At 51.8% G+C, this 138,870-nt stretch overlaps 6 protein-coding genes across 11 annotated transcripts in view; 4 read left to right on the top strand and 2 right to left on the bottom strand.

Annotated features, from left to right (window-relative positions):
• The window catches only part of UBE2L6 (ubiquitin conjugating enzyme E2 L6), a 12,689-nt gene extending 8,761 nt beyond the window's left edge, over positions 1 to 3,928 (top strand). Inside the window, exon 4 of the mRNA XM_081240054.1 lies at positions 2,361 to 3,928. Coding sequence (XP_081096180.1) covers positions 2,361 to 2,512 — 152 coding nt within the window. The 3' untranslated portion in view covers positions 2,513 to 3,928. The remainder of the gene's footprint in view (positions 1 to 2,360) is intronic.
• Positions 3,929 to 4,534: 606 nt separating this feature from the next.
• SMTNL1 (smoothelin like 1) lies at positions 4,535 to 13,089 on the bottom strand (the record flags this gene model as incomplete). Its single annotated transcript, XM_081239386.1, has 8 exons — positions 4,535 to 4,821; positions 9,355 to 9,506; positions 9,659 to 9,773; positions 9,954 to 10,112; positions 11,359 to 11,410; positions 11,523 to 11,655; positions 11,902 to 12,147; positions 12,685 to 13,089. The coding sequence occupies 8 exons, from the start codon at positions 13,087 to 13,089 to the stop codon at positions 4,677 to 4,679; spliced, it is 1,407 nt and encodes a 468-aa protein (XP_081095512.1). The 3' UTR covers positions 4,535 to 4,676.
• Positions 13,090 to 21,229: 8,140 nt separating this feature from the next.
• On the top strand, positions 21,230 to 23,554 carry TIMM10 (translocase of inner mitochondrial membrane 10). Of its 2 annotated transcripts, none has more exons than XM_081240433.1 (3): positions 21,230 to 21,302; positions 21,789 to 21,904; positions 23,124 to 23,554. In XM_081240433.1, exons 2-3 carry the CDS (start codon positions 21,834 to 21,836, stop codon positions 23,323 to 23,325), a joined length of 273 nt encoding a protein of 90 aa, XP_081096559.1. In that variant the 5' UTR covers positions 21,230 to 21,302; positions 21,789 to 21,833; the 3' UTR covers positions 23,326 to 23,554. The 2 variants fall into 2 exon arrangements, with proteins under 2 accessions (XP_081096559.1, XP_081096560.1); XM_081240434.1 differs by lacking the exon at positions 21,230 to 21,302 and adding an exon at positions 21,326 to 21,367.
• Positions 23,555 to 33,726: 10,172 nt separating this feature from the next.
• SLC43A1 (solute carrier family 43 member 1) lies at positions 33,727 to 60,027 on the top strand. 4 transcript variants are annotated; one of them, XM_081240078.1, is made up of 15 exons: positions 33,727 to 34,516; positions 35,801 to 35,967; positions 44,871 to 45,048; positions 45,173 to 45,228; positions 45,358 to 45,434; positions 47,439 to 47,531; positions 49,138 to 49,271; positions 50,475 to 50,653; positions 52,167 to 52,313; positions 52,409 to 52,444; positions 52,682 to 52,799; positions 55,289 to 55,430; positions 55,689 to 55,762; positions 57,594 to 57,717; positions 58,800 to 60,027. In XM_081240078.1, the coding sequence occupies exons 2-15, from the start codon at positions 35,814 to 35,816 to the stop codon at positions 58,944 to 58,946; spliced, it is 1,659 nt and encodes a 552-aa protein (XP_081096204.1). In that variant the 5' UTR covers positions 33,727 to 34,516; positions 35,801 to 35,813; the 3' UTR covers positions 58,947 to 60,027. The 4 variants fall into 4 exon arrangements, with proteins under 4 accessions (XP_081096204.1, XP_081096206.1, XP_081096205.1 ...); XM_081240080.1 differs by lacking the exon at positions 33,727 to 34,516 and having other exon boundaries at positions 35,790 to 35,967; positions 58,163 to 58,937; XM_081240079.1 differs by lacking the exons at positions 33,727 to 34,516; positions 55,689 to 55,762 and having other exon boundaries at positions 35,790 to 35,967.
• A 6,049-nt stretch (positions 60,028 to 66,076) lies between these two features.
• Positions 66,077 to 81,150, bottom strand: RTN4RL2 (reticulon 4 receptor like 2). The gene is made up of 3 exons (XM_081240634.1): positions 80,779 to 81,150; positions 74,506 to 74,987; positions 66,077 to 67,434 (listed from the first exon to the last, which is right to left on the bottom strand). The coding sequence occupies exons 1-3, from the start codon at positions 80,807 to 80,809 to the stop codon at positions 66,685 to 66,687; spliced, it is 1,263 nt and encodes a 420-aa protein (XP_081096760.1). The 5' UTR covers positions 80,810 to 81,150; the 3' UTR covers positions 66,077 to 66,684.
• Positions 81,151 to 102,840: 21,690 nt separating this feature from the next.
• Positions 102,841 to 124,626, top strand: SLC43A3 (solute carrier family 43 member 3). 2 transcript variants are annotated; one of them, XM_081240897.1, is made up of 13 exons: positions 102,841 to 102,948; positions 103,603 to 103,969; positions 104,344 to 104,473; positions 107,215 to 107,261; positions 109,906 to 109,982; positions 110,208 to 110,300; positions 111,360 to 111,499; positions 112,619 to 112,713; positions 113,755 to 113,928; positions 114,154 to 114,273; positions 118,380 to 118,566; positions 119,206 to 119,329; positions 123,945 to 124,626. In XM_081240897.1, exons 2-13 carry the CDS (start codon positions 103,786 to 103,788, stop codon positions 124,014 to 124,016), a joined length of 1,443 nt encoding a protein of 480 aa, XP_081097023.1. In that variant the 5' UTR covers positions 102,841 to 102,948; positions 103,603 to 103,785; the 3' UTR covers positions 124,017 to 124,626. The 2 variants fall into 2 exon arrangements, with proteins under 2 accessions (XP_081097023.1, XP_081097022.1); XM_081240896.1 differs by lacking the exon at positions 123,945 to 124,626 and adding an exon at positions 119,943 to 123,928.
• The last annotated feature ends 14,244 nt before the right edge of the window (positions 124,627 to 138,870 follow it).

Raw genomic sequence — 138,870 nt, 5'->3', positions numbered from 1 at the left:
TTTAATTTATTTTTGGCTGCATCGGCTCTTAGTTGCGGCCCGTGGGATCTTTGTTGCGGCATGCGGGATCTTTCCTTGCGGTGCGCGGGCTCTTCATTGTGGTGTGCGGGCTCCTCTCTAGTTATGGCGTGTGGGTTTTCTCTTCTCTAGTTGTGGCACGTGGGTTCCAGAGTGCGTGGGCTGTGTAGTTCGCGGACACAGGCTCTCTAGTTGAGGTGTGCAAGCTCAGTAGTTGTAGCGCGCAAGCTCAGTAGTTGTGGCGCGCAGGCTTAGTTGCCCCATGGCATGTGGGATCTTAGTTCCCTGACCAGGGATCGAACTTGCATCCCCTGCATTGTAAGGCGGATTCTTTGCCACTGGACCACCAGGGAAGTCCCAAAAGTTCACTTTTTTATTTGAAGTATAGTTGATTTGCAATGTTGTGTTAGTTATACTTATGCACATGTGTTCAGTTATACTTATGTACATATATTCTTTTTCCTATTCTTTTCCATTATAGTTTATGACAAGATATTGAATATAGTTCCGTGTGCTATACAGTAGGACCTAGCTGTTTATCTGTTTTATATATAGTCGTGTGTATATGTTAATCCCAAACTCCTAATTTATCCCTCCTCCCCCCCTTTTCCCCATGGTAACCATAAGTTTGTTTTCTATGTCCCTAAGTCTGTCTGTGTTTTGTAAATAAGTTCATTTGTATCGTATTTTAGATTCCACATACAAGTGATATCATATATTTGTCTTTCTCTGTTTGACTTACATTACTTAGTACGATAATCTCCAGATCCATCCATGTTGCTGCAAAGGGGATTGTTTCATTCTTTCTTATGGCTGAGTAATATTTCATTGTACATATGTACCACATCTTCTTTATCCATTCATATGTCGATGGACATTCAGACTGCTTCCATGACTATTGTAAATAGTGCTGTTTTGAGCATTGGGGTGCATGTATCTTTTTGAATTAGAGTTTTCTCTGGATATATGCCCAGGAGTAGGATTGCAGGACCATATGGTAACTCTACTTTTAGTTTTTTAAAGAACCTCCATACTGTTCTCCATAGTGACTGCACCAATTTACATTCCCTGCCAACAGTGTAGGAGGGTTCCCTTTTCTCCACACCCTCTCCGGTATAAAAATTCACTTTTTTATTCCATATTATGTTTTTGGTATCTATCCATCGATGACAAATTGAAATTATAATGGAGTAATCATAGTTCAGGCATACAAAGATGGAGCTGGGTAGCCATTGAGGACCTGGCCTGAGACATGTCCCTGCACCACTGAGAGCTTGAACTTTCTAACCCAGGGACACCAGCCATTTTTAACCTACCAACTTCATTTAATCCCCTCAGAAGCCCCCTGAAACAGTGCTCTCATTAGCTCCGTTTAATAGTTAAGGACACCGAGGCATATGAGAGGAGAAGCACTTGCCTGAGCTGGCCGGTGGCAGAGCTGGGATTCGGAGCCTGCTTGGGTGACTCTGGAACAGCACCATCCAGCAGGACTTTCTGTGGTGATGGAATCCTTCTATAGCTGCCCTGTCCAATGCCACGGTCACTAGCCACGTGTAGCTTTCGAGCACTTGAAATGTGGCTGATGTGACTATGAACTGCATTCCTAATTGTAGTGAATTTCCATTCATTTAAATTGAGATAACTACGCATGGCTGGTGGCTACCACAGTGCACACTATGGCTCTAGAGCCTATGGACGTAATCAGTGTGCGATCAATCCTGCCTCTGGACCAGCTCGGGAGTTCTTAACCCTGGAAACAAGAATCCTGGGGGCGGGGATGGGGAGGACTGGTCCTTGGATGAGCTTCAGGAGGTCAGCGAAACGCTCTGAACCCAGAACCACACGTCTGTGTGTATGCATATGTGCATGTGCCTGGGGAGATGGGCCACTGCCTTCACCAGGTTTCCAAAGTCGCCCGTGAAAGATTTCCAGCCATGGGGCAGTAGTGGTTTCCAGTCTTAAGCCTCAGAATCCTTTTTCCCAAATAAAAGTTGTTTTGGAATCCTAATAACACAACAGAGAAAAGCAAAGTGTTTCTTCTTGAAAAGGGAATAGAACCCAGAAACCCTGTTTATCTCACCAACCCCCATGATAGGTAGCTTCTGTGACACCGTGAAACATAGTTTGAAAAGCACTGATGTAACTGGTTATGGCTTTGGGCATCATCAGTGAATGTGGTGAGAGGCATTTCATTTGGTTGTAGCGTCATCCTAAGACATGGAACCTCCTGGGGGGGTCTCCCAGGGAGTGAGTGTGATGTTTCGGGGAGTGGGCAGCCGTCGCTTCCTTCCCAGGATTTTTTTCCTTCCATCCTGATGTCCTGATCTGACCTCTCTCCCCAGTTTTGGAGGCCCTCAACGTGCTGGTGAATAAACCAGAGCTGGGGCAGCCCCTTCGCTTGGAGCTTGCTGACCAGCTGACCCAGGACCCGGAGCTGTTCAACAGGAGGGCCAAAGAGTTCACCCTCCAGTTTGGAGTGGACCGACCCTTCTAACTCAGCCTCTGACCCACCTCTGCACTGGATGCTTTCTGTGTGATGGACGGACACATGTCATGGGCTAGGGGCCAGAGCCCCTTTGTGGTCCATTTCCTGCTCATTTCTTCCAAGTTTTCCTTCTTAGATTATTAGTCATTTGTGTGTGTGTGTGCACGTGTGAGTGTGTGTGTGTGTATGTGTGTGTGGTGGTGGTGGGGCCGCAGTTATGTGTGTGGTACGTGGACCCACTGGCCTCAGGTGTGCTTTCCCCACTTCCTTTCTCTGCCCCAGAGCCAGGGGCATTTAGGTTTGCAGAGTCGCAGGGCAGCTCTGCAGCGCTCTGTGATGTGGGAAGCCTGATCCTTAGAGACTCAGGCTGCCTTGCAGGCCGGCTCGCGGGAAATGAGCCCAGCAGCCAACCAGAATCCCCCGAGGGCCCAGGCATGGGGGGTGCGGGGAGGGCAGAGGGGCAGGGGGGAGTATGGGAGGGAGGCAGGGCACAGGGATGAGGGACTCCTACTTACGTTGAGTGTTTTGCTGATGGAGTGATTGAAAACAGCCAGACCGCTGATAGACATGTAGAGATGCAAAACCTTTTCTCTTCCACTGATGAATCATAAAGTGAAGAAACTAATCTCCATCCCAGAAATCTGACTACATGGGGTTTTTTGGTTGGTTTTTTTCTTTTAATTTTTCTTTTGGCCACACAACCAGGGATCGAACCCACACCCCCTGCAGTGGAAGCGCAGGGTCTTAACCACTGGACCGCTGGGGAGGTCCCCTGACTACATTTTAAACCACTTGCTATCCCATTAGGTTGCTGGTTCCTAGGGACCAGGCTTTAGGCGGGGAGGTGTTTCCCCTCCAGCTTCCAGTCCACGGAGCCAGGGAGACCATGTGTTTGCCCAGCTATTAAAGTCACAGATGGACTGTGGAGTCCAACTGAGTGTTCACTGAGGGGACGGGTGGTTCATCGGGAGAAGAGGAGGCTGGGGATTTAGCTGCAGTCTAGCCAAAGGTGTGACCCTGCTTTCCATCAGCTGAGGGCTCGCTGGGCATGGAGCCTTGTGTGACCCCAAGCATTGTGGGGAAAGCTGGCCGTGAGGGACTAGACCACCCTTGGCCTGAGCGGTCGTCGACACATCCACAAGGGTAACACCCCCATTTTTATAGAGGAGGCAACCAAGGCACAGAGCGCTTCAGTGGGTTGCCAGGTCCACTCTGCTGATCAGGGCAGAGGCCACCCCTCCAACTGCACTGCCAAGCTGGCTGGGTTTTGTTTTTGCGTTTTTCATGAACTGTTCTCATCAGCGCACATGCTCCAAATGGCTGATAAAGCCAGACAAGATTGTTAGCGGGAAATTATACTCAGCTCCAGGGTTCATCTCTAGTGAGCAGCAGAAAAACAAAAACAAGCCAAAACTCTAGCCAGGGTTGGAGGGATTACAAAGGAGGAGCTTGCTGGGTGCAGTGGTTCTAGGCTCCTAGAAGCCCACTGGCTTTTAAGAGACAGAATATGGGGTATCTTTGAGTCAGGGGAATCACTGCAGGCCCCACTAGCCTAGCTGGGGTGAGATTAGTCCCTGCCCTGGAATTCCCTAATCTGGGAGAAGTGTGGAAAAAGGGAAGAGAATTGGGAAAGTGCCACCCATGGCTGGAAATGTAAGATGTGTTGTTACTTTGGGCCACGACTTAAAGAACACTTATGTGACAGGCCCCGGGCAAGGCTGTTTGTCCTTTTCATGATGTCATTTAACGCTCACAGCACCTGCATGATTTTGAGCTCCTATCATCCCCATGCAGACGGTAAACTGAAGCTCAGAGAGGTTCACTCACTGGCCCAGGGACACACAGCTGGTTAGTGGTAGGACCTAGCCCATTCTCCTCTCCCAAATGCCTTTCATGGTTGTTGAGAAAATCATGTCAGATGAGGAACCCTGGCGGCCGGGGTTTATTATCCAAGTGAGAGATGTTCCTGGTGGGGTAGGGAGGGAGCACTAAGGGGCTAGAGCGGTTTTTACAAAAGAACTTTTCATGTAGTTAAGACTGGTGCCATGTGCCCTTGTCTGAGCCCCAGCAGTGCTGCCACCATGAGCAGAAGTGAGCCTCTGGGCCACGGCTGGTCAGCTGGGCTCCCTGCCCACCTCTGCCCACAGGGTTGGTCAGCCCCTCATTTCTTCCCTCATTTCTTCTTGGTCTTCACCAGTCCCTTCTGCACGAGGCTGCGGTACAGCTCCTGGATGTAGGTGTAGACGCACTTGGAGTCGGGCACTGCCAGCCGCACCATGTCATCCACTTCCAGCAGCTGGGCACAGTCGGCCAGTTTCCTGAGGGGCAGGTTGGGGAGGGGTGAGGAGGGGTGGAGCAGAGAGCCAACGGTGAAGGATGCGGGGCCTAAGGGGACAGCCCGGCAAGGATGAAACCCACAGAACTGTGTGTGGCAGAGCTGGGAGGTCATCTAGGGCAACCGTCCCATCGTACAGATGAGATAACTGAGGCCCAACAGAGTTAAGACTCAAACTCGGCGTGGTCTGATTCCTAAGCCCGTGTTTTCATTGCACTGTGTGCCTTCACGTAGGAGCGGGACCTCCTGGTCTATAGTTCTGCACTAGCCCACCCCTTCCACGTGCTCATATACCTGTCCTCAGGGAGAGTTTAAAGGACAGAACCCCAACACTAGCCAGAGTGTTGGCTTGTAGCTGCAACATCTCCAGCTTCATCCAGTTTCCGTGTATTTATTGAGGGGTGCTATGTGCTAGGTACTCTTCCAGGGAATTCAGCGCTGAACAAAATAATTCCCCACTCTCATGTCACTGACACTCTCACTGCAGTAGACAGACAGTACTCAAACAGAAATCGATGGTGCAACAGACGATGAGAGGTGCTGTGGAGAAAAATAAGGCAGGGAGGCGGGACAGGGTATGTGTCTGTGTTCAGGGGGATGTTTTCTTAATAGTATGTTAGTGATGGCTTTATTTTTTTATTTTTCATCTATTTATTTATTTTGTGCCAGCACCTTGCAGCTTGTGGGGTTTAATTCCCCGACCAGGGATTGAACCTGGGCCCTTGGCAGTGAAAATGCGGAGTCCTAACCACTGGACCACCAGGGAATTCTCCAAGGAGAATTTTAATAGGGAGCCCAGGAAAGTTCTCTTAGAGTAAGTTGGGGACGTCCCTGGTGGTCCAGTGGTTAAGACTCTGCGCTTCCAGTGCAGGGGGCACAGGTTCAATCCATGGTCGTGGAACTAAGATCCCATGTGCCGCGGAGCAACTAAGCCCGTGCACCACAACTACTGAATCCCACGCGCCTAGAGCCCGTGCTCCGCAACAAGAGAAGCCACCGCAGTGAGAGGCCCGTGCACTGCAACAAAGAGTAGCCCCCGCTCGCCACAACTAGACAAAGCCTGCGCACAGCAACGAAGACCCAACACAGCCAAAAATAAATAAATAAAACAAATTTATTAAACAAAATTTAAAAAGAGTAAATCGGGTACATATCTGCGGGAAGAGGATTCCAGGCAGAGGAAACAGCATGTGCAAAGGTCCTGAGGCCGGAGTGCTTAATGTGTTTGAGCAACCGCATAGAACTTAGCAGCAAGTCCTCTTTTTCTAACTTCCCAGCTGCTCTCTGGGGCCACGTGCTACTCCTGGCTTTGCTAAAGCTGATCATCTGATCTAACTGCTGTTGGGACCTTGCCACCATGTGCCAGGAGTTTTATCAAGTGCTTCCCTCCCCCACCTTTTTTTAGTTGCGCCACACAGCTTACAGGATCTCAGTTCCCCAACCAGGGATTGAACCCAGGCCACGGCAGTGAAAGCCTGGGATCCTAACCGCTAGGCCACCAGGGAACTCCCCAGTGCTTTCCCTTGAATGGTCTCATTTACTCCACTCCTCTATGTTCAACCAGCAGAAGAGGGACTGGAGACTCAGAGCATTTTGGTGATTTGCCCAACGTCAAAGTGAGTGACACAGCTGGGACTCCACCGAGGCCTGCCTGATGCCTCTGGAATCCCTGCTCTGTAGTCGGGTCTCAGCAGTCCCAGCCTGCCAAACCGCCATGGGTGCTGGCAGTAGGAGAAACCAGGGTCCCAGCGGAAATCCTCTCTTAGAGCTGAGGCAGCTGGGCCGAAACCCAAGCCGGGCTGGCCTGGGAGCGGGAGGCAGGAGCACAGATGGGAGGATTTCGAAGAATGGGACGAGCTCCCTGCAACCAATGCAGTGCTCTTGGCTCCTGGGTGTGGGTCGGGGTGCTGTTCCCATGCAGGAGAGGCAAAAGCTTCATTCCCACTGGGCTTGGGGAACGGGGTCGGGCTCCTCGAGCAGCACAGCCCATCAAGCCGCCTGGGGGCCCCAGCGTTGACCGTTCCATGGGAATCAGAGGCAAGTTCTAGAAGGGAGCCAGCTGCGGCAGGGGCCCCCTTACTTTGCACGCTTAATCTGCACACCAGGCCCTAAAAGAGGTTAAGTCAGCTGCCGAGGGTCAAAGAGCTAGGAAGGGGGACTTCCTTGGAGGTCCAGTGGTTGGGACTCTGAGCTTCCACTGCAGGGGGCACGGGTTCGATCTCTGGTCATCACTGGTCAGGAAACTAAGATCCCGCATGCCTCATGGCGTAGCCAAAAAAAAAAAAAAAAAAAAGAAGAGCTAGGAAGAAGGAGGCACCCCCACCTCTTCTCCCTCCAGCTTCCATCCCCACGCATCCCCTGCCCATCCTTCCCTTTTCACCGCTGCCTGATGCCTCCTCTCAGCCTGTTACCATCACCTGATTATTCCTTCTGCCTTTCTGTGGCTCTGCAGGCTTGGAGCCAAGGCAAGGCAGTTGCAGGAGGACAATGACCCGGCCCCACAGTCCGGGGACCCCTGGTCAGGGCCAAGCCACGTGCCCTTCTGTATTCACCAAGAGCTCTCAGCCCTGACTAGGAGTTTCACTTTCCAATCCTGGTTCATCACCATTAAAGGTGCTTCTGAGCCCAGAGCAGGACATGGTGCTCCCGATGCCCTCAACCCCCCACCCCAGGGCACTCCCCCCTCCCTTGGCAGGATCAACTGGAAGGGATCTTCTGGAGCACCAAGTCTGGTGGGTTTCAAACGGCATCTTGGTGCCCTAGGGCCCTATAGACGTGCTTCAGGGACCATCTTGGGAAGCAGGGTTGGGCGCTGAGCTGGAGTGCTCCAGGAACCCCTCCCAACCTCAGAAGGCCTCCCTAAAATCTGTTTAATATGTTGGGCATTCATTTAATATTTTGCTTGAGGAATCCGTCCGGGGGGAAAGAAACATCTGAAAAGCACAGATCAATATCAGCCATCTCGTCTTGCCGATGGGGACACGCAGGCCCAGAAAGGGGAAGATTGCTGCCCAGGCTTCCCTGCAGGCTGATGGCCAGGCCTGGACTAGACCAAAGGGCTCAGCCTCCTGGAACAAGGTGCTGCTAACATCCCCAGTGACTTATTCCCTGCCCCGGGGCTTTAGAAACACACTCAGCGGGAAATGCATTCCTGGGCCTCAGAGCTGTGCTCATGGACCACTCCCTGTGCATAGTCCTGTCTCTACCAGGAAGCTCAGAAGCCCCTCCCAGGTGGGAAAGGACAGGCCGCTCCAGGCGTGAGCTCCTTGGGAGCCCCAAGGCCATCAGGTCATGCCTCTCCGGTGGGTGGAGATGGAGGCCTTTGGCTGAGTCTGGTTTTGGTGCTTCTGTGGGGGGAGTGCCCCCTCCTCCCCCTCTACCTGGCAACCATGTCTTGGTCTCTTAGGTTCTTCCTTGGGCCACACTGATCCTCACACCACCTCCTGCCTATCTAGTCCACCCCTGTCTCCATCCCTCCACCACCCCGGCACCCAGCTGTGTGAACCCCAGCAATAAATCCCCTCCAGGTCCCACACTGAATAATAATTATCATAACAACTGTGATATCATTCGTTATAACATAGGACCTAAGATTTTTTTTTGAAGTGTTTGCCATGGGTTAGGCACTGTTTATTGGGACTTTACTTACTTAATTCTCACCATAGCCCTGCCAAAGAGGAAATGTCACACCCATTTTAAAGATCAGAATATAGAGGCTCGGAGAGGTGAAGGAGCCTGTCCAAGATCACACAGCTAACAAATGGCAGAGTCAGAATCTGGCCCTAAATCTCAGCAACCACCCTGTCTGCCCCTCCTCTACCCCTGACCCTGCCTGCATTTTCTTCACGGCACCTGTTCCCTCACATTATATTTCACACGTATGTGCGTTTATGATCTGTCTCTCCCTTTAGAATGTGAGCCACAGGCACGCAGGGATTTTGCAACTTTCTCTCACTGCTATGTCCTAAAACAGTTCCCAGCAATCAAAAAATATCTGTTGGGGACTTCCCTGGTGGTCCAGCGGTAAAGAGTCCACCTTCCAATGCAGGGGACGTGGGTTTGATCCCTGGTCAGGGAACTAAGATCCCGTAGGCCGTGGGGCAACTAAGCCCACGCACCACAACTACTGAGCTCGCGCGCCTCAACTAGAGAGCCCACGTGCCACAAACTACCGAGCCCATGTGCTCTGGAACCCACACGCCACAACTACAGAGCCCACACGCCACAACCAGAGAAGAGAAAACCTGCATGCACAACTAGAGAGAAGCCCGCGCGCTGCAACAAAAGATCCCGCATACCTCAGTGAAGGTCCCGCATGCCGCAACTAAGACCCGATGCAGCCAAAAATAAATAAAATAAACAAATAACTCATAAAAAAATATCTGTTGAATTCATGAATATGTGGTGACAGCCTCTACCTGACCACCGCACTACCCGACCCCTGTGAATCCGGCACTCGATTCTGTGTAGGTGACCCAAGCTCCCACCCACGTCTGCATCCCCTGGCATGGCTTACTCGGCTGTGGAGAAGGCCAGGGAGAAGTTGTGCCGGCGCTTGGTGGGGTCCAGCGCAGCATAGTCAAAGGCATCGGGGAAGAACTTGTGGATGAGGGCACAGAAGGCCATGCCACTGCTCCAGCTTGAGGAGAAGTTCTGGATGTCCACATGCTGTGGGCAAGAGGGGCCCAGAGGCCTTGGTGAGCCTCAGCCAGAGGACCTGGACTTTGCCCCCTCCAGACCTCCCACCCTCTGGGCTTTGCACCGCACAGACCCTCCCAGCACTGCTGCCCTGGGGAAGGGTCCCTTGCCCCACCATGCACCTCGTAGCTCCTCGTCATGGCCCGGCACCACTCCAAGAGCATGTTCTTAACGCCGCCGATGGCTGCCCCCGCGGCCTTGGTGTTCCGGAACAGGGCCGTGGGGCCCGAGGCCGCCCTGTGCGCGAGGGACAGAGAAGGTCAGCCCAGAGAGGTGGGAGGGTCCCATCAGGGAGGAGCCCCATCCCCAGATGTCAGTCCTCCTGCCCAGGCTCGGGCTGTTCCTATTGCCCCTCAGGACTCCCCCACCCCGACCGTCCAACCAACCCAGCCCCACAGCTCCTTGCATGCATCTTACCCCCCAAACTTGTCTATGATGGCTTTGCGGTTCTGGGCACGGGGCCCCCGGGGCCGGGCAGGGGCTGACACCCTGCGCTCTGGTGCCTTCTCTTTCTTCTTCTCCTGTGAGGGAGGGGGCTCCGTGGGACTCTGGGACACGTCGCTGGGTGAAGATTCACTGCATGGAAAAGTTCGGAGAAGGGTGAGAGGGGCTGGGACCAGCCACCTAGGAGGGAGGAGGCTGGCTGAGCGCGGCCCCTGCAGTCTCAAGAGGCATACGAAGCTGTGGTCCCCAGTCTCGCACACGTTTCCTCTGGGCCCAGCACCGGGAGGGCCTGGGAAGGAATAGTGAGGCTCAGTCTCACTTTGGTGAGCGTGTGGTCTGGTGGCAGGTGTGGACGGAGCTAGAGCACATCTGAGGTCTGACCTGGGTCTGAATCCTGCCTTTGCCTCTTATTTGCTGTGTGATCTTGGGGCTGTCATGTCACTCCTCTGAGCCTCAGCTTCCTCATCTGTAAAATGGGGCAAGAATAGCTACCTGACAAGGTGGTTCTAAGGCCTGTGTGGGAGGGGGAAGGTAGACCACGCTCCACGAACGTTCAGCCGGGTACCTTTTCCTAAGAAGGTGACACGGAGGTGACCTTCAGCTCGAAATAAAGGAAGACTCTTCTAATGACGAAAGCTGTGCCCTGGCAAGAGTAAGGCTCTCATGTTACCCAGCACCAGCCAGGCACCAGGCGCTGGGCTGAGTGCTTTATACACAGATGTCGTTCGAGTCTCACAAAAATCCTACGGGGTAGGTACCATGACTGTGCCCACTTCACAGGGGAGGAAAGGGACAGTGATGCGGCCAAGGTCACACAGCTGGTAAGTGGTGGAGTCATTGTCCAAACTCAGGCTTTCTGCTCACTCGCTTCTGGGTGAGGCTGACACCACGGAGGCAACCAAGACCAGGAGGCTTCAGCGATGAGTGAGAGACGGACCAGGTAGGCTCCATTGTCCCTTCGCTCCCACACTCCGGCTCCTTTTGTCTCCTGGGCTCTGCCCTGGGCTAGGGGGCTGAAAACCATAATTCCTGGCATATCTTGAGACCAGCACTGGGGAGGCCCAGGCCCAGGGGATGGCAGCCTTTGAAGGAAGCAAGCGGTGGCGGGGGGGCGGGGTGCTTCCCTGGTGGCGCAGTGGTTGAGAGTCCGCCTGCCGATGCAGGGGACACGGGTTCGTGCCCCGGTCTGGGGGGATCCCACATGCCGCGGAGCGGCTGGGCCCGTGAGCTATGGCCGCTGAGCCTGCGCGTCCGGAGCCTGTGCTCCGCAACGGGAGAGGCCACAACAGTGAGAGGCCCGCGTACCGCAAAAAAAAAAAAAAAAAAGGAAGCAAGCGGTAGGAGGGGTTGGAGCTGGGGCTCCAGAGTCTGACATTACCTGGCTGAAGGACTGGTCTCTCCGGAAGCTGCGGTGTCTGGACTCAGCCCATCTAGGGGAAAGGAACGGGAGGGAGGCAAGCTGGGGTGACCCATGGTGCGCTGCCCGCGTGATCCCTCAGGGAGGCCCCTGCGGCGTCCGTGGGCTCCTGGGCCCTCACTCACCTGGGCTGAGGCCGCTGCCCTCCTCCGTGGGGCTCTCCGGCCAGTCCTCGGCGGAGCTGGGAAGCGCTCCTGCCCCTTCCTCTGACTCTTCCTCCGCAGCCTGGTCCTGTTCTTCATCAGGACAGCCTGGCTCCTGGAACGAACATGGGCTGTGTGGGCTCGCCCCTGCCTGAGGCTCTGTGAGGGCTTCAGAAAGATCTGGAAGGCAGCCTGGGGCCACAGTGCTGCATCCCCCACCCCAGGGTCTTGATATCAGTGGGTGGAAGACTGGATTGTCCCAAAGGAATAAAGCAGGGGAGGGGCTTGCTTGGGGGAGGGCTGGGCAGGGGGCTCCGGAGCATCGTGGGGCTTCCTCCCTCCTCTCCTCTTCCTCACTCACCACCTCCTCCTTCACCTCCTCCTCCTGTGGTTCAGGCTTGGCCTCATCTTCCATGGCCTTCTTCTGAGAGTCCGACTTGGCCTCTGGAGCACTGGCTTTCTCCTGGGCTTCAGCCTTGGGCTCCTCGGTCTTGTCGCTCTCCTCCTGAGAGGCCAGTGTGGCCTCCTGCTTCCCAGCAGCCTCCCTGCCTCCAGCCTTGGCCTCCTCCTTCCCTTTGGCCTCCCTGTCTCCAGCCTTGGCCTCCTCCTTCCCAGCAGCCTCCCTGCCTCCAGCCTTGGCCTCCTCCTTCCCTTTGGCCTCCCTGTCTCCAGCCTTGGCCTCCTCCTTCCCAGCAGCCTCCCTGCCTCCAGCCTTGGCCTCCTCCTTCCCTTTGGCCTCCCTGTCTCCAGCCTTGGCCTCCTCCTTCCCAGCAGCCTCTCTGCCTCCAGCCATGGCCTCCTCCTTCCCTTTGGCCTCCCTGTCTCCAGCTATGGCCTCCTGCTTCCCAGCAGCCTCCCTGTCTCCAGCCTTGGCCTCCTCCTTCCCAGCAGCCTCCCTGCCTCCAGCTATGGCCTCCTCCTTCCCTTTGGCCTCCCTGTCTCCAGCCTTGACCTCCTCCTTCCCTTTGGCCTCCCTGTCTCCAACCTTGGCCTCCTCCTTCCCAGTAGCCTCCCTGCCTCCAGCCATGGCCTCCTCCTTCCCTTTGGCCTCTCTGCCTCCAGCCTTGGCCTCCTCCTTCCCAGCAGCCTCCCTGCCTCTAGCCTTGTCTTCCTGCTCCCCAGCAGCCTGTGCCTCATCATTCACATTGGCTTTCTCCCTAGATCCAGGCTTGGCCTCTTTCTCATCAGCCTTCTGAGAGGCCAATGTGGTCTCCTCTTTTCCCTCAGCCTCCTTGGGCTCAGAGTTGGTCTCTTCTTTCCTATCCGCCATCTCCTGAGGAGCCACGGTGGTCTCTTTCTTCCCACTGTCCTCCTTTGGAAGTTCAGCCTCCCCTTTGGATTTCCCCTGGAATTCAGCTGACATGCTGTCCTCAGCTGGTGCCCTTTCCTGCTTTCCTGCCCCATCCGGAGGCACCTCTGTGACGGTCCTCTCAGCTGGGCCTGTGGCCTCCTCCTCAGCAGAGGCTCCCCCTCCCACTGTCTCCGGGACCTCCGTGGTTGGGGACACAGGGGTCCCGTCCGCAGAGGGCTTCCCTTCCTTCCGCTCCATCTCTGAAAAGAGAAGACAAGCAGGCCTGGTCATGCCCCCTTTCTGCCGGTGAAGGCCCTGGAGTCTGGAGACCTGCGAGTCAGTCCTGGGTCCCCCACTGCTCGGACATGTGACACAAGTAGCCACTTTCCCTTTGGCTAAATGAAGTGATGGAGCACCACATGCCCCAACATGGGTGCCGGGCCAGCCACGTCTACCTGACGCTGGATGATGTCCACTTAAAGGTCCTCTGCAGGCTGTGACTTGGGCTTTAAGGAACACTGGGTTCTTGGCCTCTTTTCGAATAAGCCAGTGAGGTGGCTATAGTCTGACTAGCCTCCTAGACCCCCATGGAGCACTTGCTATTCTCCCCTTTTGATGGAGATAGCTGCCCTCATGCTCAGAGCCCAAAGCAGACAGAAGTCTCTAGATAGAACTTAATAATACTGTTTTTTGTTTTGTTTTGAGTATTTATTTTATCTATTTATTTTGGCTGCGCCGGGTCTTCGTTGAGGCACGTGGGCTCTTTTAGTTGCGGCATGCATGCAGGATCTAGTTCCCTGACCAGAGATCGAACCCAGCCCTCCTGCCTTGGAAGCTCCGAGTCTTACCCAATGGACCACCAGGGAAGTCCCTGATAATACTGTTTTGATTCCATTGTATTTATTTTTACAGTTACTCTCTGTTTCTGGCCAGTGATATCGAGTTTCCATTTCCAAGAGTGATATAAAGTTTCTTTTATAAATACATTCATTGAAGTAAAGTAAGTTAATTCAAAGGAAGACGTTCAGGAGAGCAGAATACAGGATACAAAATACCTAAATCATGGAGGTGGTGTTCAAATGCCTGAAATCTGGGAAACCCTGGGCCAGCTTGGTCGCTGGGTCTCTGCCAGCACTGCCAGCCTGTGTGTGTGGTTCTCTGAAGAGCTGGGCCTGGGCATGGAAGCGTTTCTTTTGGTGAAGAACAGAAAATACTCTCCCTAAGTAACCTCTGCAGGGAGATCTGATCCTCCAACTTTATCATGAGGTTTCTTATTCAAGTACTGTATATACAGTCAGCCTTCCTTTTCCGTGGGTTCTGTGGATTCCACCAACCTTGGATGGAAAAAACTTGAAGAAAAAATTCCAGAAAATTCCAAAAGGCAAACTTGAATTTGCTGCCACTTCAACTATTTACATAGCATTTACATTGTTATGAACAACTGTTTACATAACATTTTCATTGTACTGGGTATTATAAGTAATCTAGAGATGATTTAAAGTATTAGAGAGGATTGTAAGGTTCTATGCAAATACAACATTTCATATGAGGGACTGGTGCGTCCACAGATTTTCATATCCGCAAGGGAAGCTGGGACTAATCCCCCACAGACATGAAGGGATGATTGTACTGTCTGATCTACAAAAACAGCTCAGGGGTGGGGGGCGGCGGACAGGGTCAGCTCCTTCAGCCTTCTGCCCTTCTTGCGGGGGCGGTCTGTTTACAGAGAAAATAATCCCCAAATAACGTTCAGGGCATGACTCAGGCAGTAAAAAAGTACACACTCCTTGTCACTGGCTAAAAATACCTCCTGCCCTCTGCAGGGCCATCGTTCTGGATACAGTACCCAGGGTACCTGAGTAACTGGGACAGAGGCAAGAAGACAGGTGTATGAGGGACAGGGCTCTGTTTCTGCCACCCATTCAGTTCTTACTGCCCCCAGATCAAAGTCCTGGTGTCCCTGGATTTGGTCTCCCACCGTTTCCTAGGAAGTAGGCTGGGATTTTCAAAGATGCTCACGCTGCCCTCCAATTCCACCCCTCCCACCAGAGCCCCTTCATGGTTCAGCAGCTCCGGGAATCTATTAAAGTTAGAGGGAAACAAATGAGCCTGGGAGATGGAATGCACATCTGCAGGGAGCTAGGAGCATACCTTGACCCCCATCTCCTGGTCTGAGACCTGAGCAAGTCTCTTTACCTCTCTGGAGAGAGCGTCGGTTTCCAATACAATGACAGGATTGGTCTAGATCAGGTTTGCAAACTGTGTTCTGTGGAAAACTAGGGTCTCCTAAGACCCTATTAAGGGCTGCGGTGGCGGGGGAGGTGTTCTTTGGCTAAGGTTGTTCCAGAAACAGCCTACCCTTGACCCTTTTAGAGTCTTACAACTTCATTAGCACTTAAATAGATTCCAGATACCCCATGGTAAAGGAACCTTAATTTTGCTTAGCTCTATTTAACTTGCTTTTCTCCAAACCTATGTGGCCATGGATTTTTTTTTTTCTTGCTTCGTTTTCTTTTTGCTTTATTTTCCCTGAGGTGCATCTATTGCCCTCTTGAGCGATGCCACCTTTAGCAGAAGAAACTATGTCAAGTGCCGGTCTAAATGATCCACACAACACATCCCTGCCTTGCACTCTTGTTCGGAAGGTGGTACGGAGGAGTGAAAATCATTGATTCTGGAGCTTCCTATGATGGGATCCCAGCTCCCACTGCTTCTCCCACTGTAACCTTGAGCAAGCTACTTACCCTCCCTGTATTTTGATTTCTGGAGATAAAAATAGGTCTCACCTCATAGGGACAGTGGAGGGTTAAGGAAGCCAATGCATAGAAAGTATTTTGGGGTGTGCCTGGCATGGAAGGAGCACTCAGTACACATCAGCTTGTATGGTGTAGGCTGGCCTCTGCCCAGCCCTGTGCCAGATTAAGGTCCTGACTCAGCCATGAGGGCATTTAGTTGGTAAAAGACAAGGCAAAAAGAACTGAACACCAATGAGATGATAAGCCCTTTTTATTTATTTATTTAAAAAAAAATTTTGGCTGCACCGTGCAGCACGTGGGATCTTAATTCCCCGACCTGGGATCGAACCCGTGCCCCCTGCATTGGGAGTGCAGAGTCTTAACCACTGGACCGCCAGGGAAGTTCCGATAAGCCATTCTTGTACCTCAGATGTGGGAGTAATTGGCTTAGACATAGCTGAGTGCTGCAGCCATCTTACCCTTCATCTACATGCTACACACTTAGCATGGTGGAGGGGAAGGGCAGGTGTACACACACACACACACACACACACACACACACCCCTCAGCCATCCGGTGCTCTCATCACCTCAGCTTTCCACCCTCCAGCCTTGTCATAAATAGCCAAGGAGTGAAGAAACTCAGAATACTGACACACCCGGATAACACCACCCACCCCCAGCATTAATTCCATAGCAGTTTACAGCTTGCGCTGCGGTGTCCTGCTTTACCTCCCTACTTCCTGACTCTAACCCTTCTGAATAAGTGTTCCTGGCCCCATTTTACAGAGTAGGAATTTGAGGTTTGGGGAGTTGAAGTCCCTTGATAAAGTCATAGGACAGTTAAATGGCCCAACTGTACCTAGAACCCAGGTTTCCTGACAACCAGTCCAGAGCATGTGCCAGAGACACTGCCCCTGCCAGCTCCTCAGCCAGTGTCGCTTCAAAGGCTCCAGCCCAGGATGAGGGGCGCCCCACTGGTGGGGAGGGCAGTCCGATATGGCTGGAGAGGTCAGCTCTCTCTTCCAAGTGCACGGCAGACCTTCCTCTCCACTTTCCTCCCTCATTCCTTCCCCAGGAAGGAGGAAGGAAAGATTCATTCCACCCATGTTTTGTGTCCACTGCAGACAGCTCCCCTCTCTCTCTTCCTGTTTTTCTCAGCAGACTGGAAGGAAAAGTACCCAGGAGCCCGAGTTCCAAGCCCCACATGGTACAGACAACGTTTGATGGCTCAGCTAACACCTCCACGAGCCACTGCCCCCCAGTCTGTCTTCCAGTGGCCCTAAAGCTTTCACCATCCCTCACCTCAGCAGGGACATCCCTTGGAGATGTCACTGTCAACTGCTTAGAGACTCTGCCTCCCACCCCAACTGAACTGGTAAGTCTCCCAAGGCCCTCTCTGCCCGTCAGGTCCACATGGATGGCCACCTGCAGGCTGCTCGGTGGGTGACCTCAAGTTGCCCAGCACCGCAGGGCTGAGTCCCCAAACTCTGGCATTGAAAAAGAGTGGACATAGTGATGGAGAGACTTAGGAAGGAGCCTGGATTTCTCCAACTGTGGGGCCCTGCTTGGAGGCTCCTCGGGCCCTTGGAAGATGGGAGAGGAGTTGGCAGATGGAGGGGGTGCCTAGAAAGGGGCCCAGGGCTTCTCCTACCTGTAGGGCCTCTCCCTGGGGGCTTGGAGCTGTCTCCTTCCTCCAGCTGAGCGGCTGCACTCCCGGGCTCTCTTTAAGCCCCTGCGGCTTCTAGCCCCCAGCTCTTCAGTCCCCGCTCCAACCACCCCCCCCGCCCCGCCGCCCCCGCAAGATCCTGGGGCTGCAGACGAGCATTGTTTACTGTCCTGTTGGTACAACACTCTCCCCTGGACTGGGAGGCTCGGATTTCCCATGGAGATCTGACAGGTGGCACCTTTCAATCACAGCCAGTGCCTCCCGCCTGACACCGGGCAGCATCCGTCCTGCGATCATCTCCCTTCCCGATGTACTCGCCTGGCCCTGGCAACTCCCCAGACCATCTGCAGGCCCATTTGGAGCATGGTCACCAGCTGTCTGGCCTCCCCTGCCCATCCAGAGCCTAGGCTAGGCCTCCTCTGCACCCCCTCCCCCACCACGTTCCTTTAAATAGTCCCTTGTACCCTTCCTCAGACTAAAGCAGCTGCAGAAGGGTGGGCTAAGAAGGGGTGAAGGGGCCAGCTGCGGAGGGGGCGATGTCTCTCAGGGCTCCCACTGGGCGGGGAGCGGCTGGGGAGAAAGAGAAGACTGATGGCCCAAGCTGATGGGCCACTGCGCTGAGAGTCGAGGAAATACAAAGACGAGTTCTATTTGGAGCCGGGGTGACGGGTACACAGGAGGCTCTGAACAGATTTTTGTGCTGAATCGAGATTTTGCTCAGAAAGACAAAACACCTTTACCTCCTGTAGGTGTCCTGTGATCTAAGAAACATACTACTTTTGGAGAATGTGTTAAGGGCTTGTGACTCCCCTCCCCCTCCCCCTCCCCCTCCCCCTCCCCACTGCTTCAGCAACACTGGCCTCCTTCGTATCCCTCCGATGAGTCGATTCCTTTCCATACTCAGGACTGTAAACCGTTCTGCTTCTGCTCTTTGCAAGGCTGGTTCTTTCTCATTCTCTTTCTCTCAGCTCAAATTTCCTTTCCACAGAGAGGTCTCCCATGACCTTGAGATCCTCTCCATCGCTTCTGCATATTTTATTTTCTTATGGAATATGGATTGGAATCCAAAGTTATCTTATTCATTTCCTTGTTACCTGACTTTCTCTCTAGACTCTAAGCTCCATGAGGGCAGGGACTTTGTCATGTTCATGGCTGTATGCCCAGGGCCCAGCAAATTGCCTGGGTCATATGAAGTGCTCAATAAATGGATAGCGAATAAATACATAATTTAATTAGTTAGTAGAAATATGGAACCAGAATTTGGGAGCCTGTTCCTGGGATGATCTGAAAGCCAGGTTTGTGTACCAATGGTTGAACAGTGCAATATTGTTGATTGCCAGCTGCATTTAGTGATAAGATGTCTGTAATTTTAAGGGCATGAAAAGGGCATTGTGGGGGGCTTCCCTGGTGGCACAGTGGTTGAGAATCCACCTGCCAATGCAGGGGACACGGGTTCTGGGAGGATCCCACATGCCGCGGAGCAACTAAACCCGTGCACCACGACTACTGAGCCCGTGTGCTGCAGCTTCTGAAGCCTGTGCTCCTAGAGCCCGTGCTCCACAACGAGAGAAGCCACAACAATGAGAAGCCGGCGCACTGCAACGAAGAGTAGCCCCCACTCACCACAACTAGAGGAAGCCTGCGCGCAGCAAGGACCCAATGCAGCAAAAAAAAAAAAACAAAGAAAGAAAAACAAAGAAAAAAAATGTCATTGTGGAAAAAAGACTTCATCTGTTAGAGATACAGTTAGATGAAGAAAATATGGCTAAATGTTGACAGCTGTCAAATCTTGGTGATGGGTGATTAATATGTGGAAGTTCAATATATTGTGCTCTCCACTTTTCTGTACTTTAAAAATTATCCCTAATAAATAAAAATCTAAAACAAAAAGATTCATTTTTATTGAGCATCTGTCATGGACTAGGTGCTTTAAATACATTATCCTTTTTATCTTTTTGTTTGTTCGTTTGTTTTGTAATGATTTTTAAAACTTTATTTTGAAATAATTATAGGTTTATAGGAAGTTGCATAAATAGTACAGAGAGGGTACAGAAGGTTAAATTTTACTTATGATTTATCCACTGAAGGCTAAATCTTACATAACTATATGCAATATCAAAGCCAGGAAATTGGCATTGGTACAATGGCATGTATACTTCTATGACAGCTTAGATTTGAATAAACACTTTCTCCCACAATCAGGGCACAGAACCAATTTCATCAACACAAAGATCTCCCTTGTGCTATCCCCTTAGGCACACCTCCTTCCCTCCCCCCACCAACTCTAACCCTAGGCAACCATTAATCTCTTCTCCCATCTCTATAATATTGTCATGTTGAGAATGTGATTTAAATGGAATCATACAGTATGTAAACTTTCATAAAACCTAACAAAAACCACATCTAGGAAGCAGATTCCTCTCTTAAGAACCCATCTCCTTTTTCCATGCAATTTCTTAATACTCCATAATATGTTGACTATATTCTCAAAAGTAAACACCAGGATAACACATATACGATAATATACGTGGCAGCATTATCATAACAGCCCCAAACTGGAAACAACCCAAAAGTCCATCAGTAGGAGAATAGATAAATGAACTGTGGCTTATTTATACAATCAAACACTAGACAGCCATAAAAAAGAATGACTAAGAGATACACATGACAATATGAAATCTTACGGATGCTACATTGAGCTAAAGAAGTGAGGCACAAAACAGAAAATAATGTATAATTTCATTTACATGAAGTTCAAGAGTAGGCAGAACTAACTGATGGTGATAGAAGTCAGAAGAGTGGTTCACTGCAGAAGAGGGAGTATTGACTGGGAAGGAACATGAGATAACTTTTTAAGGTGCTGGAAATATTTTGTATCTTGATCTGGGTGATAGTTATAAAAATGAACATATATTTAAAAATTAAGCTTGTGTATTTTACTACTTTACTATCTGAATGCTATACCTAAATTTTAAAGTATCAAGGCACAGGGTTTGACAAAGAAGTTTGAGTCCTTAGAGCAGTAATGAGGCCAATATTTAAAATTGGGACTTCCTTAGGGAAGCATATGGTGACCAGCCATATAAAGTGTCTAGCCCACCTTCTCCTATGGGCAGTGTACCACTGCATTATTAATTTGCACCTTCTAAATTTTGTTTACTGGGAAATCCCTTGAAAAATCCAGGGATTGAGGTGGGTTTTTCTTGGGGGGGGATTGAGCGAGGGGGGCGTGCAGACCAAGGAATACATTGTCTTGAAAGATGAAGAGTTCACAAGTACCCTCTGTCTTCCTCACCCAAACACACTAGGTCAGTTCTGGTGGCAGCCACAATGGTCCTATTCATCTCTTTAGGGCCCAGGGCGTCTAACAGAAGCTGACTAAAACATACTGTATACTTGACTCATCTTTCTGCAAGCAGGAACCGTGTCTCGCTTGGCTCTGCAACCCCAGAGAAAGCTTAGTGACCTACACACAGCTGTATTCACACAAAGGGCCTCTGAGCATTGGTCCTCAAACTTGGCTGCACATGGGAATCACCTGGGAAGTTTTAAAATGTACTGATTCCTTGGTCCTACTCCCAGGGATTCTGATTTAATTGGTACAAAGTGAGCTCTGGGCTTCGGGATTATTTTAAGCGTCCCAGGTGACCTTAAGTACCTCACAAACTGAGAGCTCCTGTTTGGCTGCACTCTTCCAACTCGGCGCCTGATTTGCGCTCTGGCCTCAGCTCTCCGGAGGTGAGGGCGAAGTTCACTGAGTTCTGTGGTCCTGCCCCTCTTACAGAACCAATAAACTCAAATCTCTCCGTGACACCCCTAAAGACAGGAATTCTAACCAGTCTGTAGGCGCTCTGCGCCCCGCTCAAGCCTCTATGGTATTTTGGAGTCCTCTCTAGCATTTGGGAGACGCCTTAGTCAGGGCCAGCAGCTCCCTCTCTATGGTAGTGGATTTTCCAGCGCCGCCTCGTTGGTACTTCATTCCGGAAGGGCGTACGGATCAGAGAAGAGGCGGGACTTCCCTCCCGGAAATGACGCAGGTGCTTCCGCCTTATCCTACCTGAGCGCCCGGTGAGTTTCTAGTATTTACCCGAAGTTGGGGACATAGGGGGCGTTGTGGCAGGCTCCAGGCCGTGGTGAGTGACGTCTGACCTCAGGGTGATCCTGATGATGGCGCCGCCATTTCAGAGGTGTAGACCCTGGGCTGGGGCCCGGGCGCCTTAGTCCCGCGTATGATCGAATTCTTAGGGCCCCGCAGGTTCATGCTCCATTCCGGTCTCCCCTTCTTCTCCTGGTTAGAGGTGACCTAGAGGGATTGGGAGTCAGGGCTCCGGGGCTCGATTTCCAGCCCCGCCATTGACATGTTCTGTGACCTTGGGCTAGGCAGTGTTCCCCTTCGGGGCCTCAGTTCCCACATCTGTGAAATGGGACGTTTGAATTCACTGAGGTCAGTGGCCCCTGCTGGTCTGATGCCCTCTGATTCCTCCACATCCTCCAGCCCCTGCGATGGGAAGGTGAATGGGAGGGGTGGGTGCTGACCATGATGTCTGCCCCCAGGATTAGGAGGCCAGAGGAAGATCTCTTCCACGGTGCAGGGCTGAAATGGACCCGCTTAGGGCCCAGCAGCTGGCGGCAGAGCTGGAGGTTGAGATGATGGCTGATATGTACAACAGGTAAGGGCTGATTCTAAGCTGCCTTGTCTTAGAGAATGATCCCAGGTCACTCTTGCCAAGGCAGAGGTGGATAACTTATGAAGATTATTTTACTCATTCTGGGGAAACCTGAGGCCCGGGCTTACCCTCCCGGCGCCCCCAACTCCCGCCCCATGCTTAGGGCTAATGCAGACGCAGTGTGGGGTCACTAGAAGGAATTGGGCATTTAGGTTCGGATGGAATTGGCGATGTAGGAGCTGAGCAGGAAGAGAAGGTCCCGTCCAGGCTCTGATTGTGTTCCAGGAACAGTAGAGCATTTGCCTTTTGACAAATAGCACGTAGCCCACTTAGTAGTCAACATTTCTTAAACTCTTAATCCATCTCAGACACATGCTGAGCATTTTATATGCATTATCTTTTTTTAAAGGTGAGGACATTGAGGTTTCTAGAGGTTAAATAACTCTCAGGGTCCACAGCTGGTCAGTAGCAAAGTCAGAACCAGTAACTCAGCCTGACTCCTAACTAGTGCCCATAACCATCTGGCAAATTTGGGAACAAATCGTAGCTGCACCAACCACCACTACTATGGCCTTGGGCAAGTTACATGGACTGTTATACCAGTGGTTTCCCCATCTGTAAAGTGGAGTTAATAATAGTACCTTCCTCACAGAGACATTATCCATATTAAATGTAAAAGTATATGACAAGCTCTTAGCATTCAGCCCAACACAAGTCAAGTAAGCAGTCAACAAATATTTGCTATTTTTATTGGCTTAAGGTCTCTGGTATCCTCCCTAGATTAGTTGTTTTATCTTGGGGGCTCTTTATCAGAATAATTTTTAAATGTAGGCTGCAAAGTCAGGCTACCTGGGTTCATAGCCCAGCTTTATGTGATCCTGAGGCTCTCTGTGCCTTCATTTCCTTATCTGTAAAAAGGGGGATAATGATTGTGCCTACCTCTTAGGGTTATCATGAGAAGTGCATGACAGAATCCATGTCAAGCACTTAGCATGATGTCTGGAACATAGCTGGTACTCAGCTAATGGTTCCTGTTTGATTAATCATAAACATGGCTAATGGTTCCTGCTCTCAAGGATCTTCCAAGATAGTTGAGCTGCAAACTGAGGATTTACACTGCCTTCTCGGGAGGTGAAACCAGTGTAGCAGGGCAGGAATGGCTGAGGGTTCCTGGTATGCCACAGGTTGCTGCTGGCTTGACCTTTCTCTTCCTTCTTTCTAGAATGACCAGTGCCTGCCACCGGAAGTGCGTGCCTCCCCACTACAAGGAAGCAGAACTGTCCAAGGGCGAGTCTGTGTGCCTGGACCGGTGTGTCTCCAAGTACCTGGACATCCATGAACGGATGGGCAAAAAGTTGACAGAATTGTCTATGCAGGATGAAGAGCTGATGAAGAGGGTGCAGCAGAGTTCTGGGCCTGCATGAGGCCCAGGCGGTACACCTTAAGGCGCACCGTGTCCTTTCCCACCTGTCTAATAAAAGTGCCCCCATTGGGTGTCGTCTGTGAAGACTGCCAGGCCTAGGCTCTTTCTGGAAAGTCTCCAGGAGCCCAGGGTATGATGGAGCTCTTTCTCGGTCGGAGAAAGGGTATTTGTCACACTGGCATGCGACTGTGTGTTTATATATATTATATATTAAAACAAGTTTGTTGACACCTACAGTGTGCAAAGCGGTGTGCCTGGCACTTGGGAGTAAAGGCAGCAGACACAGCCTCAACCAGCAGAGGGAGTCTAACGTAGTGTTTAAAAGCATAGACTGGTACCATGGCTTAAGTTTACATTCCACGTCAGCCACTTGCTGTGTGACCCTGAACGTGTCATTTCACTGTGCTTAGCTTCCTCATCTGTAAAGTGGAGAGAATCAGGGCTGTTGTGAAGATTAACTGAGTTAATAGGAATAAACTATTTAGAATAATGACTGGGCCATAGAAAGTGCCCGGTATATATTATTTCTGTCTAACAACTTAAAATCAAGTGCAGGCAGGCATTTTCGTCAATGATACAAAGGAATGATTTAGAGGAGAGAGTGCAAAGTAGGTGGAACCTAAGCCTGAAATAGCCACAACCTCTTGGTTCTCAACAGCGATATCGAAACATGTGAAGGAACCCAGCTTCATGTGTGATGTGTGTGATCCAGGGAGGGACCGAGTGATAACCGCTGCCATTCAGCATTCACCTGAATGTGAATCAGGGACTGTGCTCCTGAGACTGGGTATCCAGTCTCATCCACTCAGCAGGCTAAAGGCCCTGTTAGGAAATGGGGGCTCAGAGAGGTGGTGGTTTGCTAGAGGTCACAGGAGAGGAGCAATAACGGAGGTCAGGGTTGACCGCTCGCGGAGGAGAGGCCGCATCTACTTCCTGTCCTGAGGGTGCCCTTGGAGAACTGTGCAGTTCTCAAAATGTAGGGTTCCCTGCAGAAGGAATTTTGGTGGACGCCAGTGCCACTGATAGCAGTGCCTTCACAGCGGAGGGAGGTGTCTGGGATATAACCTCACCAGGTCACTGGGCTCACAGGAAAGGAGACGGTAGAGGCAGTGAGTTTCAGGCTTAAAAGTACAGGTTCAGGGAATTCCCTGGCGGTCCAGTGGTTGGGACCTTGCGCTTTCACTGCCGAGGGCCTGGGTTCGTTTCCTGGTCAGGAGCTAGGATCCTACAAGCTGCACAGTGTGGCCAAAAAAAAAAAAAAAAAATCCAGGTTCAAGTCAGACCACCTGGGATGAAATTTTCTGGCTGTGTGATCCTGGGTGAGGCATTTGGCTACTCTGTGCTTCAGTTACCCTATCTATAAAGCGATAAAAGTACCTACTTCATTGAGTGGTTGTGAAGATTAAAGGTGTTAATAACTAAAGCACTTAGGAAAGTGCCTAATTCTCCCACGTTAAATACTCAATAATGTTAGCTCTTTTTTTTTTAATTGCTAACTTTGATGTAAGGAGTCTTGGGATAGACGCCCTGAAAGCTTCAAAACTATTGTCCATCTACCTTAAGGGTGGGCAGAGAGCTAAGGCTCCTTTCTAGGTACTGAAGTGCCAACTTGGGTCAACAGGTGGCGCTGTCTGCTCACGGGAATCAGCACTGCTGTGGCCAGTTCTACAAATGTGTATTATTCGTGTATTCCTTGCGGCCATTGTACTAGGGAGAGCAGAGTGGTGAGGAAAACATATTGTACCTGCCCTCAGGTTTAGCAAGGAGCGTCAGAAATTTTCAGAGCACATAGCTGGAACATCTAGAGGGGGTAGTAGAGAATGGAGAGAAGAGGTTCCAGCAGGACAGAGAGCACTTGCAAAAGCTTTGAAGTGTGGCAGAAAGTGTGGAGCAGTCAAGAAACAAAGCTCTGGCCTGCCTGGAGTGCCAAGTGGGAAGGGAGGTAGTGGTGAGAGATGAGACCTGCCCGAGGGCTGGGCAGGCGCAGCTCCAAGGAGCCTGATGAGCTGAGTTAAAAGAGTTTGGATTTCCTCCGAAGGGCATCGGCAAACTGTTGAAGGATGTAAACCCTGGCAGTGAAAATGACAGATCTGCATTTTAAAGCTCCCTCTAGCTGTCAGCCAGGTGGGTAGAGGTAGATGATGGCTTAATGGATCCAGGGGAGACATGCCAGGGAGCTGGTGAGGAAACGGGGATGATGCCAGTAAGAATAGCTATCGAGTTGCTACAGTGTGCTAATAAGTATATTATTTCAGTTAAAACTCATAACAACTCTGAGGCAGGTACCATTATTCTTATAGGTGAAGAAGTTGAGGCTCTGAAAAGTTAGTAACTTGCTGAAGGTCATACACCAAGCAAGTGCTGGAGCCAGGATTCCAGCTAATTCAGACACGAGCGCCCACTTTTACCTGCCCCTCTAGGACTGGAGTGCAGGTGTGGGTGGGGCACGCTCCATGTCAGCCATGACATATTTTATTCAGCAGTAGTTACTGTTGGCTTGCTGCATGCAGAGAGCCGTAGAAAGTGTGCAAGTGAATTAACTAGGTCCCTGCCTTCAGTGAACAAGTGTGGCGTTTGGGAGGGTGGGCATAGGAGAGATGGAACAAACATATAAAGAGTAGTAGAATAGGTTAGGCCTTTTCTGCCATCGAGAAGAGTCAAAAACTGAATGCTCGCATGTGTGTTTGCTAGATTATCAGTTTCATTTATTTATTTTCATAAATTTATGTATTTATTTTTGGCTGCGTTGGGTCTTTGTTGCTACACGCGGTCTTTCTCTAATTGCAGCGAGCGGGGGCTACTCTTCGTTGTGGTGCACGGGCTTCTCATTGCAGTGGCTTCTCTTGTTGCGGAGCACAGGCTCTAGAGCGCAGGCTCAGTAGTTGTGGCGCACAGGCTTAGTTGCTCCGCGGCGATTATCAGTTTTAAAAACCGGGAAGTGTCTCATAAAAATCAGGACTTTGGCTTCTTTTGAAAAGTTAGAAGATCTGACAAGTCAGCCTACATTCCTGCTTGGCAGTGGTCCGCTGCTGGAGGATGGGTAGAGGCTCAGCTGTCCGCCAAACCTCCCACCTCTCATTTCTTCCCTCATCACCATCTGCTTGACCTGTAGGCATTTGGCCTGCACCTTCTGCTCTTTGGGTTTTCAGGTGAGCTGGACACTATATGAGAAAACATGTAATGGTCCTGCCGCTGCTGTTCATTCCTATTCATTCCTAGTATGATCTCCTTCCCTTGAGCGTGCACTAGACCTAAATAGAGACTTGCTTCTAACAAACAGAACAGAGCAAAGGTGATGAAAGCTGCTTCCAAGGTTAAGACACAAAAGATTGTAATGGCCATCTTGTTATTGTCTCTCTCTCTCTTCCTCCCTTTCTCCTCCTCTCCTCTTCCTTGCAAGATCTGTTGAAGCAAGCTTCCATGTTGTGAGCTGCCCTATGAAGAGGCTCATGTGGTGGGGAACTCAGGGCAGCCTCCAGCCCACAGCCAGTGAGGAACTGAATCCTGCTGGCAACCACATGAGTGAGCTCAGAAGCAGATCCTTCCCCAGTCAAACTTTCAGATGACTACAGCCCTGGCTGGCACTTTGCAGCCCTGTGAGAGACCCTGAAGCAGAGGACCCAACTAAGCTGCAGGCTGACTCCCAGCCTAGAGAAACTGAGGTGATAAATGTGGTTTTAAGCCATTATATTTTGGGGTAATTTGTTATGCAGCAATAGTTAACCACTACACAGACAGTTCTCACAGCTGTTACAGTTGTCAAAGACTATGTTTGGTCATTCTACGCCCACACCTGGAAGGGACCAGGCACTGTTCCAGGCATTCGGGGCACACCAATGAACAAAATAAAGATTGTTGCCCACTTGGAACTTATATTCTAGGGCAGTGGTTTTGCATAGACGTCTGGGTTGGCAGGGCTGTTTTGAAGGAAAGACAGCCCCTTCAGCTCCTGGGAGAAGGTTCTTAACCTTTCACATCTTGGGCCCCTTTGAAACGCCAACAAAAGCCACAGACTGGTTCTTCAGAAAATTGTTCACGCACAGAATTTTGCATGCAATTTTAGGGATTTTCATAAGAATTCTTGTGGGCTGACCTGGGGGGAGTCTTGTGACAAGCATTTTTTTAAATGCTGGGGCAAAGAGAAACAAGACAGAAAATCAAAGGGGGGAGACATTAAAATCAGTCACTTTTACAGCTGTGATAAGTGCTGTAAGAGATGCCCAGGGAAGTGTGGGGCTATGTAAAGGGATGACCCCCCAAGTCTGGGTGCTCAGGGAAGGCTGTCCCCCTGAAAGTGATATAGGTGAGTGAGATTTGAAGGATGGGTAGGAATTTGCCAGGCTGGGGGCAGTGGTGGGTGGTGGCTTCTTTGTTAAGTGGTGGGAGGATAGTGGTGGAGAAGGTGGGCTCAGGTCCCTATCCTCTGGCCCATACAGTCTATCAGAGGAAACAGACACGTTGTGATGAGTTTTATCAAAGGGTGACTCGAATGTTATACGAGTCATATAGCAAAGGGATTTATTGCTGGAGTCAGGCAAGGAGGCTTCCTGTAGGAAGTGCCCGTTAAGTCAAAATCTGAAGGATTAGTTAGATAGGCCAGGGTGGGGGAATGTTCCAGGCCCAGGTGGGAGAACACGGGGTTTTAATGGATGAGAACAGGTCACAACAGTGAAAGCATAGAGAAGAGAGAGGCCAGAAGGGAGGTGGGGGCAGCAGGAGGGCCCGGATAGACGAGGAGGCATTGTTGGGAGTTTGTACGTTTGCCCAACAGTCGTGGAAACTTCCAAGGGGAGAGGCCTGCTTGAAGCCAGGATCATTCTGACTGGAAGGTGGACTCACTGGCACGATTGGAATCGGGAAGGCCAGGCTGAAAGGGTCGCAGGAGTCCAGGTGGGAGTTGATGAGACCTAGGCTCGGGGGCCAGCAGAAGATGGAGAGGAGAAGTCTTTAAAGGCAGGAGCCACAAGCTTGCTCATAGGTTGGACGTGGAAAGTAAGGCTGGGAGCCGAGTCTGGATAACTTCGCTTTGAGCTTAAGCAGCTGTGTGCAAGGTGGTGCTTTTACCGACACAGGCAGCAACGGAGGTAGAGCGAGTTAGGGAGGAAGGAGGAGGGTCATTTTCTGTCATCACTGAGCACTTCTTTTTTTTTTTTTTTAATTTTTAAATTAAAAAAAAATTTTTGGGCTGCGCTGCACGGCATGTGCAATCTTGGTTCCCCAACCAGGGATGGAACCCACACCCCCTGCATTGGAAGTGTGGCGTCTTAACCACTGGACCACCAGGGAAGTCCCACTGAGCACTTCTTTTTTTAAATTTATTTATTTTTTATTTTTTTGGCTGTGTTGGGTCTTCGTTTCTGTGCAAGGGCTTTCTCTAGTTGTGGCAAGCGGGGGCCACTCTTCATCGCCGGGCGCAGGCCTCTCACTGTCACGGCCTCTCTTGTTGCGGAGCACAGGCTCCAGACGTGCAGGCTCAGTAGTTGTGGCTCACGGGCCTAGTTGCTCCACGGGATGTGGGATCTTCCCACACCAGGGCTCGAACCCGTGTCCCCTGCATTAGCAGGCAGATTCTCAACCATTGCACCACCAGGGAAGCCCTGAGCACTTCTTATTATCTTAGAAGGTCCGGTGCAATTGGCCTGTATCTACTTTTCCAGCTGCAGCTTCATGCCACAGCCCGCCTCATTCTATGTGTTCTTCCATTCAGGCCCTCCTTCAGTTCCCTGCATGTCTCAGGCATCCTCCTGTTGTAGGGCCTCTGCGTGCTGTGTCCTCCTCTTGGGGGTTGATAAATTCTACTGATTTAGACACGGGAAGTCTTATATCTTCAGACTGTGGCACAAACAACACCTTTAAGGACTCCTCCCTGCCTTCCAGTCTAGATCAACGCCCCTCCCCAATGACATGTTACTTCTCTTCCATGGCGCTTCCTTTATTTTTTAAAATAAATTTATTTATTTATTTATTTTTGGCTGTGTTGGGTTTGTTGCTGCGCGCGGGCTTTCTCTGGTTGCGGCGAGCGGGGGCTACTCTTCGTCGTGATGCGTAGGCTTCTCATTGCGGTGGCTTCTCTTGTTGCGGAGCACAGGCTCTAGGCGCTTGGGCTTCAGTAGTTGTGGTGTGCAGGCTCTAGAGCACGGGCTCAGTAGTCGTGGCGCACAGGCTTAGCTGCTCCGCGGCATGTGGGATCTTCCTGGACCAGGGCTCGAACCTGTAACCCCTGCATTGGCAGGCAGATTCTTAGCCACTGAATGGCGCTTCCTTTAGATGTAATTACACTTACTATGTGATAATTTGATTCATCGACTCCTCTCCCCCTCTGGACTTTATGTACTCTGAGGATGGAGTCTGTGTCTTACTCATCCTTCAATCCCTAGTGCCTGATGCCTGTGAAAGCGTTTACAAAATTTTTTAAAACTGATATAATTCACATATCATAAAATTCACCCTTTTAAAGTGTACAATTAAATGGATTTTAGTGCATTCACAGGGTGGTACCGTCATCACCACTATCTACCTGTGCAACACTGTCACCCCCAAGAAGAAGAAACCCCATACTCATTAGCAGTCACTTCCCTTCTCTCCCTCCTCCAGTTTTTGGCAACGACTAATCTCCTGTCTCAGTGTATCTGCCTATTCTGGGCATTTCATATGAGTGCACCCCTACAGTATGTGATCTTTTGCATCTGGCTTTCACTTAGCATACTGTTTTTAAGGTTCATCCACGTTGTAGCATGTACCAGTACCTCCTTCCTTTTTTTTTTTTTTTTTTTTTTTCGGTACGCGGGCCTCTCACTGCCGTGGCCTCTCCCGCCGCGGAGCACAGGCTCCGGACGCTCAGGCTCAGCGGCCATGGCTCAGGGGCCCAGCCGCTCCGCGGCACGTGGGATCCTCCCAGACCGGGGCACGAACCCGTGTCCCATCGGCAGGCGGACTCTCAACCACTGCTCCACCAGGGAAGCCCCCCCTCCTTCCTTTTTATGACCAAATCATAATACATTCATTGTTACTATACACATTTTTTTTTTTTTTGGTCACACCTCCCGGCTTGTGGGATCTTAGTTCCCCAACCAGGGATTGAACCCGGGCCTTCAGCAGGGAAAGCGCAGTGTCCTAACCACTGGACCACCAGGGAATTCCCACTATACACATTTTGTTTATGTTAACGGACAATTGGGTTGTTTGCACTTTTTGGCTATTATGAATAACAATGCTATAAACATTTGTGTCCAAGTTTTTTTTGTTTTTTTTTTTGCGGTACGCGGGCCTCTCACTGCTCTGGCCTCTCCCGTTGCGGAGCACAGGCTCCGGACGCGCAGGCTCAGGTGCTCCGCGGCATGTGGGATCTTCCCGGACCGGGGCGCGAACCCGCGTCCCCTGCATCGGCAGGCGGACTCTCAACCACTGCGCCACCAGGAAAGCCCTGTGTCCAAGTTTTCGTGTCCACATATGTTCTCAGTTCTCTTGGGTATATACCTAGGAGAGGAATTGCTGGGTCATAGTGGTGACTCTATGTTTAACTATTTGAGGATCAGCCAAACCGTTTTTCCAAAGTGGCTGCACTATTTTATTTACATTCCTCACGCAAAGGTTTACCATGACTATTTGTTAGGCTGAATAAATAATTTCTTCATTGTGAACTGGATACTATTATTTCCAGCACATAATAGACTAGAAGAGTTAAGGCTCGGGAGTGTGAGTGCCTTGGGCAAAACTGCACAACTAATGAGCTGCAGAGCCAGGATTGGGACCCAGCCTGTGATTCGTGAGCCAGTACTCCTGTTCACTCAGCTGTGAGGCCGACTCTGGCCACTGGCCTGCAGGAGATTCAATGTGATAGCTCTATTCTACTCAAGCTGTGGGAGTGTCAAGGGAACAGAGTCTAGAAAGGGATTACTTTTGGGGACAGGAGGAGGGGTTGGTAAATCTTATTGATTCTGATATGGAAGTGTGTCTTAAGTCTCTTCTCTGGGACTTCCCTGGTGGTCCAGTGGTTAAGACTCTGCCCTTCCAATGCAGGGGGCGCAGGTTCAATCCCTGGTGGGGGAACTAAGATCCCACATGCTATGTGGTGTGGCCAAAAACGAAGTCTCTTCTTTCCTCTATTTTTTTTTTGTTTTAATTATCTGAACTATTACAGTGGCCTCTTAACTGCTTTAAAGTCCTCTCCTTTCCACTCATTAAACACACAAACCTGACCATATCTATCTCCTCCCTTAAAAACAAACAAAGTAAACCAAAATAAAACAAGAAAACAAAATCCAGGCGTTCCCATCACCTACCTCACAACATGGGAAATCCTTGGCCTGGCAGAGGTCATTCCAAACTGACCACAGCCTACCTTTCCAGCTCCTTTTCCCACTACCCTCTTCCACTTATTCCATAAATGTTTACCACAGGCTGTTACAGGCCAGGTCCTGGGATAGGCAGCAGGCATACAAATCACCTACAATGTGGTTCCCAAGGTGCCTGCCCTCCAGAGATTTATAGCTCATGGGGAGGGAGCAGGCAACTAAACTGATGATTCTAGATCAGTGTGAGGGCTTCACTTCAGGATAGAATAGCGTTTGGGGGGAGTGCATGGGCAGGACCCCTAACTCAGCCTAAGAGATCAGAGCTTCCAGAAAAAGGTGAAATTGAGGTGAGTTGTGAAGGATGAGTGCATTAGAAATAAAGGAGGAGGGACTTCCCCGGTGGCGCAGTGGTTAAGAGTCCGTCTGCCAATTCAGGGGACACGGGTTTGAGCCCTGGTCCGGGAAGATTCCCACGTGCTGTGGAGCTTAGAACCAAGCCCATGTGCCACAACTACTGAAGCCCACGTGCCTAGAGCCCGTGCTCCGCAACAAGAGAAGCCACCACAATGAGAAACCCGCGCATCGCAATGAAGAGTAGCCCCCACTCACCACAACTAGAGAAAGCCCATGCGCAGCAACGAAGACCCAACGCAGCCATAAATAAATAAATAAATTTGTAGGAGAAAAAGAAAGAAATGAAGAAGGAACAGCAGGTGAAAGGCCAGGAGGTGTGAAACCAGCTGGCTTCACACTTCATTCCACAGGTATTTACTGAGTTCGTCTTAGGTGTCAGGTGCTGTTTCTTTTTTTTTTTTCTTTTTGCGGTACGCAGGCCTCTCACTGTTGTGGCCTCTCCCGTTGCGGAGCACAGGCTCCGGACGCGCAGGCTCAGCGGCCGCGGCTCACGGGCCCAGGCACTCCCCGGCATGTGGGATCCTCCCGGACCGGGGCACGAACCCGTGTCCCCTGCATCGGCAGGCGGACTCCCAACCACTGCGCCACCAGGGAAGCCCTCAGGTGCTGTTTTTGGTGCTGGAGGTACAGCAGTGACCACAGCAGAGCAGACCCTTGCCCCCATGGAGCTAACAGTTCACAAGGGGAAAATATCACAATGTGGGTTGGAGATAAGGAGCGGCAAAAGCATTACAGCCGCGGGGGCCCGTGGACCCCTAGGGTCTGTGGAGGGTCCACAAAACCCTCGGAAATTGAATGTAAATGTATGTGTGTGTTCGTGTTCACACAGGCATTTTCATAGGGAATGGACTCATCCAATTTTATTGCATTCTCAAAGGGATCCATCCATGACCGCCTTGGGCATGGGGGTCCTTATTCTAGGGCCTCTTGTGCAAAACGAAGGAGTTTGACCTTGAGGTGGAAGTTCTGGGAGCCAGTCATTAATTTTGAGGAGTGAAAGCATCAGAGCCTGACACTGCGCTCCTGCCACAGAGAACTCCTTGTGCCTTTTCTGCTGCTAAGCCCTTGCTCTTGCTGTCTCTTCCCGAGCTGGAGGAATGGAAAGGGCCACACTTTCAAAGCCAGACAGACCTGACTTTGCATCCTGCTTCTACCCACCATTTTCCAGCTGCCAGCCTCCAGTCTTCTCCCTCTGTGAAAAGCTCTGAGGTTTAGATGAGCCTGTAATGTCTGGAGGATTTAACGAGAATTTTTGTTTGGAAAGTGCCCAGCATATAGTAGCCACTCGGCAAATTTAAGTTCCTCTCGTGGCTAGATGGCTCAGCCGTTCAGAGAGCCCCTCCTGTCTGGGGTCTGGAACTTCCTGGGCAGTTGCTCACGTGGCCACAGAGCTTTGTGAGTATCACGAATATCACTCTCAACACACTAATAAACTCACATCTGTATTTATTTGCCCTTGACCTCATCCCATTAATCCACACCACAGTTCACCCTCTATTTTACAGATGAGGAAACTGAGGCTCTGGGAGGTTGAGAGATTTACCAGGAATCAGTAAGTGGCTGGAAGCATCCCATCACCATATCTTCTAAAATAATAATAATGACGGTAGTAACAACAGTGAACATTTATTATGCTTACTTTGTGCCCAGCGCTGTGCTGAGCACTTTACCTGCCTCATAACCCTCAATTCCAGCCCCCACCTCTCGGCAGTACTATTGTAGGTACTGCTGTAAGGTAGGTACTATTGTTATGAGAACTTATAGGAGGAAACCGAGGCTCAGAGAGGTTAAGCAACTTGCTCAGGATAACCCAGGACAGTTTTCAAGTCCACTCTCAGACCTCGATCTAACTCCACAAAGAAACCCGTGTCATTCTGCCTCTCGGAAAACTCTACTCCCAAGTGCACAGTTCAAAACCCCACCCAAGGCTGCCCTGCATCGCGGTCAGTCCGCTCCAGCCGAGTTGTTCTTTGTTTTGACCAAGGATACAGAGGGCGCTGCCCCGATTCGTCTGGGGGGCCGAGGGGGAGGGCAGGGGGAGGGAGTAAGGGTGGACATTTTAGGTGCAGGGGCGTGTGCCGGGGAGAGTATCTGGGGACCAGAGGACGAGTCACGTGCCCGTGAAACTCGACCTAGGGGGAGGGTTAGGGAAGGGAGCCCCCGCCCCTACCTCGGGGTGCAGCCCCGGCCGGTTTTAAGTACAACTGTTCACTCCGTCGATCCACTTCGTCCTAGCCTCATTTCGCGGATTGGTGGCGCCCGCCGGGTTCCCGTTCCCCGACTTCTTCCGATGGGACCGAGGCGGTGAGGACACCAGGCTGTCCGGCAGAATCTCCGAGGCCGCCCAGACCCGGCGCGCAGAGAAGTCCCGAGCGCCGCTGCGGTTCCGAGCTGGGCCCGCCGGACACCGGACGCCGAAATTGTGCACGCGCCGCTCCGCGACCGGTCGGCGGCTACAGGAGGCGCGTTTGCCCTGGATCAGAGGTGAGCAGCGGGTGCGGCTGGGGTCCGGGTCCCGGGCTGCACGTTCTCTGAGAGTCACCCGGCTGGCTCCCACCGACACTTCCAGGCTCCCCAAGAAAGACCCGTTACCTGAGCCCGTAGGTCCCGCCTCTCCAAAGCGCGTCCCTCCTTCCCCTTTGGTCTGGCCCCTCGGCGCCCTCTCTTGCTGCACTGCGTCCGTTTAGAGAAACGCTCTTGTCGGAGTTCGAACGGACCTGCGGGAACTCCTAAATGCAAAGCCCCATTTCACAGATGAGAGTACTGAGGCCCTCCGGCGAAGGCATTCGTGCTTTGCTCCGCTCCCTCGCGCCCTTTCTCTCTTGCCCTTCCTGTCCCTCTCTCCTCTCTGCTTTTCTCGGTCTCACCGGCCGCTCTCCGCCCCCGCGCAGCCCGCGTCCCGTCTCCTCCCGCGGCGGCGGCCGTGGCCTAGGCGGAGGGGGTGGGGGTGGGTGCTCGGGCTCCTTCTCTCTCCGGTAAACCCGCCCTCCCGCCAGCCCCTCCGCCGCCACTGCTCTTATAAAGTCAGCGGCCGCCGGACTTCCTGCGGGTGCCCGAGCCCCCTCCCCGGGCGAGAGAGGGCGGGCATGTTCCCCGGCGCGCAGCTGGGTGCCCGTGTGAGTGGGTGGCGCCGGGGGCGCTGGAGGGCCTGCCTGGGTCTCCTTCCACGTGGCAGCTGTCGGCTTGGACCGAGAGACTGTAGGGACTTGGGTCGCCTAGTGCGGAAAGGGGGAGGGCTTGCTGAAGCCCGGCCCCAGAGAAGAGGAGTGGTCTTATAGGGGCAACAGGAAGAGGGGAGGGTGTCCTTGAGCTAACATCAGACTTCCCCTTCCTCCCCCTGCTTGCTTCTGGGGGTCCTTCCTGGAGCGGGAGGCCGGATACTGGCCAGCGGTGGCTTCAGAGCGCGCCCTGCCCCTTGCTGACCTTTGGGGACTTGGGGAAGTGCGGGATTGGTCCCCGGGAGCCGGGCTCTGCGTGCCTTGGCCTGGGTGGAAGAGCCCGGCAGCGCGCCAAGAAGCTGTTGCGCACAGACAGGACCTTCCTTGTCTCTGATAGTGACACGGCGGGAGCCCAGCGCCTCGTGCGCCCCTGGCGCTGCCAGTGCGCCCAGAGCCAGCTCGGCAGCACCCACTGGGAAGCCCAGGGCTCTATGGGGCCTCCATGAAGGCCCCCTTGCGGGCTGGCTCGAGGGGTCTCGGGAGCCACCATGATACAGGATGCTTCTCTGGGTCCTCTGGGCCCTTCGCTCAGTGCTCTGCTCCTGGGCAGGCTCGCGACCAGTATGGCCCCCACGCTGGAGGAGGCGTACCGGAGGCGCTGGTGGATGGCGTGCACGGCCGTGCTGGAGAACCTCTTCTTTTCCGCGGTGCTCCTGGGCTGGAGCTCCCTGCTGATCATGCTCAAGAACGAGGGCTTCTATTCCAGCATGTGCTCAGGTATGCCCGAGAAGGGGCCAGTGGGGCTCAGGAGGGGCAGCAGAGGGGGACGGTGGACGCCGGCAAAGGACAGGTGGCCAAGGAGACAGAAAGCCGGGCTGCTCAAGACAGAGCACGCCGCAGGGGATTGGGCAGCCCCACTTCTTGACCTCTTCAAACTTCCTCTAGAGAATGACCCACTCTACCTCATTCATCGAATCCAGTTTTCACTGAACGCCAGGTGTCCTGCGGGCATCCAGATCCTGGGACTGATCCCTTTGCAGCCTCAGGTCTAGAGCAAGGTGGAGATTCCCAGACGTGCAGCAGCTACTAGCTGGGTGAGGGATTTCTTACTAGGGCTATTGTAAGGCTGAGTGAGGCAAAGGAGAGCCTGCAAGCTGGATTTGATTGTAAAGGGAGGGGGAGGCAGTGTGCTTCTCCTTTTCCAGGCCATTTGAGCCCCCATGTCTTCAAGGAACCATTTGTACAAAGTTAATAGCCTCATTTCCTCTAGGCCCCAACTTGTGGATGGTCCCTGTTTTCCACTTTGGTCACCTTGGCTTTGAATCAGGGGCCCTGGATGCAGGAGTGAGAATTCTAACAATCCTTGGGAGCAGTAACCACATCCCTGCTGTCTTCAGGTGCCTGGAGGCAAGGAGTCGCCCTTCCTAGTGTCTGGGACTTGAGGCTCTCGTGATCTGATAGGTATCTTTCTTTTCTGGGAAGGAGAGAGCTGTGCGGACAAGCTCAGCCTAAGGAGCTCAAGGCATGTGGAGTTTGGCCCTTCCCCTCCCCCCCCCCCCTTATCCTCTTCCTCCAACCTCCTTGCTGTGGAACAGGCTTTGGAAGAAGGCCAGCTTGGGTTAGAATCCCAGCTTCCACCACTTTTAGCAGCTGGGTGACATTGGCGAGTTCCCTAAAATATTGAGCTTCAGTCGCCCGGCCTGCAAAATGGGAAGAAGAGTATCTATGCTGAGGGTTAACAGCGCTTGATCAATGTTAGGGTCATTCCTGGCTTCTGCTGGCTTCTCCCAGCTTCTCCCCACTCCTCAACTCCACTCCCTGCAGGCGTCTGCCTTGGCTGTGGGAGAAAACCGTTGCCTTCGGGGGTGGAGCTGGGGTGCTCTTGATCTCTGGGCAGCACCCACTCTGCTCCAACCCTCCGCCAGCCTTATCTGTAAGGAAGCAGCAGGTGGCACCGAGGGTGCGAGGATGCACATGCATCTCCCGGCCCCAATTACAGGGTGCTGGGGGGCCTGAGGAGGTGGAGATTAGAGTTGGCAGCTGACCAGGGGAGGCAGGTTGGGTCAGGAGGAGCTGGCTTGGGGTAAAATGCTGGGTGCTCCAGGGTGGCTGAGAGAACCAGACAGAGGGGTGCGGGATCCCTTTGCCAATCGAGGCCAGGAGTCCAGGTACCCTCTGAGTTGTTTACCCTGGAGGCTGGAGAGACCTGCCCTTTGCTGCCTACTGGCCTTGATGCCTGCCGCTGCCCATCCGGTGGCTTCTTCCTGCCTTCTCCAGCTGTTTTTTTTTTTTTTTTTTTTGCGGTACATGGGCCTCTCAACTGCTGTGGCCTCTCCCGCCGCGAAGCACAGGCTCCGGACACGCAGGCCCAGCGGCCACGGCTCACGGGCCTAGCCGCTCTGCAGCATGTGGGATCCTCCCAGACCTGGACACGAACCCGTGTCCCCTGCATCCCCGTGTCCCCTGCATCGGCTGATGGACTCTCAACCACTGCGCCACCAGGGAAGCCCCACCTGTTTTTTCAATCAACTTTACTGAAGGTTAATTTACATCACACATTTTGATGAAGTTTCACAAATTTACACACCTCAGGAACCATCACCGCAGTCAATATTTAGAATATTTCCATCATCCCCAAAGCTCCTTCCCTTTTGCTGCCCACCCTTCCACCTTTTTAAAAATATGGGTAAGAGCTAGATTAATATATAAGTCATATACGTTACAATTCACCCATTTAAAGTATACAAGTTAATGGTTTTTAGTTTATTCAGAGTTGTGCCACCATCACCACAACCAATTTTAGGACATTTTCTCTACCCCCAAAAGTCATCCTGGACCCACTGGCAGTACCTCTCCCCCAACCTGTTCTTTTACCCTCAAGCACTAGGCAACCAATCATCTACTTTCTGTTACAGGTTTGCCTATGACAAAAATAGATTTGCCTATTCTGAACATTTCATATAAATGGCATCTTACAATAGGTGATCTTTTGTAACTGGCTTTTTGTCACTTAGCATGATGTTTTCAAGGTTCTTTCATGTTGGCAAATGTATCAAGCCTTGGTTCCTTTCCAAGTCCTTTGCTACCACATTTTATTTATCCACTCAACAGTTGATAGACATGTGGGTTGTTTCCACTTTTTGGCTATTATGAGTAATGCTCGTATGAACACTCATGTTCAAGTTCTGTGTGGACATATGCTTTCCTTCCATATGGAACTGCTGGGCCATAGGGTAAGTCTATGTTTAACATTTTGAGGAACTGCTAGACTGTTTTCCAAAGTGGCTGGGCCATTTTACACTCCCACCAGCAGTGTAGGAGGGTTCCAGTTTCTCCACAGTCTAGACAACACTTGTTATTGTTTATCTTTTTTATTACGGCCCTTCTCGTGGACATAAAGTGTTATATTTTTGTGGCTTTGATTTGCATTTCCCTAGTGGCTAATGATGGTGAGCATCTTTTTCATGTATTTATTGGCCATTGGTATTTCTTCCTTGGAGAAATATCTATTCAGATCCTTTGCCCTTTTTTTTTTTTTGCGGTATGCAGGCCTCTCACTGTTGTGGCCTCTCCCGTTGTGGAGCACAGGCTCCGGAAGCGCAGCTCAGCAGCCATGGCTCACGGGCCCAGCTGCTCCGTGGCATGTGGGATCTTCCCGGACCGGGGCACGAACCCGTGTCCCCTGCATCGGCAGGCGGACTCTCAACCACTGCGCCACCAGGGAAGCCCCCTTTGCCTATTTTTATTTTTTTTATTATTTTTTTTCTTTTCTTTTTGCGGTATGTGGGCCTCTCACTGCTGTGGCCTCTCCCGTTGCGGAGCACAGGCTCCGGACGCGCAGGCTCAGCAGCCATGGCTCACGGGCCCAGCCGCTCCGCGGCATATGGGATCCTCCCAGACCGGGGCACGAACCCGTATCCCCTGCATCGGCAGGCGGACTCTCAACCACTGCGCCACCAGGGAGGCCCCTTTTGCCTATTTTTAAATTGGGTTATTTTTATTATTGAGTTGTAAGAGTTCTTTGTATTGTAGATACAAGTCCCTTATCAGATATAGGATTTGCAAAACTTTTCTCCTACTGTGGGTTGTCTTTTCATATTCTTCATGGTGTCCTTTGGAGCACAAAAGTTTCTTTTTTTGGATTATTTTTTGAAAATTGAAGTATACTTGATTTACAATGTGTTAGTTTCTGGTGTGCAGCAAAGTGATTCATATATATATATGTATATATATACGTACACACACATATATGTACATATTCTTTTTCATATTCTTTTCCATTATGTTTATTGCAGGATATTGAATATAGTTGCCTGTGCTATACAGTAGGTCCTTGTTGTTTATCTGTTTTATCTATAGTAGTTTGTATCTGCTAATCTTAAACTCCTAATTTATCCCTCCCCTCCTTTACCCTTTGGTAACCGTAAGTTTGTTTTCTAGGTCTGGAGCATAAAAGTTTTTAATATTGATGAAGTGCAAGCTATCTTTTCTTCTGCCATTTGTGTTTTGGTGTCATGTTTAAGAAACCATTGCCTAGTCTAAGGTCACAAAGATTTACGCCTGTGTTTTCTTCTAAGAGTTTTAAGGTTTAAGCTCTTATATTTAAACCTTTGATCCATTTGGAGTTATTTTTGTATGACCAGGAATTGAACCTGTGCCCCCTACAATGGAAGCGTGGCATCTTAACCGCTGGACCACCAGGGAAGTCCCAAGTTCATTACTGAGGTGCTCATTAGTGTCGGCTTTGGGGTTCCCCGGCCACACCCTCTGTCTTCTCAGGTTTCTGCTCTCCCTCTTTTGAGGTACACCCTGGGGTAGATGGTTGACCCACCTGTTGGGGCATCACAGCTAAAGAGGACTGTTACTCAGAAGTAGGCAGGGGCAATTCAGCTTATCACACACAACTGCATATCCAGCATAAGTGCCAAAATAATAAAACAGTAGCTGAAGTTCATCAAGCATTGACTATTTGCTAGTTAGATCTTTAGTCCTCACAACAACTCTTTTTATAGAAAGGAAAGCTGAAGCTCAGAGACGCTAAGTAATTTCCCCAAGGTCACACAGCTAAAAAATAAGGAGCAGAGTGAGTATAGTATTCAGCCCCAGAACCTTTCTCCGAGGCCTTAGGATTAAGAGTTCCCCTGGGGGAGCCCCGTCACAGAGAAGACAAGTAGCCAGAGCCCAGTTCTGCGGGTGTTTTGGTGAATGTGGCTGTGTCAGCTGCAGGAAAATGAATGATGGGGCAAGGGTGGGGGCTGGTGAGGAAGGGCTCAGAGACCTGGGATCATTTTGTGAGTACTGTGTGTGTGCAGCAGTCCTTAGAGCCCACCTTTTACATGGCTGCAGTCACTATCCCCATTGCACAGATGGGATAGCAGAACCTCTGAGTTTCAGCAGCACAGCTAGTGGAGCCAGAATTTGGACACGAAGAATGCTTAACCATGATCCTCTCTCCCGTTTTTCCTAGGCCTAGTCATTTGCAGTTCACCTTCATGATTTTACCATTTCTGTGTGCCATAGGTACTATTATTTACTTAATACTTCCTTTTAAATCAATCCACTTTTTAAAAAATAAAAAGCCTCATTTTAAAGTGTAATATTCTTGGGACTTCCCTAGCGGCCCAGTGGTTAGGACTCTGCGCGTCCACTGCAGGGGATGAGGGTTCATTCCCTGGTCGGGGAACTAAGATCCTGAAAGCTGTGCGGCGTGGCCAAAAAATAATTAACTAATTAATTAAATTAAATAAAACTAAAGATCCTGTTTAAAAAAAATGTATAATACTCTTGTAACCTTGAGTTTGATGTTACTCAGACACACATACATCCACACATACATCATACGTATATATTTCTAATACATACATATATGTATATGTGTGTTTGATACACATTCAAATAATGAGACATCAAAAAACATTACCCTTACAGTTGACCCTTGAACACGGGTTTGAACTGCTTAGGATTTTTTCCAGCAGTAAATAGTACAGGATTACACGCTCCATGGCTGGTTGAATCTGCAGCTGCAGAAACGCAGATACGGAGGGACCCCACAAAAGGAGGGCTGACTAAATTACGGGCGGATTTTCCAAAGCACGGGGGAAGGGTTGAGGCCCCTAACCCCCTGAGGTTCAAGGGTCATCTGTACCTCTAAACCCATCTTGAGTGCGCACATGCTGTGCATACCACACTTTGAGAAACACTATTTTCTCTGGCTTCTAAGCCCACCTCTATCACTAAATTACTGCATATGTGTTCCCTGTTGCACCCCATGCTTCACTTGTCTATAAAGTGGGAGAGGTTAGATGTCAAAGACCTCTCCTGTTGTAATGCACATGGACAGAGGTCTTTGCTTGCTGGCTTGGCTTCCCTCTTGGTTCAGAAGTCTGGCTTGATCTGTAAAAAGGTACAAATGAACTTATTTACAAAACAGAAATAGAGTCACAGATGTAGAAAACAAACTTATCGTTACCAAGGGGGAAAGGGAGGGGGAGGGATAAATTGGGAAATTTGGATTGACATATACACACTACTATCTATAAAATAGATAACGAATAAGGACTAATGGGACATTGTAAATCAACTATACTCCAATAAAAATTTTTTTTTTAAATGTAAAAACAACAGAAGTAGCAAGAGCTATTGATATTAACTGTTTCAATTTAGGGGGAGAAAAGGAAATAGACTCTAAAAAAATAAACAAGGGAAGAAATATGAAAAAGTAAATAAAATAAAAGTAATTAAAAACAGTTGTAATAATTTTTCATAACATTTAATCCAACATATCAAAACATTATTATTTCAACATAATATTAAAAACACGATTAATATTAATAAAATAGGTAACTAATAAGAACCTACTGTATAGCACAGGGAACTCTACTCAGTACTCTGTCATGACCTATATGGGAAAAGAATCTAAAAAAGAGTGGATATATGTATATGTATAACTGATTCACTTTGCTGTACAGCAGAAACTAACACAACATTGTAAATCAACTATACTCCAATAAAAATAAATAAAAAATAAAAATAAAAAGTACATTGCAAAAAAAAAAGAAGTCTGGCTTTATCCAACCACTCAGAGTCATCAGGCCTTAGGAACTAGCTCTTATTAGTCAAACTCACAAGAGGCTGATCAATTTAAACCAGAGAAGTGAATGCATTAATTGACCTTGAGTTATTCGCCATACACTAGGCTGGAGTTCTCCACCAACAGAAGAACACATTTCCTCGCCAGCACTAGCGCAGACTTTGAAAACTTACTAAGCTGCCCTGTTCAGGATAGAGAGGCCCATTGGGGTAACGGGGAAGTGTTGGCTTTGGAAAGGGTCTTGAGTTTGAGTCTAGGCCTGCCTGTAAGAAGCTGTGTAACTGTGACTTACCTTGCTTCTCGGAGCTTCATCATCTATAAAATGGGGATCATTACACTCACTTCCTAGGGTTGTGAAGATTGAATGATATATTTATATGGAAAAGCGTGGCACAAAGTAGGTATTAATTAGTTGAGAGCTAGTGAGGGAAAGTGTCATTTGATTGTGAAAGACTTAGGAGCAGGGACCGTGTCTAATTCAGGGGCTTCAAACTCAGATGCCAACAGGGGCCAGGCAGTTAGTAACACTTGGGTGGTAATGTCAACATGAGGATACAGTCAGTAATAGTACATCTGGTGACAGATGGTAACTAGACTTACTGTCGTGATCATTTTGTAATGTATACAAACAGCAAATTACTACGCTGTGCACATGAAACTAATATATTGCGTGTCAAATATACTTCAATAGAAAACCTAATAATAATTGGGCCAATCAGGGCAGATATAAGATGGCAAATGTCTGAGACCTCATGAAGAGGTGAGGACGTGGGTGACTTAGAGAGGGCAAGCCCCGGTGAAAAGGAGTGGTCTCTACTCAGCTCCAGCAATGGCCAGATCTTCTGACTTACTAAAGAGAAGCCAGACTTCTGGATTTTTAGGTGATAACTCCTGATTTTAAACTGGCACCCAATTAAAATTTGCAAGCCAAGCAAAATATGGGTGGGGTTCATTGCTGGTCACCTGTTGGTAGCCTCTGGTCTAAATTAGCATTGCATTTCTTCCTGCTTTACCCACTGTCCCGACCCAGTGCCTGTCGTACAGTAGATGTCGCTTGAGTGTATGTAGATTGAATGAACAGGTGCAGACAAACCTGGTGGAGAAATGAACAGTGACGATGAAGATCATTAAACTGGGGGGGGGGGCTAGCCTGAACCCCAGAGGCTGTGTGCTTTAAACCCCTAACCCCTTCTTTCAGGCACCTGAGCACCCCATTGCCCAAGGGGCTTTCTCCTCTGGTTGGCCAGCACTCATGCTTTGAAAAGAATTCATTCTCTTCTTCCTTATGTCAGCCTTCTGCCGCCTGCATGCCCTTTGGATACCTGAAGTCAGGGGTCACTGCCACCACGGAGGGCAGATACTTCCCCTTCCCAGCATTCAGCACTACCATGTCTTCCTGTTTTGTTCTCTTCATAGCACCTGTGACTCTTTATATCAGTGTCCATTTGTTTCCTTGTTTATTATCTAATACAAGCCCCATGAGAGCTGAGAGCTTCCTGTCTTACTCACCGTGAGATCCCCGGCACCTAGAGAAGAGGCGCATCACATCGTGGCTCTCCCAGGGGGCCATCGTCTCCCCTTCATCAGCTGTTTCAGGACACCCTCTCTGGGCCCGGACCCTTCTCCAAGTGAATCTCCTAAGGAGCCTGGCTTAGGCATTCTCTGCTCCTTTTTACAGGCAAGGGGCCTGAGCCTCAAAGAGAGGAAGTTACTTGTCCAAGGTTGCACAGCTAGTAGGAATGGTGGTGGGAATTCAGACCCTGGTCTGTCCACCTTCCAGGTGCACCCTGACTTTGCCCTTGGCAGTGATGCTTAAGTAACAAGTAGGAGGCAGGGGAGCCGCCACCTCGTGACTCACTGAGCATTGGGTGAAGTGAAACCCGCCTCCTTCCCACGCCACCAGCCTTTTTCATTAACTTGACACAACTCCAAGTTGGCCTTTTACCTGGAGGACGCGTCTTCTCGGAGGTGGACTTGTAGAGGAGCACTGGAGGGCAGTGCCGTGGTCCTAATTCTGTGCCTCAGTTTCATTATCTGGAGAGTGGGGATACTTTATTAGCTGACTCCTGGGGCTGTCGTGAGTTCGTACAGTGACCGCTGAGGACATGCCTAGAACACAGTTAAATGCTCGACAAATACTAGCTGTTATTTTATCAGAACGTCATTTATGGGGAAGCGTCCTCTAAGTTTTAAGGGAATTCTTGTTAAATCATTTGAGCATCACCCACTGATGTCCCGGATTCGAGGGTGCTTCCTATTGGATCCTATTGGCTGGATCCTATTGGGTATCCTCAACCCCTTAAGCTTGGACACTGAGTGAATATTTCAATTTGGTAAATACTTCGATGTCCGTTAGTCCATTTGAGCTAGTTGAGGCCTCAGGCTGGGTATATGACTCTCCCTGGGTCAGATACTGATTGCTGCCGTTTATGGAGCCCCTTCCCCACCAGAGCAGGCATAATTCCCAAGTCACCTGGTTAGCAGCCAAGCAGAGGCATGCGGCTTGAGTGCAGGACCCCTGATCCCAGGCCTCTCTCCTGTGCCCAGCTGCTCCCGCGCTCACGTGCTGCCTTTCCCTCCCCCTCCTCAGCTGTGAACACCACCAACACCAGCCAGGATGGGCAGCCCCAGTGGCTGAGCTGTAGCCAGCAGGAAGAGATGCTCAACCTGGGCTTCACCATCGGCTCCTTCGTGCTCAGTGCCACCACTCTGCCGCTGGGGATCCTCATGGACCGCTTCGGGCCCCGGCCCATGCGGCTGATTGGCAGGTGAGGCGGCTGGGCTGTGGGGAACTGGAAGGGGCTTTGGGGAGCTGCCGGGCAGGACTGGTGCGGCAGGGGGAGGGGAGGCGCAGGGTGTTCAGCCCCTCCCCCTTCCCCTGCATCTCCACAGCGCCTGCTTTGCTGCATCCTGCACCCTCATGGCCCTGGCCTCTTGGGACACCAAAGGTGAGATGTCTGGCCTCTCGTGTCCCCACAGGAAAAGCATGGGTGGGATGAAGGTGGGTGTTACCCCAGCTCCTGCCTTTAGCCGCCCGCAGCTCCCCAGTGCCTCATGCATCCCTCCCCGCTTCCCAGTTCTGTCTCCGTTGATATTCCTGGCGCTGTCCCTGAATGGTTTTGGTGGCATCTGCCTAACGTTCTCTTCACTCACGGTGAGTATGACAGGTTCCGACTCGGCAGTAGGGCACCCAGGAGTGCGGGAGGGTGAGGGTGGGAGAAGGGCCTGTGGACGCAGATCACATGCACGTGTGTGTGTGTGTGTGTGTGTGTGTGTGTGTGTGTCCCCCAAGCCCATACATCTGTTGAACTCTGTCCTGGGGCCACAGCACAGAAAGAACTGACAACTTCTTCACCTTTCTGGAACTTATATTCAGGAATTGGGGGAACAGACAACCCTCAAAACAAGTAAACTAATAAATGATATCCCTAGTCATAAGTGCTGGAAAGAATAAAGCTGGGTAATGCGAAAGTAAGGCCGGTGGGCAGCTTGAGACAGTGGGCGTGTGTTTGTTTGCCACGTTGTGTATATGTGGTGCTGTCCGTGGGTAGGTAGATGTATTTGTGAGTGTGTTAGATTGAACCATATAATACTGCCGACACTTGACTGTGCTTGACCTACAGAAAGGGCTTTTTCACTCGGCTTGACCTCTTACATGTGTGTTTGGCGTGTGTTACTCTAAGTGTATACGCGAGTGAGCGTGCAGAAGGGTTAAAGGCTTCAGCGTATGTGGTGGGAGGAGGGGTTCCTGGCCGGCCAGCCTCGGGCTGTTTATCTCAGAGGAGGGCCGCCTGACCGCCAAACTGGGTGTTTTTTGGCTGAATTTCACCTCGCCCAGCAACCGCCTCTAATTCCAGCCCAGGACATTTCACAACTTTCTAAGGAAGCGGATCCCTTCATCCTCACCTCCCTCCGCAGCCCCTTCTCCACGCTGCGCACCTTGGCTCAAGGCCCTAAAGCCTTTCTCTCCCCTGCCCTCCGGGGCCTAACCTTGCACCCTGCCCTGGGGCGTAGGGGGCTCTCCGCCCGCAGCCCGCCCCCTGCTCCGCCACCGTAATCTCCAACCAATGACAGGACCCGGCTCCGGTCCCGCCCCCGGCTCCGGTGCCGCCCGCGCCAAGGACCCCGCCGCTCCCCCGGCCCTAGCGCTTCTCGGTGGCGTCCTTGCAGCCTTCCTCGCACAGACAGGGTGCCAGGGGGTCAGGGCGGCCCCAGCTGTTTTTCATAGCCGCCTCGAGGTTGATGGGTCAGGTCTCTGTGTTTATTCGCCTTCCTCTCCAGAGCTATTTGAGATCCCCTTCTGGACCCCCGTTCTTCCCTCTGTGGAGAGGGTTTTAGCTTTGTATGGCATCTAAGACGCTTCCAGCTGTGGGATCTGTTGACTGGGGGGAGGAGGGAGAGGTGGGTGCACACGAAGGGCTGTGTGACTTTGCTTTCCCCTCCCCTGAGGGCCCGGCTCAGGCCAGTGAGTAGAACACACAGTCAGTTCTCTACTGGTAGGAATTCTGGGCCTGCCCTGTGGGTCAGAGCCTCCTCTTCTGGACACCTGGCCTGCCCCTGTTTCCCCCCTACTCCCACCCTCACCTCCTTAGTCGTCCTGTTACTTGTCCTGGCTCAGTAGAAACCATGGACTGGGGGCCTCTGGGGCCACCGAGAAGGTTAAGGGGCACCATCCTGTTACAGAGCCAGCCATGGTCACAGCCTTGGGTTCTGGGATAGAACTCGGATGGCCAGGACAGGGGAGAAAGTCAGTAACGTGCTCTGTGAGCTTGAGTATGTTCGTTTCCCGCTCCAGGCCTCAGTGTTCTCATCTGTCAAAGGGGTTGTGTAGGTTAGTGCTTCTTAAACACCTAACCCATGGGTTATTAAGAGGCGAGTCATGATTAAGGGGTTCCATAAATAAGTAACTTGGGAAACCATAGGGTTAAACAAAATTTCTCTTTGTGGGCACTTCTTCATGTGGGAGGGGAGTACAGCCCGGTTTCCGACCCTGATTTTGCCTTCGAACTTTTCTGTTGTGACTCTGGGGCTGGTGTTCCTGGAGGTCACGTCGAGGACTACTGGGCTAGAAGCTTCCAAGGTTGCTCGGGCGGAGAAAAGGGAGCCCTGGGCAGGTGTCAGGGCCTCCCTGCTCACTGGCACTTTTCTCCTCTCTCAGCTGCCCAACATGTTTGGGAACCTGCGTTCCACTTTCATGGCCCTCATGATCGGCTCCTATGCCTCTTCTGCCATCACGTACCCGGGAATCAAGGTACGGAGCTGCCTGGGGAGCGGGCAGCTGGTGGTCAGTGAGGTCGCTTGGCCTTCTTTCTGCCTTGACACAAGAACTGGGTGGGGCTGGGTGCATAGTATATCTGGTGACCTACTTCCTGCCAGGCGGAGGTCAAAGCACGGCAGGGCAAAGCACTGCAGCGTCATGGGAAGAGCCCAGGTGCTGCTGTGGACCAGTGGGTCTGACTTCTCTGCTTCTCTGCCCAGGCCTTCATCCTCGCTCCTGGGCCAGTGCTTTCTCAGCTGATGTCCCTGCCTCCGAGCTTTTCCCTCTCTAAGCTGTCATTCACATGACTTCCAGAATGACCTTAGATGGAGGACTAGCTCGTCCACCCACTCTGCTTCGCCTACAGAATCAGGTCCAACCCCTTCACATGCCTTCAAGGCCCTCGCCTCTTTGGCCTCACCCCACCTTTCAGGCCGCATCTCCTTCCCCAGCCCTGAAGAGGCTGGATGACTTGGGTCCAAGGTCACCAAGCTAGTCCAGGTCTGGCCAGCTCCTAGACAGCTCAGCCTGGTGGACCTAGAGCCGGAAGGCCTGAGTTCTAGCTCTGGGCAAGTTTGGGGCCTCTTTTCTCCCTCTGATATCAAAGTACCCTTCCAGCTGGGCTGCACCATGCCCCTCAGATTCTGCCTTGGGCAGTTAATTTATTGGTTTAGAAGGCACTTGCTCAGCATCCGTGGCCAGAGGAGGTGGAGAGCACACTGATGGGGGTGACCAACAATTGTTCAGGTAGGAGCAGGCCTGGAGGCTGGGGGTCTCCCTTCCCTTGACTAAGGCGGTGGGATTTGAGGAACCAGATCTTTGCAGGTGTGGCCCTTTGAAGTTGTGTCCTGCTCCCAGGGAAGAAAGAGCCCCAAAGCCTGAGGCCCAGGAGGAGCAGTTTCCCCAGGCAGCACTGGAGCTTGGAGCCTGAGTGGAGGGCAGACAGCAGCCATCCCAGGCAGAGGGTGGCAGGCAGGACATTTCTGCATACCTGGCTTCCTCCCTAGAACAGTTGCTACGTTGGCACAGAATCCCAATCAATACAGAACCTGCTTGTCCTGGGGTTGGGAGGCTGTGGGCAGAGTGCTTGCACACGCCCCTCCCCTTTCAGTTGTCACACCTGTGCAAGGTGAGATAAGGCTTCTCAGACTGGGTTTGTCTTTCCCCCAGGGAGGGTGCCCAGAAGGGGCAGGATAAACACGGTTAGGCGCTTTCATCATCCTCTCTTGTACATAAAATGAAATGACTTTCATGTGAAAACAAACGTGTATGGAGTCAAAGGCAACACTGGTGTGTCTTTTTAAGATAATAATAGAGATTTCAAAGACATTTTGAGCTTGTGGCCAGCCCCTTTGGCACCGTGTGCGAACTATTTCACACCTCTTGAGGGAGGCTGGGGTGAGAAAGGAAGAGGATGATGGGGCTTCTAGATCCAACTCTTAACTTCTGGTCTTGGTTTCTTCATCTGCAAATTGGGTACAAGGAATGGGGTAGAAAAGACCTCCTCTAAGGCCTCTGGGGCCTGGGTTCTACCTCCAGCTGGAGGACGCAGGCCTGGGGCTGGGCAGCCTCCTCCATGGCCCGCCCCCTCCCCCGACAGCTGATCTATGACGCCGGCGTGTCCTTCATGACTATCATGTACACCTGGTCGAGCCTGGCCTGCCTCATCTTTCTGAACTGTGCCTTCAACTGGCCGAGTGAAGCCTTTCCCTCGCCGGAGGAAGTCAACTACAAGTGAGTGACCGGGCGGTGTGGGGTGGGAGGGTGACCGGGCGGTGTGGGGTGGGAGGGTGACTCCCCCGCCGCAGATCTGGAGGCCGGGGTGTGGTGGTGTGATGGACAGAAGCAGCTGTGGACTCAGAGGAACCAAGATTTGCCGAGCATCTGAGCTTTCCAAGTTCCGCTTTCTCATCTGAACTGTGGGCCTGATCCCACCCACCTGCAGGTGTTCTGAGTAGATCAGGCATAAAGCAGGCAGCCAAAACGTGGGGACTGTCTTCTCCTGTCCAGGATGGGATCAGAGCAGGAGGGACTGTGGCAATAGTGCCATGTGCTACGGGGACCCAGAAAGGGGGGAAACAGAGGAATGAAATCCCACCCTTTGGGGGGCAACCTGAATGCCAACTTTACCTACCCCCCATCAGTTCCCCAGGGGACTGGAGTGATGCTCCACAACCAGGCACCTAGGGTGCCAGTCAAGTAGCTGATACTGATGGAGCATCTCCTGTGTGCCAGGCACTGTGCTCAGCCCTCATTCTCAATCAGCTCTGTGACGTGGGTTCTGTTATTAACTCCATTCATAACAAAGGCACAGGGAACAAAGTGGCTTTCCTAAGGTCATACCACTGAAGGGGGGCGGGATGAATCTAAGGCTGGAATCAGAACTCCAGAGTTTGAGTTCTTTTTTTTTTTTTTTAATTTATTGAAGTATAGTTGATTGATAATGTTGTGTTAGTTTCAGGTGTACAGCAAAGTGATTCATATATATATATATATATCTGTATATATTCTTTTTCAGATTCTTTTCCCTTATAGGTTATTATAAATATTGAGTAGAGCTCCCCATATTATACAGTAGGTCCTTGTTGGTTATCTATTTCATATATAGTAGTGTGTATATGTTAATCCCAACCTCCTAATTTATCCCTCCCTCCTTCCCCCCACCCCAGAGTTTGAGTTCTGAATGCTGCCTCCATGGCTACAGCCCAAGTGGAAAACGGCGCATCCATCCTTCACTTAGTGTGTGCTGAGCTGGCCCCTGGGCCGGGCTCTGAGACACACAGACACAAGCCCTGCCCTTGGGAGCGTGTCAGTGCGCACGTCAGTGCTGGTTAAAGGGGGGCTTGGCACCCCTGGGACAGCACTCCCTAGAGGCAGGCTGTTGAAGGGGGACTCTGTGTGGCTGGTTCCCACGTGCTGTGGCCTGGCTACTGGCAGGGAGAAGATCAAGCTCAGAGGGCTGGCCCTGGATCACAAGGTGACAGGTGACCGCTTCTACACCTATGTGACCACCGTGGGCCAGCGGCTGAGCCAGAAGGCCCCCAGCCTGGAGGAGGGGGCAGACATCTTCATCTCGTCCCAGGACGTTCGTGACACCTCAGAAAAGTCTGCTGAGAGTGAGTGTCTGGTCAAGGTGCCAGCTTTGGGGGACGGAGAGGATGGGTCCTCGCGCGTAGCGAGCACGCATGCCCAAGTGCTCATTCTCCCCTCTTCAGTTCTCACAACACCCCCTCATAGAGGTGGGCCTGCTCCCGGTTTCTAGAATGCGGGCAAATCAAAGTCCCAGGGAACTCTGGGAAGGCTCAGATTCAGGGGTACTCTGCGGGATTTCCGGGATGAGGGAGGGGCAGCTTCCAGAATGGGGCAGGGTGTCCGGGCCTGTGGGAGGGCTGGTTTCCTCAGGGCTCCCTGCAACCTCCAAGCCTCTTGCGTCAGATACTGCAGGTGAGCCAGCCTCCAGTCTGGGTCCTCTGACACCTGGTTGGTTGGCGCCTCCTGCTGGCTACAGGAGGAGCTGCACCTGCCTTCTGCCTGGGCCACTTTGCAAGGTGACAGCTCTGTGATTAGTGGAAGGACGATGGGCCTGGGCGTCAGGAGATGGGGGTTTGAGTCCTGCTTCCCAATTGCAGACTATGTGACTTGGGTAGATCACTTAACCCTGCTCTCACTTTTCCCGTCTCTCTTTTTTTTTTTTTTTTTTGCGGTACGCGGGCCTCTCACTGCTGTGGCCTCTCCCGTTGCGGAGCACAGGCTCCGGACGCGCAGGCTCAGCGGCCATGGCTCACGGGCCCAGCCACTCCACGGCATGTGGGATCTTCCTGGACCGGGGCGCGAACCCGCGTCCCCTGCATCGGCAGGCGGACTCTCAACCACTGCGCCACCAGGGAAGCCCTTCCTTGTCTCTTAAACTAGCACTAAGAACATCCACCTCACAGGGAAGTTAGTTGTGAGGATTGAATGAAGACAGGGATGTGGAAGCTCTTTGCAAACTGAAAATGCTGTGAAGTTATGAGTCCGATCCCCACTGCTGATCCTCCCATGGCAGAGTTGTTACAGGCGTGAGCTGAGTCCATCCCGCCTGCATCCCACCTTCCAGCCCCATGAGCTTGGGCAAGTAATTGGGCATTCTGAGCTACAGTCTCCCCATCTGTAGAATGTGCTGAAGATAGGGTTGTTGTACAATTTGATTACATGGGATAATGCCTGTGAAGTGTGCAACACAGAGCAAGTGCTTAATAAATAGTAGCTCGAGTTATTATTACCACGCCAAGTCTACGGTACACACCTGGAGGTCACCTGAAAATGTTCTAGTGAGGGAATTCCCTGGTGGTCCAGTGGTTAGGACTCCACACTTTCACTGTTGAGGGCCCGGATTCGATTCCTGGCTGGGGAACTAAGGTCCCACAAGCCATGCAGCGTGGCCAAAAAATAAAAGAAAATGCTCTAGTGAGATAGTTACAGAGCTGGGCAAGAACTTGGAGGTCAGTAAGGCTGAACCCTCGTTTCTGAAGAAACTGATGCCTCGCCGAAGTCACAGCGTCAGAGCCTCTGCTAGAACTGCATCAGCTGGGACACCCAGAGGCAAGTGGAAGATCTGGGGCTCAGGGGCACCTCCTGCTGTCTCCCCAGAGTCTGTGCCCTTGCGCAAGAGCCTCTGCTCCCCCATTTTCCTGTGGAGCCTCCTCACCATGGGCATGACCCAGCTGCGGATCATCTTCTACATGGCCGCTATGAACAAGATGCTGGAGTACATCGTGACTGGTGGCCAGGAGCATGGTGAGGTGCAGCCGAGCCCACTGGGGGCTGGAGGTGCAGGGGGTCACCCTGGCTGAGCTCCTCTCACCCTGGCTTTCCCCTTCCACCCCCAACAGAGACGGACGACCTGAAACAAAGGGTGACAGAGACAGGTAGGGGGACAAAAGCTCGGCTCCTTGCCCACACCCACCCCGCCACTGCCTGCTGTAGGGGGAGCCTGGACCCACCCTTGTCGCCCTGGGTGTTTTGGGGATCTAAGAATTTGGGGGTGAAAGGAAGGTGATTCTGGCATTTTCTCTCCTCTGCTGGATGTGGGTGACAGTGCCCACTAGGCTGCTGGCATCTGTCATGTCAGCTCCTGACCCCACTTCTCTTCCTGCCCTGCCCAGTTGAGTTCTACTCGTCCGTCTTTGGGGCCATGCAGCTGTCATGCCTTCTCACCTGCCCTCTCATTGGCTACATCATGGACTGGCGGATCAAGGACTGCGTGGACACCCCCACTGCTAGGTGACCTGCCCAGGGGTGGTGACAGCTTTGTGCTTTCACAGCCAGCATCTTATTTCATTCTCCCAAGGGTCCTGGGAGAGAAGGGGTACATCCCCATTTTACAGATGAGGAAACTGACATTAAGAGGGAACTTGGCTGGCTTGATAATAAGTATGGCTGACCTCAAATGCTGACTGTGCACTAGGCACTTGCATTGTCCTGTTTAGTCCTGCACCAGCTCCCTGAGGTAGGTACCTACATTATTATCCTCGTTTCACAGATGAGGAGCTGAGATACAGAGAGGTTAACTAACTTACCCAAGATCACACAGTATTTAGTAGTAGGTGCCAGAACCTTTGTTGTAAAGAGTACACTCTAAAGCCTTCTTACGGTTTAGAAAGAGATAGAGTTGGTGTATTAGACATCTATTGCTGTATAACAAATCACCCCCAAACTTGGCATCTTTAAACAACAAACATTTATTATCTCATAGTTTCTGAGAGTCAGGAATCTGGGAATGACTTAGCTGGGTGGTTTTGTCTCAGAGTCTGTCTGAGTCTGTTCAGACTGGTATAACAAAATACCATGGACAGGGTAGCTTATAATCAATGGAAATTTATTTCTCACAATTCTGGAGGCTGGAAGTCTGAGATCGGGGTGCCAGCATGGTCAGGAGAGGGTCCTCTTCTGGGTGGAAGACTTCTCGTTGTGTCTTCACATAGAAGGACCTAGGGAGCTCTGTGGGGCCTCTTTATAAGAGCACAAGTCAAATCCCGGAGCCCCTACCCCTACCTCTATTTTTTGTTGTTGTTGTTGTTTTCTTTTGGCCATGCCACGCGGCTTGTGGGATCTTAATTCCCTGACCAGGGATCGAACCCGGGCCCCCTGCAGTGGAAGCTTGGAGTCTTTACCACTGGACCGCCAGGGAATTCCTGGCCCTACCTCTTAATACCATCACGTGGGCATTAGGATTTCAACGTAAGAATTTGTGGAGGACACAAACCTTCAGACCATAGCAGGGTCTCTCATAAGGTTGTGGTCAAGCTGCTGGCCAGGGCCGCAGTCATCTGAAGTACTGACTGGGGTTGGACAGTCACTCCTAAGCTCACTCATGTGCCCATTGGAGGAGGTTCGGTTCCTCCCCACCTGGGCCTCTCTATAGTCTGCTCATGACACAGCAGCTGGCTGGCCCCAGAGCAAGACAGCTAAGGGAGGGACACCAGGACAGAAGCTACAAGGTCTTTCATGACGTCATCTCAGAAGTGACATACACGAGTGAGGTTGTCTTCTATAGGCACACAGAGTAACTCTGGAACCTTGTAGAAGGGGACTATACCAGGGTGTGAATGCAGGATGCGAGGATCATCGGGGCCGTCCTGTGGGCTGGAGACCAACAATGGGTCTTTTTCTCCCCACCACATTTTATTTATTTATTTATTTATGGCTGCCTCGGGTCTTCGTTGCTGCACGCGGGCTTTCTCTAGTTGCGGAGAGCGGGGGCTACTCTTGGTCATGGTGCGCGGGCTTCTCATTGCGGTGGCTTCTCTTGTTGCAGAGCACGGGCTCTAGGCACGCGGGCTTCAGTAGTTGCAGCACGTGGGCTCAATAGTTGTGGCTCGTGGGCTCTAGAGCGCAGGCTCAGTAGTTGTGGCGCACGGGCTTAGTTTCTCCACAGAATGTGGGATCCTCCCGGACCAGGGCTCAAACCCATGTCCCCTGCATTGGCGGGCGGATTTTTAACCACTGCGCCACCAGGGAAGTCCCACACCACTGGGTCTTGCACGAAGGTCTTCTGACCGCTTGTGTTCTTTTTGTGTTGATCCAAACGGTCCTGTTTGTCCTGAGAGGATGGGAGAGGGAGACTAGGAGAGAAGTCATCTAAGGATGCGGCTTCCCTCCCTGGCCCTGGTACCCAGTCTTCCTCCTCTACGCTCTGTTCTGACGGCCATGGTCCATCAGCAGGGCCCTTCTCTCGGACCAGTGGGCAGCCTGTCTTCATCTGTCTCAGCCTGCTGACCTCTCCTTTGGGCCAGCCTCAGAGCCCTTGATTATGCTAGAGGGAGGGGCTTGCTGGGCAGTCAGGGGCCAAGCGGCTGTCCCTAGAGTGTCATCTAGTTTTGTCTAGGCTGGTGGTCAGGGACACTTTTGTGGGGGTTTCTGATGAGAGATGGTGTGAGAGCTCCCCATTCTCCACCTTCCTTCCCATCCTCGATTCTTAGACTTCAGTGTGCTCATGAAATAGGAGATAGTTTTCCAAATGCAGATTCCAGCGCCCACCCCCTGAGATTCTGATGTTTGGGGCAAGACCCTGGCATCTGCATTTTAAAGAAAAGCTCCAGATGATGCTGGGGGAGCCATGCTTTGAGAAACACAGGGCTGGAAGAATGACTTTCTCCCTTTTCTGCTACCCTGAAAGGGGAGGGACCAGGCTGAGAACCCAGGGGGTGGGGAGGGCCGCCAAGGAGGTCGGGGCAGCGGCCGGTGATGGCCTGTTGGCCTGTTCTCCTCAGGGACGGGGTGGCCACCAAGTCCGTCAGACCACGCTACCGCAAGATCCAGAAGCTCACCAATGCCATCAACGCCTTCACCCTGACCAACCTTCTGCTCGTGGGTTTCGGCATCACCTGCCTCATCAACAACTTACACCTCCAGGTACCGACTTCCATCCTCCCCGCTCTGCCTGCCTTGCAGAGTGCTGCCCCAGGCATGGTTCACCGTGGCAGGTGCCTTCCAGGAAGCAGGGCTCCCGTCCTCTGGGTCTGTTTTCTGGGCTCTCCAGGAAGTGTTTGTAGGAGGTTGGGTTGGCGAGGGGGCAGGCGTGTGCAGGCTCCGTTCCCCTCCTCACCGTCACCGGCCTTCCTCCTGTGTCCGCACTGTTCTCAGCTCTCCCCACTCTCTTTTTGGTTTCAGTTTTTGACCTTTGTCCTGCACACCATGGTCCGAGGCTTCTACCACTCGGCCTGTGGAGGCCTCTACGCAGCAGTGTGAGTCAGCTGGGCTCCTGGGCTCCCCTGAGCGCGCCCTTCCGCAGCCTCCCTGGACTGCTGCTGTGTCAGGGCTGGTGAGGCTGCTCTGGAGGCTGTCTGGCTCGCTGCCCTCCCCCCAGCTCCCTAATGGCAGGGAGCTCACTTCCTCAAAGGCAGCCTGCCCCACGGCGGGATGACCCCACTGTCAGAACGTCTTCCCTCAGGGGCAGCTGAGATCCTTGGTTGCATGACACTTGGGTCCTATGTCTGCTCTCGGGAACGGACCCTGGAGGAGTGGCCTCTCTCCCAGCGCCAGCCCTGTCGAAACTTCCAGACAGCAGTCTCGTTTGCCTCCTGACTTTCCTGTTTCATGTCGAACAACCCCCTAGCCTGCCCCACCCCCCTGGCCCTGGTCCCTGTTCCCTTTTCCCTTTTCCTTCTGGTTTCCACGGCTGAGGGTCTCTCCAGGGTGTGATGGAGTAAAAGAGCGGTGACAAAGTTGTAACTGTCCTGGCGCGCTTATTACTCCATCGTGGGTGTGGCGTGAGATGCTGACCCCATGCCCTCATTCAGACCTCAGAGGGCAGCCCCAGCCGGACCCTGGAGTCTCCTTGCTTCCACGCCCTCATTCCTCACAGCCCACATCCAGTCCACCAGCGAGCCTGCCCACTCCGCATTCCACAGACTCCAAACCCAGCCCTTCCGAGCATCTCCAGCGGTGCCACCCCCTGGCCTGGATTATTGCCGCCGCCTCCTGACCGTCCCTGTGTCCGCCCTTGCTTTCCCTCCTTATTTTTAACACAGGAGCTGGAGACACCTGTTAGGACATAAGTCTCTTCACATCACTCCACGACTGCCCGTCTTATCTCACGTAAAGAAGAAGCCAAAGGCTTCATTGTGGCTTAAAAGGCCCTACAGGGTCCGGCCCCCACCCCAGGGACCTCTTCCTTCGCCTCCCCACCTCGCTCACCCCCTTTTCCCACATGGCTGCCTCATGCCACAGAAACCCTATGTGTGTTCCCTCTTCAGGGCCCTTGGACTTGCTGTCCCCTTTTCTTGGCACATGCTTCCTCCAGATATCCACAAGGCTCCCAGCCGTCTCACCTTCTCCAGGCCTTTCCCCAGCTGTCCTTGTCTCAGTGGCCTCTGCCAGCCATCCTGTCTACAGTCGCAACCCCCTAGATACCCTCACCCCCTTCTCTCTGCTGAACTTCTCTCCATAGCACTTACCACTTTCTAACACACTGTGTGTTTTCGGTTTTGTTTTGTTTTTTTTGGCCACGCCCAGCATGCGGGATCTTAGTTCCCAGATCAGGGATCGAACCCGTGCCCCCTGCAGTTGAAGCACAGAGCCCTAACCACTGGACCGCCAGGGAAGTCCCAACGGTGCATTTCTCTTGCTTGTTGTGTGACGACCACCTGCACGCCGCCCCCCAACCCCCCACCCGTCGCCAGAATGCCACTTCCATATCTGTTTGGTTCATTGCTGTATCTCCATCCACCTAGAACAGTACCTGGCATGTCATAGGAGCTCAATAAATATGTGTTAAAAGAATAAACAAACAGCCCAGCGAGGTTAGTGCTATCCCTGTTTTTAGGGAAGGAAGTGAGGCTCAGAGAGGTTGAGTAACTTGCTGTTATCACACAGACAGTAGGTGTCCGAACCCAGTAGCTCAGTAGCCATGAAGTCACAGCATACACCCTTGAGGCCAGGGCACGTGCAGAGAGCCTGAACTCTTAAGCTCTGCCCTGACTGGCTAACGAAGAGTGATATCTAGAGAGGGACGGGACAAAGTGGGGCTGGAGAGGACCACGCCCCTCACAACGCCCTCCCTCCTCTCATTGACAGGTACCCGTCCAACCACTTTGGGACACTGACGGGCCTACAGTCCCTCATCAGTGCTGTGTTTGCCCTGCTCCAGCAGCCGCTTTTCATGGCCATGGTGGGACCCTTGAAAGGAGAGCCCTTCTGGGTGAGAAGTCGTGGGGGTGGGGTGGCATGGGGGCAACAGGATCCCCTTCTTGGTGCACCCAAGGAGTTGAGGATGGGGGCTCTTGTATGGGATGGGGTCCCTCGCTCTTATCTCAGCCAGGAGGCACCTTGGAGGTCTCTAATCAGGGGGTTCCCAAGCTGGCTGTCCATCAGACCCGCCCACAGATTCCCCAGCCTACTGAATCAGCATCTCTTGGCCTGGGCCCAGGAAGCTCCCAGGTGATTTGTACAGTAGCCCAGTCCTGATCCAGTCCAGTTCCACCCGATGCAGGGGTCTTCTCTCCAGAGCCCCTAGAAGGGGGCTCCTCCAGACCCTCTTAGTCAAACGCCCACAGCGATGGGGTGCCGGTCCTGTACAAGGAGGCAGCTGTTGGTCTTGTTGGAAAGGCTTTTCTTTACATCGAGCTCACCTCACCTCCCTAAAGCTGATATCTGCCTCGGGGGCCCACCCACTCCCCAAGACCATCCTGCCAGAATGATGACGAAATGACAGCTGCCATTTCCCAAGTGCTCACCAGGTGCCAAGCGCACCGTGTGTTTTGTACTGCACGTTGCCACAATGGCCCAGAGAAGGAGGTGCATCGAATTAGGATGACTTGCCCAGAGCCACACCGTGAGTAACGCAGGGTGGGATGTGCGCTGGGTCTGAGCCCATGGGAGGTGGGCTCGGACCCAGGCCTTCTATCCCAGGCTGCACCCCAGTGCTATTAACTGCCTGGGAGCACCACTCCCAATGGGATCCCATTGCCAATGCCCTCAAAGGTCGAGGTTCCCAGCCCAGGCTACCCAGACGGCACCAGATCATTTGGGCACCAGCATTAGCTGGGGTTCAAACCAGGCTCTGACACTTTATAAGGCTGCCGAACATTCAGTGAGATGCTGGTGGAGAGTGATTGCACACAGCAAGTACTAGCTCGATCTATCATTCTGGCCCAGGACCTGGACTAAAAATGGCTGCCTTCTCCTCCCTGTGGGAGGCTAAGGAGGATCCCTGAGGGTGATGAGGGTGAACAGGTACCCACTTGACTCTCTTTTCTCTCTCTCTCTCTCTTTGCCCTAAAGGTGAATCTGGGCCTCCTGCTGTTCTCACTGCTGGGATTCCTGCTACCTTGCTACCTCTTCTACTATCGCACCCGGCTCCAGAGGGAGTACATCACCCACTGGGAGGGCCCCCTGAAGGTGCTTGGCAGCCCTGAGGTGACTGCCTAAGCCTCTGAGGGGCCTGGGTGACAGGCAGTCAAGGCCTGAGCAGCCAAAGGGAATGCCTCGTGGCTTTTCTACCTGTAACCTCCGCACAGAGCCAGGCGCCGGGGATCTATAAATACCAAGAGAAGTTCTATTTTTGTAGGGACTTGTTAAAAAGGAAAAAAAAAAAAAATCCCCACAGCAGTGCTCCATTGACTGAAGATGTCCCCCGTGCTAGGATCGGACCTTCTTGCTCCTGGGATTGGGGGAGACCAGGGTGCAGCCCTGCCCTTTCTCTGGGCCTAGGGGTCTACCTGCTGCTGCTTCCTGGGGGCTTGTGGGATCAGTGAACAGGCGGCCCCTAAGATCTCAGCTGTGCAGTGTCCAGAGTGTGCAGGCATGTGTGTGTGCATGTGGGCATGAAACTCCCTGCCTCTCAGAGGAAAGGGGGCCTGAGGTGCTGGCTGTGTCCTGAATGCTGCCGCATGGGCGGTAAGCCCCTTCCCGAGGCTGGAGGGTGGGCTCCCTCCCTGATGCTGCTGCTGCTTACAGATCTTAGAGGAAATAAAAAGGGAAGTGAGAGACTGGCTGGTGTGTACCTGCCTGTGACTTGGGGGAGGGGGGTGTCTTCCCACACCCCATCCCTCGTCCTCAGCCAGGCTCAGCTGGGCATTAAGTAGGACACCTGAAGTGCCAGCCTGTCCACCTGTGGCTGGCTGTCTGGCTCACCTCCCTGTTCTCAACCATGCCCTGCCCTTAGTGTCTGGAGGGAGTCCAGATCCTGCCCTCTGCTCCTGCCCCCCACTTCTCAGGGTTTGGGGTACATCTGGGAGGTTGGCCTTTCTCCCTACAGGGGATAAGGGCAGGATGCTTTGGAGAGAATGCTAAGGAATGCCTCTCAAGCTTTCCTATCCAGGGATCCCTGGAGGGAGGTCTGTTGCAAGTAACATTCTTTATAGTGTTTTATCTTAAAACTTCATGCAAATTTTGAGCTTCATTTTATGCTATATTCATATTTACTTTTAGCAATAAAGTGAGGCTTTAAAATTACCTGCATCAAGGGAAGACACTGTCTTTGAGGACAAGGGACCTTCCAGGAAGCTATACCTTCTTTATCCCACTCCTACATCTCTTTCTGTCCTGGGACATAAACCTTAAAGTCACAGAATGGAGGGATGGGGCAGGGAGGGACCACTAATATTTGTTGAGGATCTGCCTGTCCTAGCTACACAGGTATCTCATTTCATCCTAACTGTAGAAGTCGGTGTCTTCGGGTTGTTTCGTAGATTGAGGAAAGCTCAGACAGATTAAGGCACAAGACCCAAGGGCACACAGCTGGTAGGTGGTGGAGCTGAGCTTGGAACCTGGGCATTCTAACTGCTGAGTCCTAACCACAGGTCTGCCAAGGCAGTCAGCGGCAGAAAGGAGGTCCCAAGATTCTGAGCTCAACTTTCTGCTGCCCTCTCAGGGCTGGGAGTAACCACAAAAGCCTTATCCTCCCCCCCCCCCCGCCACACACACCAAAAAAACCCTTGGAGAACCCCCAGATTTTAGCCCTGGAAGACAGTATTACAGATAAGCCCTCCCTTTGTCTTAAACTGTCTTTAGGAATTGATAAAACAGACTGACCCGCCCATTTTATAGATGCCCAGAGGGGTCTGGAGACTTGACAAAGTCACACAGCAGAGACCAGGCTGCTCTGAGCCCAGACTCCTGGCTTGCAGCACTGTGCCCTTTTCGCAAACTACAAAACCAGAACTGGACAGCACCCACCAACGGGTTGGACGGGTTCCCAGAGGCCTTGCCCTGGTCTCACTACACTCTCCGTCCCGGACCTTGACTTTCCCTACAGTCTGGTGGAAGTTGGTCACAAGCGATGAACAGCAGTGGGGCGGGCGGAGGAAGCAAGGCGTGTGCGCCGGGTGCTCGGTGTGCCCAGCAGGCGGCGCTGCGTGGCTGCGGCTGGGACGGGGTGGGAGGGAGGGAGCCGGCGGCGAGCCAGGAAGGGAACCCCGACACCCCTCCACACACACCCCTTACCCACTAGTCTGCCCTTTTTGCTGGGTCTCGACCTCCAGACCCCTACCCTGGCTTGCTCTGCCCTCCTTCGCCGAACATCCTTTCAAGCGTTATCCCTGCCCCACTGACCCTCGAGGCTGAAGGAGGGGGTCTCGACGCTGCCCCTGCCCAGCTGGGGCGTGGGACCGGGTGGGAGGTGCAGGCAGAGATCTCGGCCTCCTGGGGGAGGGGTGTGTCCTCCCTCCCCGTTCCCGGGGTGGGGAGCTTGGGGAGGGGGCTGGGCAGGGGCGGAAGCGAGCTGCAGCCGTGTTTGCCGCGGCGCTGCCGAGTGGAACAGATGGCTGGGGAGGGGAGAGGGTACGTGGCGGGGAGGAGGAGGGGTGCGGGGGCCGCAGGATGAGGAACGAGGAATTTCGACGCCCCGAGTCTCCCAGGAGAAGCCCCCCTCCCCATCTCTTCCCAGAAAGAGGGGCGGGCAAGCGCCTGCCTTTTTCCCGGAGAGCCCCGGCCTCTGCCTGCGGCCGACCCCGCCGTCCCCCCGGGCCGCGCCCCTCACCCCCTCGACTCCCGGCGCGGGCCAAGCCGGCGGGGTCCAGGCCGCAGGGAGCTGCGCGGGTCGCAAGGATTAATGCGGCCACACTCCGAGGGGCGAGGGGGCGGCGGGAAGCGGGCTCCCGAGCCGGGAGCGAGTTCAGGGATCGTAAATAGCTGAGGGAAAACGTGTTAATTGGAACTTTATGCAGATGAGCTGGGACGGGGGCTGGGGAGGGCCGGTGGAAGGAGAAGAAGGCCGGACGGACGCTGGATCCGAGAGGAGGGCAGGAGGGCTCCGGCCGGGGGAGTGATGGGTAGATGTGTATCCGTTTATCGCTGCGTGGGACCTCCGGGGAGGGCCGCTGGTCTCTGAAGATGAGGGCTCCTCCTTGACCCTACGCCCCAGAAACAGGGGACGCTTCCAGAGTCTCCACATCCCGGGACCAGAAATTCAGGGTCTCAGATCGCCACGAAGGTGGGGGCAACGTGCAAGTGACTGTTTCCGCTTGTGGCTGCTTACATTGGGTGTCACATTCACTGCATCCCCCCTCCCCCATCTGTCTCCACCCTTTTTCGCCATCCCTGGCGTCACCCTCTCCTTGCAAGAGTATTGTCTGTAACTTCCACCAAGTGAGTGGGAGAGGGGAGGGAATCTAACTTTTCTTCCTTTGCTTTCTCCCCTCTGCCCCCACCCAAGGACCACCCCACCTTTGAGGAGGTGTTTCTCAGCCTTTAGAGAGCTTCATAACCCACCCCTACATGTTAAAATGCAGATTCCAGGGCTCCCTTAGAGATCTGGTTCAGGGGCTCAGGGGTCTGCATCTTAGCAGTTTCCCACCTAAATCAGATATAAAAGACCTTCATTTTCAGAAACATGGTGCAGGGAATTGGTGGGCTGGAGAGACTGGACAAGTCTTCATCAACAGCCCCCCACCCCTCCTCCATGCTCCTGACCTCACCTCTGCTCTGTATGGCCATCTCTGCTTCCGGTGTGAGAATACCAGGGGATGGAGAAGGTGCCAGAAAGGAGGGAAGGAAGGGAGGAAGGGGGGGAGAAAGGAGAAAGAAAGAGTGAGTCTCACCTGGCTGTTCTCTCTCTGAGCAGGGTCTTACCCTTCCTCTCGCTGCTGCCTTCTTCCCTCCCGTCTGCCTCAGCTGCTCCGTCCATCTTCCTCTCTCACTTCCCTTCCCCCACATCATCTGAAGTTTCTAAGAAGGCCAAAGAATCTTGGGGTAGGCGGTTTGGATCTTAGGGAGGAAGGGCAGAGCCAAAGTCCCCACCTCCAAAAGAAAGAGGCAAAGCACCTACCTCTGGGGTAGGAAGAAAACAGGAGGGAGGCAGGGCTTGAGGAAAGATAAGGGTGACAGCAAACATATAGGCCACCTTTCCACGGGCTATTGCACGTACTCCCCACAACAACTCAATTGAGGCAGGCGCTATTGCCCCCAGGTTATACATGCAAAACAAAACAAGGAATGTTCAGAGAGGTTAAGTGACTTGCTCAAGGTCACACAGTAAGTGGGAAAATAGCTATAGGTCCTTCACCCTTCTATTTCCCCCAGATCATTTCTCAAGAGGCTGCTGGGTAGCTGACCCAGGCCTCCCCTCCCTGCCCTACCCCCCGGGGCAGTGGAGGTGGGGAAGGGCATCCTGTACAGAGATGAAAGGAGATGCTCGGGTTTCGGAACATCTGACAAGTCTGGCTGGAAGCATTAAAAATTCATATAGAAACCTGACCCCAGCTGGACCTTGGGTCTGCCACCTGGACTGTCCCTGGCCTGGTGGCCTCTCTGATCCTGGTGGGCAAATTTCCCTTCAGCAGTGTCCTGGGAGCCCCCGAGTCCGTATTTCACAGGAGGGGGGTTCTCCCATGGATTAGGGAGCTAAAGTCAGGAGCCAGCAGCTGAGAAAGCAGAGCTGAGAACCCTCCCCCCACTCTGAGTATAAGAACCTTAGAGGTTTCAGGGCTTATAAACCTTGTCATCTGGCGTCCTATTCCTCTCCCCAGGCAGATACTCACTCTCAGTTTAGGGTAACTCAGCCTGGCTGTGATACCCGAGGTGGCCAGTGGAGGGTAGCTATCTCCTATGAGGGAGCCCTAACCTGAGCCTCTACCGAAGCTTTGAAGGACAGGAAAAGAACCCCATGGATAAGATCCCGGAGATGCAGTTTTGGCCTTGGGGAAGGGCTCTGGAGTCTGTCATCTGAGGACAGGGGGAGAAGGCTCCTAGTTTGGGGGAGATTGAGGAATTTGGGGGAGGGTTCAAAGTAGGTTTGTGGGTTTCAAGTACATGGTAACTGATGGCCAGCATGATACAATCTTTCTAGCTGGAGTGAAGGTTTGGGAGGAGGCCACGAGAGAGAAAGCTAGAAAGGCAGTTGGGACCAGACTCTAAAGGATCTTTGATGCTTTGCTAAGGTGTTTTATCTTTAACCTGTAGGCAATAGGGAGCCATTGTACGTTCCTGAGTAACAGAATGACATAATGCAAACTTTGGTCACATGAATCTGGCCAACAGGGGCCAGTTGAGTGGGAGGGAGAGAGAGAGTGAATGGAGGAAAACCAGAGAGGAGGTTATTGCTATTTTCTTCTATATTCTAGGCATGAGGTAATGAGATGAAGCAGGGAGGTAGCAGGAGGAATGGAAAGGAAGGGCTGGATGGGGGCTGCGAGGGGGACTGGGTGAGCGAGCAGAGACAGGACATCAAAGAAAGGGAGGAGTTAACTACCACTGGTGTCAGGCAGACAGAGAGAACTCAGCATGTGGGTATACACTCAGGATGCAGGAGGTGAATGAGTTTTGTTCCTTTCAGGGCTGGGAAGTCTTGGACACATCACTTCCCATCTCTGGGCCTCCGTTGCCCCCCTCGGAGCAGTGGTGGGGTTTGGACTGGATGGCCTTGAAAGTCCCTCCTATTTCAGGGTGTGTGGCTCAGGGTTATCAGTCTGGGTTGTTTGGAGAGGCTGGGGTCTGTGTGTGTGACATGTCATGGGCGGGGACCCATGTGAGCAGCTGCACATGCATGTCGGTATTTGGGGGTGCATCCCTCTGTGTGTGGGACCCGTGGGTGTTGGCATGCCTGCACGTGCTCTCTAGCTCCGCTCTGTGTTAGTGTGTGTGGGTGTGCACGTGATGGGCGTCCGTGGGTCTGTCTGGGCGGGGGAGGGGGAAAGTGGCATTGCTGTAGGCTTCTTCCTGAGGCTCACACACTCCGCTTGCTTTCACTGCTCTGAAATAGCATCTGGACCAAAGGCCCATGAATATTTCACAACGAAAATTCTGTGACCTGGACTGCCTGCTTCTGAGTTCCCAGCATCTTCCCTCCTCCCCCTGCCCAGGCCCCAGCAATCCCTCCTTCAGAGCTCTTGCCTGGCTGGCCCCCTAGCCCCCCTCATTAGTCTCCTCAAAGCCAGGCTGACACAGGCCCCCACGAGACCCCAGACTTGGGGGGCACTATCCCCCCACCCCAACCCCACATCTTGATCCAAAGTCCACCGGCTTCAGGCCTTAGATGTTCACTCTGTCCCGTTTCTGCCTCCTCTCCCCACTATCCTTCTGACTTGTCTGGCCAGGGCCACAGAATCTCAGCATCCTTGAGCCCTGGCACCCAGGTACCCTCTCTTTCCATCCCCCAGATCCCAAGTTAGATTTTTTTAACCCTAAATTTAAACCATCAAATGTCTCCCCAGTTGCTTCTGTTGGATGAGACTCAACCAAGTCCTTCTTAGCCAGGGCTCTTCCCTTTCCCCAGCCTGTCCTCCACACACTGGAAAGATGAAGCTTCTGATCACACCTCAAGCCAGCAAGACACCCCAGCTTGTGATTCTTGTCCCTCTGCTCACCCTAGCCCCTTGATTTCTCCTCTAACCTGCTTGGAGAACTGTTTCTCTGACCTGATTCCTCCCTGATGACGTCTACCTCACAGGAGCCAAGGGAAAGAGACCATTTGTCTACAAGGTTGCTGTGTACAGCTGTGCAGGCTGTACACTGCACAAGGGCAATCAGCTGAGGGGGCAAGTGTGAGCTGAAATCCAGCCTTATGCTCTGTTTGCTAGTGTTTGCTGTGATATGGGGCTGGGTTCCCCTGAGGAAGAGGTGCCTTTTTCAGATTTATCCAAAGTCATGTTTGGGCTGGCTGTGACCATGGCTGTGACCATGTTACTCCTCCTTGCAGGGGAAAGGGGGAACTGCTCTCCCTTCCTGAAGGAACAGAGCCTCAGAGAGAACGGTTAGCCAGGCTGGAGGCCTTCCCCAGGCTTAGGTCCTCAGGCATAGACAACTCAGGGTCGTCTGTAGCTCCTTCTCCTGGACAAATGAGGAGGTGAGGTGCCATTAGCACCCACTCCTGGCTCTCAGATTTCACCTGTCCTGCCTGGGACTCCAGGGTCACAACTCTGTTCCTGAGGCTTCAGCTTCTTGTCATGGGAAAACAGCAAGAAGCACTTTGATAGCATGAAATGGTTCCCCTTTTTCTAACCCTCCTGGCCCTGAAAGCCTGATGGTTCTAAGCCCTCCTCCCACTTTTGAGGACCTGAGCCAACAAATCTTACAGAAGATAAAATAATAGAATTTTTTAATAAATTTTTTTTTTTTCCCAAACAACTTCTGTTGATCTTCACCACACAGGGGCCATGGTGGAGAGGAAAGTTCTCTCCAGGCACCCTAAAAAGTGTCCAAGGTAGACATAGGAGAAAAGTATTTCTCCAGTGTCGGGAGGTTGAGGGGTGCTAGGATAAGCAGGGGCCTAGGGTTGGCCTGGCCCCGACTGAAGCATCCCTCCAAAGGGCTCCTGGGCAGGGCTCCCTTCCCGGGAGCTTCCAAAGGCTCTGCTGGTGGAAGATGCTCTGCAGACAAAGCCCCTGCCGAGTCCACTGTGGGCACTGGAAGAAGGGGTCAGCGGCTGCCTGGGGTGCCCACCCCAGCCTTTGGATGGGAACGGGTTAACGGCCAGAGTTGGGGAGAACAGGGCTGAGCCACCAGATGTGTCCTCCTGGGGCTGCCATAAGCCAGCAGCCTGAGAAGCAGGGAGAGGTGGCCTGGTCCCAGGGGAAGAGAGGAGCTGGGAGGGGAAAGAAGGCAGCAAGGCCGCAAGGCCTCAAGGCCAGAGGGCGGGGCCTGGGCCGGAGCCGCAGCTGGGGATGGGGGATGGGGGATGAGGGATGAGGGGGAGCAAGACACACCGGCCTCTTCAGTCTCAGCACCGCAGTCAGAGGTGGTGGGGGACCAGGAGCAAGACGCAAAGCAGAGGGGTGGGGAGCCCGGCCGAGAGCGCGGGGCCGCGGGAGTCCGGGGTCGCCTGGCAGGCAGCGCCGGGGCACGTCTGCTCGCCCCGCTGGTCCTCGTCCCCGTAGCTCCCCCAGTAGTCGTCCTCGGTGGGTGCGTCCCCGCCCTGGCGCCCCCGCGGGTCTTCGGCTGGCAGGTCTCGGTAGAGGGTGGAGGGGTCGGCGGGGGGCGCCCCGGCCTCGGCCACCCCGTACAGGTGGTTGGACGAGCTGTTGCCGCGGGCGCGGCTGCCGGGCCGCGTGGGCACGGCGGGCGGGCAGGCCTGGAAGTCGGCCTCGCTGAGGGCGCGCAGGTCGCGGCCCTGGCGCTCCGGGGGCGTGGCGCACGTCACGTCGGAGCTGGACACGCGCGCGCGCTGGAACCAGGCCCAGAGTGGCCGCGCGCGGCAGTCGCACGCCCAAGGGTTGGCGTTGAGCCGCAGGAACTCCAGCGCCGGCAGGTCGGCGAGCGCCTCACCCGGCAGCGAGGCCAGGCTGTTGTTGAACAGGTAGAGGATGGTGAGGCGGCTGAGGCCACGGAAGGCCGCGCGGTGCACGCCCTGCAGCCGGTTCCCGTGCAGCAGCAGCCGGTCCAGACTGCCCAGGCCGCGGAACACGTGCTCCGTTAGCAGCCGCAGGCGGTTCCCGTGGAGGAAGAGGTGGCTCAGGTTGGCCAGGTCCGCGAACAGATCATCCTGGCGGGGCGGGGGGGGGTCGGAGGGGAGAGAATAAGAGTGGTGAGTGGTTCTGAGACAGGCACCGAAGAAATCTGGGAAAGAAGGGGAGCACTGTGGTAGAACAGAAGGGGTTTGACCTTTTGATTCATAGAGTCCTGGGTTCTAATCCTGCCTCCTCTAACCTATTTAGAGGTTAATGTGAGAAACGCAATATAGTTCTTAAAACTTTGGGGGTGCATCAGAATCCCCTGCAGATCCCTGAGCCCTGCCCGCAGGGTTTCTGATTCAGCAGGTCTTGGAGCGGGGGGGGGGCGGGGGGGTGAGATTCTGCACGTCTTTACAAGTTCCCAGGTGGTACTGATGCTGCTGGTGGGAGGACCACGCTTGGAGAATGAGAACCTCTGATTTGGCTAAGTATGCTGACTTTCAGACTCCCTGACTTTCAAATCCTGGCCGTATTAACTGACACTTGAGCAAGTCACTCAGTATCCTTATGACTCAGTTTCTTCATCTGTAACATGTGGAGATTAAATGAAACAACATGTATTAATACATGTGGTGGGCATTCTGTGAGTTAGCCATTATTGTGAACTTGGCCAAGCCAGCAATCTGGCCAAGCCAGTCTTTAAAATGGAGGTGAATGTACCTCCCCCTGGGTTTGTTTTGAGGATTAAAGAAGACAATCCCCATACATATCAGATGGGTGAAGTGCCGGGCACAGGGCCTGGCACATTGGGATTCGGTCCAGTGATGAAGCCCACAGGCTCAGGTGTCAGCAGAACCCTGGCTCAAATCCAGCTTGCCCTCTTCCCAGCTGCGTTACTTTGGGCAAGTTATTTAGCCTCATTGAGCCTGTTTCCTCAGTGTGTGTAACTCAGAGAACAACTCTTTCAGCAGGCTGAGGGAGGGTTAGATGAGATCCTGTAAGGATGCCGTACCCGGTGGGCACACAGACCACCATCAATAAATGGTGGTTATTATGACAATAGTGTCTTAGTTAGAATTAGGTTCCATCCATTTTCCTCTAATAGAGGAGCTTCCTGGGACCCCAGAGTTCTGCTACTGGGCTGGGACATTAAGGGGACTATATCAGCTCCACCCCACAGAGGCGGGAGGGGAGGGGAAGGAAGCCTGCTGCCCCATGCCCTGCATCACTGTCCCCTTAGAGGGGCTGTCCCACCTGCCCAAGGCTGGGGAGTCTCTGAATCAGACCACATTAGTGCTGGAAGGACCTTGAACTGTGGTTCAGGGGAGTGGAGGAGCGGGTATGCTCCATGGAGGGGAGAGAGCAGGGGGCTGGCCCTTCATTTTAACCAGTTCACCAAGGTATTGGTGATGGTCAACCAGATTTGGGAATTAGTGCTTCTGGGTGCACCAGCCTAGCCTGCGTTTCTGCAGAGGAGAGCACTGAGACCCAGAGAGATGAAGGGCTTGCCAGAGAGGGGACCAGAGCCCCAGTACTGAGGTCCTCCCCTCTTGTGGAGGACATCACTGTGGTCAGCAGACCCAGGGGGGTCTGGTTCTTGGGGACAGGGGCATCCTCTGTGCTCAAGCCAGCTCACCCTGGATTCCCGTTTCCTGGCGGTGCCTCTCCCACCCTTCCCTGCCTGGGGAGATGATCCCCCCACCTCACCCAGGAGCCTGGTCTCAGGCTCTCAGGTGGGGGGAGGGCGTTGACTCCCAGCCCACACTCACAGCCTCCGCCTTCCTGTGCTCCTGCATTTTCTCGCCCCCTCCCATCTGGCTTCCGCCCTCTCTGCTACAGGAACTGAGCCTGCCAAGAACCCTCCTCTTGGCCACATTGAGATCCGTCCCCCTCAACCTTCTCGGCTGCCTGTGACACCAGCTTTCTCCACCTCCTGCTGCCACGGCCCCACGCCCAGTTCAGGTCTCCAGCGGAGGGCTCCCTGCACGTCCGTGGCCTCAGCCTGGCCCAGCGTGGCCTGGTGTCCTTGTCCTTTTCTTCTTGGCCCCCCCAGGGAGTGGGTTGAATCCCTTCCACTCAAACACCTAATTAGGGTTTCTCTTTTTAATGGAGTGTTAGCAAGAGTAGGACACGCCCACAGATACCTGGTCAGAGGATAATTATGGGGTGGGGTGGGGTATAGAGGGAACAGAGGTGATTGGCACTCTGGGACTTCCGGAAGTCAGGAAGGGAAGACCAGAAGTTCAGGGGTGCTAGGGAATTCAGGCACCTCTGACCTACAGCCCCAGTTTTTGGGCTACAGGATTCCTTGATTCCAATCTCCTTCTCCTTCCCCTGGCAAAAGTCCTGCCCCTCCTGCTCTGAGCCTCAGCCTGGGGGTCCATTCCCCCAACCCCCATCCACAGCTGTTGCCAAATCCTGTTGTCACTTCCTAGGCTGCAGCTCTCAGATCCGGTCCTTCCTCTAAAATGGTTCTCTGTGCATTAAGAAGCTCTTGACCTTCACAGCCCTCCCCCTCCCCCACCACACTCCCTATCGTGCCCTCCCTCTGGGCAGAGAGTGTCTGTTAAAGTCATCCTCGTCCATTTTGAAAACCACATTTCCCTCACCTCCCCCTGGCCAGTTCACAGCTCTCTGAAACCATTTGGAACCTCAACGCAGCATCCCTGCCCCCTTCCCTGGACAGCATCCTGTTCTTAACCTTGCCTCCCTCCAGCCTCCCAGCTCCAGTCTCTGGCACTGGTCAAATCAGCTGCTGCGCTGTGTGACCTTGGGCAGCTCCGGGCACCTCTCTGAGCGTCAGTTTTTTTTCATCTGTGAAACAAGGGACTTGAGATCGTTGATCATTAAGATCCATCCTCATCTGATATTAATGAGCGAGTGAGTCCTGGAATGTACGTCATTCATTCAAGAAAGCTGTACTGAGTGTCTGCTCCGCGCCAGGCACCCCACTCACAATGCTCACCGATCTAGGCTGGGTATCATCGCCATCGTTTGCGTCAGCAGCTGACTAACAGAGCGCTTACCGTGTGCCAGGCTCTGTGCTACACAGATCCCATGTAGTAAGCGAATCATCACAGCCCCATGAAGCAGATAATGTTTTTTTTTTGGCTGCGCCATGTGGCGTGTGGGATCTTAGTCCCTGACCAGGGATCGAACCCATGCCCCCTGCATTGGGAGCGCGGAGTCTTAACCACTGGACCGCCAGGGAAGTCCTGTGAAGCAGATAGTATTATTCTCCCCCTTTCAGAGGTTAGGAGAGGGAGGCTCGGAGAAGGCAAGTGACTGGCCTAGAGTTCAAGAGCTGATATGTAGTGGAAGGCAGACGTGAACTCTGGAGACAGAGCTCTGAACAGTTGCACTTTGGAGTCAGACAGACCTGGGCTCATTCTAGGCTGTGCCCTTTACGAGTTGGGTGACCTTGGATGGGTGCCTTAACTTCTCTGAGCCTCAGTGTCCTCAGCCATTGAATGGGGGAAATGATGCTTACTCTGGACTGGTCACACTAAACCCCTTTCAAGTAGCATCTCCTTTAATCCTCACAACGAACCCCTGAGTTACAGGTCATTTTTTCCATTTCACAGATGGGTCTACTGAGGCTTAGAGTAGTTAAGTAACTTGCCCAAAGCCACAGAGCAAATCAGATCTGCCTGAATGTAAAGACTGCTCTTTTACGCCATGCAGCCTGCTCTCACAATTAGAAGAGAGACAGGTGCCTCTATCATCTGGTTCCACTCCAGTAGGAAATACGCTCCAGGAGAGCAGGGACACAGTTTTTGTTCACTTCTGAATCCCTGGCACCCAGAACACTGCCTGGCATATAGTAGTTGCTCAGTAAGAATCTGTGATGAACGCACCTGGCACAGTGCCTGGCCTACAGCAGACAGTCTGTGAGAACCTCCACTCTACCCCATTCCCACTTCTACCTTCCTTATCCTGAAAAGCTGTGGTCCTCTTGCCTCCTCCAGATCTCCCCTCTCGGGGCAGGCCCGGTGGCGTCCTGGGTCACACCTGCACTCTGCGGATCTCAGCCCAGCCCGCATGCTTCCGCACCTGCCTGTGGCATCTCCCAGCCTAGTTTCTCCAGGCAGTTCACAGGCAGAGGCTGTCTCTTTCTTTCTCTTCTGTATAGGGCCAGGTGTGAAGATGTTTCCTTCCCATGATGCCCCCTACCATTCATGCCAGGGGTGTGCAGAACCAACACTTCCCATTTCAGAAGACCCCAGTGTCCACTCAAGGTGAGTGTCCACTGACCTTGCCCAGGTCTTTCCTGACCCCAGGCCCTGGCTGCCATTTGTGATGGAGGATCAGGTCATGACGACAAAATTTATTCAGCACTTAACTATGTGATTTATATATACGAACTCATTTACTCTTTACAGCCATTCTTTATGGAAGGTATTATTTTTATTATTCCCATCTTAAAGATAAGAAAACTGAGGTTCAGAGGGGGCAGCAACTTGTCTAAAGTTAAATAAGTCAGAATATAGCAGAGCAGGGATTCAAACTCAGGCCTGCTGACCCCAGATTCCTAATCTGAACAACTAATATATGTTGATAAGGAGGTCAGGATCTCAGTAGTAGTGGTTGTTGCACTACTAGTAATAATTAACAATAATAATGACAGCGCCCATATATTGATGTGGCCGTGCTAAATTTTTTTTTTTCTTTTTTTTTTTTTTATTTGCGGTACGCGGGCCTCTCACTGTCGTGGCCTCTCCCCGTTGCGGAGCACAGGCTCCGGACGCGCAGGCTCAGCAGCCATGGCTCACGGGCCCAGCCGCTCCGCGGCATGTGGGATCTTCCTGGACCGGGGCACAAACCCATGTCCCCTGCATCGGCAGGCGGACTCTCCTGTGCTAAATTTTAATCCTTACAAAACGTCTTAGGTAAGTATTATTGTTAATTACTATCATGATTGCCATTTTACAGATGAGGAAATGGCCATGGAGAGAGTGATTTGTCCAAAGTCGTATAGGAGCCAGGATTTGAACTTAGGTGTGGCAGACTCCAAAGCATGTGCTTTCACGGACTTCCCTGGTGGTGTAGAGGTTAAGACTCCGCGCTCCATTGCAGGGGGCATGGGTTTGATTCCTGGTCAGGGAACTAAGATCCCACATGCTGCGCAGTGCAGCCAAAACCAAAACAAAACAAAGCATGTGCTTTCAAAAATGAGCCTGCTCTGCTGTCCTTCTGAGTACCATTCCCCCTGCACCTGGTCGGCTCCCAGTGGAGAGTTCTGAAGGACAAAAATGGCCTGAAGTGTCATCAGACTACGAAGCCTGAAGTGCCACCAGCTCTTCCTGGTTGTGTGGCCTCAGAAACTTCATTTTTTGTCCCTACTGCCCCTAACCATCCCTACTGCCAGCCTGTTGTGAGGTTTGACGTGATACTGAGGACACGTTAAGCCCCCAGGCACATGGACAATGATTTAAGAGACTTTGGGACCCTTGGTCTCAGCTTCCTCATCTGTAAGGGAATATAAACAATCTCCCGACAGGGCTGTAGAAATGAGATGAGGTGACTGAGCACACTTTGGAAACCATGAAGTGCAAAGTCAGGAAGAAGAAAAAGGAGGGAGTGTTCTGGGACCCACCCATGGTCTCAGTATAATCCTTGAAGTTGACCCATATCTTCAGGATAGGGTCCAAGATGGGCCATTTCACTGAGACCAGTGTTAAATGAGGCTTGTTTCTCTTTTTAAAATAGTATCTTAACAAGCATTTATAGCGTGCCCACCGTATGCCAAGTGCTGTTCCAAGTGCTTTACAAATTATTCATGCACTTAACACTTATAAAATCCCTAGAAGATGGGTGCTATGGCTACCCCTATTTTACAGATGGAAAAACTGAGGCTCAGGGAGGTTAAAAAATGCCACACACTTGTAAATGGCAGAGTTGATACCCGTCAAGTCCTTAGCACAGCGCCTGATGCATAGTGTGCCTGCTAAGTGCTAGTGGGCTATTATTATCATTACTTATGCAATAATAATAACACACAACATATTTTCCCAACATACTGTACATTTTACTTCTTGTCTCTTCCCGCCACTAGAATGCTCTCTGCGAAGGCAGGAGTTTCGTCTGTTTTGTTCGCTGCCCTTTTCTCAGCACCAAGCACATTCTGAGTGCTCAATAAACGTTAAATTATTATTGCTATTGTTGTTGTTATAATTATCAGCATCAAATCCACCAGTTAGGCCTCAACCTGGGATGGGGAGAAGGAAGTGCCTTCCAGGTTGGTGTGGGGAGAGGGGAGAGTTTGGATATCCAGAGGTTGTGTAGCCGAGGGAGAATTTTCTCCCAGAGTGGCTTGGAGGGTGTGTTATTGCTTCCTGGGGAAATAGAATGGGAGGATTTGACTGTCAAACAGTCAGCATAACGACAATAATAAACAATATTTAGATCAATAATAATAACAATAAATAGCAATGACTGTTATTCCTTCCGTTTTCAGAGCATCCATTTTCCAGCTGCTTAACAGCTCTTTACCCTTTTTTTCCTTCACCCGTTGCACTGAGACAACAGATTTGGGGGATAGGTTTGGGGGACGGAATCTAGAAAGGGTAGGGTTTCCCCTTGTCCCATGACCCAGTGAGGTGGAACCTCCTATGGGATACCAGTTGCAGTGGCTCTGCCCTCTTGCCCACCTCCCCGTGTTGTGGGAGGGCATGGGGGTGGGCGAGAAAAGCCGCCACGAAGCCCTTTGGGCTGGGGTGCCTGGGGAAAGGCAGAGTCCCCTAAAGGCAAACTAGGGGGAAAGGAGAGATCACAGAAAGACACACACACCCAGACAGACATGGGGGTGTGTGTGTGGAGTGGGCGTGTGAAGGGAGACAGACAGAAGAGGCAGAGGGAGACAGATGGGGGAGGCAAGTTAGTGAGCGAGAGAGACAGGGACAGAAAAGGAGAGACGGACAGACAGGCAGAGGCAGTCAGAGGGTACAGAGAAAGATAGAGGAGACAAAATAAAGAAAAGCCCCTGGAGAAAGGGGGAGGGACAGAAACCTAGGAAAGGGACAGAGAAATAGAGGTGCTGAGACAGAGGCGGGGAGGGTGAGCAGCGACAGAGGGGCCGAGAGGCCCCAGGGAGAGAGGGAAGCAGGAGAGGGCTGTGTGCGCGCGCGTGCGCGTGCGCGCGCGCCGGGCTAGGGCCGGCTCACCTGTAGGTGGAGCAGGCTGTTTTCCTGGAGGTAGAGGTACTGCAGGCTGACCAGGCCGCGGAAGATGTTGCCCGGCAGGCTGCTGAGCTGACAGCGGTACAGATGCAGCGACTGCAGCCGCTCCAGGCCCTGGAAGGTGTCGGGCTCCAGAGAGCGCAGGTGCCGGTTGTCGCCGAGGTCCAGCTCCTCGAGCGCCTGCAGGTGGCGGAAGGTGCCCGGATAGATGGCGGAGAGGTTGTTGGAGAAGAGCCACAGAGTGAGCAGGTTAGGCCCGAAGGTGCCAGGCCGCAGCGTGCGGATGAGGTTGTTCTGCAGGAACAGGCGCTGCGTGCTGGGCGGCAGGGACAGCGGCACCGACGAGAAGTTGTTGGCCTGGCAGCTCACGGTGGGCGGGGACGAGTAGCAGGTACAGAGCATGGGGCAGCTGGGGGCAGCTGGGGGCAGGGCCAGGAGCATCAGCAGGAGGCAGGCCGGGGCGGGACCTGAGGGGAGGGCGCGGAGATCTCTCTGGGCGGGCTGCGAGCGTGGGAGTGCCAGCCAGGGGCCCCGCCCACCCACCCCTAAGGCGACCCTTGCTGAGAGCCTTGCGTTTCTAGCTTGGGTGGGGGGTTCTGGGTGCAACCTCAGAGTCGCGAGAGGCCCTGGCCACTTCCGCTTTTGGAGGCTCCTGGTATATTAAAGAATAAAGAAATGCCAAGAGGACATTGTAGGAAGCACTGTGATAGGTTGAAAGTTGTTTGATGAGTGATTGTCTACTTTCATTCCTGTTTTCACTATGGTAGGTTTGACCATGACTTTGGTCTTGAGACTTGGGCTGGACAGTGCTTTGTTGGAGGCAGTCCTATACAACGATGTCCTATATAGGGTGTTTAGCAGCATCCCTGTCCTCTACCCATTAGAGGTGTAACACCCCTCCCCCTGCCGTTATGATAACCTATGATGACCGAAACGTCTCCAGACGTCGCCAGGTATCACCTGGGGAGCAAAATTGACTCCATTTGAGAACAGGTGGTATTAAATTGAGACCCTCTGTGAACCTAAGGCCCATGGAAAATGGCCCTCCGGCTACCTCTGGGGTCTGGTCTTGCTGGCCCACTGGTGACCACAGCCCTCCTCCCTCATCTCTCCACACTGGAAGGGGTCTTAGGAACCAAGGGACAGGGGGTCTCCAGCCACCTGCAGCAGAATCATCAGAGGGTCCTGGAAAGAATGCTGCTTCCTGGGCCCTGCCTGTGCAGAATCAGCATCCCTGGGGGAATAGCTCAGGAATCTGCATTTTACACCCCAGGCTTTTCTCATTCAAAGTCACTTCAAAATTCTTTTTCAGGACTTCCTTGGCGGTCCAGTGGTTAAGACTCTGCGCTTCCGCCACATGGGGGCACTGGTTTGATCCCTGGGGAACTATGATCCTACTTGGTGCGGCCAAAAAATAATTATAATCGTTTTTCAAAGTAACTTTTGAAGGTTGGCTATGATCCAGCCTTGTTATGATATAGATGGAGAGGCAGGCTCAGGGAGGCCCAAGGGCCTGGGGGCTAAAGAGTCGTGTCTAGGCCTCCGTATCCCTGAGCTATAGCAGGGGCTCTGGGGCCCCTCATCCATCCCTGTCCCCTGGCCTTCTGACCCTCACGGCAGCTGATGCAAGTTCTGGGCTGGAACTAGCTTGACCTCTACCCTTTATCATGACTTCCGGATGAGTCTCGGGATTTTCATCTGGCAGGTTTTGCACTCCAGAAGCCAGGCAGTCATTCTCTGGGCACACGTGGAATGAGCACCTTCTGCTCCAAACAGTGTGCTACCGCCTGTGAAGGCAGAGGAAGACCTTTGCCCTTGGACCCAAGGACCTGAGATCCTGGGTCCTCAGGGTGGAGCCTGAGGGGTCCGTGACTTTCACTGACGCCTGGTGTCAGAGGTTGCTGTGTGTGAATGCGCGTGGGAGCCGGGTGCCCTCTACACGAAGTGCTGCTGAGCCCGGGGTGGGCACATGGCACCGACAGGCCCCGCGTGTGGCGCGGACATCACGGAAGCTGGGCTGTGCCTCCTCCCGCGGAGGAGCGCAAAGGCGCAGGGTGGGGACCCCGGCGCCACGCCACCCGGCCCACAGCGAGCGTCCCGGCTCCTCCCCGCGCCGCTGCGCGCAAGCGTGTGCCGGTGGTCCTCCGCGTGTGTGTGAGTGCCGGGCCCCGTGCGTGTGTAGGCTGGGTGTGATGTAATACTCGGTGACACAGCGGCTGCTGTTCCCTTCGTTCACACCACCTCCGCGTTTCTCGGCCCTTCTCACCCCTCCCCCGTGCGACGTTTCACGATTACTTTCTCCTCCCGAGTTTTTCCACATTGGGTGGAAGAGCATGTCTCTCACCCCTCAACCCAACCAGGCAGGGGCGGGGTGCGGGAGCCCGTTAGGGAGCCCTGGGTGGGTTTCAGGAGGGCTGAGGTTTGAGGCTTAGAACAGGAGATCTTGGAGGTGGAAAATCCTCCAGGTTCACCTGGTTCAAGCTCTGGTTCTATTGAAGTGATGGCTGGGGCTCAGAGAGGGAAAGTGACTTGCCCAAGGTCACACAGCAACGTGATTGGCAGGGCAAGGACTAGAAAGGAGTCTCCTGATGACCGGCCAGAGCACTTCCCTTCCTGGTGGAGTCACCCTCTGAGCTCGCTTCCCCAAGGACTTGACACCAGAGAAAGCCAAATCCCTCTCTGATCCCTTAATCCCACCCCTTATCCACAGGCTCACAGGGTGTTCATTCAGAAGGCCGCCAGCCCTCCAAGGATTATGGAGCTCTTTCCTCAGCCTCTAGGGCCAACTGTTAACCCAGGAGAGACAGAGGGAAGGACACGTGATCCCAGAGTGCTCCAGAGTCGGGAGCCAGTCCCCTGGCACCAGGGTCTCTTCCAGCCTGGAGGCCGAGCTCAGCAGGGGCTGGCAGGGGCCCCACTCATTCCTCTAGCCCACAATTCCCTGGCCCCCCGCTTGCCCTCATTCGAGGGCTTCTCTCTCACTTCCCCACATCCCCTCCCTCTTGCCCTCATGTCTCCCCCCATCATGGCCCACCTCCCCAAGGCCAAGATGGTGCTCCCTGCGGGCTCTTTGAGGGGGGGCCCTGAGCAGGGGGCCCCTCCGTGACAGCTGTGGCGTAACAGTGACTCTGTTGCCATTTCTGGTCCTCGCTGCTGCCGTGCAAAGCAGCTGTAACCCAAGGAGCCTCATCCATAATTCAGGCTGCGGCTCTCACTGGAAGCAAGCGAGGAGGAGGGGCAGGTGGGGCTCTAGAGTGCTCTGCCCCCAGGCCTGGCTGGAGTGCTCCTGGGCAGAGGCAGTGGGCCCGGCTCACCGAGCCTTTCTCTCCCGCCTCCGCCCTCAGCCCCTGCCCAGCGTGTGCCCTTTCCCTTCCCAGCACCATCGCCTCCCCACCCCCTGCTTCTCCCAGCTCTTCACCATCACTCCTTCCCTCCAGGCCCGGGGCTTCCCTCTCTCCCCAAGGACCACAGTTCCACTCCTGGCCCCCATTTTGTGAATCCCTGGCAAAGACGGGGGCAAGAGGCACACAGAGTGTCAGAGCAGGAAGGTGGGGGACACCTCATCGGCCATCAAGTGCAAACCCCTTATTTCACAGGCCACACCGCTGAGGACTGGAGAGGGGAAGAGTTCATTTCTGAGGGGGCAGCCCAGGCCCTGACCGAATCTCTGTCAATCTGCCTTCGGTTATCTTTCTCGAAGGCTTCATTTTATGCCCCTACTACTATCTGGGCCGATTCTAACAGCCTCCCCACCCTCTCTGCTCAGTCCATCCATCCTCTTTTTTTTTCTCAAGTCAGCAGGTGATGGCTAGAGTTGCAGGGGAGCACAGAGCAAGGATGGGCAGAAACCATCTGTTATTAAACACCTACTGTGTGCCAGCCACTGTATTTGTACATGTCTTTATGCATAGAACACAACATAACATAGCCCCGGTGAGATCAATCTTATGGCTCCCAATTTGCAGATGAGGGGAGGGAGGCTCACAAACATGAAATGAGTTGCCTCAGGTCATGCAGCTAGTACAGGTGGAACCCAGATTGGACAAGTCCATGTTAAAAGGGACTCTCTGACCTTTCTTTGGGAGACCCCACATCATCCACAGACACCACCCCTGAGTGTGAGCGTTACGGCACTCAGGGTGGGGTAAAGGGAGCACAGAAATTGCACCCAGGTGCACAGGGCTGGGCCAGCAATGACACCGGCTCTGTGTGGCTATTCAGGGTCAAGGCAAGGTAAAGGACCCAGGTTCTCTCCAACTTTCCCCTCCTGGGCTCCAGGCTGTGGTTGTTCTAGGGGACGGCCCACCTGGGAGTCAGGAAGAGATGAGCAGTGTCCAGAAGATGTGGCCAGAACTGACCAGGGGAGGGAATGGAGAGAGGCCAGAACATGGTATTGATCCCAGAAGACTGAGGTGCCCAGAGCCAAAAAGTATCCACTCACTGAGGGCCCACTGTCAAGGACTCTGGGCTATCATCCTGGAGCACCAAGGCTCACAAACAGAGTTCTCAGCCCAGGAGCCACCATTAAGTCCAGAGATCCCTGTGAAAGAAGAAACTTGAGAAGGAAGCAGATGGACCCAGTGTAGAGGCAGGAAACAGGGTGCCAACCCTCAGGGCAGAGTGGCCCCAGGAAAAGTACTCCCTGGAAAGGGAGTCAAGGCCTCTGGTTTTGAAGGAGGGGCACAGGGTCCCAGACAAGAAGCAACAGCTCCACACCCAAAAGGGCTGGGCCTGCCGGGCAGATGCTGAGGTGGCAGGGGCTTGAGGAGGTGGGAGCCGGGGAACAGAACGGAGGTGGTGATGATGCCAGTGACGCAGGGGCCTGGGGAGGCACTGACGCGGGTGATGGAGGTTTAGAGCTGCAGCAACCAGCTTCTCACTCTGCCAGAATGTAACACCCCAAAATAAGCAGCCACCGTGGCGGCGGCGGCAGGATCCCACGACAGGGCCCAGAGATATAAATGGCAGCACGGAGCCAGCCAGGGTGCCCACCCTCGGAGGCTGCCACCCCACTTGAATGTCTTCCCCCTCTCCCCCTCACAGCCACCCCCAAGGCCCTGAGCTCAGAGCCCAGGGTCTGGCCCACTGGCCACTCCCTGAGAGAAGAGAAGTGACAGGCAGGCGCTTTGGAAATGGAGGGCTTCCCACGTGGAAGTGGTTACCAGAAGTCCCTTTGTCTCATCCTTAGGCCGCCCCCCTGGTCTCTCTCTCTCTCCCTCTCCCCTTTCTCTCCCTTCCTCCTTTCCTCCCTTTCCAGCCCCCATCCCCATCCTGATCACCCCCAGCCCCTCTCCTATCTCTGGTTTCCCATCCCCAACCCTACAGCTCATCCCAATCGTCTTCCCCTGTTCCTGACACCCCATCTCTGTCCACCATCCCCATCCTCCTCTGGTTTCTGGCTTTCTGATCTTCTCACTCCCCGTTCCTTCCCCATCCCTAGGGTCCCAGCCCTCATTCTCTTTCCTATTTCTCCCATCGCCAGGTTCTGGGTCCCTGGCCCTGGTCTTCTCCCCACCCCTCCCCTAATCTGGTCTCCCCTCTCTTTCCCTCTTCCTCTGTCCTCACCAGGGTCTCACTTCCCTCCAAGCTTTTCCCGTCTAACCTTTATTCCTCCTCCTACCCCCCACCCGCTTCCTATCGCCCTCCCCTGACCGCTCTCTCCATCTTTGGCCCCTTCCTATCCCCTTCCTTCTTACCCCTTCCCCACCCCACCCCCAGTCTCTGGCACACCCTTGTCTGTCCGTCACTCAGTTCGGGGAACTATCCCTTTTCTAGTGCCCTCCATCTGTTCTACCGCGGAGGGCCATTTGGATCTCCCTCCGCTCCCCGATCCTCCCGGACAGCCCCCTACCCTCATCCCTCGTCCTCCCCGGTGACTGGAAAGTGCTGAGGCACGGGGCACGAGAAGTTGCTGAGTCGGCGCTTCCCCAGCCGGCCGGAGTCCTCAGCGTCCCCCAGAGCAGGTGGAGCCCGGACAGCAGAACCTGAGCCTCCCTCCCCACCCCCCGGGGCCGGTCCGCCTGCCCCCTGCGTCCCCCCTCGGTCACGGGTTCTCCGCACTGCCCAGCAGGCTCCGAGTCGGGTGCGCGGCTCCTGCCGGCAGCTCTGGGGGCGGGGGCGGGGCCCGGGGCTCAGCATTTTTCCTCCCAGGTTACCCCCACCCCCACCACTGCCCCACCCTCGCGCCCTGGCGGAGGGGGCGCCCCGCTTGCCTCGGTAGGATGCTCTCTGCCCTCCCGCAGGCTGGGGTCTCCCTACCTTGCAGCAGGCTCCTGAGCCCGGGCAGCATCTTGTCTCGACGCTCGGGGGAGGGGGCGGCGGGGGGGAGGGCGCTCCAGCTCGCTCCCTGAGCCGGCCAGACGGACGGCGGGGACTCCGCGGGGCTCCGGGAGGGCCCGGGAGTCCCCGGGCTGTGTGGCCGGGCCGCGGCGCTCTACCCCGCGCCCCCTGGGCTGCGAAACTCGGGAGGAGCCATCGGCCCCGACGGGACGGGGTGGGGCGCGGCGGGACGGGGCTCGAGCTGGCCGTCGACGCCCGGTGCCCGCGCCCCCCAGCAGCGCAGGCAGCGCGCGGTGTCCGTCAGTCCGTCGGTCCGTGCGCGCCGGCTGCTCGCCGAGGGAGAGTGGGGACAGCGAGGATGCTCTTCCTAACCACCCCCCTCCTTCACGCACTCGCTGGCTCCTCCCTCGCTTCCTAGCTTGCCGACTTAACCCTTTCCTGGCCACTAGGAGGCGGGAGCGGCTTTCTAGCCCCCTCCATCCAGGCCCCCTCTCTTTCTTGGGGGATCCGGAGGACTGTGTTCGATCGCCTTCGCGGCGCCACGCTTCTAGAGAAATCCCTTCCTGGGGGGGGGGGGTGTGCGGTAGTGTAAGGGAACCCCGTGGACTTGCCCAGTTCCCCCCTCCCAACTTTCTGGGAGGAGCCGAGCTCTTGGGTCACCTCCTCCTCCTTGCCGGGCCCCAGGCACCTTTGCCCACGCCTCCAATGTTCCTCTCCTCTGGAAGAGCTCCAAGATCCCACTTTCCCTTTCGTTCCCAGACCCCAATCCCTGAGTGTGTGCGACTATAAGAATAGTATATGCAAGAGTTTGTGGGTGCGAGATCGAGTGCATATGAGCGTGCACGCGCGCGCAAGGACGCTTGTGCAGGTGTGACTGAGTGCTTGCACGTTATCTTTTACACGGGCCGGGGGAAGCAGGGGGTCGTGAGTGTGCGAATGGGCGAGCCGCTGTCAGCCAGCGCGCGTGTCTGCGCGGATGGGAAACGTGTGAGAGTTTGGCGCAAACAAACTCGGGGATGGGTGGCCAGGGTATGTGTACCGTGCTGTGTGTATGCCCCTTAACGCATCTGCAAGCGGGTGCAAGTTTGGGTGCGCGTGTGTCTCATCGCCCGTGAGGGGGATAGAAGACTCAAAGGTGGGAGGAGAGCGTTGGCTTCACGGGAGCTTCTTCTGCTTCCTTTTAAAGAGGGGGGCATTCTGATCTCTTCCGGACCCCTTGCGCCCCTCGTGGCCTCGTTCAGGGCGATACCTGCAGGCCCGCGACGCAACCGTCTCTTTATAAAGGGGGCGATGCGGATCACCCTGGCCTTGACCTGGTCCAGGGCGTCGGGCATCCGGACCTTGGGAGCCGCCCCGGCGCGGGACAGTCGCGGGGCCCTCGGGGTAGCCGCTTTGGGGACAGTGGCCAAGCGGCGCAGGCCGGGTTGGGGCTGCTGGAGCGGCGCCGACGGCCAGAGCCAGGGAAATCTGCGCGAAGCCGGCCCGAGGAAGCGCGGGAGTCCCGGGCGGCCGCTCCCGCGAGCAAAGAAAAAGAGCCCCCTCGCTCCTCCACCTGGCTCTCTGGCTCCTCCTCTCCCGTCTGTGCCAGAGCCCAACGCAGCGCCTGGCGTGCAGTCGGCGCTTTATAAATGCTGATCTCATTTTCCCATTCATTTTCTGTTCCATCCATAATCTCATTCTTCCCTCGTTCTCGTTCGATTTCTCTCATTTTCTCCTCCCGCCCTTATTCATATTTTATGGTCTCCGTCTCTCTGTTCCCTCCCTCCCTTCCTCCCCTCTTTACTCTCTCCCTGCCATTTCCTTCCTTTATGATTTGTCTCTTTGTGTCACTGTCTTCTCTGTCTCTCTCGCTTTCTGTCTGTGTCTCTGTCGCTTCCCTTCTGTCCTTGTGCCTCCTTCCCTCCCTGTCTCTCCATGTCTGGGTCGGATGTCTGTCTCTTGTCTCCCTTTCCACCGGCTTTCAGTAGCGGGCTCCCAGCCCTCTTGCACCTCGACGCTCGGGCGCCCCCTGCTGGTTACATCCTCTGCCCTTCCCGGGCTCCCAGGCCCTCCCAGCAACTAAATTTCCTCTTCCGGCCCGTCTTATGTTCGGGTGAGGTGGGAGTAAAAAGGGGCGTCTCTGGGGCTCCTGTCCCTCTCCCATCTCTAGAAAGCAGGGGGCCCTGCGTTTCCCGGGACCCACCCTGCCGAGGGCCCGCGCCTGGGAGGAAGGCCTGGAGGGGGCGGCGGGGAGGGAGTGTTGGGGGTAGTAGGGTGGGATTTGGCGTCCTTCCCCGGCATGAGCCGCGGCACAATCTGTCGCTGGGTTTGTTTGCCGAGCTGCCTCCGGAGCGCAGTGGGGCTGGCTCCCGGGGAGCGAAATATCACAAGATGCGGAGACAGACGCTGAGGGGCGGGTGGGCGGCGGGCTGACTCAGGTGTGTGCTGTCATCCGTTCCCTGGGCTGGCGCTCTTCTGGGTGGGGGGACTGGGACCCCAGGCCCCCAACCCAGGCGGGGACCCGAAGCTGGGAGGGGAGCCCCCATCCCGGGGTGAGCTGCAGGAAAGGGGGCGTCCCCGCCAACGATCCTTGGCTCCAGTCCTGTCCTTCAGCCCTGGGAGCCCCAAGAGACACCCCGAACTTGGGTGTGCTCCAGACGGTCAAAAATTCCTCTGCTTGTACCCCACTGTACAGGCGTCGGTTTCCTATAGTCATCTGCTGACTCACTACTTTCCGCTACTAGACTGACAGCTTTTTGAGGGCAGGAAATTCCTCTCATCCATCTTTGTGCCCCCAGCATGTGCTCAATGAACACTGTTGGATGGATGAATGGCGCATGGGTGGATGGCCCAGGGTCTCAGTTTACAGGAAATGTACCACAATGCATTTGATATTCCCAGTAGAGCATTCTGACCCCCTTGTTCCTCCTCTCCCTATCCACATTTGCAGTCCCCCCAACCCCCATCCCCTCCTTCAGACAGGCAGAGAATTGGAAACAGCTCTCCCCGAAGACCAGAGTCCTCTAGGTGACCCGAAGGGAGTTTCCTCCTTTCCTGTTTGCCTCAAGTTTCCTCCTCTGTACAATGGAATATACCACTGACGCATAAGCTTCAGCTTACCCAGTAAATCTCCAGCCAGTCAAGGTATGAGAAAGTGCTTCATAAAATGAGGTTCTAACCAGTGTCTGTAGTGGTAGCTGTTGTCATTACTCTTTTGCTGGTGATTCTTAAGATCTTTATCTCAGTAGAATCAGACACCATGTCTGATTGAACTGAACTTCTGCAGTTAGACTTTTTGAGATCTAAGGGAGTAAACTGATATACCCGAGGCAAAGTGTAACCGAGGGCTGTGCCATAGGGCATCTAGGTCCATTCCTGGCTGGACACTTGTGGGAGGGGGCTGGTGGGCAGCTTACTGTGTCCTCAGGACTTGCCGCAGAGCTGGCCCACCCTCTGGTGGCTGTAGGTGGACCTGCAGTCCCAAGGGAAGCCAAGGAGTGCAGGGAAATGGGCTGATGGATGGATTTTCCCTGAGAAGGAGGATTCACTGTGTGGAGAACTGTGAGCTTTGGAAAGGAGGTCATGTAGAAGAAGCAGGACATTGACACAAACTAGATGAGTCTTGACTTCATCTACCAGCTCCCGCTTATTAACGGCACCCCTACTCTCAGTGTGACACCTGGGGCCCCTCTTCCTTCTTGGGGGCCGCTTTAGTGAGTCCACAGAACTTCCCTGGTTCTTTTCTTCACCTATTTGGCAACTTCACCGCAGGACACTTGGCAGTTGGCATACAAGATGGGGTGGCTCAATGGTCAAGAGCAGAGGCTTTGCTGGGTTCATGCCTTGCCTCTGCTGCTCTCATAGCTAGATGACCTTGGGCAGGGTGTTGAAGTTTTCTAAGCTTCAGTTTTCTCATCCAGAAAATGAGGTGGGCGGGAGGGCAATAGTAGCTCCAAGCTCATCAGGTTGTTTAAGGATGAAATGAGATAAAGCGTGAAAGAACCTGACAGAGAGCCTGACCCTGTGCTCAATAAATGCTAATAATATTCATATTAATTTTCTTGTTTAGCCTAACAGCAACCTGCAGAAATAGATGTTGCAGTTTAGGGGCAGAAAGTAAAGTTATGACCTGAGGTCTCCGAAGTCCTAAGTGGCAGAGCTGGGTCCGGGAGTCAGTTCTTAGTTAGAACTTCCCTTGTGGGCACGGGTTGCCCGGCGTGGACTGGTGGGGTGAGGAGGAACCTCTCAGCCTAGGGTCCCAGAGCCTCTGTTTGCATCCCACCCTGGCCCTGCAAATATTAAGGGCAGCTGGACCGAGAAGTCACATGGCTTCATCAAAGGGGATAGGGCAAGGAAGCTGTGGAGCCAGGTTCTGAATCCAGGTCTGCGTGACCCTCTCCTTTCATGAAGCTCCATGCCAGTCTTGACCGTAAGTCAGAGTTTTGGCGCCCTGGAGGCCTCTTGGTTAGAAAGTTAGGTCCCGTTGTGTCTGCTGGAGTGCCCTTCCCGGTGCAGAGAGCCTCCCTTTCTCACAAGACCATGAATTCACTGAGTGCAGGGTCCATATCATTTTTGACTTTGCTTTATTTCGTGTACCCGGTACAGCCCGGTCCAGAGTAGGCACTCAGCACAAGTGTGGCTGACCTGTTGGACCCACCAACTAGTGGGAAGATGCTAATCAAACAATCTGGGTGCAACGTGCTGTTGGTCATGCTGGTATCCAGCAGTGTGTGAAAAGTCTGGGGTCGGGGGTGGGATGGATTGGGAGACTGGGATTGACATATATACACTACTATGTATAAAATAGATAACTAATGAGAACAGACTGTATAACACAGAGAACTCTATCAATGCTCTGTGGTAATCTAAATGGGAAGGAAATCCAAGGAAGAGGGGATATATGTATACATGTGGCTGATTCACTTTGCTGTACAGCAGAAACTAATACAACATTGTAAAGCAACTATACTCCAAAAAACAAACAAACAAAAAAACACCCCACCTCAATAGCACATTTTAATAACACCAGACTTTGAATCTTGTGATACCATGGTGAACTCACAGAGATAAACTAGTTGTGAAATGTAATAAAATAATCAAATGGAAAAAAAAAAAAAAGCCTGGGGTGGAGGTGGGTATGGGGAAGTATTGGGAAGCCCTGCCTGGGGGTGGCTATGGGATGAGTTGCCTTAGACTCCATTAGTCTGGGAACCCAAATAATAGGGCAAAAGACTCTGGTGGTTCCCGCTTCCCAGTTGCACTAATGCTCCACCCCCTCCCCCACCCCCTTGGAGACACCAGATGAGGAAGGTGCTTGCAGCATCCCCTCGCTGTGTGGTCCTCCACACACAGCACTTCTTATCTGCAGAGTGAAAGAACAGGACACAGCAATCCCTTTCCCCTCCAATTCTGTGGGCTGAAGCCTCTGAACTTGCAAGGGAGCATGAGGGGGCATTGCTGGAGGCAATGCAGAGAACCACAAGCTCCAGTGTGGGGGGCACGGACCCTCCTGCCCATTTCCACTCCTACTGTGCTGTTCAGGTCCCCGCTGTGGGATCGAGCCTGGCAGCCTACCGACAGATTTCTCTGTCTCTCAGCCCACTTTCCTCAATCAACCTAAATATTAATCTTCCCAAGCTGTAGTTTGATGATGCACTCACCTGCTCAGAAGCCTCCAGTGGCCAAATCTGGCTGGCAAATGATTAATATTTATCGACTCTAAAATGCTCATTCAAATTGATAAGAAAGGCCTCAAGACTCCAACAGATAAACAGGTGAAGGATGTGGACCACTACTTCACCCAAGAGGATAAGCAGAGAGTAAACAAATGCTTGGAAAATAGTTCAACTGGTTAGTGATCAAAGAGATGCAAATGAGAGCAGTATGGAGATAGCATTTCATACTTATTAAATTAGCAGAATTTACAAACACCATTACCCGGTGCCAGCCAGATTGGATGAAGTCTGTGCTCCTCCGTCTCTGGAAGCAGTGTGCAAAACTCTGGAAAACAATCTAGTACGATGTAACAAGAGCCTTGAAAATATTATTACCTTTTGACTCATTAATCTCACTCCTGGGAATTGATCTTAAGACCATAATTCAACAGAAGAAAAAAGCTCCAGGCATGCCATTGGCATTATTCTCCTGTATTTCTGCAGGCAGTGAGATGGTTAAGAAAACCATACCTAATCTAGTCAATACAATATTATGCTGCCCCCAAAATGATAATTATAAAGAATATGCAGAAGCATGGAAACTGTTTATAACATCATGTTTGTTGAGAAAAAGCAGGATACACAATTTGCATGAACACTGTGATTGCAACCACAAATAGTAAGTATTCATGTTGACAAAGTCTGGAGGAGAATATGCAAAAATGAAAATTATTTAAGGTTGGGGAATTGATGAGTGGTTTTCCTTTTTGTTTAAGAATCTTCTTTTCTGGGACTTCCCTGGTGGCGCAGTGGTTAAGAATCCACCTGCCAGTGCAGGGGATACGGGTTTGAGCCCTGATCCAGGAAGATCCCACATGCTGCAGAGCAACTAAGCCTGTGAGCCACAACTACTGAGCCCACGCGCCGCAACTACTGAAGCCCACGAGCCTAGAGCCCGTGCTCCACAACAAAGGCAAGCCACCACAATGAAAAGCCCGCGCACCACAACGAAAAGTATCCTCCACTCACTGCAACTAGAGAAAGCCCACGCGCAGCAACAAAGACCCAACACAGCCAAAAAAACAAACAAGCAAACAAACAAACAGAAACACTTAGAAAAATGCACATGCTCATGGATCTCAAAATTCACTGTTTAGGAAATTATCCTGCAGTTATTCTTCTTTTTTTCCTCCAACGAGTGCATTTATTTCTTTATTAAAGTTAATTTTCCTCCTCGAATTTATTTTATTTTTTATAAATTTATTTATTATTTATTATTTTTGGCTGCATTGGGTCTTCGTTGCTGCGCGCGGGCTTTCTCTAGTTGTGGTGAGCAGGGGCTACTCTTCATTGCAGTGCATGGGCTTCTCATTGCAGTGGCTTCTCTTGTTGTGGAGCACGGCCTCTAGGTGCACGGGCTTCAGTAGTTGTGGCTCACGGGTTCTAGAGCGCAGGGTCAGTAGTTGTGGCTCACTGGTTTAGTTGCTCCGCGGCATGTGGGATCTTCCCGGACCAGGGCTCGAACCCGTGTCCCCTGTATTGGCAGGCGGATTCTTAACCACTGTGCCACCAGGGAAGCCCTCCTCTACTTATTTATTTATTTATGTATTTAGCAGCACTGCACGGCATGTGGGATCTTAGTTCCCCAGCCAGGGATGGAACCTGTGCCCCCTGCATTGGGATCACAGAGTCTTAACCACTGGACCACCAGGGAAGTCCCTCCTGCAGTTACTCTTGAAATGTACACGAAGATATGTGTAGCTCAATAGCCATTGTAGCCTTGTTTGTGGTAGCATATGATGTAGGAAACACCCTAAGTATCATCAATAGGGGTTGGTTACATAAATTTTAGTACGTCCATATACAGCCATCAAAAAGAATGAACGAGGTCTATGTGTTTTTATATGGAACAATATCAAAGATACTAAGTTAACAAAGCAAAGTGCAGAAGAGTGTAATAATATTTATCGTTTGTATCAAAACCCTGTGGGATGAAATATATATATATATATATAATTATCACACATATACTGATAGACAACCTCTGGAAGAGCATAAATAAAATAGGTAAGAGTAGCTGCCCAGAATTTTGTATTGGAAAGACTCTGGTTGAGAGAGAGGGAAGGGCAATGTTTGTCTAGCCAGCAGACTATATTGAGTCTCAGGGTAGTTTGAGGGGCTTGTGGATTCAAGTAATAGAGATCTCCCCACCTCCATGCCCACCACAGCCGCCCCTAGGCACTGCCCAGATCCTGGGAGACTTAGGTTTTACTATGTAATCTTTTGTGCTGTTTGTGTTTTAAAACCCCGTGCCTCTGCTGGTGGGAATGTGAATTGGTACAGCCACTATGGAGAACAGTATGGAGGTTCCTTAAAAAACTAAAAATAGAACTACCATATGACCCAGCAATCCCCCTACTAGGCATATACCCTGAGAAAACCATAATTCAAAAAGAGACATCTACCAAAATGTTCATTGCAGCTCTATTCACAATAGCCCGGAGCTGGAAACAACCTAAGTGTCCATCATCGGATGAATGGATAAAGAAGATGTGGCACATATATCAATGGAATATTACTCAGCCATAAAAAGAAACGAAACTGAGCTATTTGTAATGAGGTGGATAGACCTAGAGTCTGTCACACAGAGTGAAGTAAGTCAGAAAGAGAAAGACAAATACCGTATGCTAACACATATATACGGAATTTAAAAAAAAAAATGTCATGAAGAACCTAGGGGTAAAACGGGAATAAAGACACAGACCTACTTGAGAATGGACTTGAGGATATGGGGAGGGGGAAGGGTAAGCTGTGACAAAGCGAAAGAGAGGCATGGACATATATACACTACCAAACGTAAGGTAGATAGATAGTGGGAAGCAGCCGCAGAGCACAGGGAGATCAGCTCGGTGCTTTGTGACCGCCTGGAGGGGTGGGATGGGGAGGGTGGGAGGGAGGGAGATGCATGAGGGAAGGGATGTGGGAACAGATGTATATGTATGACTGATTCACTTTGTTATAAAGCAGAAACTAATAAAAAAAAAATTTTTTTAAAATACAAAAAAAATAAAAATAAAACCCCGTGCCTGTATTACCTCTTTAATAACTTAAAATAAAAAAAAAAAGAGGAATTTCCTGCCTGAGGCAAAACCCACCTAAGAAATGGGGGCTCTCCAGGCTGCAGCTGGAGCCTCTCCACAGCACATGCAGGACCCAGGCACCCTCTCTTTTTTCAGCTGAAGATTTTCTCCTCTCCCTTCTCTGACCAGCAGCTGGATGGCTTCAGAGATGGGTTTTTGGTCAAGACATATTTCAGTAGCTTCTCTGAGTCCAGGGGCTTTATTCTAAGATGGGGATGATATAAAAAACTAAAATAGGGCCTCCCTGGTGGCGCAGTGGTTGAGAGTCCGCCTGCCGATGCAGGGGATGCGGGTTCGTGCCCCGGTCTGGGAGGATCCCATGTGCCGCGGAGCGGCTGGGCCCGTGAGCCATGGCCTCTGGGCCTGCGCGTCCGGAGCCTGTGCTCCGCAACGGGAGAGGCCACAGCAGTGAGAGGCCCACATACCGCAAAAAGAAAAAAAAAAAAAAAAAAAAACTAAAATAAAAACATATAGGTGAGAATAATGTATACTTCACAGGGTGGTTTGAGAGGACAGGAGCTGGTACTGGGTGGCACCCAGAGATGGGACAGACCGCTTTATCTATGACCTTGGCAAAAAGGGTAATGTTGACCCATGAGGGGGTCAAACCAGCACACAGTGGGAGTGGAAGGGATGCCCCTCATCAGCCAGAGTACTTTGGGGGTGCAAGTTATAGAAAACCCAACCCAAACTGGCTTAATCTGGCCTCCTTGTCCTTCTTTGGGAGGAGAAATCAGGCCTTCCCCCATCACGGGACAAAAATCTTTCCCTTCTCTGTGGGATATCTTAGGTCAAAACTCACTTGAGGGCTTCCCTGGTGGCGCAGTGGTTGAGAGTCCACCTGCCAATGCAGGGGACACGGATTCGTGCGCCGGTCCAGGAAGATCCCACATGCCGCGGAGCGGCTGAGCCCGTGAGCCATGGCCACTGAGCCTGCGCGTCCGGAGCCTGTGCTCTGCGACGGGAGAGGCCACAACAGTGAGAGGCCCGCGTACCGCAAAAAAAAAAAAAAAAAAAAAAAAAAAAAAAACTCACTTGAGACAATGGTCACCTGGAGGGTATTATATACTGACTGACTTGGGTTGGGGTTCCTGAATCAGTCCCTGGCAGGGAGGGTGATACCGCTATGATTATCTTGGATGCATCAGGGCAGTCTTGCAGACTAGATCAAACCCAGAGCCACATTATTGGTGAACAGCGGAGAGGGGGGAAGAGATACTCAAAAGGGGGTCAACTACAAGGACCACCACAACCCCCCAGATCCAGGTGACAGTGTCTTGGCTGGACATGGAGCTAAATAAAGACAATCCATCCATTCACCCACTCATTCATCTGTTTAATCATTTATTGCATGACTACTGGGGGCCAACCATGGGACCAGGGGCTGGAAATTTAGCAGTGAACAGCCACCATCTGCCAAGTCCTTGCTTTCTTCAAGGCTTGGCCCCTGCTTCCCCTTCTCAGTGAGGCCTCCCTGATCTCCCTGCTTAATCCTGCACCTCTGGCTCTCACCTGGCACACAGGTCTTCGCATACCCTGCTCTACTTTTTCTTTTTTTTTCCATAACCTTCCAATAGAATGTAAGTTAGTTACTTACTGGTTTATTGTTTATTGTCTGTCTCTTCCTACTAGAATGTAAGCTCCGGGAGTTCCCTGGCGGTCCAGTGGTTAGGACTCCACGCTTTCACTGCCAGGAGTTCAATCCCTAGTTGGGGAACTAAGATCCCACAAGCCACACAGCACAGCCAAAAATAAAAAAGTAAGCTCCATGAGAGCATGGGTTTTTGTCTTTTTATCCAACTGATGTAATGGCAGCCCTTGGAGCTATCCTGGCATCAGGAGTCACTTAATAAATGCTCGTTGAATAAGTGACTAAAGGTCCTTGCCCCCACTGTGTACCCATGAGTGTTTACCTGTGCCTGTGATGAGGGAGAACTCAGAAATCAAATAATCCCGAACACAAATATGTAATTATAAGCGGGGATAAAGTCTATGATGAGAGAATATGGGCCACAGTGAGAGCACTTGTGCCAGTGAGAGCACTGGTGCTGGGGGACAGTGTCCTTCAGGAAGTCATATTCGAGCTGGGCTCTGGAGGATGAGTAGGAGTTGGCTGGGGGGTGAGGAGCAGAGTAGGAGGCCTTCTGCAGGAGCTGGGCTGGGCCTGGTGGATTCTGCCACAGAGCCACGAGGAGAAGTGAGGCCCAGGAGGACTGCAGCCTGTCCCAGGTTTCAGATCACTTTAATAGAGGGAGAGCAGCAGCTCTTCCCAGGGCCATGGGAGCTCCATACTGATGCACAGGGGCCATGAGGTGCTGGGCCCAGGTAGCCTGCCTCAGGGGTGACAAATGCCTCTTACCCCTGCCTTGGCTACTTCCTGGCCCTCTGTGTGCCACAGGGTCTCAGCACCCAAGCTGCTCCCAGCCAGAGGCCCTCACTCAGCACCAGAGTTCTTTCCGTGGCCTGCATTCTACAGTGCTGATGATGGAGAGGACACGGAGGACAGCATGCATGGGTTCAGAGCAAGGGTGTCCAAATCTCACGCGATGCTCATGGAGTTCCTGGAGGGAGCCCAGTGCAATTGCATTCCTCTTTTCAGGCCCAAGAAGTGGCTCAGAGGAGAAGGGACTTATTCAAGGACACCCAGGCAGAGTGTTTCAGAGCTGGAGGGAGGCTGTGGACGGACCAGGGGTGGCCATCCCAGGCTTGGACAAGGATCCTAATGACCTTTGACTCCTAATCGTCAATTCTGTAGACTTGGGGGCGGGGCGGTGAGGCCCTCCCAAACACACCCCTGCTGGAGCGTCCCACGCATCTTGCAGCTGTGCTTCCTCCTCTCCTGCTGCCGCTCACTGCCCCTTCCCTCCAGGGTGGGTCCTGCAGCCCCTCTCTCCCGTCCTGGCTGAGAGAGGGAGGGTTCCTTTCTTTTTTCTTTTTTTTGCGGTACGCGGGCCTCTCACTGTTGTGGCCTCTCCCGTCGCAGAGCACAGGCTCCGGACGCGCAGGCTCAGCGGCCATGGCTCAAGGGCCCAGCCACTCCGCGGCATGTGGGATCTTCTCGGACCAGGGCACGAACCCGTGTCCCCTGCATCAGCAGGCGGACTCCCAACAACTGCGCCACCAGGGAAGCCCGAGGGTTCCTTTCTTACTGATGCTGAAGCTATTTATTTATTTATTTATTATTTTTGGAAGGTTTTTAATTTTTAAAAATTATTTATTTATTTATTTGGTTGCACCAGGTCTTAGTTGCAGCAGGCGGGCTCCTTAGTTGCGGCATGTGAACTCTTAGTAGCAGCATGCATGTGGGTTCTAGTTCCCTGACCGGGATCAAACCTGGACCCCCTGCACTGGGAGTGTGGAGTCTTATCCACTGCGCCACCAGGGAAGTCCCAATGCTGAAGCTATTTAGTGAAAGTCCCAAGGCAGTTTGGTTCCTTCTGTTTCCTGGGGGTCTCCTGTTTTGAGGAATCTGGACAAGTGACTTGGGGCCAAGTCAAAAACCAGCCCAGGCTGCATCTTTCTCAAGCGCGTTTGTCAAGCCAGAGCTCCCAGGAGTGGCCCCAAGCCCTCCTAGTGGTGCCTCAGGGTCAGATTCCAGCCTCCCTGGGCACTCCCCTCAGGTGTGAGCAGCCTTAGTCCCGCCTCCTTTTCTTTTTTTCTTTTTTCTTTTTTCTTTTTTAACCATGCTGCGCTGCTTGCAGGATCTTAGTTCCCCTGACTAGGGATCGAACCCAGACCCCCAGCAGTGGAAGTGCAGAGTCCTAACCATTGGACCACCAGGGAATTCCCCCCTGACCCTCCCCCCAACCCGCCTCCTTTTAGGTTGTCTTAACTCCTGAGTCCTATAGCCTGACCTGGATCCTTCACAGCTCTGGGCCCTCCCGGTCCCCAATCCCGGGGAACTGTAGACATCCAGGATCCTCCTTGGACCCAATCCATCAGCACCACCGTGTATAGACCAAGCCCTGCACAGAGCTCAGTGGGGATCAGTTCACTCCCGTTGCCCTTTCTGGATCAATCTGCCCGGAGCCCTGTGTCAGCGTCCCTCCAATCCCATCACTTGCTTTGGACCTCTTTGCTTCCAGGTTTGACTTCAGGTCTCTCCTTTGCACCTTAATATGGTTTAAAGGCTGACCGTATGTGCGGGTGTGGGCTGGGTAGAAACTCTGATGAGCCCCAACGTTGAGTGCACAAGTTGTAGGATGAGGCAGGTGGGCTACAACCTGCCCAAACTTCAAGGTACAGAGGGCAGCGTGAGTTTGGTGATTGAGGTGGAGAGGGCAGGAAGGCATCCTTCCTCCCTCAGTCCAGGCTCTCTGGCTGCCCTGACTGCCTGGCTTTGATAGATGGAAGAGGGGTTCTGTGGCTGACTCGTCACCTGGTGGCAGGGTAAGATTGCACAGGAAGTACACTTAACCACGTCAGTTCTTCCAGAAGCCTCAGGCTTCCGGTTGCAAAATGGAATCTAGGTATCACCACTCTTCCCCTCTCACCTTCCTCAGGTGCTGGGTCAGAGCCTAATCACTTAATTTGTCAGTGGCACCTCTTGGTGTCACTTCCCCTGAGCCCAGATACCTATTAGGTGTGGGCTAATGAACAGCTGATAACATCTCTGCGTTACCTCTGGGAGGTATCTGCTTCTCACTGGGGACTCTGAGACCAAACCTGTCAACAAACACTCTGCTGCATCCCTTCTGACTGGTGGGATGGTTGCTCAGGGGGAGCCTGGGGAAGTGCTCTGTTTGACAAGGTGTAGAGAGCTGTTTAAATCCGAGTGGTTATCCTGTCTCTTCCCTGTTCTCCAGCGGGAAGCAGCATCCCATGTTCAGCTCTGAAGAATGGAAACCCAGGCTTGAGGAGGGGATACGGGGAGGACTGGACAGGAACGTCAGTGCATATTGGTGCATCTCCTCCACAGGCAGATCTGTGCTCTAAGTGGGGGGAAAGAGGATTGTGTTCATTGTATTATTATTTTTTGGCCTCACCACACAGCATGCAGGATTTTAGTTCCCCAACCGGGGATCAAACCCGCGCCCCCTGCAGTAGAAGCACGGAGTCTTAACTGCTGGAACCCCAGGGAAGTCCCGGGTTATGCTCATTTTGAACTGTGCGGAAACTTGGGCCACTTGCATCCAGGACTCTGAGGACTTTCTAGAGCTTTCCCCAGGGAGGATGCCCCTCCCCCCAGGGAGTGAGACCTTCCGGTCTCTGAAAAACTCAGCCTCCGAAGATGGAGGCAGCCGTACTGGGTCTGTTCACACCAGGAGAGGGTGGCTGAGTTTGGGATGTGGGAAATTGTTATGAAAAGAGAGAAGCTCTGTGAGCTTCTCCACCACTTACTGGCTTTATGATATTAGTGACTTTTTATCTCTCTGGGCTTCAGTTTTTTCATCTATAAAATGAATAATTAATCATTGCTAACAAGTATTGAGTGCTTACCAGATGCCATACACTGTTCAAAGCACTTTATGTGTATTAACTCATTGAATTCTCTCAATTCAATTATTATTATTTCCAACTTAGAGATGGGGAAACACTTTACCAGGATTCAAACCCAGGCAATCTGGCTTCAGATTTTGTACCATTTGCCATCCCTCCATGGCAAGGCAGTGTGGAGATGAAATGATAACATGGATGTGAAGGTTTTTCGAAGGGCAGAACGGCTGGTACGTATTGCTAATTCTTCAGTGGGTCTCAATGGGAAATTGCCTTTCAGTTCTATCAAATATGCAGAATTTAATCTAAGCAAACAAGTGAACAAAAAAGCCAGCCACGATGATGGTAAATGCAGCCGGAAAGGTAGGATCTTCACAGAAGCCAGAAAAATCCAGCACTGTCCAGAGAAAAGGACACCCATATGGCTCCCTGCCTTGGATATTCTGGTGCCTTGGCAGGTAGGAGGCTTTAGAGGAGTACGTCAGCCTTCACCTAAGTGTCAATCCATCAATCCCCTTCACTCTGATTTTGTACTGAACAGAGAACCTCCTGGTATTGATTTCCTTTCCCAAAAGTCTGTCCTTCCTGAAAGAGATTGTGCTGACCAATCAACCTCAGGATTCCTGTCTCCTAGGTGGTTTCATTTCTCAGTGTAAATTAATAAATTGCACTTCAGGTTTAACAATCAGTCTCTTGTGAGTTTGTTTAGTGTAGGTCATCCTGCCCCACTGCAACACCCCCCCTCCCCCCTCCCACCTAATCACAGCAGTTAAGTTCCCAGGGAGAGGCTGGAGGGGAAACACCATCAGGGTAGTATAAGAAAGATGTCCAAAGAATGGTATGAAAATGTACCCTGTGAGAATGTAGAGGACAGACAGAGGGCTTCTCTGTGGGGGAAAGGAGCATCAAGGAAGCCTTCCTGGAGAAGGATGACGTTGGTACAGGAAGAGGGATGTTATGCATAGAGGTCGAAACGCAGGCTCTGGAGTCTGCCTACCAGGGTTGGAAGTCTACCTCTATCCCCTTATTGGCTATGTGACTTAGCCAAGTTACTCTATCTCTCTAGGCCTCAGGCTCTTCATCTCTAAAGTGGGCATAAAAATAGTAGCCACATTATGGGGTGGCTGTAAGGATGAAATGATTATATATAATATATATAGCTCTTAGCACAGTGCTGGGCCCACAAGCAACACTCAGAATGGCTGTCATTACTGTTGCCATTGTTAATATCCAAAATGATATTTTCATTGAGGAGAATTCTAGGAGAAGGAGACACATTGAGGCTTGCTGTATCCCCAGAGGCAATTTTGTCTCAAAAGGAGGGAGAGTTGAGTCTCAGTTTGCTTTAAGACCCAGAGGGCAGAAAGCTCTTTGCAGTATACGGCTCTTTCCTTAAGAGTGGTCACAGCCTGTCCTGTGGTTTTGCAGCCCCCAGGAGAGCTGCCTGTACAATCTATAAGAACCCATCAGCCTCGAGAACTTCCGTGGTTTCTGAGTCACTGTCAGGCCATTTCAGCTTCCAAGCAGAAACTCCCAGGGCAGACTTACCATCTAGGTGTTTTTCTGGCCTCCTCTGTGTAGGGAAGGGGAGGGCTGCATCCGGGGTTGCCTGCTGCCCCCAACCGATCCCTGTTTACGTTCAACCTCTGCACAGAGTCCCAGCATCACAGAGAGTCAGGGCTGAGCGATTCAGCCCTGGCTTCACAGCTTTCCCAAAGGAAAAGATGCTCCAGATCACCTAGCTAGGGTTCTCCAGGGCTGGGCCCGGACCCCAGGCCTCCTGCTTCTTTATCCAGTGTTTTGTCTACAGATCCTGGTGGGGCCTTCCCTACTTTTACCACAAACTTGATTCTGGTTGATTCAGGGAAGAAAGGTAGAGAAGGACAGGTCAGTATGTTAGGGGAGCGCCAGGGTTTCCATCATATACGTGCTCTCCTTCCGGGCAAGTGGAGATCCCCCCTCCTCCCGGTTAATTCCTGATACCCCTACCCCCATCCCTCCGGCACCATGGAAACTGTTCTAGTTTCTTCCTGCTTCCCTTTGCCTTTTCACAAAACAAAAGTGTTTCGTTGGCCCTAGCTCTTTCCTGTTCTTTTTATCCTGGGGGAGCTGGGCATCTGAAAAATCCTGTTATTGTCACTCAGGAATCCTGTCTTCTCCCCCGGGGCCCATTTCCTCTTTTTGTGAGAGTGCACGGGGGTGGGGGTGGGGTGGGGGGGTGGGGAGGTATGGGTGGCTGGGTAAGTAGGGCTGGGAGACACAGATCCGTGGTTGAATGGAGAGGCAACGCTTCTCTCTCTTTTTAATCCATGATGCCTTCTGAAAGGGGTACACACCCCCATTCCTATTACTAATAATTGATACCTATCAACCTAATTCCAGCTCTTGTTCTCTCTAGCACTTGTGGGAGCCCCCTCACAAGGGATGGGTGGGGTACAGGTTAAGAACGTCTGCCGTAGTTAGCGCATCAGGGTGTACAGCCAAGCCCTGCCATGTACTGTGTGATCTTGGGGGAGTTGCTTAATCCCTCTGGGCCTCAGTTGGCCCAGAGAATGGATGGCCCAGAGAATGGATGCTAATAATGACACCTATCCCCACAGGATTGTCGTGAGATTCAGAGAGAGAATAAACTCAAAGCACTTAGAAGAATGCCTGACAGGTGGTCAGTGCCCAGTGGAGACTAGGTACTATTGATATTTGCTGTTCTTTTTCTCAGGGGCGGGGATGTCTCAGTGTTGGCAGCGTCCCCCAGCCTGGTCCTTAGCTTTGGAGATTCAGAAATCAACAGTGCACCCAGGGCACTCTGTTCTAGCAGAGTCTACACGGGAGGTCAAGTTACCAATAAGCAGTTGCTTGATGAGCACTGAATTAGAGCTGGGTGGAGGGAGGTGGGCGGCAGGAGGCTCACAAGGCTAGTGTGGTGGGGTCTGTGACTCCCATTTCTATCACGGACACTGGTCCCAAAGCTCCCTGTGGCTGGTAAGGGGCCCTGTTCTCTGCACCGCAGAAGGGAGGCTGATCTGTTTGCAACATCTGCTGACTCCAGCATCCACCAGGGCTGACCTGATTAGCCAGAGCAGCCCTCTCTCCTCAATGCCTCTTTGGGGGTCCTTCTAGATTCACTCTAGGTTGAAAAGAAAGGTTTTCCCAGGGCAGGGGGCCTCATCTTCATTCAGGGCTCTGCAGCGGGCGCCCCACCCTGTCAGACCGCTTTGAACACAGCAGGAGACACGCTGAAGGGTCCGGCTCTAAGACTCTGTGCCCTTTCCTATCCATTCCGGTTCCTGAACAGACTTCCTTCCCCAGCTCACAGTACAATCAAACTGCACCCCTGCTTTGGACAAGTCCAGTCAATGATGTAATCCAGTCACCCTGGGTTACACAGATGTGCATTTGGGAGCAACTAGAGATCATTTCTCGGGGGTGGAGTTTTTGGAACAGATGACAGAGCTCACCCATTATACAGTGATTATTTTCTCATTTCTTTTTTAGGTCAAGAGCACTTTCCCATCCTCCTCAAATATGATTCCATATTTCCTCTCTGTTTTTCAGTAATTAATTTTTCTTAGCAACAATAGCTGTTATTTATTAATTAGCTAGTGTGCTAATTTTCTTACATCTTCAATCCATACAGCAACCTGATTCCAGTTTTATAGATGAGGACACTGAAGCCCAGAGGGATCAGTAAGATCAGTAATTGGCCCAATAAGTCTTTTTTTTTTTGGCATTGCCTCAAGATGATTAGTATTTTTCTCCCCAGTTGAAATGAAACAGAAAATATGTGCATTTACATTTTGTCTTCCAAAACAGGGTCCTGAAACCTCATTCAAGACCATAGCTGGAAAAACCCAAACAGTTTGATTTGCAGCGAGCCCAGATCTTGAAGGAACTAAAAGTTTCTGTCTTGTTTTGTTTGTTTGCTTGGCATGTCAGTAATCAAAGCCCTTTATAGGAATGGTTCACAATGTATCCACGTATAAAAATTTGGAAGGGGATGAGGGGCAGGAGAGAGTATGTGGATCTTGCCCCGAGAGTGGCCCTTGGGGGGGCAGTTGGTCTTGCCTGAGGTTATTTGGAGGAGGCTTGAGGAGAGAGGTCAGTGCAGAGGCAGGGGCGGCATTGGAAGGTGGCCCTGCTGAGGACCAGCCACGGCTTGTGCCGGGGTGGGGGGGTGGGTGGTGACTTAGTGCAGCTCATTCCTATTGCCCAGTTTGGCAAACCATTCTTCCCTGATCTAAATAAATAAACCCACCTCCCCACCCCCTTGTCATAGGGTGGAGCCTGGGCATCCAGACATGCTCATAATGGGAAGGAAAATCCCCCCCAGCACGAGTACTTGGGTGGGAAGCAAGATACCCAGTGCTAAGTTCCCTCTTTTCCCCAGTGCAATAATGTCCCATGGCTGATATCCCCAGAGCCTGGACTGGCCTTCACTGGCTGGTTGACTGGCTCTCTGGCCTGGGAGGGGTTTTGAGCAGGTAAGTAGTGTCATCAAATGGGAACAATGGACGTCAACTCTTGCAGCGTTTTGGAAGCAGGTAGTGTCCAGGTGAGAGATGATGAGTGTCTGAATAGGGCAATGGCCAAGGATGGAGAGGAGAGATATTAAGGGGTAGAATCCATAGGACCTGATTGATTGATACGGGCTGACATCCAAAGACCTTCACTTAGGCGGCCACTCCAGCCTCCAGTGTTGCCACTGCTTCCTGAATGTTCTTGCTCTGCTTAGGCTCCATGCCTCTGAACGGAGTGTGCCAGCTTCTGCCTGGAAGACCATCCCCTCCCTCCAGAAATCTTGGATTCCTTTGTCTGTTTCCCCCACTAGAGAATGAGCTCCTTGAGGGAAGGGGCTGAATCTCTTAGCTCTGAATCCCAGCACCTGGCACAAAGCCTAGAGCGCCACGTCTATTTGTTGAGCAAATCAATCACTTACAATAGATGCAGGGTGGAGCGGAAAGAAGGAAGTGAAGAGGGAAGGAATGAAGACATCCCCAGGCGCACGGTCAGATCTTATTATAATCACTCCTCTCTCTGATGTTACACACTAATCCTCATCGGAGTGAGGCCTGAGAGTGATCTAAATAGCATCTGCCTCTGCTAGATGCTGGAACTCGAACCAAATAAAACGGGAATGGTTCAAAGAATATTCTATTATTCCATCCCAACGGTTTCAGGAAGACGGTCACATTACCAGAGGGAGCGCCTTCTGCAGACTTAGATGCGGGTGGCAGGTGGGGGCCACTGAGAGCCAGAGAGAGATAACAGGATAAGGTGGACAGAGCCCGGACAACCCGTCCGGCCCCGAGCTCCAGTCCTGGATGCACAGATAGCCCGGGAGCTGGGCCTTTCTGACGGTTCCTGCAGATTGACATTCTAAAATCTCTGTCTCTTTGCTTTGACTTTTTGTGTTCCTCCCTTGCTGCTTCTACACTCACTGATCCCCCAGGTCCTCAGGAGACCAAAATGTAAGCCAGAGCAGGAGATAGGCCTTGAATTAATTTCAGTGTCTTTGTATCTCACAGTAAAATAGAAAATCTTGCATCTTAAGTCCTATTTGTCCAGGGCTGCTATATTTTCTATTTTTTCCCCCCACCAATTAATTTTTTTTAAGAAAAGACTTATTTTCTCTAATGTCCCATTAGCCGATGTGAAGTCTGGTAGTGTTAAAGCACTCACAGAGTGACTTTGGGCAAGTTCCTCTGAAGACCCCTCCCAAGGCTGCTTCTCTGGCTCTGTTTGCATACCTGGACCCCGGAGAACCCAGTACTATCCGTAGGCAGTCTGGCTACTGACTACCATAGCTTCATCAACCCATCTCCTACTTCTTTTGTGACAATTCATGTAATTAATCAGCCTCATCTTACAGGTGGGGCTTCCAAAGGTCTGGCTTGGGGTTATATAACTCGTGAGTACCAGGGTATAGGATCAGAGCCACCCCTATCCTATGCAGCCCGTGCTTGGGTGGTTACACTTTATCCTTTGTGTTTTGGTAGCAATCTGGAAAATACTCCCTGGTTCTGGTTTTCCACTGTCCTAATCTCTTAATTCTTCTGCATTAAAAAAGACAGGTGGGCTTGGAATAGCTTGAGTCCCTGGGCCCCAGGGGGAATCCAGGAGGCTGGGCTTGGGGGGCTGTAGACTGCATTGAATATACAAGCAGCTCTCCCCCAGATTCAGCTTTCTATACGGGGAAATGGCCACGGAAGCCAGTAGTTCACTCGCTCTGGGCCAGAATGAGAGCAGCGCCGCTGGTTCAGCTGGCTAGCTCATGCTGATCACGAGCTCCGATGGGCAATTATATATGTCTTTGATTAATAAAAAATGGAGCAATGAATGAATATTTAATCAACAAAGTCTGGCAGGTTGACTTTTTCAGAACCTGGGCTGGGGGTGAGGCAGGGAGTAATCAAAGGGGTCCTTGGTGGTGAAAAGGCAGAGCAGCACTCCAGGGGGTGGTTTCTGGAAAGCTGTTGGGGACTGGAAAAAAAAAAAAAGCACAACCTAAAAGTTGTGAGCTATGTTTTATTCGGGGACCTTACTGAGGACTATAGCCTGGGGGGCAGCCTCTCGGCTCTGAGAAACTGTTCCAAAGAGGTCAGGGAGGAGTCAGATATCTAAACGTTTTTGCTGGAGAAACAACAACAACAACAACAACAATAACAATAACAGCCCATGTAGTCAGACAGGAAAAGATTACTGCCAATCACAAAAACAGACATCTCAAGTTCATGATTTTAGCGTTTTTCTAAGTATGGGAAGAGGCAAGCATGTTGGCTCATTGAAGTTATTCCTGCATGAGATCTTAACTGGGACTTCCCTGGTGGCACAGTGGTTAAGAGTCCGCCTGCCCATGAAGGGGACAAGGGTTCAAGCCCTGGTCCGGGAAGATCCCACGTGCCGCAGAGCAACTAAGCCCATGCGCCACAACTACTGAGCCCCTGCACCACAACTACTGAAGCCCTCATGACACAACTACTGAAGCCTGTGCGCCTAGAGCCTGTGCTCCACCACAAGAGAAGCCACCCAAAGAGAAGCCCGCGCATCACAACGAAGAGTAGCCCCTGCTCGCTGTAACTAGAGAAAAGCCCCGGCGTAGCAACGAAGACCCAACGCAGCCAAAAATTTAAAAAAAAAAAAAAAAAATCTTAACTATCTAGGGCCAGAATCCCGTTTTCTCCATCCTGAATTCCCCTCAGGGTGCACCGTCTGGTCGGCCACAGGTAGTGGAATGGCAGGCAACACAGTCACTGAAAGGCCAGGCACCATTTTTTTTTTTTTTTCCCTGTCTGCACTGTCTAGTTCCGGCTCTTGGTTCTCTGACTCCGTGTTGGGATTTGCTGGCAGCGCTAGGAGCATGAGATCAGGAGAAAGGACTGAGCTCCTGGGCAAATGGGGAGAAACGTATTCTGTGCCCACCCGCGTGGTGCTGGTAGAGCAAAAGGAAGAGAGGTGTGTGTGTGTGTGTGTGTGTGTGTGTGTGTGTGTGTGGTGAGCCGTCTGTGTGTGCTGCGACTGTGTGATCTTTTCCGTGTGTGTGTGTGGTGAGCCGTCTGTGTGTGCTGCGACTGTGTGATCTTTTCCGTGGGGCTGCCTGTCCGTGCGCAACAGAACTAAAACTATCTCGGTCAGGGGAGGGAGGAGGGGCAAAGGAGCTGAGAGGCTGCAAGAGGATCAAGAGAGGGAAACAGATGCTGTGGGGGTTAGAGTGAAAGGAGGGAAGGTCTCAGGGCGTGGTCAAAAAGAGCAAGGGATTGTGAAAGCTAGAGAAGAAGGAAGTGATGGAGAGCGGGTCGCGGTGGACCTCTCTGGCCCCGCCCATCCCGGCCCTTCCGGGACCTCTGGGGGCGTGGAGGAACTGGGAGGGGCGAGTGGAGGCGCGAATCTAAACCTGGCAAGGTGCACCGCGGCGAACGCCGAGAGCTCCGCGCGGAGGCCAGCGGGTAGGACGCGGCTCGGGGCCGGGGCCGGGGCCGGGGCTGGGGGTGCGGGCGGCGGGGCCGCGGGGACGAGGCCAGGGGCTCTGTGGCTGGGCAGACCTCGGGGCACCCCTGCTGGGAGGGCCGCTGACCACGTGCTGGCGGGGGAGCGGGTGGGGGTGGGGAGCGGCTTCTGGGTGCTTTCCTGGCAGATGGTGATGTGAGGAGGGGCGTTGGGAAGGGGGTTATTGGGAGCCCTAGCCGAGGGTCACGGAGGATCGTGTGGAGGTGGGTATGTTTTTGCCCTTAGACTGGCCTGCGACGTGACTAACCAGACCGTGTGACCTTGGGAAGTTGACAAAGTCCTCTGAGCTTTTGTCAGTGAACTGAAGATAAGAAAACACCCACTTTGCCAAGTTATTGTGAGGCTTTGTGAGGACCTGTGTGAAGTCCCTTACCCCCCTGTTCCTGGCTTACAATTGCTGCTGTTATTTTAGTGGACCGTCTCCAGAACTGGGGCTCGTTCCAGCTTCCCCACCTGTTGCCAGTTGTGGGATGGAGAGGCATGTGTAGCTGTTTCTAACACCTGGCTTCTTTGTCTATCCCACAAAGAACCTTTGTCCACCTCTACCTTTGCCACAGCCCTGTGTACCAAGCAGCCTCTGCCTTATTTTACAGGATCCAGGGAATCGCCCACTGATGGTTTTTAGTCAGGCCTGAAACAGCCAGCACCAGAGAGCCACCTGAACAGAAGCGCCTGCCAAAGGAATTTTCCAATTGCTCAAAACCTGGGCTTTGCAGCTCCTGTGGTCAGCCCAGGAGGCCACCAGTTGGATCTGAGGATCAGCTCCACCTCGGACCATGCAGGGCCCGAGCCTGCCTCTTCGTGTAGCCACCCTGCTGACGGGGCTGCTGGAATGCCTCAGCTTTGCGGGCGTCCTCTTCGGCTGGGCATCCCTGGTGTTTGTCTTCAAAACAGAACATTACTTTGAGGAGCTGTGTGAACCGAATGCCAGGCTGATGGGCAATGCCACGGGGCTGGATGGTAAGGGAGGAGGGCTTCTCTAGGAAGCTGAGTCTGGTTCCCAGGTGGTGGGAAGGGGTCGGAAGGACTCCACCCCCTGCCTCCTCTGCCAGCATGTCTCTGGTGAGAGGAAGGGAGTGGCAGCTGCCCCTGCCCTCAACCTTGGTCTCGGAGGTCCCTGGGGAGGGAAGTACCGGCTCCCAAGAGGTAATTAGGGGCAGTCACGTCTCCACTTATCTAAGAGAGAACTTATTCTACCAGGCAAGCTGTCCGAGATGGAAGAGGCTGCCCTGGACGGGAGCCAGGCTGGGTGCCGGCCTGGCAGGAAGGCTGGGATGGATGGGAGGTTGGCCCGTCCACGCTGGGCTCTTGAGATCTGCCTTTCTCTCCTCCAGACTGCAAAGCCCAGGACGAGCGCTTCTCACTCATCTTCACCCTGGCGTCCTTCATGAATAACTTCATGACGTTCCCCACTGGCTACATCTTTGACCGTTTCAAGACCACCGTGGCCCGCTTCATAGCCATGTAAGTCCCAAGGGGATCTGAACAGGGGTGGGGCAAGAGGAATTCTGGCAGCAGTTTTGTTTGGAGGGAGACCCAGGCCAGGCAACTGCTAGAAACTGCCCAGGGTGTGGACTCTGTCTCGACCTTCCCTATTCCCCACACCCCTGCTTCCCTTTCTTCACCTCCTTCCTCTGTTGCCTGTGAAACTGCCTGCTATAGGATGTGCTGAATAGCACAGGATCCCAGGCCTACTTCCTGTGAGGGCCGGCCTGGGGCAGGGTTATGAAATGAGCAAAGCCTAGAACTGTCACTCCTGGGTCTTCCCTGGTGGTGGTCCAGCGGTTAAGACTCCGCGCTTCCAGTGCAGGGGGCGCCAGTTTGATCCCTGTTGGGGAACTGAGATCCCACATGCCGGGCGGTGTGGCCAATAAAGAAATAAAAATAAAAATAGAATTACTACCCTTGCCTTCATGCCAGGGAACTTTGTCCTCATGATACCCGAGTGACTCATCATCCTCCTCCTCACCACCACCGTCACTCCCCAGAAGCTTAGGTAGTAAGGCGCCCTGAGTGTCTCCGGTGGTGGGATTTCAGTTTCCCTCTGACGGGAGGGGAGGCCGTGGGGGTCCATCCCATGCAGATGAGTCCCGGAGGGTAGGGGACTTGCTGGCTCCACAGGGTTCCACTGCAGCTGGCCAGGTTCGCATAGCAGCGGCCTGCGGGGGGGGGGGGGCTGATAGGACCCAGAGCCGGCGCCTCCCGGGAGGCACGTGAGAGGCTAGTTGTCAGAGGGACCGGAGGGTGGCTGGACCAGGAAACAGCCTGGCAGGAAAGCAAGTCCTTGGCTCTCTAAGCCTTTGGGTGCACGATGACTCTGTCAGTCACTCTTGGAACTTGGTCACCTGTCTCCTCCTCGTTCCCGTCCTTCTTTGCCCACTCCCTCTTCTCCAGCCTTTAGTGTGTTAAGAAAAACCCAGGCTTCCCACCTGTGTTTCTCCTTTACTTTTACACAGAACTCTGCACTTCTGGTCACCAAATGTGTGGGAGCCTTTCCCACACCAGGCAATTCTGTGGCACCAGCTGGGTGTCCTATCATTTAACTCAATTCTGACACTGTCTACCTGGAGATATAGCATCAGATCCCACAGGTTAAGGGCTCAGTCCCAGCAGACTGCCCTCCACCTCAGATGCCAACTGCAAGTGGTAGGTCCCCAGTTTACCCACAGCTTCTGTCTGACTCGGCTGCAAACCTGGGATTCCTGTGACCTCCTCCCCCTTGGATTCAGTTATTTGCTAAAGGGCTCACTGAACTCAGGGAAACACATATACTAGTTTATTAAAGGATATGATAAAGGATACAGATGAACAGCCAGATGAAGAGACACATAGGGCGAGGTCAGGGAGGGTCCCGAGCCCAGGATCTCTTCTGTGCCTGTGCAGTTAGGGTGCAGCACCCTCCTGGTCCATGGCTGTGTTCACCAACCTGGGAGCTCCCCAAACTCCATACTCTTAGGATTTTATGGAGGCTTCCTCATGTAGGCATGATGAATTATTAACTCCATTTCCAGCCCCTGTCCCCTCTCTGGAGAAGTTGGGGGCAGGGCTGAAAATTCCAAGCATCTAATTATGGCTAGTCTTTCTGGTGAGCAGCCCCCATCCAGGACCCATCCAGGGTCACCTCATTAGAATAAAAGATGCTCCTAGGGCTTCCCTGGTGGCGCAGTGGTTGAGAGTCCGCCTGCCAATGCAGGGAACACGGGTTCGTGCCCCGGTCCGGGAGGATGCCACATGCCGCAGAGCGGCTGGGCCTGTGAGCCATGGCCACTGAGCCTGCGCATCCGGAGCCTGTGCTCCGCAACGGGTGAGGCCACAACAGTGAGAGGCCCACGTACCGCCAAAAAGAAAAAGATGTTCCTAGGGCTCTTATCATGTAGGAATTTACAAGGGTCTTAGGAGCCCTGTGTCAGGGACTGGGGACCTGGACCAAATATGTATTTCTTATTATAAATCAGAATATCACACTTAAGCACTGCTTTTATTACCCCATGCTTCTAAGAGAGTCCCGTAACCTTGGGATCGTGGTCCTTAAACAATAACATCCTAGAACTTTAAGCTTAGGGCCTAGATCAGTCAGTCCAATCATCTCTTTTTCTTTTTTTTAAATGGTTAGATTCTGTTTTTTTTTTTTTTTTTAAATTGGGGTATAGTTGTTTTATAATGTTGTGTTAGTTTCTACTATACAGCGAAGTGGAGTTCCCTGTGCTATACAGTAGGTTCTCATTAGGTATCTGTTTTATACATATTAGTGTATATATGTCAATCCCAATCTCCCAGTTCATCCCACCCCCCATCCCCCGCTTGGTGTCCATACGTTTGTTCTCTACGTCTGTGTCTCTATTTCTGCCTTACAAACAGGTTCATCTGTACCATTTTTCTAGACTCCACATATATGCGTTAATAAGCGATATTTGTTTTTCTCTTTCTGACTTACTTCACTCTATGACAGTCTCTAGGTCCATCCACAAACGTCTCTTCATAGAAGAGGCTGCTGAGGCCCAGAGAAGGGCAGTGCCTTGCCCAAGGTCACACAGCAAGAGGAATTAGAACTCAAGATTATGATTTGTACACGAGGCACTAACCCCTTTCTTCAAGGGCTTGGCTGGTTGGGACTTCTAGGTGGGAGGACCTCGGCTCCACGCACCCTTCCCCTCCAGCTTTCTCTCTTGTTGACCGCATTCTCCATCTGCCGTTCTGTGTTCCAGATTCCTCTACACCAGCGCCACGCTTACGATAGCCTTCATCTCTGCAGGTGAGTGCTGTCGGGAGGGACACAACCTCAGGGGCAGCTGGTGGATGGGCAGGTGCAGAGGGTGATGGGCAGGATGCACTGACCCCCACAGGTATTCAGAGATCCACAGACTTTCAGCTGGAAAGAGTCCTTGAGAGAGTTATTGCTGGTCTATAAAAACATTTTAGTGAGGGCTTCCCTGGTGGTGCGGTGGTTGAGAGCCCGCCTGCCGATGCAGGGGACACAGGTTCGTGCCCCGGTCCGGGAAGATCCCACATGCCATGGAGCGGCTGGGCCCGTGAGCCATGGCCACTGAGCCTGTGCATCCGGAGCGCGTGCTCCGCAATGGGAGAGGCCACAACAGTGAGAGGCCGGCTTACCGCAAAAAACAAACAAAAAAAAAACCAAAAAAACAAAAAACATTTTAGTGAGGCATGCAAAAAATAAGGGCAGTGGAGGGATTGCTTCAGAGAGAAGAATTTATTCAAAAGATTACATCCTTCCTTTTGTTATGTATTAAATGTCCTCTCTCTCTCTCTCTCTTTTTTTTTTTAATGAAATGATAATATGGATGGCAGTTTTTGAAAATATCCTGACTTAGCCGGGTACAAACTGATAACTCTAGTGTAGTCAGAAGTTTTCTTTTCAGATTTTACTGGTCTATAAGTGTATACAATTCCCAAAGTCTGGGAATTCCAGTCTGGTGTATTCCCCACTTCCTCCATTATGTAGAGGAGAAAACTGAGGTCAGAGAGAGACCCTTCGCAAAGACTAGCCAAAGGCCACAGAGCAAGTTAGTGGGAAGGGGTCCTGGGACCCTGGCTGTGCTCTTTGCTAGCATCTCAGTTATAGAGGCCAAGAGATGCTTTCCAGTTTTCCTCCCCAGTGTCAGATTACGTGGCTCAGTTTTGGGGTTAGGAAGTAAAGGTACCTAACTCTCCTGTGTCTAGTACCTGTGCTGAATCTGTTACTTCATTTGTGTTCAGTGAACGCAAGGCTGACTGAGGGTCTCTGTCTGAGCAGATCTCATGAGGTAGCCTGGCACCTCAAGCCAGTTATTTAAAAACCACTGTGCTCATCAAACTGTCTTCTTACCTAAAAGCCTAAACATGATTTTCAAGTGGCTGAATGTGGAGGTGATGGCTGGGTATGTTTGACTCACATTTGTGAATCACTGGAGTCACAATATTCCCTTCCCCCCTAAAATAGGGCTTTTTGGTTTTGGAAAAAGCATGCTATTGTGAAAGGAATCTCAACCAACTTTTAGTGCATTTGAAGACGTACCTTTTATAGAGACAGAAATTGAATGGTAAAGAGTGTGAATGCTCTAAAATGAGCAAGTTTACAGTGCTTCTCAAGGTATGGAACAAAAGTTACTAGGATAATAGTTACTTTGGAGAATATTATTAGGAAGCACACATGTGCTGCATTAATATTGAATCACCTGGTGGGAGAGTTACTCCCTTTTTATTTCTCATTCAGCCCTCTGATTTCATGCATGGAAGTCTTGGTTTGGGGCTGGGATGATTTTAACACTATGACAAGAGCAGGTATCAGGCTTTGAACATTCTGAAGGCAACTGCGTTCAGTTACAGTTTAATAACAGTGTTTTCACTGTATTTATTTTTACAGTTGCCTCCTACTCACAACAAGCAGCACAAGTTGCTTTTCATTTATACCAGCGATATAAAGTTTTCTCTTTTTTTGGTCGTGCCACAGTGGCTTGTGGGATCTCAGTTCCCCGACCAAGGATTGAAGCTGGGCCACGGCAGTGAAAGCCCAGAATCCTAACCACTAGGCCACCAGGGAACTCCCAATATAAAGTTTCCTTTAAAAATAATAGATTTCTTTTGGAGAAAAGTGAGTCAACTTTAAAAAAAATTTCTTTTAGCAAATAAGACAGGTGTGGGTTATGGCCCAAATCATGAAGGTGGGCAGAAAGAAGGCTGTGACTTGGGAAAGACTAATTTACAGAGGGCTCTCTAGTCCTTGGCACTTTAGTTGTTTTTAGTTCTGCTCTTCTTACCCAACACTTGCCAGACTTATTAGAATGATTTTTTTGCACGTCAGTCTTTCCAGGGGCAAGAAGTATTTATTCATCCTGCATTTCCAGTGCCAGGCACAACGCCTGGCACAAAGGAAATGCTCAAAGTTTAATGAACAAAAGAAAGACACTCAGATCTCACAGCGCCTGGTGAGGTGGGAAGAGCAGGGACTGTTACTCCCATTCATCAGATGAAACGACTGAGTCACAGATTCAGAATCTAGCTCAAAGCAGTGAATTAGAGGCTGGGCTCAGGGACTGAATCCAGGCTTCTCTCCCCCACAGTGTCAAGGATGAATAGAGGGGCTGCTTGTGGTTTAGTGAGGGAAGGGGGCGGTGGGTTGAGTCGTGCCTCTCTCTGGAGACATCCACCCTGCCAGAGACCAAGGGTCATCTTTGGTGAGGAAGAGGGTGTCTCAGGAGACCTCGGCAGGGTCCCTCCGCAGGGGCACGTGAAGGAGTCTTGACCAGGACCCTAAGATCCTTGGAGGATGCTGGGAGGCTGCCTAGAATTGGGGCCCTGAGCCCAGGATTGTAGGGAGCAGGTGGGGGCCAGAGTTCGGGGCTGCATGTTTGGGTTGCACTGTGACACCTCCCCATCTCTGTCTTGGATTGTTCCAGACTCAGCTGTGCTGCTCTTCCTGGCCATGCCCATGCTCACCGTGGGAGGAATCCTGTTTCTGATCACCAACCTGCAGGTGTGAGCCTGCCCTAATCACAGGCACCTGGCTGGAGGTTGGGGCGGGTGGAGGGAGGGAGAAGCACTTTGCTACATTGGCTGCCTCTGATGGGGTTGGCCCAAGCCAGGGTGGTAGCTCCTGGGGTGGAGGGTAGGTCTGGGTATGAGGGCCTGACACTTGCCGGGTGCACAGGAAAGATTTCACAGATAAATAAGTGATTCAGGCTGATCGTGTGTTCTCCAGATCGGGAACCTATTTGGCAAACACCGCTCAACCATCATCACCATGTACAATGGAGCATTTGACTCTTCCTCGGCAGTCTTCCTTATCATTAAGGTAAAAGATAGCAGTAGCCCATGTTTATCTCCCCTGCTGCTGGGGAGCACCAGGCATCCATAATCAGCCTCCAGGGTGGAAGGCAAGAGCCTGGGCCAAGACTCATTCTTAGAAACAGGTTTCAGCCCCTAATTCTTACACTGACTTTTTGTATGATGAAATACAACCAGGGACTTCCCTGGTGGTCCAGTGGTTAAGACTGCACACTGCCAAAAAAAAAAAAAAAAAAGACTCTGCACTTCTACTGCAGGGGATGCGGGTTCGATCCCTGGTCAGGGAACTAGGATCCTGCTTGCTGCGCGGCAAAAAAACCCCACCTAACGTAAAGTTTTCCATGTTAACCATTTTTTTTTTTTTTTTTTTTTTCTTTTTGCGGTATGCGGGCCTCTCACTCTTGTGGCCTCTCCCGTTGCGGAGCACAGGCTCCGGATGCGCAGGCCCAGCGGCCATGGCTCACGGGCCCAGCCGCTCCGCGGCATATGGGATCCTCCCAGACCGGGGCACGAACCCGTATCCCCTGCATCGGCAGGCGGACTCTCAACCACTGCGCCACCAGGGAGGCCCCATGTTAACCATTTTTAAGTGTACAGTTCAATGGCATTAAGTTCATTCGTGTTGTTTTACAACCATCACCGCCATCCATCTCTAGAACTCTTCTCCACCCTGTAAAACTGAAACTCTGTGTCCATTAAACAATAATCCCCATTGTGGGTACCCCCCCATCTCCCCCTTGCCCCTGGCAACCACCGTCTTATTGTCTATTTCTGTGAATTTGACTACTGTAGGTAGTACAGTAGTGGAATCATATAGTATTTGTTCTTCTGTGACTGGGTTATTCCATTTAGCATAATGTCTTCAAGGTTTATCAATGTTGTAGCAGGTGTCAGAATTTCCTTCCTTTTTAAGGCTGAATAATGTTCCATCGTATGTATGTGCCACATTTCCTTTATCCATTCATCCGCGGATGGATACTTGATTTGCTTCCACCTTTTGGATGTTGTGAATAATGTTGCTGTGAACGTGGCTGTTACACTGACCTTTCCTCTCCTTTTTCTGCAGCTCCTTTATGAACAGGGCATCAGTCTCAGGGCCTCCTTCATCTTCATCTCTGTCTGCAGTGCCTGGCATGTTGGGCGTACTTTCCTTCTGATGCCCCGGGGGCACATCCCCTACCCGGTGCCCCCCAACTACAGCTATGGGTAAGGACTATGAGCTGGTGATGGTGTGCCCAGAGCCCCCCATCTCACCTGGAGTAGGAAGCAGGGATGGGACAGACATGGTAAGGCAGAGGAAACCTGTCCCAGGAGAGGAGGACTAGACCAGGGATGTATTAGTTAGCTACTGCTGCATAACAAACTACCCCAAAACTTAATGGCCTAAGACATTAAGCATTTATTATTTCCACAAGTCTATGGGTAGCTGGCTAGTTCTACTGATCAGGGAGCTACTTGAATGATCTTGACAAGGCTTCTCATGCCTCTGATCATCTGGTGGGCTAGCTGGGGGCTGGCTGGTCTAGGATGGCCTTACTCACATGGGGTTTGTCTGGCCATATGGAGTGGCAGGGATTTCTGGGTCACATGGCTCTTATCCTCCCGCAGGCTAGCTTGGGCTTCTTCACATGGTGGTCTCAGGGTTCCAAGATAAATGCCAAAATGCACAAGGTTTTTTCAGTTTTAAGCTTAGAATTGTCACAACATCACTTCTGCTGGGTTGTCTTGGCTGAGCAGCTCACAAGGCCAGCCCAAATGGAGGGGACAGGGAGATAGCCAGAGCTGTATTGCAAAGGGTGGAGAACAGAGGAGGGGAAGAAATGGAACCATTTTTGCCGTCACTCATCAAAGCAGTAGAGAGAGGGCATTTGTTTGCTGTTTGGCAGCCCCATGTGCTCTGATTTCATCTCACAGTAGTCCTGAGATATACATACTTATCTCCATTTTCCAAATGAGAACAAGGGGGCTCACAAGAGTTAGGTCTGAGGCATGTTGCACAGCCTCAGGAAGAGGCAGAATTGGGGTTTGAACCCAGGCCTGTCCTATTCTTCCTGCACTTCAGTGGTTCCCAAACACTGCTGCATATTAGAATTGCTGGGATTACTTGGAGATCTTTAAAAAATATGGGAGCCTGTCTCCCATGCCCAGACATTCTGATTTCATCGGTCTGGGCTGTGACTTGGGCATTGGGGTTGTGAAAAGGTGATTCCAATGTATAGCGAAATGTACTATTCCCCCCCACCCCCACGCGCCGCCACCCCAGCCTGAATCTGAGGCTCAGCTCACAATTCTTGGGTCAGGCTGATGGGGCTTCTGTTTCCACAGCCTGTGCTCTGGGGATCGCCCCGGAGAGGAAGATAAGAAAACGGTTGCGTCCCAAAAGCTGGAGCTTTCAAAGGAGTTCATTTCACCAAAGGAAGGTGAGCCCTACTGGTTAACCCATTTCCCCTCCAGAACCTGGCCTTTCCCCACAGCCAACTTGGTTGCTCACCTCCAAAGCTTTCCCAGGGACTCAGAATCAGGAAAGGACAGGTAGGGAAAAGACCTGCAGGATCTTCTCAACCCCCTCAGTTTATAGGCAGTCCAGAGAGGGGCAAAATTTTTGTCTCATCTCTCCTTTTTGTCCCCCTTTTCTTTCTCATCTCATCATACCCCTTCCCCTTGCAGCCAGTCTTCCAACATTTGCCTTCCCTTCCCCCCACTCCTAAGTCTGCCTTATTTGTCCCCATTTCTGCAGGTCCGCTGGGTCTGCCCTCTCTCATTGTCCCATCTCCATCACTGCCTCCTTTCTCTCCTCTGTCTGTTTTGGGTCTTTGGTTATAAACATCACAAACCACTGCTGGTTAAGGTAGAAACGAGAACAGGATTCTGGGAAGTTCACAAAAGCAAGGGCAAAGTGAACTTGCCAGGCTCCATCCAGGAAGAGCAGAACCAGGATGCCTCTGGGGACCCCAGTCTAAAATCACAGCCAGTCTGCCTCTGGAGGAGAATGATCAAATTGGTCAGGAATGGAGTGCTTAATTCACAGTCCCATCTGGACCATGAAGACTAGGGCAGGGGGAGATTTCCAGAGGAGACTCAGGATCCTGGTACTGAAAGAAAAGAAGGGGTTATGGATCAGCTGAAATACTAGCTGTCCGCCACGAACCTTCATCTTTAACTTTCTCCTTTCGTCTTTCTTTTCATCATCCTGGCTGAGAAAGATCAGGAAAGTGTTAGTGCAAGAAGCGTCATTGAGTCCAAGCTGCGATAGATCAGATTTCGGCAGGCAGAGCACGTGGGAGGCTCATTCAAGGTGGTGGGGACAGGATGATGCGTGGAGGTGGTGGTGTGCCCAGGAAGGCCAGAAGAGCGGGTGAGCTCAGACCTCAGGCTGTCCTATCAAGACCCCTACACTATTGCCCATCCCTGCCCTCCAGCTTTAATTGTAACTCTTGCCCATATCTTCCTCTTCCCACCAGAGATCCCAAGACCAGAGCAGCAGCAGGAACCCCGCTCTTTCTGGAGCTACGCTTTCTCTCGGCGCTTTGCCTGGCACCTGGTGTGGCTGTCTGTGATACAGTTGTGGCACTACCTCTTCATCGGCACCCTCAACCCTCTGCTGAGCAACTTGGCCAGTGGGGACAGGGTACTAGGTATGTGACGGGGCTGGGAGGCAGCACATCTGAGCATCACAGCTGGGGACTTGGAACCTCGAGCAGTGGGGTGCTAAGCTCGGCAGGGCTCTGTGCTCCAGAGAAAGGTCTGAGCAGGGGTGTGGCGAGGAGGGTCAGGCAGGGCAAGGGCCGGGTGGGAGGGTCCTCTCCTGTAAGTCACTCCTGGAGTGTTCTTACCGCCCAACCCCTCTCTGCCCTCTGCAGTCAGCACCTACACAAATGCCTTTGCCATCACACAGTTCTTTGGAGTGCTGTGTGCCCCCTGGAATGGCCTGCTCATGGATCGGCTTAAATACAAGTACCAGGAGGAAGCAAGAAAGACAGGTGAGACCTGGGTTCCAGAGGATCAGGGAGCCAGGAGGGGAGAGATCTTTATTTTCCTCCACACCCATCTTCTCTTTTCTTCTAAATCCTTTTCTACTTGCATCTGTCCATCCATCCATCCATCACTCATCCATCCATCCATCCCTCACTCATCCATCCATCCATCCATCACTCATCCATCCATCCATCCCTCACTCATCCATCCATCCATCCATCCATCCATCCATCCCTCATCCATCCATCCATCCCTCATCCATCCATCCCTCATCCATCCATCCATCCATCCATCCCTCATCCATCCATCCATCCATCCATCCCTCATCTGTCCATTCATCACCCATCCATCCATCATCCAACCACTAGTCACTGAGTGCCAATTATACGCCAATCACAGTTCTAGATTCAGTAACGGACAAGACAGATACGTCCTTGTTCTCAAGAAGCTGTTCTCAGTCTAGAGAGTGGAGAAATGCCAGGAATCAAGCTTTACAGTCCGTGAAGTAAACCTGCAGGGAGCTATGAAACAGAAAGAAGGGCACATAACCTGTTCTGGGTGGGGATGGGATGGGTGTCAGGGAAGGAAGTCTTCCTGGAGGAAGTGGCATCTAAGCCAAGACCTAAAGGAAGAATAAAGAAGTGAGAAGATGAAGAGGAGGGCCTTGGGAGAGTGGCCCAGGAGTACAGAGGAGTCAAGGTGGTGAAGGGGAGAGTGAAACATTAAGGAATCTGAGGAATCCCAGAAAGTGATTCGGGCTGGCCAGGGCACAGAGAGGTGGTAGGGAGGGGGCTGGAAAGACGGAGGTAAGAAGGGCTGGCAGTGTTATGTCCAGGAGCTTGGACGTGATCCTTGGACATGAATGGAGAAGCAGCCATGCTGAGGTCTCTCCCTCGTTTTTTTTTTTTTTGGCCTTGCACCTCATGGCTTGCGGGATCTTACCAAGGAGCTTGGACGTGATCCTTGGACATGAATGGAGGAGCAGCCATGCTGAGGTCTCTCCCTCTTTTTTTTTTTTTTGGCCTTGCACCTCACGGCTTGCGGGATCTTACCAAGGAGCTTGGACGTGATCCTTGGACATGAATGGAGGAGCAGCCATGCTGAGGTCTCTCTCTTTTTTTTTTTTTGGCCTTGCGCCTCACGGCTTGCGGGATCTTAGTTCCCTGACCAGGGATTGAACTTGGGCGTACGCAGTGAAAGCACAGAATCCTAACCACTGGACCACCAGGGAATTCCCTTTACCCCTATAGTTTCATCTCTCCCACTCCTCACTTCCCTGAGCTGCTTCTCCTACCCCTGCTGGAGTATTTTAAAACAAATCTCAGACATCAGATCATTTCATCTGTAAATACATCAGTTTGTAGCTCCAGCAAATATGACCTCTTTTATTTAAATTAAACATCACCATAATATCATTATCATATGTAAAACAGCCTCTAATCATTTCTTAGTATCATCTAATAATGTCCTGTTCACATTTCCTTAATGGTCTTAACTATGCCTTTTTATAGTTGGTTTGTTCAGATTCGGATCCATACAGGGGCCACACAGTGTACTGATGTGTCTTTTAGATGTTTTTAAGCCTCTGTGTCCCCCACCCCCTTTTTTCCCTTTGTTGTTCATTTATCGAAGGAACTAGGTTGTTTGTCCTGTCAAATTTCCCCCATTTTGGATTTGGCATCCTTTTCATGTCATTTAAAAATGTTTCTTTGATTGGGTCTTTCCTGTAAACAGGCAGATTAATATTTTTATTAATATTAATATTTAATATTTTTTGGCAAGAATAATTCGGAGCTGGAGCCGTGGGCTACCTACAAGCTCTCGTCATCAGGCCCTTGGTACCCGTAGTTTTGTTCTTATGATGTTAAGACTGATCACTGGGTTCAGACATTGTCAGTCTGATCTGCCCATTATAAAAGTTTCCCATCAGCTGCAGGCCTAATGATTTTAACAGCTATTGATGATCAGTGCCCAGACCCATTATTTTATTAGGGTTGCAAAAAGGAGATTTTCTATTTCTATCTTTCCTTCTGCTTTTAATAGCTAGAATTCCTCTAGAAAGAAAAACTTTCCTTTATTAACTACTTCGTTACCCTGAAATAAATGCATGGTTTTTCCTCTATTAACTAGTTTTAGAAAAATGAGTTGGTGCCTTAGAAACTTCCAGGGGTAACCACTCATAGTTTTTCTTTTTTTTTTTCTGCGGTACGCGGGCCTCTCACTGTTGTGGCCTCTCCCGTTGCGGAGCACAGGCTCCGGACGCATGGGCTCAGCAGCCGTGACCCACGGGCCCAGCCACTCTGCGGCACACGGGATCCTCCCGGACCGGGGCACAAACCCGTGTCCCCAGCACTGGCAGGTGGACTCTCAACCACTGCGCCACCAGGGAAGCCCCATAGTTTCTCTTTTAAAATCTCATTTTAAATATATTTGACATGTTCCAATCCATTTCTATCACAATTCTTCTTGATGCTCAAATTATCTCATCTTTGACTGTTGGCAACTTTACCAATCCAGTATCTGTGTCCTTAACAAAATAGTCCCATTAGTTTTAGAGAGTGTCTTTCCCTTCTGGCACAAGGAGATATTCAGGTCCATTTCATTGGGTATGTTTCCTGGCCCAGACCTGAAACCAGCCATTTCTCCAAATAGCCCTGTGTCCCTTTAAATGAGAAGTGGTATTTACAGACTGCAACTTGGATGCTAAGGTTTCTAATTCTCCTGGATTGTCATTGCTTTTAGGCCTCTGAGGTAAGATTTACATAATTTTTTGGATGAAAAAATACATCATGAGTATCCAGTACTGATATTTTAATTCAAATTTTACTTCTTTGATTTTTACATTTGTATCTCCTTTTGTCTGAAAATCATGGTTCCTAAAATACTATAATATATACTATATTAATATATATACTGTATATCCATACACTGTATACTATATACACATACTATATATATATAGTATTTTAAAAATATATTTTATGCATAATTACTGGTTTAGCATCATCAATACTATTACTAATAGTATGATTGCTGCGTGCTGTTTCTCCCGGCCTCCCTCCTTTCTTTCCTTCCTTCCATTCTCATCCTGAGGATACATCCCATAAGAGCTGTCAGTCAAATTACAGTATTTTAAGAGTCACCAACTTGATATAAAGTTATGTTCATTGGTTTCATCTTGTTGGATTTTTTTTGGAATTGCTTTGCTTGTTTTCTTCCTATTATTTTATTTTAGATACATTTGCATATCAAACATTGACATTCCTAAGCCAAAACTATGAAACAAGATATAGTCAAAGAAGTTTAGTTTCCTTCTCTCTGTTCCCTGTCCTCCATTCCTTCCCTCGTTAGGTAATTGTTTTTGCTTTTCCTTAAAGACAGACTCTGTATGTATGTATAGTTTTTCTTTCTTAGATAAAAGGCAGCGAATCGCACACCCTGTCCTACAGCTTTCTTTTCTTTTCTTTTTTTTTTTTTTTTTTTTTTTTGCGGTACGCGGGCCTCTCACTGTTGTGGCCTCTCCCGTTGCGGAGCACAGGCTCTGGACGCGCAGGCCCAGCGGCCATGGCTCACAGGCCCAGCCGCCCTGCGGCATGTGGGATCTTCTCGGACCGGGGCTTGAACCTGTGTCCCCTGCATCGGCAGGCAGACTCTCAACCACTGCGCCACCAGGGAAGCCCCCTGCAGCTTTCTTTATGTAAATCTCTGTCCTGGGTGTGCCCCGCAGCCAGGCTCCCTCCTTCTGCCTTTAACCCCTGCCTAGTTCTGTTATGTGACTGCAGCATAGTTGGCGCTGCATTCCCCTACTGCTGCTGATTTGGTTGGTTTCCAGTCTTTTGCTGTTACCCATGGTGCTACCCAGAGTATCTGACTGTGGGTTGAGGTCCCTCCCTGTCAGGAGGTCATTGTGATAATCTATGAGTTAGTGATGCTGGCCTATAATTAGGATGAGTCGCCAGGGTTGGAAACTAGTGGATACATTTGAATGATATTTAGGAAGTGAATTATCAACATTTGTTGATGGACTGGAGATGGGGCATGTGTGGAGAGAGGGTTCAGGATGACCCCCCTGCGGGCATCCACGCAGCCTCTGCTCTTCCCTTTGGCCCAGGTTCCTCGGCCTCGGCGGCGGCCCTGGGCTCAACAGTGCCTTCGCTGGTCCTGACGTCTCTGCTGTGCCTGGGCTTTGCCCTCTGCGCCTCCATCCCTGTCCTCCCCTTGCAGTACGCCACCTTCATGCTGCAAGTGATCAACCGCTCCTTCCTCTACGGGGGCAACGCTGCCTTCCTCACCCTCGCGTAAGTGGGCTTGGTATGTGTCACATGACAGGGGCACCCTTGGGGCAAAGGGAGGTGTGCTGGGGGCAAAGAAATCAGGAGGTGAGGACCAGAGGTGGCCAGAGGAGGCACACAGCATCTGGGAGCAGGTACAGAGGAGGTGGAGGCTGGTGGGAGGGTTAGAGCCTTCATGTACATGAAAGCTCTTCATGTCTGCTCCCCTCTGCCTCGGTTGTCTACCCTGTGAACTCCTATTCACCCTCCAAAGCCCACTTCTGTTCCAGCTCTCCCAGGGAAGAGCAGAAAGAAAGCGTCTTTCTTTCCTTGTGCCTCTCTATTCTTGCTTCCTCTGATAGGGCGTGCATCATCTAGCATAGAGCGGAATTATTCCTGTCTCTTTTCCTTGAGACCTCCCGGGGCACAGCCTGTGTCTGGGTCCCTGCTGTTTCCCCAGGATCGAGCATGGCGCCATCTCTTTGCTCTGTCGTTTGAAAGCCTAACTAAGCAAAGGTGAAGGAGGGGAGCTGTGTGGGTGTGGGTGGGTGAAAGCAGGCTTAGGCTAGGGGAGCAGGGGCCTGACCAAGGCCCACCACAGCCAGGCCCCTACATGGAGGGAGGGTCCCCAGAGCTCACTGGAACCTCATTTGTCTCTCTGCCCAGGTTCCCTTCAGAGCACTTTGGGAAGCTTTTTGGGCTAGTGATGGCCTTGTCGGCTGTCGTGTCTCTGCTCCAGTTCCCCATCTTCACCCTCATCAAAGGCCCCCTCCAGAATGACCCGTTCTACGTGAGTACTGTGGCGGGTTGGGGGACCCTGGTCTTAGACCAGCAAGGATGTCCAGATTGGGACAACTGTGCTGGTCCCCAGCAGGGGGCACCCCCAACCTGGCTGGGGTGGCCTGGGTGTGGTCCCTGCAGGAACATTTCTTCGCATGGGTACATCTTTGGTCTTGCTTCTCAAACTGGGGTCAGTGGGAGTACCCTGCCTTGTGCTGGGGGTGGGGGTGGGGTCTCTGAAGCCAAAGGGTTAACGTGACACAGCTTCCCAGGTCACTGAATACTCTCTAGGCCTCTGTTTTTTCATCTGTGTAAAGGGCATTAGGACTTCCCTGGCGGTCCAAGGGTTAAGACTCTGTGCTTCCACTGCAGGGGGCGAGGGTTCAATCCCTGGTCAGGGAACTAAGATCCCACATGCCACGGGGTGCGGCCAAAAAAAAAGGCATCATATAATATTCCCCTACCCCCCACCCACCCTGCTCCATGGGGCAGAATGGAAAATAACCAAGAGTTCATCCCAGAGGGCACCGTGGGGTCTGAGTGGAAGGTAGAGGATAAACCCGGCAGAATTCTGGACCCTCCACTAGTGGTGGACTTTGCCTCACTGCTTCCTCTCCCTCCAGGTGAATGTGACGCTGGTGCTCGTCACTCTTCTGACGTTTGTCCACCCTTTCCTGGTGTACCGGGAGTGCTGGCAGAAAGAAAGCCCCCCTGGGGTCGCCTAGTTCAGAAGCCCTCCCTTTTCAGCCCCGAGGACGTGTCATCTTCCTTCACCTTTGAGCACCCCGTGTCCAGAAAGACTTTGCCCACCCGGGCTACTTGTATTAAGTAGCCATTATTTTTTCTTAAAACAAAAAGACATATTTAACTGTCCACCAAGCCTTCTTATCGGCAAGACAAGAAGCAAAGTCACGTGCAAGTTCTTAGTTTCAGGGTAGGAAGCGCATGGCCCTGGCAGATGCTTGGCCCGAGCTGGGGTGATGTGATGGGAGGGTGTGTCCCCTGCTTCTCCAGGCCTCTTTGTCTCTGAAGCCCATGTGTGCCTGGGCCCTGTGCTGCTGGGTAAGTTTCCAGGTGAAGAGTGAGGTTGTCATGGCTTCATTGCCACCTGGCATTCAGAAGTGGCTCCCAGCTCTCTGTCAGAGCCCCAGCCTTGTTAGGGAATGAGCCTGGGGAGAAAGAGGGGCAGACCGGGTGGGGTGGGGGACCCTGGGCTGAGCCCCAGCTCTGCCGCTGATGCCGAGTGACCTTGAGCAGACCCTTCTCCACTCTGAGCATCAGTATTCCCACCTATAGAAGGAGAGGGTCTTGGAGTTGGAGGTTCTTTCTGGAATTCACGTTCTAGAAGGGTCTAAGAACAGTGACAAAGAGGCCACCCGAAAGGCCTTGGGAACCAGCTAGCCTGCTTGACCAGAGGATTTCTGATGAAGCCTTTTGGGGATGTTTTCCTCTTCAAGAGGGAGATGATTATTTACTTTGGGTATTATATAAAGACGTCCTCTGGGGAATAGTTTTATAATATATTGAATTATATATTAAATAATTTTATTTAAAAAATAAAGCATGGGGCTTCCCTGGTGGCGCAGTGGTTAAGAGTCCACCTGCCGATGCAGGGGACACGGGTTCATGCCCTGGTCCGGGAAGATCCCACATGCCACGGAGCGGCTGGGCCCGTGAGCCATGGCCGCTGAGCCTGCACGTCCGGAGCCTGTGCTCCGCAACGGGAGAGGCCACAACAGTGAGAGGACCGCGTACCACAAAAATAAATAAATAAATAAATAAATACATCAATAAGTAAGTAAGTAAGTAAATAAATAAATAAATAAAATAAAAAATAAAGCCTTGGGGGGAGGGGGGAGGGCTGCCCGAGAAACATCCGTCTGTGGGAACAACATCGGGGAAGGTTTTTATGTGCCTTTTTGTTTTTGTAAAAAGGAAAACTCAGACTGAAAGAATACATTTGATATCTGGCTTTTTACAAATAAAGAGGGCTATTATAATGGAATAAAAAATAAAGCCTTTCTGCCTAAGGCAATAGCTGCTCCACCTCTGCAGTCTTTGGGGCTGTCGTGATGTGCATGCATGCGTGCCTGCGTGTTCCTGTCCCAGCCCCAGCCTTGGGGAGTGGACGCGGGGGTGGAGTGGAGGAATCCTGGTACGGCAGCTGGACCCAGAGGTGGGGCAGGAGCCCTCAGACTGCGATCTGGCCACCTGGTCCTGGGCCCTGGGCTTGAGGACCCCCAGCAGTCCCTTCCCTTGCCTTCTCTTTCTGTCTACCCCACCCCTACCCCTATTGCAACGCTCCCCCCCGACCCCCCTACAAACTAGAAGCACTAGATGGAATCAGAAAGTCTGGTGTGAGTTTCAGTTCTACCTTTCAGCAGCCAGGCAAGTCCCTTAGCCACTCTCAATCACAGCGTCCTCACCTGCATCCCTGAGGGCGATTGTGAGAATTTAAGGTAATTTCTACTGCCTAGCACGCGGTGAGAGTGCTTGAGCATTTGTTCCTTTGTTTACTGATGACCGGAGAGGAGGTAGGTAGCAAAGGGGGATAGGTGAGGGACCGGGTGGGCGAGACGGGAGAATCTGGAACACACCAGGTGTTTTATTTGTTTTATCCCTTTTAGCCAGGAGAGGACTGAGGGGGAGGGGCTGGCAGGCAGATTCATTCATTCATTCAATAAATGTTTATTGAGCTGCTGCATCAGGCATAGGACAAAGCCTAGAGTCCAGGCTGGCAATCCAGGCGGTCAGCAATGTGATACAACCTCTCCCCTGCCCTCTTTACCTCCCACCTCCAGGGACACAGAACTCATCCCTGTGGACCCAGGTTTCTGGTTTAGGATCTGTGAGCACACCAGTTCTACACTGGGGGCTCACCCTGTCTGCCAGGGAAATCTGCCTGGTCCACTGGGGTCCTGCTCAAAATGTCATCTCCTGTAAAAACCTTTCCTTGGGCTCTCTGGCAGCTCTGAGTTCCTAGGCCTTGGTCACACCCCTCCTGGAGACTGGCCCCTGCCATGACCACCTCTCCTCCCTTCAACAGGGAGCTCCAGGAAGCAGCATCTGGGTCTCACTAGGCTCAGGGACTAGTGCCTGGTTGCCATGCATGTGGTGCCAGTTAGGACTTGTTGGAAGAATGATCCAACAAGGAATGAGTGGATTCTTTCTTGTTCTGGCTTCAGAACAAGAACTGGAAGGAGAGAGCGTAGCACACGGGGTGGGGTGGGGCAGTAAGAATTGGGAGCCAGGCCAACCCTTTTGGCATCCCAGCTCTGTCACTAGTGTGACCTTGGATGGAACACTTCTCTACACCTCAGTTAATTTATCAGTGTGATTGGAGAAATAGACCTGCCTCCCTGGACTAGATTAGAAATTAGGTCAAGTGCCTAGCACATGGTAGGTACTTAACAGATCAAAGCTATCCTTACAGTTAATATATTAAATTCAAAAGGATGCCTAATACCATGGATAAATAAAATGTGGTATGTCCATACAATGGAATATTATTTGGTGATACAAAGGAATGAGGTATTGATACATGCTACCATATGCATGAACCTTGAAAACATTATGCTAAGTGAAAGAAGCCAAGAGAGACAATATAGTATGATTCCATTCAGATAGAAAATAGGCAAATCTATAGACGCAGAAAGTGGATTAGCTATTGCATAGGGCTGCGGGGAAGATTAGTGACTGCTAACGGTAAGGGGTTTCTTTCTAGGATGATAAAAATCTTCCAAACTTGATAATGGTGATGGTTGTACAACTCTGAATATACTAAAAACCATTGAGTTGTACACTTTAAATGGATGAATTGTGTGGTGTATGGATTATATCTGAACAAAGCTGTTATTTAAAAAAAAAAAGTGCCTGGATTCCTCAGGAAGTGCAGAGAACAGCTGTATCCAGAGAGAGTCAAGGATGATTTCTGGGGAAGATAAGTGCGTGAGAGAAGCAGCCCATGTGTACAGCCTTTGTTTCTGTCCCAAGAGCCTCCCTCCTGTAACCTCTTCCTCAAATGGAATCAACCACTCTTTCAAACAAGGAAGCAAGCAACCCAGGGGTTTCACAACTTTTGATTTCACTCAGCAACAGGCTCCCAGTGCAACACTTCTCTCTGCTACCAGCCTCAGCAGAGAGGGACTCAGGCAAACCTGCCCCTGCTGCAGGCAGTGCCAGGCGGCGTCTTCCCTGGGGCAGGGGACAGTCCACCAGGAGGAGGAGGGCACCTGCTGTTCAAAGGACAGCGACAGTGTGAATCAGAAACTTTGTGCGAACATCTTTAATCAGCCTCAATTTACAGATGATCAAAGTTAGGCTCTGCGGGACAAGTTACATCCAAGATCATCCAACTATTGCATGGTGGAGCTGGTATTTAAACCCACGTCTGTCTGACTCCTTAAGGTCACCTTCACATTCATTTTAGACATTACCTTTTCCCTTTTGTGTTTTTGGCTGCGCCGTGTGGACCCTTGGCAGTGAAAGTCCTAAACACTGGACCGCCACGGAATTCCTGACGTTACCTTTTCTTTACATTCATTCTTATGTAAGAAATAAATAGTTGTAAAGCAGATCAGAAAATAAAGAACTGCGTGAAAAATAAATACCGCTGTTATTTGCAGCGCTCTGAGATACCATCGTGGCTAACAACAGTGGCATGTGTCCTCCCAGTGGTGCAACTGTGTGTGTGGTGATGGAAACCATCTCCGTAGGCTCTTCTTTACGTCACCAAATAGTTGTCAAAAACGTGACTGTGGGGTTTCCCTGGTGGCACAGTGGTTAAGAACCCGCCTGCCAATGCAGGGGACACGGGTTCGAGCCCTGGTCTGGGAAGATCCCACATGCTGCGGAGCAACAAACCCATGCGCCACAACTACTGAGCCTGTACTCTAGAGCCCGCGAGCCACAACTACTGAGCCTGCATGCCACAGCTACTGAAGCCTGGACGCCTAGAGCCTGTGCTCTGCAAGAAGAGAAGCCACCACCATAAGAAGCCCACGCACCGCAATGAAGAGTAGCCCCTGCTCGCCGCAACTAGAGAAAGCCTGCGCGCAAGACCCAACACAGCCAAAAATAAATAAATTAATTAATTAAAAAAAAAAAGTGGCTGTGAACGGCTGCTTACAACCCCATCTTATGGCTGTGTCACAACTTGATCCCCCACTCCATCCTGGGTCTCCCCTCACACACGTCTTGGGAGGTTGTGGTTCCCCCTCCCTTTCTGTCCCCCCTCTGCTGCCTGAGCAGGGAGTCCCAGATGACAGTGAACCGTGAGAGCAGCCTAGGGCAGGTCGAGAGTGTAAATAATAATAGAGCCAGAAGAGCCACCTTGGGAGTTTTTAGGGAATGACATCACACCCATTAATCTTCCCTTAATCTGGTGCTCACTGTTCTCCAGTCTGAAGGTATTGGCTGCCCGCTTCCCAGGGGCTGTTGATCCTCTTCCCCTAATTCAAAGCTTGGGGTCCTAGCAGTTATGTCCCAGAGCTCCTTTCTCTTCCAGCCCCCTGGGGAGTAGATGCTTCCCAAATGCACTGGCCGTGGCTCTGGGGCACAGCAGTGAGTCCGTCCTTTAACGTTCTTTGGGAAGAACACTTGCATCCAGGCTCCAAGGCACAGGCTCTGGTCCAGGCTCCGGTCCTTTGCTGGCGATGAGGAGCTCACAGATGGGCCATGTCTGACCACTCCTGGGTCCACTGCTGCCCACAGTGGGGCTGACTCACTGGCAGGGTGATTAAACCCAGGACGATGCTCAGGTCCCTCCGCATTCCATTTGCAGAGTCCAGTGTTACCTCCCAGGCCTGAGGGTGGACTCAAGCAGTAGGTGCATGGGGAAAGGCTCTGGGCTTCACAGACACTTACCAGCTGTGCGACCTCGAAGAATCAGTTTCCTCACCTGTAACAAAGATAATACGTAGTATGGGAGCTGGTTGGGAAGACTACAGAGGACTTTGGGGAATAAAAGGTAGAGGTACCTTGGGCTCAGCAGTTGGACTGTCCAAGACCAACTGCCACCTCTTTACCATGCGAGCTCTGGGACTTGGTTCATGGTGCCTTAGTTTCTTCATCTGTAAAATGGGGATGACAATAGAACTACATCTTGGCATTGTAAGGATTAAGTGAATTAATGAATTTAAAGCACTTCAAACATGACATCAACCGCCTGGGATGCAGCAGGCCTGTGGTGCGTGCCTGCTGTTATCAGGAACATCCGTGATTCCCTGGGGGACAGGCAGAGTGAGGTGCTCCATACCTGATGGAGCCGGGAACGTCACTACGTTTGTCCAGGGCAGAAACCACCCTGCAAGCGTTTGCCCAAACTTTTTTCTGTCTAACAAAGCAGCACAGATTCTCTTGCATTGTTTCGAATGGGAAAACTTCAAGACGAAAAAATGGCTTTTTAATTATCCCGAATCTTAAGCCAAAGTCATTGAAAACTGTCAATCTTCATATTCAAATTTTGCACTTTTTTTTGTTTCTGCAGTAGTCAATGCAGAAAATCTGTGAGCAGAGAACAGTCCATCACCAGGGATAGGGCTGTGTATTCCTTCTGGAGCCAGGGCCCAGAGGTGGCTGGGGCCCAGGGAGGAGCGTAGACAGACAGCCCTGTGTCTCATGTCCTCAGGCTGTGTGTCCTTGAACCGGTAGTAGCCTCTCCTTTCAGGTGAGGATAAATGAGGCTCCACATGAAAAGCGCTTGGCCCTGGCACACAGTAGGTCCTGTAGTAATTTTTATTATATACACAATATCATGTTAAAGGTCAAGTGCACATTTTAAAATGGTTTTATTCTCCTTGCTTGGAATGCGTCCCATCCAACCCATCATTAACTCCTACAGTTCCTTCAGCTCTCAGCTCAGATCTCCCTTCTTTCCTTTCCAGCCTGTTACCGAGTACAGATTTTCATTGCACCAGGCACTTCTCTAGCATAGAGCTTGTCACAGTTGCAGTTTAACATACAGATTAAATAATAATAATAATAATAATGATGATGATGCAAGACTTCCATTAGGCTGGGAACTCCATGTGGGCAGTAACTGCATCTTTTATTACCCCCTGTATCCTCAGGGCTTTGCACCCTACCTGGCACAGAATGGAGGTTCAAGAAATACTAGATGTTAGAGAGAGGCAGGGACTTCCCTGGTGGCACAGTGGGTAAAATTCACCTGCCAGTGCAGGGGACACGGATTTGATCCCTGGTCCGGGAAAATCCCACATGCTGTGGAGCAACTAAGCCCGTGCTTCACAACTACTGAGCCTGCGCTCTAGAGCCCGCGGGCCACAACTACTGAGCCCCTGTGCTGAAACTACTGAAGCCCGTGTGCCTAGAGCCCGTGCTCCGCAACAAAGAGTAGCCACCACAATGAGAAGCCCGCGCACCGCAACGAAGAGTAGTCCCTGCTCGCCTCAACTAGAGAAAGCCCGCGCGCAGCAACGAAGACCCAACACAGCCAAAAATTTTTTTAAAAAAAGAAAAGAAAGACAGAAAGAGATAGAGACAAATACAGAGAGAAAGAAGGAAGGAAGGAAAGATGGGAGGGAGGGAGGAAGGGGAAAGGAAAGGGAGAAGAAGAGAAGAAGGGAAGGAAAGAGGGAAGGAATGAATGCATGTTTGAAGGAAGGAAGGAGCCTCTTTAACCTTCCACCACCGTGAGATTTCCGTTCCCCACCCGCAGGGACTTGCCTGTGGAAACCTCAGGGTGACTTGAGCCAGGAGGCTTTGGAGAAGTTTGGGGTATTTCTGGGAGTATCATGTTGGGGGAGGTGATGAAATAAAATTTATATTTTATGACAAGAAAGATTTAAACGTAAAAATGTTCTCAGCCCATTTGGGCCTCTTCCCTCTCCTAATGAAGATGTGTGTTGTGCATCTGCATTAATCAGACCTCCTTAGGAGATAACCTTCCTTCTTGATCTTGTAAGGGGTCACAATGACCCACGACCCACTACTCACTGTACGTGTAGATCTGGATGGTGTAAACTGTCAATAATACGTCATTTGACATATAACCCTTTGTCTCAAAAACTGATGTCATTGCTTTGATCCCTAACAGGTGGAACAGACCTCAGAACTTTCTGAAAGACTGTCTCCTGGGTTATAACCCTCAGGTGGGCTCGAATAAAATTTTCCATTTCTGGAACTTCCCTGGTGTCCTGGTGGCTAAGACTCCACGCTCCCAATGCAGGGGGCCATGGTTCGATCCCTGGTCAGGGAACTAGATCCCACATGCCACAACTAAGAGTTCGCATGCTGCAACTAAAACAAAGATCCTGCATGCTGCAACTAAAAAGATCCCGCATGCCATAACTAAGACCCAATGCAGTCAAATAAATAAATATAAAAAAATTAAAATTTCTATTTTCTTCTTAGATTGACTATTGATTAATTTCTTTGTCAACAAGGGGATGGAAAGATGCATCCATCCTTAGCATCAGAATGCCTTCCCTCCACAGCCGGTCAAGAGAGAGGAGGTCTATCTTGGGGGAAGACCCTGAGGTACACAAACCCTCTCCCACCGCAGGACCCCTCAGTCATCTCCAGGAGTCTTTCTGGGGCCTGACAGAAGCTGCTTCAGGGTTGGTGTGTGTGTCCAGCCTGGCGCTAGACGAGCAAACGTGAAAGCCCATTACGCCAATCACCATGACCAACTGCCTTTCCCGCTCATTACCAAATCAGTGAGTCAGCTTGTATCCATAGGCCCTCACTGCACAGGCACTAGCTCCCCTGCTGTTTCTGTGAGACCCCAGTTCAGGGCTCTTCCCACCAACTGAACCTCCATCATGGCTCTGAGCTTCCAGCTGGGAGAGCAGAGCTATATCTCCAGGTGCTCAGAACCTGGCTCCTCTTGGTGGTGTCTGTGACTGGTCCCATGCAGTGTTGAGTACGTCGAAGATGCTCAGAAAATATCTGCTCATTAGAATTCTTTTTTTTAAAATTTATTTATTTATTTATTTATTTTTGGCTGTGTTGGGTCTTCGTTTCTGTGCGAGGGCTTTCTCTAGTTGTGGCGAGCGGGGGCGACTCTTCATCGCGGTGAGCGGGCCTCTCACTGTTGTGGCCTATCATTGCGGAGCACAGGCTCCAGACGCGCAGGCTCAGTAGTTGTGGCTCACGGGCCCAGTTGCTCCACGGCATGTGGGATCTTCCCAGACCAGGGATCGAACCCGTTTCGCCTGCATTGGCAGGCAGATTCTCAACCACTGCGCCAACAGGGAAACCCCTAGAATTCTTTTTTTCAAGTTCCGTCGTTTGCCAGTACATGAAATTTGGACCATCACTTAACCTTTCTGAGCCTTGCTTTCTCTATTTCTAAAATGGGGAGAGTATTTAGGATTGTTTGTTCAGGACCTACCATGTGTCAGATTAGATTCTTGTGCAACCACCTACTCAGTGAGTCCTCCCCAAACCCTGTGAGGTTCTCATCCTTAACTTGCAGATGGGCAGACAGAGAACGGGAGATGAGGCACCTACCAAGCTCACGTGGTGGGCCAGCTCACGAGTGACAGAGCCAGGAATGGCCCCAGGATCCTTTGAATCCCAAGGAGCACATTCTTCATATTTCCTATATTATCACCTGCCCCACTAACTTACAGGGTGGCTTGAGTGCCACTCACGTTGTTTTGAGCTAATTAGTCACCACTACGGGGAAGTGAGGTGTGGAGGATAAGAGCTCAGGCTCTCCGTTCAAATCCTGGCTTTGATGCTTACCTGGTAGGCAACTTCACCATCCTGAGCCTCAGTCTTTTTGTCTATAATTTACAGATGACAGTGGTACTTGTCTGATACAGTTGTTTAGAAGATTAAATGATATGGAACACTCAAAACACTTAACACATAGAAAGTGCTTCCTGGGACTTCCCTGGTGGTCCATTGGTTAAGACTGTGCTTCCATTGCAGGGGGGGGGCAGTTTCCATCCCTTGTCAGGGAACTAAGATCCCATATGCCATGCAGTGTGGCCAAAAATATTTTAAAAAGAAAAGAAAGAAAGTGTTTCTTAAATGTTAAATGCTGCTGCTGTTATTGTTCTTAAAATTCCTGCTTAAGATCTCATTTCAGGGAGCATCTGCTCAACTCATCTTAAACAAAAATTTCTTTTCATCATTCATTCGCTTATTCAGCAAACATGAATTGAGCCTTTGGTATGTTTCCAGGACACTGCAGGTACCAGAGATACACAGGTGAGAAAGGGAACGCTGCCAGTCTTCTGGGGAGACAGCAAGAAGACAGTTGCCATGAGATGGGATAGGGGCGGGGCTCGAGTTAAACCCCATGAGGTTCCTTTCTACTTCTCTCTGGGAGAATCAGGGCAGGCTTCCTGGAAGAGTTGATCTTTGGCTGAGACTTAGTAGAAGAGGAGGGTTAGCACAGTGGTTAGAGAGGAAAGGGCATTCAGGGCAGATGAAATGGTATCTGAGAGCTCACAGAATATTAGGGAAATAGCAGGGCGTTCAGTATGATTGGAGCAGAGTGGTGTGTGTGTGTGTGTGTGTGTGTGTGTTTGGAGAGTTGAGGTTGTAGACCAGTGGCTCTCAACTAGGGGGCAAGTCTGCCCCCAAGGGGACATGTGGCAATACCTGGAGATATTTTTGATCGTCACAACTTGGGGGGAAGGTACTACTGGCATCTAAAGGGTGAGGACATTGTGCTAGACACCCAACACTGCACAGGACATCCCCCTGCAACAAAGAAGCATCCAGTTCCAAATGTCAATAGTGCTGAAGTTGAGGTAAGGAGGGGCCAGATCAGGAAGAAAGTATTTGCCCAAGAGCAAGAAGAAGTGATTGAAAAGTGTTTGTGTGATGAGCTCCGGGTTTTAGGAGCTCATTTTGGCAGCAGACAGACAATGTATCAGAGACGTGGGGGTGAGGGGTGGACTTCCCTGGTGGCGCAGTGGTTAAGAACCTGCCTGCCAATGCAGGGGACATGGGTTCGAGCCCTGGTCCGGGAAGATCCCTCATGCCGCGGAGCAACTAAGCCCGTGCGCCACAACTACGGAGGCTGTGCTCTAGAGCCCATGTGCTACAAGTACTGAAGCCTGCGTGCCTACAGCCCATGCTCTGCAACAAGAGAAGCCACTGCAATGAGAAGGCTGCGCACTACAGTGAAGAGTAGCTCCACCGCTCGCTGCAACTAGAGAAAGCCCGCGCACAGCAACGAAGACCCAATGCAGCCAAAAATTAAAAAAACAAATAAATAAATAGATAAATTAAAAAAAAAAGAGATGGGGGAGGTTATGGTAAGAGGAGGAAGGGAAAGTGATTTGAGAGCCACTGAAGTGATCCAGGTGAAAGACAGTCAGCAGTTGGTTAGGAGAGCAGCAGGGGAAGTGGGGTTGGGTGGGTAGACGAGATGCGGAAGGAGGACCACTATGACCGTGAATGTGTGGTGATGAGAAGATTGTGGAAGGTGGCCCCAGAGTCCCGGCTTGGGGGTTTGGGTGCAAGGTGATGATTCCTCCTGAGAAAGGGACCAGAAGAAGAGGAGCAGTTTTGTGTAGGGGTGTGTGTGTGTGTGTGTGCACGTGTGTATGTGACGAGTCAGTCTGACGTGTTGAATTCATAATGCGCATGGGACATCCAAGTTGGGAGGCTTATTTGGTGGCTGTATATGTGAGTCTTCAGTTGTGGACCAAACCTGGTGAGGAGCAGGTCTGGAGCTGGAGATGAAGGTTTGGGAGTGATCTGTATATATTTCATAGCTTGAGACGTGGGGGTGGATGAGATAACCTATGGAGCACGTGTAGAGTTAGGAAAGAAGGGCACTAAGAGAACAGGAGATGGGGCTTCCCTGGTGGCGCAGTGGTTGAGAGTCCGCCTGCCGATGCAGGGTACATGGGTTCGTGCCCCAGTCCGGGAAGATCCCACATGCCGTGGAGCGGCTAGGCCCGTGAGCCATGGCCGCTGGGCCTGCGTGTCCGGAGCCTGTGCTCTGCAACGGGAGAAGCCACAACAGTGAGAGGCCTGCGTACCTCTAAAAAAAAAAAAAAAAGAAACCAGGTGATGGCCAACATTTAAAATTCCAGAAGAGGAAGAGGAGCCCACCAGCAGAAATTGGGAAGGAACGGCTAGAGAAGTTGTTAAGAAAAGAGGCTGTTTTTAAGAAGGAGGAAGTAAAGAGGTATCAGGCATTGCAGAGGTCAAAGAAGACAAGAACTGAAGAATGTCTGTTGGGTTTGGCAATTAGGTGGTCAGTGGGGACCTTGGCAAGAGTAGTTTCTGTGGAGCGATGCGGGGTGGGCAGAAACCAGATTACTACGGTGTAAGGAGTCGAGGGGGTTGACGAACTGGCCAGCAAGTCTACACTGCTCATTGGAGGAGCTTGGCTTTGGTGCCGAGAAACGAACCCACCTCGTTCTTTGACAACCTCCAGGAAACACCAATCCTCCATATCCTGGCTCAAATTCCAGCAGTTCAGGGCCATGGTTTGGCTCCTAGAATGCCTCCTACTTCTCTTCTGCCTCTCCTCTCCTGTCTGTCAATCCTTCAGAGCCCAGGCCAAGGAACACCTTTACAAGGAAGCCCTCTCTGCCTGCCCTTGCCCTTAATGTGACTCTGGTAGCACGGAAACTTGGTATCTTCTAGCAAGTGAAAGTTTTATCCTTCTAAGTGTCCACTCAATACAGTGCCTTGTTTTACTAAGAGGTTCATTTTGTTTGTCTTGCTTTATCAGTTACATGAAGCCTCCCTGAGATTAGAGACCACCTCTGAGTATTTACTGAATGAATGAATGTATGACCCAGTGCACAGAGCCTGGCCCACGATTGTGTCCATGGCAGGTGGGGCTCAGAAAGACACCTGTAGAATTGAAATTAATGGACTTTGACTTTAACTCAGCTGGACTTTCTCCAGGAAGTAAATTTCAAGTTGATTAATCAACTAATTGAAAAACTCCTTCTATGATCTGGGTAGAGTTCTAGACAGTGAGCAAGAAAGATGAGGTCCCTGTTTTCTTAGAACTTACTTCCTACTGGGAAAGACAGACAGTAAACAAGAAACCAGTGAAAGAGCAAGATTGTATCACTTTGGCAAATGTTCTGATGGAAGTAAATGAATGATGTGCACCAGTGTAACTAGATATGCGAATGGGTTGGGTGAGCTTTTTAAAAAAAATTTAATTAATTAATTAATTAATTTTACTTTTGGCTGCGTTGGGTCTTCATTGCTGCGCGCGGGCTTTCTCTAGTTGCAGCCAGCAGGGGCTACTCTTCGTTGAGGTGCACGGGCTTCTCATCGTGGTGGCTTCTCTAGTTGTGGAGCACGGGCTCTAGGCGCACGGGCTTCAGTAGTTGTGGCTTGTGGGCTCTAGAGCGCAGGCTCCGTAGTTGCAGCACAGGGGCTTAGTTGCTCTGCGGCACGTAGGCTCTTCCCTGACCAGGGCGCGAACCCGTATCCCCTTCATGGGCAGGTGAATTCTTAACCACTGAGCCACCAGGGAAGTCCCCAGAGTGGGCTTCTTTAGAAAGAGTCATCAGAGAAGACTTCTCTGAGGAGGCGACCTTGGAGCCGAGACCCGCTAGATGAGAAGGAGCCAGTACCAAACTTTAACTTGGCCAATGGAGCAGAAACCAGTATGACAAGGGTCACACACACCAGTGAGGCTGGACAAGTAGACAAGAGCCAGACCATGGAGGCCCTTGAAGGCAATGGTAATGAGTTTGGGTGAACTCCTAGCACAGAAGGAAGACACTGAATAGCAAGCATGGGGATGATGGGCTCGGATGTACGTTATCAAAGGTTGGCAGCTTGGGCTAAGGAGGTGGCAGCAGAGATGGAGAGAATTAGATGGTCTGGGGAAGTATTGAAGGTGGAAGGTGGGGTGGGGGATGGGCACTGACTGCAAAGACGTATTCCTTCCAACCTTGCTGTGTGTACACAGTCCCTGGGAGAGGAGATGCCTGGAGGCCAAGGGGGGTTCTCTCACCAAGGGCGAAGGAAAAGCACTGAACTGGGAATCAGGACATCTGAGTCCTCCATATCTTAGGCATGGAGATTGGACTGGGTCAACTCTAAAGGCCCTTCCAGCCCTAGCAGCCCAGGCCTTGGTCTATGTCAATTGTTGGGGCATCTAAAGGGGGAAGTGTCAAAGGAGCTGTAAATCAAGGTTGATTTCACAGAGCAAAGGCCCAGGTCTCTGTCTCCTGGGCTGCTTACCCTGGGATGATGTTAGTCCTTTCACCACCTCTTATCTGCCCCCAGGGAGATGTTGGCTAAGCCCAGGCAGCAGGCAGTTGATCAGCTCTGAAGTTCTGGCTCCTGCAGCTCATTGCTTCTCTGAGGGCAGAACTTGGAGCTAGAAGAGGCTAACCAGCCTCTTATGGCCTGAGGGGAAGGGTGGTGGGACCTCTGGCTGGAATCAAACCTCCCTTTCTCCCTGTCCATATTTCCTGACCTTCTTTCCCTGGGTTCTTTAGAAGGTCCTCCAGTCCATTCCTTTGGGACACTCCCCTGTGCCAATCAATCCCCCACCATCAATTGCACTAACTGTAAGTTTCATCCTGGGAAGGAAATGGGCCTCGAGGGTTGTATGTGTCTTCTACGCCACATAACAAATTGGCACAGATTTAGTGACTTCAAACAGCACACATTTATTAGCTCATAGTTCTGTAGGTCAGAAGTGTGGGCATGGCAAGGCTGGATTTTCTTTTCAGCATCTCTCAAGGCTAAAATCAAGGTGTTGGCTGAGCTGTGTTCTCATCTAGAGTTCAGGGTCCTCTTCCAAGCTCACATGGTTGTGGTAAAATTCTGTTCCTTCTGCTGTTCCTGGCTGGCTGTCACATGGGGGCTGCTCCACATTCCTTGCCCTCCGTCCTCAAAGCCAGCAATGGAGAGCCTCCCTTGGGTTGAATCCTGCTCATGTTTGTAATCTCCGACTTCAGAAGGAGCCCAGTCACTTTAAAGGGCTTGCCTGATTAGATCAGACTCATCCGGGATATTCTCCCTTTCATAAGGTCAACTGTGCCATATAATATAACACAACCATAGGAGTAAAATCCATCCTCTGTCCCTATGTGCAGTCCCAGGGATTATGCACCATATGTGCACGGGAGTGGGAGAAGGATCTTCAGGGCCGTCTTAGAATTCCGCTGATTACGAGAGCCAAGGAGGACGTTTTTGGTGGAGAAGGATGGAGGTCATTCCTGGCAATTTGAGAACAGATCATCCAGTAAAGTGAGAAGTTCCTTTGCCTTTTGGGAGGCCATAGAGCCATCTTATGGATGGTTTGAACACTCACCCGAGAAACATCACACCATATGTTGTCTATGTTTGCAGAGTTCATGGCCCCTTGAATCCATTCATCGTTTCTAGGTTGATAAACCCTGGGGCAGGGTGTGGGGAGGGTGCAAGTGGAGATGAGGGCTGAGTAGTGTGAGTTGGGTATTTGGAGCTGCAGTGCTTTCTACCTTCAAGCTGCTCTGTGTTGGTCATGGGAGGGACATAAACCAGACCTCCTTGGTATTGGCCACCTTCGCCAAGGTGACCTCTGCTCAGCGCCCTGTAGACACGTGTGCACATTTGTGGCAGGGCAGATGCCTCAGTGCCAGGTCTGCCCCTGCACAGGCTGTACCGGGGCTACAGCAAGCTCTCCCATGAGCCTAAAGTTGGGATGAGTCCCTGAGAATGAGATCAGGAAAGATGAAATACAGGGGTTGTCTGCTGGGATCCCCCATGGGAGTGCTGATAAGGAAATGGATGACTGAGTCTGTTTAGGGTCATCCAAGCTCTGGAGTAACTTTGGGAGGTAGAAAGGGGGATTCCTAAGACTCAGGATCTTGCAATGTTTGTCCAGCACTTCTTGGGGGAAGAAGGCAGGCCTGAGGCTGAAAGGCACTGGGCCCCGAGACCTCCAGCTCTCTGCTTCCATTCAAAATCCAGGTAAACTGAGCACACTGTAGCTTGGGATGCAGGGAGAGAACATGCTGATCAGAGGGCCCTAAGTGGGTCCCTTGCGGATATAGGTCAACCTAAATTATATCATTGGTACCGGATGTAGACATCGGTCTCTTGAGAACTTGATTAATGTGGGTCAGCCCAAAGACCTCAGTCACTTACACAAGTAGCTGTCATTTGTTGAGCAATAACTGAATGCCAGTTTCTGTGCTAAATGCTGTATCTGTTAGGGCTTTTAGTGGCAGGCAAAAGAAACTCTCCCTGGCTGATCTGAGAGAAAAACGAATTTATCAAAAGGAAATGGGGGGCTTCCCTGGTGGCGCAGTGGTTAAGAATCTACCTGTCAATGCAGGGGACACGGGTTCGAGCCCTGGTCTGGGAAAATCCCACATGCCACGGAGCAATTAAGCCCAAGCGCCACAACTACTGAGCCTGCGCTCTAGAGCCCGTGCTCCGCAGCAAGAGAAGCCACCGCAATGAGAAGCCCGCGCACCACAACGAAGAGTAGCCCCTGCTCGCTGCAACTAGAGAAAGCCTGCAGGGAGCAACGAAGACCCAACGCAGCCAAATAATAAAAATAAAAATAAGGAAATGGGGTTGAGACTTCCCTGGTGGTCCAGTGGTTAAGAATCTGCTTTCTAATGCAGGGGATGTGGGTTTGATACTAAGATTCCACATGCCCCGGGGCAACTAAGCCTGCGTGCTCTAGAGCCCGCATGCCACAACTAGAGAGAAGCCCGTGTGCCACAACGAAGTGCCCATGCACTGCAATGAAAGATCCCGCATGCCTCAACAAAGATCCTGTGTGCTGCAACTAAGACCTGATGCAGCCACATAAATAAATAAATATTATTAAAAAAAAAAAGGAAAGCGGGTAGATCATAAGTTTGCAGGAAGGGCTTAGAGGACCAGGTGTGAGGCCAAAACCAGGCCACAGATCAGGTCTGGGGAAGATCCCACTGCTGCTGCTGAGATTCAGACCTTGTGGCTGGCACCCGGGGTGCGGTAAGGCTTGGACCTTGGGTCCATCCTCTAGCCCTATGACCACTGCAGCCCCAGGAGCTCAATCTCTCTTTTTAAAAAAATATTTTATTTATGTATTTTTGGCGGCATTGGGTCCTAGTTGCAGCACTTAGGCTCTCTAGTTTTGGCGTGCGGGCTCAGTAGTTGCAGCGCGTGGGCTTAGTTGCCCCGTGGCATGTAGGATCTTAGTTTCTCGACCAGGGATTTAACCCACGTCCCCCACATTGGAAGGTGGATTCTTAACCACTGGACCACCAGGGAGGTCCCCAGGAACTCAGCCTCATCATTACTGCCACCAGAGAGCGGTCTTCCTGGCCCCCACTGTTTGGTCCCTAGCTCCATTCGAAGTCTTGAATAGACGCTTCTATTTGATGGAGCCTAGTCGTGCCTTAGCTATGAAGGAAGCTGGGAGTCTATCTGTCACATCTGTCTTCCATACTAAGAGGCCTGGCCCCCACCGAGATCCCTAGGAAATGGAACCCCAGAAGCCAGAAGGCAAGGCGGAGGCTGTGCAGCTCACGGCGTGTCTGCTGCAAACGTGCTATCTCATTCGTTCCCAGCGAGGCAGATGTTGTTATCCCCACTTTATGAACAATGACAATGAGGTACAGAGAGGTTAAGAAGCTTGTCCAGTGTCACACAGCTACTAAGTGGTAGAGTCTCAATTCAAACTGGGACTGTCTGATTCCAGAACCGACACTCTCAGCCACTGCTCTATACCTCCACTGGATGTCGAGGAAATGGAATTTCTGTGTTCACTGAGCTGTGGATTTCAGACTGTGGATTGTGTGACCTAAAGGAGAACTTCCCAGGACTTCCCCGGCGGTGCAGTGGTTAAGAATCCACGCTTCCACTGCGGGGGGCACTGGTTCGACCCCTGGTCGGGGGAACTAAGATCCCGCAAGCCGCATGGTGTGACCAGAAAAAAGCCAGCGCCAAGCCACCAACTGGGCTCTAAGAGTCGGCTCCATCCTGTCCTTGTCTGCCTGTAATAGCTCTCTCCACATACATGTAAAGTGGCCCTGCCAGGGCGGCCCGGGATGGGAGTGAACAGAACGCAGCTCAGAGCTCCTGTCTTGGCTCTCGTTGAGTCGTCCCCTTATTCCTGTGTCTGTCTCATTAAGTCAGTGGATACAGGAGAAGGATATCTCCATCCTTGGCTCAAGATGGGATGTACTGGTTCCCTGTTTTGCCCACCCTCTTCCAAGGTGCATACTATTATTGACTTGAGTTATGAAAGGACCCTGTCCTGTGCACATGCCAATGTCACACCACTTGCACACCTTGCTCATGCCCTTCTTTCTACCCGGACCACCTGTTTCCTTCCCTTCGATTCACCACAAATCCATCCAGATGAGACTCAGCTCCTTGTTTTCCTAGAGCCTTACCTACACTCTTCCACTCTGGAATTTCTTCTGAATCAGCAGAGAGTGCCTCTTAGCTTGGGTCTTAACCCATCTCCTCTTGTTTTATCGGGATGTGTCTCCCCTTACCAGTTAGATTGCAAGCAAATTGAGGGCAAGGATTATAATTTACTGTGTTTTGTCTCCACCTAGACAGCCTAGTTTTTGACATACAACAGGCACATGGAAGGGAAGAGAAATTTGGTGCCAGAGAGAACTGGATTTGAATCCCAACTTATTTACCTGAGCAATTTGCTTAACTATTCATTCGTTTATTCATTCAACAATGTTTATTGAGGACCTACTATGTGCAGGCACTACTATGTGTAGGCACCAAGGCTACAAAGGTGAGTAAACGGACATGGTCTCTGCTATCCAGGAACTTGTAGTCTAGGGAGGGAGATAGATGTTGACCCATTGACCAGATAATTTCACAATAAAGAGAGAATGACTAACTCCAGAAAGCACTCTGAAGGACAAACACATGGAGTTTGATCCAATATGGGGAGGGGGTGTGGGGAGTGGGTTAGGAGCCGCATGGAGCCTTGGATTTCTCACCTGAACCACGGAGATATCACCTACCTAGCACACTAGGCTGTTGTAAGTGAGGTAATAGATGCAGTGCACAGAGGTTTAAAATGTGCAGTAAATGTTACCATAATCAAGGCTGGTACACTGGCCAACTGAGTGGCTAAGTTTTGAAGGAAAGTGGGGTTAGGCAGATGTGAGCATATCCTGTGCTCAGACATCCCCAGGACAGTGATTCTCAGACACATTTTCCATCAGAATCAGCTGGGAAGCTTTTTAAAAAGGCATACGTCTGCCCTGCACTCTAGATCTACTAGCCAATCAAAATTTCTCAAGGTGGGGTTTGTGTATTTTTAAATTATTTATTTATTTATTTAGTTGCAGCAGGTGGGCTCCTTAGTTGTGGCATGTGGGCTCCTTAGTTGTGGCATGTGAACTCTTAGTTGCAGCATGCACGTTAGATCTAGTTCCCTGACCAGGGATCGAACCTGGGCCCCCTGCATTGGGAGCTCGGAATCTTAACCACTGTGCCACCAGGAAAGTCCCTAGGGGTTTGTGTATTTTTAAACTCTTTAATAAGGTCTCTTGCAAAATTTCAGAGTGAGTACACACATCGTAACCATTGAAACATGCAGAGCTATAAAGAGAAGGAAAACAACAATCTCCCTCCCCTTTCTTCCCTCTGCTTCATCTACTCTTGGAGGCC

This window comes from Mesoplodon bidens (genome assembly GCF_964165515.1).
Source record: "Mesoplodon bidens genome assembly, chromosome: 7".
In the NCBI taxonomy this organism is placed as follows: domain Eukaryota; kingdom Metazoa; phylum Chordata; class Mammalia; order Artiodactyla; family Ziphiidae; genus Mesoplodon; species Mesoplodon bidens.
Note: the sequence above shows the minus strand (reverse complement) of the source record. Positions and strands in the feature narration are given on the sequence as shown.

Coding starts and splice junctions, on each gene's coding strand:
- SLC43A1 (XM_081240078.1), top strand. CDS start 35,814: ATGGCCCCCACGCTGGAGGAGGCGTACCGGAGGCGCTGGTGGATGGCG. Junction 52,445..52,681: donor ACAAAGGGTGACAGAGACAG/GTAGGGGGACAA, acceptor TGCCCTGCCCAG/TTGAGTTCTACTCGTCCGTC. Junction 55,763..57,593: donor GGAGGCCTCTACGCAGCAGT/GTGAGTCAGCTG, acceptor TCTCATTGACAG/GTACCCGTCCAACCACTTTG.
- RTN4RL2 (XM_081240634.1), bottom strand. CDS start 80,809: ATGCTGCCCGGGCTCAGGAGCCTGCTGCAAG. Junction 74,988..80,778: donor GCTCAGGAGCCTGCTGCAAG/GTAGGGAGACCC, acceptor CCCTCCCCTCAG/GTCCCGCCCCGGCCTGCCTC. Junction 67,435..74,505: donor ACAGCCTGCTCCACCTACAG/GTGAGCCGGCCC, acceptor CCGCCCCGCCAG/GATGATCTGTTCGCGGACCT.
- SLC43A3 (XM_081240896.1), top strand. CDS start 103,786: ATGCAGGGCCCGAGCCTGCCTCTTCGTGTAGCCACCCTGCTGACGGGG. Junction 107,262..109,905: donor GATAGCCTTCATCTCTGCAG/GTGAGTGCTGTC, acceptor GGATTGTTCCAG/ACTCAGCTGTGCTGCTCTTC. Junction 111,500..112,618: donor CCCCCCAACTACAGCTATGG/GTAAGGACTATG, acceptor CTGTTTCCACAG/CCTGTGCTCTGGGGATCGCC.
- TIMM10 (XM_081240433.1), top strand. CDS start 21,834: ATGGACCCGCTTAGGGCCCAGCAGCTGGCGGCAGAGCTGGAGGTTGAG. Junction 21,905..23,123: donor ATGGCTGATATGTACAACAG/GTAAGGGCTGAT, acceptor CCTTCTTTCTAG/AATGACCAGTGCCTGCCACC.